The 125,524-nt window shown below is 43.8% G+C and overlaps 1 protein-coding gene across 2 annotated transcripts; it reads right to left on the bottom strand.

Annotated features, from left to right (window-relative positions):
* Positions 1-27,905: 27,905 nt before the first annotated feature.
* On the bottom strand, positions 27,906-47,430 carry POMGNT2 (protein O-linked mannose N-acetylglucosaminyltransferase 2 (beta 1,4-)). Of its 2 annotated transcripts, none has more exons than XM_030206172.1 (2): positions 47,294-47,430; positions 27,906-31,196 (listed from the first exon to the last, which is right to left on the bottom strand). In XM_030206172.1, the coding sequence occupies exon 2, from the start codon at positions 31,102-31,104 to the stop codon at positions 29,368-29,370; it is 1,737 nt and encodes a 578-aa protein (XP_030062032.1). In that variant the 5' UTR covers positions 31,105-31,196; positions 47,294-47,430; the 3' UTR covers positions 27,906-29,367. The 2 variants fall into 2 exon arrangements, with proteins under 2 accessions (XP_030062032.1, XP_030062024.1); XM_030206164.1 differs by lacking the exon at positions 47,294-47,430 and adding an exon at positions 38,879-38,922.
* Between the last annotated feature and the right edge of the window lie 78,094 nt (positions 47,431-125,524).

Raw genomic sequence — 125,524 nt, 5'->3', positions numbered from 1 at the left:
TGCCATGCGTTAATGCCAACACAGCCCATTCGCTTGAATGGGCTGTGTCGGCATTGCCGCACAGCTTAATAAACAGGGGGATTAGAAAGGCTCCATCTCCATATGTGCCAGATCATCAGAAGGTAAGCAGAGCAATTAACTTTCTCACTGATTTCTCAACAAAATTCCTCATAGATCTCGATATCAACTTTTCATTTTTCTGGATAAACTACTTTTGTAGCTGCCAATAAGATAAGTATCTGCACAGAGTGATCTATGAGTTTGGATATAATGCATTACTTTTGATACAAAGTGGGCTAGATTCAGTAAATGGATCTCAAAATTAAACACACAAAAGAAACCCCTGTGCCCAATGCTATTTTATAATCATGGAAACTCAAAGATGAGCATCCATTATAGAACAGCATTCAGTGCCAATTTTGGTATCCAAATTTGGCTGCTATGACTTTCGCTTGCTGAAACCAGGTGTAATTCCCGTCGCCCAAATTGGGCGCGCATGCCTGGTATTCTATAACACTGCATGCAAATTTTAGGAATGCCCCTAATCTGCCTAAGCACCTCCCATAGTCACGCCCCCTATGGGATTTGGACACACATTGTTATAGAACAGTGCACAGCAAGATGAGCGTGCAAATCCAAATTAGTGCCAATTAATGTCAAGCATCCAATTATTGGCACTAATTTAGCCAATTTAGTTGTTCACACATCTTGGATCAGTGCCCAATTTTGGGTGCCATATATAGAATCTGGTAGAGTATGGGTAAAGTTGACGTTTATAAGTAGTTCCTATTTGCATGGAGGCAGGTTGCCTGTTGTTTATATGTATATGTTGGACATTGTTTATATCAGGTTTTATTGCCTGTAACAGTTTACACACTGCTTGTGCCCTTAAGAAAGGCAGGAAGTGCTTTTAGACTAGAGAGTTGCACGGGGATAGAAATCCAACCTGTCCCCGCTGGAATCTAACCCATCCCTGTCCATCCCTGTGGGGAATCTACCATCCTCGCCGCAAGTTATGTCCTCCATCCCAGCTCCCAGCCTGCCAAGCCCTTGTCGTGCCGCAGTCAGCTTGACACCCCCCCCCCCCAAGAAAGCCAGATTCTATAAGCAGTAAAAACACTAGTAAAAGTAACATAAATCATTCTCTTCCATACTCTAAGACAGCAGATGTACAGATCAGCACAGGACCCAAAGCAGTCCAAATTCCAAAACAAGTCAGAAACAACAAAGTTTATACCTAATTGTTCAACCACCTTTGGGATTAAAATGCAAAACCATGTACATGTAAGGACTGGATAAATGAATTAAAACAAAGTTTAAAGCAAATGCCCTTAATATGTAATACTTGATGCAGTATTCACATAGGAAGCAGCCTGAGACAACAGATTTATTTTCTACTGAACATAATTAACTTTGTATGAACTTGGCAGCTAATAGTGTTCTGAACTGGACAATGTTGGCACATTTAGACTGATGCTGGACAAAACTTATGCATGAAGGAAGCCCTTCCCTAAGTATTCATTACCTCACTGTGAAAAAGTAGTAATAAAAAAGAAAAATGCATTTTTATAATATACCACTGTAATTCACAAAACAAATGGAGCAATGCTATCCCATATGCCATCTTTTTCTTTTGATGCAGTCACAGGGAAAAGAAGGATTTTAAATGCTCCCAGGTTTCAACTTAATTCATGTTACTACTCTATCTATGAAAAGTTATTCAGTCATTATACTTCCTTTGTGTACATCTGTAGGTTGAACAAGCTGGCATGTTTAAAAATATAAGGGAGATTAAATAAGAATGCCACCAACAAAAAACGACGTGGATGCAGCAGCTAATAGGTTCACTCGCTTTGAGTATACAGCAATGACGGCGGTGTGAGGAAAGAGAAACATACTTTTTTACCTTCCCAACTCCATTCACCCACCTCCCCTCCAACCCTGAGTGCGCTCCCGGCACATAGCTCGAGGCAGCCTGGTGATCTAATGGCTTCTTTGGGGCAGGAAAGATCCTCACTCTTTCCTGCCCAGTACTGCAGTTCTGATCCTCTCCTCTCTGCTTTTTCAACATGGCTACCGAGACTTCTAGCAGGCTTCTGTGACAGTTTCTCCCTTATATGGTGTGAAGCCCCATCCAGGGCATCCCAGGATGCACTGGGCAGGGCTGGGTGCCACATTTTTGAGGCAGCGCTGCTGGAGGAGGAGGAAGTCCACCTCCCTCCTCCAACAAAGGTATGGGGGGGAGGGCCACTAGACAACCAGGTGGGGGGGCTGATTCACAGTCCACTGGGCCACCAGGGCTCTACTTGGGGGGGATGCTAAGAGGGGTTAGGGGGGCTGGAGACCCACTGGATCTCCAGCCCCCCTGAACTTGTTTTGGGGGGTCAGGGGCACTGGAGGTCCACCGGACCTCCAGCCTCCATGTCACTCGGGGGGGGGGGGGGGTCAGAGTTCCTGATCCTGCGAGTTGTGCTGCATTAGGGTGAATGGGAGGCCTGCTAGCATGCAAATGCATGTTGGACAGGGCTCACTATCCTTTCCCAATGGTCTGCAAACCCTAACCCCAGCTCATAGCTGGTGTAGGGTTTGCCTCAGACAGCACGCCAATGTTTGGCATGCTGCTCACTGATCATTAGGGAGGAATACATTTAGCATGCATTTGCAAGCTACATGTGCTAAGAGCCCTGTTTTGCATGCAATTGCATGCTAGTTGCATTCAGAGCCCACGAGCACATTGTTTCACGCACTCAGGGGCTCTAATCATGGGGTGGAAGCAAATGCAGGTGCTAGTATGGCGCTAATAGCCTATAGCGCCTGCATTTGCTTCTGATCATCAGCCCACTAGTTCCTCTTGTATACAGGGTGAGCTGGTAGAGAACAGACTCCCAGCAGAGACTCTTGACCAGCATATCTAACTGTGAGTCATTTTCTTTAGTTTAAATTTGCATTAAAGAAGATTTTGGTTCAAGAGTTCTGAGTCTTCACAGTGATGTTTCATACTCTGGTTTAAGCTGCAGTCTATCACAGCCAGTGAAATGGCTGAACAGAAAGAAACAGAAACCTCTGAGCATAATAAAAAGGGATGGTGCCAGGAGGCAAGTGTAAGAATCATTGGGCCAACAGGTTACTTGCAATGCAAGTAGCATTGAGAAGGCTCTTTGTCTTTCTATGCAGCAAAGGTCAGGGAAAGAAGACACAGTTAATCTGGAAAGGCTGTAAAATCTTTAAACCAAACAGTTTGGAATGTGCATCAGTGATCCTCAAAAGAATTTTGCAGATTATGGATGTATGCTGCAAATTAGAAACATTCATTGTCTACATGATAAACGATATATTGTTGATACAATTGGTAGGAAGCAGTTTAGAGTTTTACAGAGACTGATGAAAGATGGCTATTACACTGCAGATATTGAAAATTTGGAGGACATTGAGATATCTCAGTCCCCCCCCCCCCCCCCCTTAAATGTTTTAATTATGTTTAGTCAACACTCACTCTCTAACCCACCTTTTACTGTCTTTAAACTCCCAAGTAACATTCATGGAGTCTGAGTGCTGGTCAAATATGAAGAAACAGAGGGAGTGAATGATTTTCTCAAGCTCAAAAGCTGTTCGGTTCATCATGTAACATTCAAATAGGTAGACTATTGCAGAAAAAGGGGTTTTACTGACAAAACAAAATAAAGTATTGTTATTTAGGATACTCTCTATCAGCGATGTGCCAAGGGCTGTGCAAAAGGTGCGGCCGCTCAGGTTGCAAATATGGAAGAGTGTAAAAAGTGCTCCCAGCCCTCCATCTCCTCTCATTGGCAGTGGTGAGGTGGGAAGGGGTTCCAGAGGGCAAGTTGTATAGGGGACAGCTATAGCTCAATACAGTCCTGCTCCCTATTCATCCAGAGGCATCTCAGCCTAAAAGGCAGTGACATGACTGCATTGGGCTTCCAAGAAGGTAGAAAGCAGCAGTTCCAACCCAAAGAGAAGGTATGAGGTAACCAACGTGGAGCAACAGTACAATCTTAACCACCATACTGGGCAGACTAAAAGGCCATTGAAATGTTCATCTGCCATCATTCACTAAGCTGCTTCAAAGTTGAGGGAAAATATTGTTTTGTCAAATCTATTTCCCTGCCCCAGTTACATGTACACTTGAGGTTATTGATTTGCTCAAAGTGACAAAGAGCATCATTGGGAAGAGTGGGATTTGTATCCGCCTTTCATGGTTCTCGACTCACTGCTCCAACTCTGGACCACTTCCATCCAGTGCATATTTGAGACATTTTGTACTTTTGAGTAATTTAGGCAACAGCAGAGAAGGCAGAGAGCAATGGAATAATATCAAATGTCTATCATTCTTGCTCGTGGGTGCAGCTTGCTCAGCTATATGTCTTGGTTAACATTCTCGGGGAAATAGAGAGGGACTTCAAAATCTGTTTGGTACAGGAAAAGATGGAAGGTCCCAGCACTACGCCAGCATTTCTTTCCAGCTTACTAGGCCAGTCCGGCCTCTTCACATCTTTTACAGCCTTCCCCAATTCTATTTGTGGCCTGCTTCTTTCTCCTGGTCTGGATGGGTATTTCGCCAGCTCTCCAACATGGATTGCCATGCAGACAGTTGTCCTAGCTACTCTGAGCCATCTCAACATCTGGAGTCTAACGAAGACCAGCCTATCTCTGACTGCCATCTTCAGATAGTCTCTCTTCCCTTTCCTTGTTTCTTCTAACTCTGTTCCTTCTCTCCTGTTTCATGTAATTGTATTTGTACAACATTGTAAGCCACTTTGAGTCTGCATCCCTGTGGAAAAAAGTGGGATATAAATGTGCAAAATAAATAAATAAATGAGTACAGCAGACAGGGTCAAAGTGTGATAGGAGATATGATATCAGTGAACACAATGATCCATTGTTGGCCAGTGCAAGACTGGAGAAAGGAAAATGGGGTAGGAATAAGAGAAGAAATGTGACTTTCACAAACCAATCATGCATCACACATTAGTGTAATCTATATCAGTGTTTTCTGTAGCGTTCTTTGTAGTGCTATAGGTTACTGAGCTGGCAGAATACACAAAGCAGGTACTAGATCTATGGGGCTTACACACTTTAATCAAATTTTACATGGTGGGTGACAGGGAAATATTGGAGGTTCTTGGTAAGAGAAGTTCAACCATCTGTTTTTGGGATCCACTGTGCCTTGTCTGTGAAGATTGGCTATTGTTGAAGAAGCCTGTTATAAATCTTGAAAAGGAAAGCAATTATAGTCCAATCTCCATGGTTAGGGAAAGGTTATTTGGTTTGTTTGTTTTTTAATAATTAAGATTTTGAAAAAACACATTCCAAACAATATATAAAATAAGTTTTTTTTATTAAAAAGGAAGAAAGAAAACAAATTATACAAGATAAATTATTCTTCACAAGCCCACTTCAAGGAAAGAAAGAAAGCTATCAATGAAAGCAAATTAATCAAAGGAAATAATCGGGAGAAAAAAAACAACTAAATTACTGACAGACATCCAACTATTTAACCCCTTATACCCCACAGGTACTTATCAAAGGAAACCACTTTTCAATCCTTCTTTTCTTAAAGAACCTTCTCAAGATGTGCTGGATCCAAAAAGACATAAGCAGCTCCCTGAACAGAAACCAAAAATTAACATGAAAATCTCAAACATTTTAAAAATTTAAAAACTAAAAAAAAGTTATGCCCAAGGCCAGAACATGAAGCTTCAAGCATAGGAACAACCTCCTTCATAACTGAGTGATGTATACCCTATCTGGAAAAACCAGCACCTCCTGTCCATAGAATAATTCTTGCTTCTTTTTAAAGTAAGATTTCAAAACTAAAAGCTTGTCTATCTCAGTGGAGAAACAGATGAAGAGGTAGCTTATGTAATAATTATATCCTGCAAATCCACTAGGAAACTAGTCAGATGAAATCCAGCTGAGGCCGCCAGTGTATCTGGCACACCCTCTACCCAAAAATCCACATATGACAGTTTTGATATACAGAAACATTTCGATATAACAATATCTTCAGAATAGAAAAAGACAATATCCATGTGAAATATTTGTACAAAAGAATTTCAGGAGGAAGCAAATGAGTGGAATATTCAAAAAGCATAGGTTCTTGAGCTTCAAAGTATTTTCAAGGTTTCTAATTTATGATGAAGAGTTAAATTATCCTTAATATAGGATTGATTGATTGATTGATTTATGACATCTTTATCCCACATTAGTCCAAATCATAATAACAGATTCAATGTGTCTTACACAAAAACATTAAAATAATTGTACAATATTGAAGTATAACAGGTTGTATAACAAGTTGAATAACAGGGTGTTCAATACATTACATGATGGATTCTAAACTTAGTTCGTAGTTTAAACAGGTATGATGTGAGTAGGAGAAAATTCATTTTAATGTGGTAGTAATGTATGGGGAATTGAAGGAATAACGAAGGAATAAAATAAACATTTAGATTAGACAAAGAGTGTTTGTGTAGTTAGATAGGCAAGGGTCTTTGATAGGTTGTTTTAAAAGGGACTTAGTTAGCCAAGGATAGTAATTATAGAGGATAAGAAAATGGAACGAAAAGGTCTGAAGTTATTTTGATTCAGATTCAGTTCTTTGCATTGTTAAAGATTAAATTGAAGAAACAGGTTTTCAGCTGCCTACGAAATGGTAAGTAATCATAAGTGTGTCTGATTAGTTTAGGTAATGAGTTCCAAGTTTTCACCTAATACCTAGGTTGTTGCCAACTAGATGCAAATTCTCCCGACAGGGTTAATCCAGTCCTGGGCTTACGCCATTGCACGCAAGGACCTGTGGTTCTGATTTCCCCCTTGGATTTCCTAAGAAAAGCCAGCCTACAAGCCCCTGCATGCATTTGGGTACGCCCAGGACTGGATCAACCCTGTCAGACGAAGCTGGATCTAGTTGGCAACCCTACCTTATTACTTACTACTACTACTTAACATTTCTAAAGCACTACTAGGGTTACGCAGCGCTGTACAGTTTAACAAAGAAGGACAGTCCCTGCTCAAAGGAGCTTACAATCTAAAGGACGAAATGACAAGTTGGGGCAGTCTAGATTCCTGAATAGAGGTATAATGGTTAGGTGCCGAATGTGACATTGAAGAGGTGTGCTTTGAGCAAGGATTTGAAGATGGGCAGGGAGGGGGCTTGGCGTATGGGCTCGGGGAGTTTATTCCAAGCATAGGGTGAGGTGAGGCAGAAAGGGCGGAGCCTGGAGTTGGCGGTGGTGGAGAAGGGTACTGAGAGGAGGGATTTGTTCTGTGAGCGGAGGTTACGGGTAGGGGCGTAAGGGGAGATGAGGGTACAGAGGTAACGAGGGGCTGCAGATCGAGTGCATTTGTAGGTTAGTAGGAGAAGCTTGAACTGTATGTGGTACCTGATCGGGAGCCAGTGAAGTGACTTGAGGAGAGGAGTGATATGAGCATATCGGTCCAGATGGAAGATAAGACGTGCAGCAGAGTTCTGAACGGATTGAAGGGGGGATAGATGGCTACATGGGAGGCCAGTGAGGAGTAGGTTGCAGTAGTCAAGGCGAGAGGTAATGAGAGAGTGGATGAGAGTTCGGGTGGTGTGCTCAGATAGGAAAGGGCGAATTTTGCTGGTGTTATAGAGAAAGGAGCGACAGGTCTTGGCTATCTGTTGGATATGCGCAGAGAAGGAGAGGGAGGAGTCAAAGATGACTCCGAGGTTGCGGGCAGATGAGACGGGGAGGATGAGGATGTTATCAACTGAGACAGAGAGTGGAGGGAGAGGAGAAGTGGGTTTGGTTGGAAAGACAATAAGCTCGGTCTTGGCCATGTTCAGTTTCAGGTGGCAGTTGGTCATCCAGGCAGCAATGTCGGATAAGCAGGTCAACACTTTGGCCTGGGTTTCCGCAGCGATGTCTGGTGTGGAGAGATAGAGCTGGGTGTTGTCAGCATATAGATGATATTGGAAACCATGAGATGAGATCAGCGAGCCCAGGGAGGAGGTGTAGATTGAAAAAAGAAGGGGTCCAAGGACAGATCCCTGAGGAACTCCAACAGATCTAGTTGGCAACCCTACCTTAATACCAGAAACACCAAGGGGGCAAGTCTACAACTGGGCATCTCCATTTATGCACCACAAGGATAACTACAGGTGTTCAGTAGTGATGTTTTTCGATTTACGTATGTGGTGAATGTGAGTAGGGAACCTGTTAGTGTGGGATTAAGACAGGGATATGGATAGAGAGCTTATTTCTGTTTAGTTAATACGAGCAGGCATTATTGTGTTTGCCTTCATTTTGATTTGATTCAGAGCATATGGTTGCTCAAGAGTGCTCACAAGTACACTTATTAACTTTCAGGAGAGATTCCATGATAGAGAAACCCATCCACCCATTAGGATAAGCCTACGTTTAGTGGGCTGTCCACCTGGGTGAGTTCAGCCACTGAGAATTTCTCCTTCACACAAAAATTATTATTTAGTTTCTTTTTTACGTTAAACAGGTATATTAAGCTCTCGATCCATACCCTTGTAATTAGTGGTTAGAGTGGAGTTCTAGCTGAACCCTGTTTTATTTTCAAACCACAAGGATACAGGACAGGTGTGTATTCTACAATGGAATCTGAGTGCCCAGGTTCTATTATAGAATACAGCCATTTTACTTGCACACTAAGGAGTCCTTTTACTAAAGTGTGCTGACGGATTTAGCACACGCTAATGATTAGCATGCTAAATGATAAGATGCCTGATGCCCATTATATTCTCGTGGACACTGTATCATCTAGCACGTACTAATCGTTACTGTATGCCAAATCTATTAGAGCACCTTAGTAAAACGACCCCTAAAGGTGGCCACAGCATGCGGGAAACCTACATGCTAGAGGTAGCATAGTAATCCTTTTAGTAAAAGGACCCCATAGTGCGCAAGAAAATGAACCCATAGTGCACAAGAAAACGCTTACTGCAAATCACGTTAAAGAGTTTTGCAGTATTTTCTATTTTTTTGTAGAGGGGTGTGCCATGGGTAGATTAGTGCATGCTAACTGGATAACACAGAATTAACTCGAGAGCACCCAGCACCTCCTAAATAGGAGGCGGTAAATACTCCCACATTAACTCTAGCAGGTAGCATGCTTACTAATGGCTACATTACTGCACACCCTGCTTAAAAATTATTTTGAAAAAGCAAAAAATGTGCTTCGATAAATCTGGGCTTAGCGTGTGGGAAATTCCTGCATGAAAACATGCTAAGCCCTGATTTCAGTGCACTTTGGTACAAGGGGCCCCTACGAATGTTAGACCCGGTATTACAGAATAGTGCTTAGGTGCCCTGCTGGAACTACACTTATGTAAGTGCTACTATTATTCACATTTATGTGCGCAAGAGGTGCATAAACGTGGGTGCCTAAATTAAAGATCTCCCCATTAAGGACTAGATTCTATACATCATGCATAAATAAATTGGCACCAAAAAATACGCCTAAGTGTATTCTATAAAATACATTATAGAATATGCCTAAATTTCTGTATGGTTTACAGAATACACGGAGTGCTCGTCCGTGCAACTAAATTTAGTTATTGGCAGTTATGCCAAGCAAAACTTGGTATAAATTTAGAAACCTAAATTAGGCACAGACCAAGTGTATTCTATAACCATGCACATAGATTTTAGAAATGCCCACAACCCGCCCATTCCGTGCCCATGGCCATACCCCCTTTTCAAATATACAACTTAGAATTTATGTGCATCACGTTGCACAATACGCTTAGAAAGTACTGCGCATAAATTCTAATTAATGCAAATTAGTGTCAATGATTGCTTATTAATTGGCAATTATCAGCACTGATTGGCTTGTTAACCAATTAATTTGTGTGCACAGATCCCCAATACAACCAGATTTGCACACGCAACATCAATATCTTGAAACCTGGCCACAACCTCCCTAGTAAAGTTACATAACTGCAACACAGTCCCCTACAATAGGCTCTCTATCCACGTAACCACACACCATGGACTAGATTCAGGACATGGTGCCCACATTTGGGCGCTGAAAAAATGTGCGCCGAGTGCTATTCTGTAAATGGTGCTCTGAGTTGGGTGCTGTTTATAGAATAGTGCGTAGTACCGGGGATCTGCGGTCAACATTGGGCACAAGGATTTACACCAACTGAAACCTGGTATAAATCCTCATGCATAAATTAGGCATGAATCCCCTGAATTCTGTAATACTGTGCGCACCTTTAGTGAATGCCCCTGACCCTCCCATCCATGGCCACACATCCTTTTCAGTTGCACGCTCGTCTTTATAGAATAGTGTATAACAAGTTTCATGTGCAAATCCAAATTGTTGCCAATTAACGCCAATAATTGATTGCTAGCTCCCAATTATTGGCACTAATTAGCTTGTTACTCAATTAAATTGTATGCCCAAATTTGGACATACAATTGTGGGCACCATATATAGAATCCAGGGGCATATGTCTAATTACAAAATATCCTGATTTGATTTAGAATAAAAAGAAACAGTTGTGGACTACGGGCATCTTCACGCTTGATGAAATGGGTGAAAGCAGGAGTACCAGCAGACAGGAGAAGTTGTAGCCAGCTTCAAAACCATAGGGGTAAAGGAGGAGTTCTATCATTGGAACAAACTTTCTCCAAAAGAAAGAGACTGTGTGCCTCCACCATCACAGTCACATGTCGATCCATAGGGTTTACTGGCATGAGGAAAACACCAGAGCCTTAAATTTAATTTTTACCCATCATGGCCGGCAAACATGGAAAAATTAGAAAAACCTGAAACTCAGCGAAACCTGCTCTGAAGAACCTCAAAAGGGGTGTATCTGTTTGGGCACATGCCTTTGAGCATGTGCTTGCAGCATGGTTTGATTTTATAGGCAACAGGTACTCAGTGATGACATCACAGGTGAGTGACAAGATGCCTTGGAGGAATCCCAACTCAGTCCTCTGATGTCTCCATCTGCCACACAGCAGCCTTCCTCCCTATGGATGCTAGTTTTGATCAGTTAAGTGATTATTCAGACTCATGGGGTATTACGTGACTTTTACTCTGTTTCTTTTCCTTGCAGATATAATACAGAAAATGTATTCTTTACTGAAGTGGATGCTTGGCTAAAATTGCATAAGTTGAATGTGGCAAAATTTAAGGTTCTCAGGGTAGAGCTAAAGCCACTGGATGAATAGTTTACTATTGAAAATAAAGGACAAGTTATCGCGATAGAAATCTAGGAGCCTGGTTAGACTCAGCATTAATCAACTGATGTTCACATTGCTAAATGTTTTCAAGCAGTGTTCTACCAAATAAGACTTATTAAACAGGTGAGAGGTTACGAATAACAATCAGGCTATGATGTTGGCCAAATTAGATGATGACAATGTGGTGTATACCAGAAGACACGCTTACTTTATTTTATCTTAATTAATTAATTAATCATATTTATACACCGCATTATCTAAAAGTCTAGTGCTGTAATACTAATATCTCAATTATTTCATATTATTATTATGCATTTGCATTAAGTATTCTGGTAATTAATTTAACTTACTGTATTTGTATTAAGTATTTTTGGAACCAGTTTATTATATACTGCTAAGACAAGATTAATAATTTGATATATATGTAGGTGTTGCAAAACAATGGTACTAGATTGATCACAGGCTTAAAGGCAAGAGATCAGGTGTCTTTGATGCTACAAAAGCTAAACTGCATGCCAGTGGAATAGGGATGGTATTTTACAGTTTTAGTACTGTTAAGGCTCAGCAAAGAAGGGTGTCGTGCCCCCTCCCCCCCCCCCCATTATTTGTCAGAATTGTTTGTGCCATACTTACCGGGCCGTGATCTGCGGTCTGCTCAGGAGCATTTATTGGTTTCCATGAGATAAGAATGCTGGTCTCCCAGTTCTCTAGATGCAGAGCATTTTCAGTAGTGTCTTCTATTCTGTGAAGCCAACTTCCTTGACATTATAAGAACATAAGAATAGCTATACTGGGTCAGACCAATGGTCCATTTAGCCCAGTATCCTGTTTCCAACAGTGGCCAACCCAAGTCACAAGTACTGGCAGAAACCCAAATAGTAGCAACATTCCATGCTACCAATCCAAGGGCAAGCACTGGCTTCCCCACGTCTTTCTCAATAGAAGACTATGGATTTTTCCTCCAGGAACTTCCAAACCCTTTTTTAAACCCAGATACACTAACTGCTGTTAACAAGTTCCAGAGCTTAACTAGTTATTTATTTATTGGGATTTATTAACTGTCTTTATGAAGAGATTCACCCAAGACAATGTACAGCAGGTGCAGTTTAACATAAAACTCACAATTTTGTAAACAGCATAACAATAGTAAAATGACCAAGAATAAACATGATGTAAACTTGAAAAAAGCAAATTGAAACCTGACATGAAACAGGATCAAAAATATACACATTTAACAGCACTAAAATTCAAATAATAGAGATATAATACGATGTCAACAAAATACTAATGAAATATCTAATAAGCACACAATTAGAACATTCAAATAACATTGCTATGTTAGTAATGCTTTTCTACAATATAGCTTACTATATAGCTGAGGGGCCAAGAGCAGATATATAGATGGGGACAAGATGGGTGGTGCAGAAAAATGGTTGATTGAAAAAATATCTCCTCTTATTTGTTTTAAAAGCATTTCCATTTAACTTCATTGAGTGTCCCCTACTCTTGGACGTTTGGAAAGGCAGTGAAGGCCTGTTATGGAACCAGGTGCATACTTAGAGGGGTCATAGGAGATGGTCAGGAGTGTCTGTATTGGTGATTGTAGGGGTTGATTTTGGGCCCTGTTTACTAAGCAGCGTTATAGGCGCGTTAACATTTTTAATGTGCGTTAACTATGTACGTGCCTACAATATCCCTATAGGAGCCTATATGGTTAGTGCACACACTAAGTGTAGGCGCGCTAAAAACACTAACACACCTTAGTAAACAGGGCCCTTTGTATTTTGTACTGTTAAATTTGTTTTATTGTTGTTTATCATCCTACATCTGCAGATAAGGGCAATCAAACAATGTGTAAATAAATAATTATATTTCTGTAAAGAATTGAAAAAATGACTGAAAAATCTGCCAGAAAAAGCTAAAAATGATCCAAAACTGAACTGAAAAGTTTTTTTCATGCACATCCATCCCTAGCTTGCTTTCTGTTCTTTTTTAGTACCATCCTTGTCAGCTGCTTCTGTTATTTTCCCTGTCTATCTGCCTGTTTGCTTTGGCAAAGTGCTAAAAGGGTGTGGAGGAGTATTTTTGGAATGAAGTGCTGACCAGCATTTCAGCAGTTCTAACAGCTTCTAACAGTTTTCCACAGAAAGGAATGAGAATATTTTTGGAAGGCTCAATTCTCTGAACACACTGATATGATGGCTCTGATTTTCAAATTTGTCTGGATAGATTCAAACTTTCTTTCTGCATGGCAGATTTGGTAAATTTCCATCCCTTTTTGGAGAGTTATTGAGCCTATGGATGAACAAACAAACATCATTCCCTTTTACATAATTTTCCTTCCAAATGTTTATCAATTCGACAGCTTTGGAGTCATGTCATGAGCTCTATAGAACCAACCTATAAAGCAAGGGTTTCTAAGACAAAACTTTTTATATTGCCTTAGAGATTGTGTAAAGTGAAAAAATAGCAACATGAGTTCACTCAGAATAGCCCAACATCAAAGACAACAGGCCAGTCCGATGTCTGTCTATTTCCTGATTCTGCTCCACCCCAATCTGGTGACATCAGGTGACCATCCCTGAGACCTACAAATCCTGGTGGTCTGCAGCACACACTTGAATTTACCATTACCTACAGTTGGTGTAATTTGTTCTGTGGCCCCAGTCTATCTCCCGCTTCCTGCTTCTGGCTCCACCCTTTACCCAATGACCATCCCTGAGACCCCAAAACTCTGCTGATCTACAATATGCAATTGTCACACACTTAAGGGGTATATTCTATATATTCTACCTCTTAATGTGTTTCCTAAGTGCTCCTATTTTTGGTTCTAGATTTGTAATTGTGCTTATTCTATTGTTGTTGCTTTTTTGTTTGATGCTGCCCCGTTCCTGTTCATTTTGGCCATAGACCCACTACCCTTCTTTTCTTGGGGTCTGTCTTGGCACTCCAGTTCTTTTACCTGCCCCACATTATGAATCCACAAAGCAACTTCTTTTTCTGTCCCACTCAATTGTCTTCGTTTTGTCAAAAAACAAAGGTCCTTTGGTTCTTGATATTTTTGCTGAAACCTGGCTGCTGGAGATTGATTCATTCTATCTTTCTCAGGCCTGTGTGGTGGAGGGAGGCAGAGGAGGAGAAGGTTGCTCTCCTTATTCAATTGTTTGCTTGCAATCCTCTAAAGTTCTGACATTCATTGTATCTATGCCAAGAGATTTAATTTCCATATCATGTCTGTGTATCACAGAAGACAATGTGGCAATTTGAGGGCTAATTTATTTATGTGTGACATTTATATCCCACATTATCCCAAATAAGTTTGAGATCGAGTGGATGTCAGTGATTTAAATAAAAAGGAGGAGTTACAACTATGGGTTCTGGGATTGGTGGATGTTGAAAGGAGTGAATCCCATGAAGTAGTGACGTAATTGTATTGTATAAATAGCTAAAACGCCGCAGCCATCTTTGATATATGGCGAATAAGCATGGAGTTGGCTTCCAGCATTACTTCAGGTATTTTATTACATAAATCCATCTGATAGGGAAGATGTAAATTAAACTAATACTTGATAGCGTATGTTTTATTTTCTAGGAGACATACCTTGAAACAGCAACTTTTTGCGAAACATGAGTTCATGTCGGACTGAATGTCTCCATAATAGAAATAAGGAAGAGAGAGTGATACAATTTTAAGCTAAGTAAAATTTAAATTAAAATAATATTTGGATTGATAATAATAAAAGTTGGGATCTAATGGGATCAAATGAGGAATATCTGCCCACCATAAAAGTGCCTGGCTCACATTAGCCTGAATGGTGGTGACAGAGATGTCTGATGGATCCTATATAATAATGCCTATATGAATAGTATAAAGAAGAGTTTGTTATATAGTATGTGAGCTGGGTATTACATGCCCTTATAATCGACAGCATTATTTGGTGAATATTGGAGTTAATGCTTTTCTTAAATCTGTGGATTCCCATCCTGCATCCTTGTTTAGATAATGTTTTCATTCCCTGGATATGGATTTATCCTCTCAGTGTTTACCCAACTCTTCCTGTTCTCTTTTTTTATTATTACATTTGTACCCCGCGCTTTCCCACTCATGACAGGCTCAATGCGGCTTACATGGGGCAATGGAGGGTTAAGTGACTTGCCCAGAGTCACAAGGAGCTGCCTGTGCCTGAAGTGGGAATTGAACTCAGTTCCTCAGGACCAAAGTCCACCACCCTAACCACTAGGCCACTCCTCCAAGGAGAAAGTGTCAATCTGGTTCTCATGTTCAACTACCACTTTAGATAGCCTTGCCACCCTGACATGTGTCAACTCACTATCTCAGTTGAACAGAGCTGAGTTCTCTCCTGAATTACAGAATCTGAGGAAATTGATACACAAAGCTGAGCGCCAATGGAGGAAAAATAAAACACATCTTAATTTGGCTTAATGTAAAAACCTTCACTCTAACTGTAGAACAATTCTTAAGCAGGTTATGTCATCCTATTTTTCAAGGCTTATTTGTTCCCATTAGAATTATAAACAATCAATACTTAACCCATTACTTAAAAACCCCTCACTTGAACCCCAGTTTACCTTCAAATTTTCAGCCACTCTCCAATCTTACTTTTATTTCAATTCTTGCAGGAAAAGCAGCAGCCCAAAAGGTACATTACCTTTTGAAATGCTACTAATACTTTCTAGCCAAGACTATCAGGCTTTCACACTCATTATAGCACTGAAATTGTCTTGAAAGCAATGCTAATTGAAATTATTTGTCATCTGGATGCTCAGAAAGATGGCCTTGTGATTCTCCTCACTTGCCTTCAGGAAACTGGTCTAAAGGAACTGTTCTAAACTTGGCTTAGATCTTATCTCTCTTCTTGTGCCTTTCAAGTGCTATTTAATAGTTCTATGTTCACATCCTCCTCTCTGGCCTATGGGGTCCCACAAGAACTAGTTTTGGCTTCAACTTTGTATTATGTTTTGTCACCTTTGCCTGTGCTCATTCAAGATCTGGGCAGTGGAGCTTATATTTATGCTGATGACAATCAGTTCCTGGTTGCCCATTATTCTTGGGATCAAGTGTTTCAAGATAACCTGAATCAAAACTTAGATAAAATTGTTGATTGGGAAGCTCTGCAGAAACTTGTTGTGAACCCACAGAAGTCCAAAGCATTAGGGTGATCCTAGAATAACAGGGCTCCTCCTTTTCTATCTTGCATTGAAGGCACCTTGATCCCAAGCACAGATTCCATTCTTTATAGCTCACTTTTGTTTGACAATCTTATTTGTCAAGTATTAATAAATCCTTTTCTGGCCTTTCTAAGATTAGGACACTAAAACCATGCCTAGATGATGGAGAACTAAAACCTTCACTACATATTCTTGTTGGATTATTGTAATTCTCTTTTAGTTGGTCTCCCTTGTTACCAGTTATGGAGGTTCCAACTTGTATACAATACAACTGTGAAGCTAATTTATAATGCTAGAACATCAGACCATGTTTCTTCATTGCTCTTTGAACATTGGCTCCCCATTAATAGTAGGATTCTGTTTAAGATTTTGGTCCTCACTCTTTGTGCATATTATACTGGACTTTCTCTTTATTTTTTTTTTATTTGTACCCCGTGCTTTCCCACTCATGGCAGGCTCAATGCGGCTTACATATTGTATACAGGTACTTATTTGTACCTGGGGCAATGGAGGGTTAAGTGACTTGCCCAGAGTCACAAGGAGCTGCCTGTGCCTGCAGTGGGAATAGAACCCAGTTCCCCAGGACCAAAGTCCACCACTCTAACCAATAGGCCACTCCATTTGAACTCATTGTGCATATTATATTGGACTTCATCTTTATTTGAATCTTTTTCTCATTCCTTATCATCTACACTGCACTCTTTTATCCTCCCAAGTCAATTTTATGATTTTCCCTCTCTGGCTAAACTCAAGCTGAACTATTCTAGAAACACAGCCTTTAGCTGTGAGGCTCCTTCCATCAGGAACTCCTTACCAATAGATTTGCAATGAGAGGCCTCTTTTCTGAAGTTTAAAGCACCTCTCTCAAGATGTAGCTTTGCACTTAGATTTTCCAAGATTTCCTTGTCCCTCATCCTTCACCTCTTGTTCTGCTCAGTTGCTTGTGTTTAAAGAAACTGCTCCAGTACTTGTGAGTAGCTTGCACATATAGGGAGCAGTGCTGATGAGTGTGCCAGATGGAAAGGCAAGTATAGAAGCGCTGGAGAAGTTGAGTCCTGTTGTGTTGGATTTTCAAGGGATAAGTCCCCTTACAAGTGTCAGTGATGGTATGGAATTGCAAGAATGAGCTGGAGAAGAACAAGGACCAGTTCTGATCATACCTTGAGTCTCTGCAGCTAGTGAATTGGAGGTGTAGCTGCATTCACAATTTTGGAGATCGCACATTCAAAAAGATATAAATGGGATAGAGTCAGTCCAAAGGGTGACTACTGAAATGGTTAGTGTTCTTTGTCATAAAGTGTATGGGGACAGACAGCTCTCAATATGCATACTTTGGAAAAAAGGCAGGAGAGGGGAGGTATGATAGAGACATTTTAATATCTACATGGCATAAATGCACAGCAGGCGAGTCTCTTTCAATTGAAAGGAAGCTCTGGAACAAAAGGGTGTAGGATGAAGGTGAAAGGGAATAGACTCAGAAGTAACCTAAGGAAATACTTCTTCACGGAAATGTTGGTGAATTCGTGAAACAGCCTCCTGGTGGAAGTGGTGGAGATGAAAACAGTATCTGAATTCAAGAGAGCTTGGGACAAGTACATAGGATCCTTAGTGAAGTGATAGGGAGATATATGGCATGGATGGGCAGACTGGATAGGTCATATGGTCTTTACCTGCCTATATTTCCTATGTTTCTATTAGGAGAAGTATAACATGGCAAGGAAGGTGGCTGCCAGCAATTTTTTAGCCACATATACAGTACAGGCTGCCTTATCTGACCTTTGCTTATTCAATGTTCTGGATTATCCGACATACCTATGTGATGTAACAGCATCGTCATTTAGATGTGCTCTGGTTTCTCTCTCTTTCCTGGCATCATGTTTAGCTAAAAGGCTGCAGTGCTAGGTATGATTCCTGGGCACAATAAGTTACTGCTTCCTCTTTTGAAACATGCATTTACTATGACTACCTTTTTTCCCTCATTCACTTTTTCTGCATTGTCTGACTACCTGTCAGTCCCCTTTGGGTCAGATAATTGAGAATGGACCCTGGCCAGAACATCCAACCTGTAGTGCTTAGCAAAGGAATGTAGCGAGGACCATGTTGCTGCCTTGCAAATCTCAGGTGAAACAGCTCAGGCCTCCACCCAGGATACCACCTGAGCTCTGGTTGTGGGCCTTCAGTCCTTGAGGCACTAGATGAGTCCACTTACATCAGTGTGGGTCAACAGCTGCCTTAATCTACCTCTCAATAGAAGCCTTACAGACCGCCTGGCCCTTCTGAGGGCCATAAAAGAGCTTGAAGATGTGATCAGAGAGAGGAAATTTGTCTCCTTCGGTACCAGAGAAGTGCCCTATGGACATGAGTGAGCCAACAAAATTCCTGATTCACATGAAACAGAGACACCACCTTCAGCAGAAAAGATGGGACTGCACTTAAGGACACTAAATTCTCGGCAAAGGATACAGGTCCCAGCACAATAGGACCTGAAGTTCCAAGACCCTCAGAGCAGAGGCGATCGTCACCAGAAACACTGTCTTGAGCACGAGGTCCTTGATGGAAGTGGAGTGCAAGGTCTCAAACGGAGCCCCTGACAACACCCAGAGAACCTAATTGAGGTCCGATGAAGTAGAAGGTGCAAGTGTGCCACCCCCTTCAAGAACTGAGTCATCTCCATGTGCAGAGTCAGAGAAGTGTCCCTCAACTTTCTCCAAAAGCTGGAAAGTGCAGCCACTTGGACTCTCAGGGAGCTCAATGCGAGTCCCTGTTCTATGCCATGCTGTAGGAACCCCAAGATATTAGGAACCTGACTGACCGTTCCCCCACAAAAGGATTCAAAAGCCCGCCAGACCCTGACATAAGCCAGGGACATGGAGGTCTTCCTGGGCCAGAGTAGAGTAGAAATCACTGTGGGGAAAAACCCATGCCTCTTTAAAAGCTGCTTTTCAATGGCCATACCATAAGCCAAAAGGGATCCGGATCCTGCATGTCTACAGGCCCCTTCCGAAGGACCTGACCTTGAGGAAAGGAAGAGGGTTGCCTTCCAGCAGGCACCAGCGATCCACATACTATATAGTCTGTGGGTCCAATCCAGCACCACCAGCAAGACCCGGCCCACTGGAGGCCATGGACAGAACACATAAAGCAGTTCCGTCACTTGCCAAGACTGAACCAGGGTATCTATCTCCTGAGAAGCTGAATCTATCGACTGAAGAAGCGCTCCACATTCGCATTGGCTCACGAAACTATCAGGTCAAACTGAGGAGGACCCCGGCGGTCCACTATGAGCTGAAAGGCCTGCTGCCTGTTCCCACTCTCCCAGATTCAGCAGAGCATGACTGAGAAAGTCCACTTGCACATTGTCCTTGCCATAATATGAACGATGAAAGAATCTGCAGATGTGTTTCCGCCCAGCGGCTGAGACTCAACGCCTCTGGGTCCTACCCTGCCTGTTGATGTACACCACTGCAGCATCACTCTGACCGCTTTCCCTTCCAGGAGTGGTTGAAACTCCAGCAGAGCCAACTGGACCACCCGAGTCTACAGGCAGTTGATGGACCAGGACACCTCCTGGTTGGATCAGGTGCCCTGTGCTACTTGCCCCAGGCAGAAGGCTCTCAATCTATGGTGACCAGCGTCCACTGAGAAGGATGCAGAGGGACCCTCCTCAAAAGGTTCCCATTGTCCCATCAGGTCAGACTAAGCCTGGTGTTGGGTGTGAGCAGCAGCAGAAGAGTGAAGTTCTAAAAGGCTGGAGCCCACCGGGACAAAAGAGTCCACTGCAGAGGACACATATGAGCCCTCGCCCACGGCACACCCTCTAGGATAGTTGTCACGGAGCCCAGGAGCAGCAGGTTGGCCCAGACCATGGGCCGTGGAAGCTTGCACAACCAGCATTTCTGTGCCCAGGTGTAAACTGGTGCACCGGGAGCTAAGGATGTGCTTTAGATCGCACTAGAGTCAAGGTGGAGTTTCAGACTGTGTATCGAAGAGGCTTGAACCAGGAGATGGATCTGTTTTCCTTTGATGACTTATGTGTATTGTGTTATTGAAGCCCCTGATGCAGCCCTGGTAGGGGCAAATCAAGATCTTGTCAGTCTCTCATTCGTTTTATGATTTATCATTTTTATATGTTTGGTGAATAAAATGGACCTTTTAGATTTTACCCTTGTGATCTGCTCATTTTTTACTCCAGCCTAAGGAATCCAGGAGGGTGATGACCTCATCGGTGGTCTGACTGGCCTCCTCTGCTGAGTCCACCCAAATCAGCAAATCATCCAGGTACGGGTGAACCTGAACCCCCTGGCGCCCAAGATACACTGCCACCATCACCATCACTTTGGAAAAAAGTGCATGGTGTGATAGCCAGGCCAAAGGGCAAGGCCCAAAACTGAAAATGCTTGCCCTGCATACAGAGCAGATATCTCCTGTGATGATTCACAATGGATAAGCCTCAGTAAGGTTCAGGGAAATCAGGAACTTCCCTGGCTGCACCGATGCTATGTCACGTCTGTGGCCGTGACCACCCTCATACTTACCCTGTTTCTGGGAGTCAGTGGCTGTGCTGGCTTCGGCTTGTCTCTGTGTCTGTCTCTGTCTTAGTTTCTCTCTGGCTCTGTGTGCTGATTGCCCTACTGAATCTCACCTGTGTGGGCTTTGCCTCTTCCAAGATGGCTGCCGCCTCTTCGTCTCTGCCAGTTTCCAAGATGGCTCCCGCTGTTACTTTCTATGGGATGCCTGCTCTGAGTGTCAAGCCTCTGTTTGGTTGCAAGGTGATTGCTGCACCTGTGGCTCTGGTGTTGAGGGGCTTTATTAGTGACTTGGAAACTACAGTCCTGGCCTTTGCATTGCCATTTCCTCCGCAGTGCCTTAGGTCCCGAGGTTAGTGTGCTGTTAGCACTGTTTGCTTTCCTTGTCTTGTGCTCTGTGGGTTTTCTGCCCTTCGGTGTTTATCGCTTGTGGGTTTCCAGCCCTTCTGTGTTTATCGCTTGTGGGTTTCCAGCCCTTCTGTGTTTATCGCTTGTGGGTTTCCAGCCCTTCTGTGTTTATAGCTCTGTAGGGTTTCAGCCCTTCTGTGTTTATAGCTCTGTAGGGTTTTAGCCCTTCTGTGTTTATCGCTTGTGGGTTTCCAGCCCTTCTGTGTGTATAGCTCTGTAGGGTTTCAGCCCTTCTGTGTTTTTTGCTCTATGGGTTTCCTACCCTTCGGTGTCTAGCTCTGCTAGCGCTCTGTGTTTGTTCCTAGTGTTAGATTAGCCAGCTTAGCTCCGTCTGGTTTGTAGCCTGTGCCTAGCTCTGCTAGTTCTCGGTGTTTGTTTCCAGTGTATGACTTGTTAGCTTGGGCACAGCTTTGTTGTTAGCTGGTGTATAGCTTTACTAAGTCTCCTGAGTTTGTTCTGTGTATGTTTCCAGTGCATGACTTGTTAGCTTGGGCACAGCTTTGTTGTTAGCTGGTGTATAGCTTTACTAAGTCTCCTGAGTTTGTTCTGTGTATGTTTCCAGTGCATGACTTGTTAGCTTGGGCACAGCTTGTTGTTAGCTGGTTTATAGCTGTTCTAGTCTCCTGAGTTTTGCTCTGTGTATGTACCTGTGTATGACTGGTTGCCTGGGTATAGCGTTCCTATTAGCCTGGGTACAGTCTACTAGTCATGGTGTTGATTCCTGCTGACTGCCAGAACCCGGACAGTTCCTGCTTGTCTGCCTTGCCTTCGCCTAGGTGCCAGGGGCACCCCTGGACCTTCCTTCCTGTTGTTCCTGTAAGTCCTACCGGCTGCCAGAACCTGAGGGCTCAACCCGAGGGGGAGGCAGTCAAGTGTAGGTGAAGCCGAGGTCCAGGGTGTTCCAGTTCCGTTCCAGTGTGTTCCAGTCCAGCGGGTTTCACTCCTGTATGTTCCTGTCCAGTGGGGCCACTCCAGTGTGTCCAGTCCAGCGGGCCCCACTCCAGTGCGCACCTGTCCGGTGCGTTCCAGTTCCGAGTGTTCCGGTGTAGAAATCCAGTCCGGAGTTCCGGTCCAGTTTTGTCTCCTCTCTACCTGGAGGGTGATTTTGCCTTAAAGGACTCACAAACCCCGCGCTCCCGGGGAAGAAGCCTGAAGGTATGCAAAGGACCTCGAGAGCGCGTCCCGCATGGGCGGGCGCGCGACATGCTATGACTGAATGCAACATCTCCATCCAAAAGTGTTGGGCCCTGAGACAAGCGTTGACCGCTTTGAGGTCCAAGATGAGATGGAAGGAGCCACCTTTCTTCAGGATCACAAAATATATGAAGTGCTGTCCCAGTCCATATTCCACTGGAGGCACATGCTCCACTTCCCCAAGAGCACACAGGTTCTGCAGGGTGGAAGCGACCACCTGCTGTTTCAGAACTGAGCAGCAGGGAGAGGCCATGAAAGCGTCAGACACTGGACGAGCTATCTCCAGAAAATATCCCCTGCCAACCACTTCCAGAACCCACTGATCTGAGGTGATAGGGGCCTACGTGTCCTGGAAGATAAACAGCCTGCCTCCCACTGAGAACGATGAGGGGCCCAGTGTACCCTCATTAGGCATAACGGAGGACCATGGTTCTGCCGGAGGAGCCAGTGGAGCTGACTCTTTTGGGGCTTCGAAAGGAACCATGCTTTAAAGGACATTCCCTGGCCACCTCCCTGAGATATAGAATGGCGGGTGGGCCAAAACAGCCTTGACCCTCTAACATGCCCCTTGTAAGCTTTTCTGCCACAGCTTAGGGAGGCATTAAGTGCATCTGCAGCAATTGCAAACTGGCAATGTGTGATAAAGAACATTTCAGTATGGTAACTGCAGAAGACATACTAGGCACACCCCCAACAATTAAACCACTTATTGTGCATTAATTTTTGCAGTTAAACTATGGTACGTGCATGACTCTGTCTGCTCTTCACTCCAAAACTCACCCTTGTCCATGCCTACACCTGGGTCATAAAAAATTACATGCATACATCCTGCATACTTTCATGTGGCAGGTAATTTATTAGTTTTCATGAGCCAAGCATACTTCTAGAGGTGAACACCGCAATCCTCATCAATCCAATTTTTAAATGTTTACTTGTTTTACTTATTATCAAAGTAGTTATATTCACTCTGTTGCTCATATTTTATATATTTTCTTGTAGTTTCACAAACATTCTTATACTTAATCTTCCTTCTATCGTGCACTTGAAAAACGCATTATATTCAGAGTACTTAGCTTTTTCAGCTGTGTATATAGATTGGTTTAAAATCAAGCAGAGAAGTTGAGCATATTAAGAACAAATTGATTAACTGCTCCCTTCATTATCTAAAGCTATATATATGCCTATTGCTGTCTAGGTAATTTATTAGTGGCATTTTATGTACTTTTACCATCATATGCATACAAAAATGCTTTTAAGAAATTACCTTCATAATTTATACATCTTGCTGGGTTGCACAAAAAGCAGGTATAAATAGGACAGCATGGTGAGACATAGGGACAATCATTTTAGAAGCCTTGTACAGAACACTGCATACAGTGATTTTAGAATACCACTATTACATGTGTAAATGGCCCGGCCTGCCCAGATTAAAAGAGGACATGTCTTGGGTAGGCCTAAAAATGGGGCTTGAAACAAGTGATTAAGGTGAGTTATCTGAGTCTTTGTTCATTTATTCATATCATTTATGCATACTCTTTACCTTAATATAACTGTTGGCGACTGGATGTAGATGCTGAAAATTGGCACCCAAGCATGTATTTGCCAACATTGACACACTGAACTTACCGAGTGATGTCATTCTTTTCCAGGACATGCAGCATTCTGAAACTGATGCTCCTGCTGTACATACTAGCAGAGCCTTTTGTAAAATACTGGAGGAACTGTGAAACCCACGACATGGATGCTCCAATTCCTACCTCTATGTCCAAAGCAGTATAGAGCTTCACATATATAAGGAAAGAGGATGGAAAAGGATTTTGTATTTAGCTCATGCTTTTTCAGCAGCAGCTCAAGGTGAGCAATATTCAGGTACAGTAGGCACTTCCATTTGCCTGGAGGCTTACAATCTAAGGAGGTCTTTTACTAAAGCTTAGTGCGTGCTAAATGCTATATGGCCTATTTTACATCAATGGGGTCATGTGGCACTTAGCGCACACTATGGTTCATTGAAACTTACTATACCGCCTAAACTAACTCACAGATCTAAGTGGTTTACAATCTAAAAACAAGGGGCCTCTTATCAAGTCACGCTAGCAATTCCCATGCGGCAATGCCGACGGAGCCCATCCAAACCTCTACTTCAGGAAGCAGATGAAAGCTTGGCTCTTCAACCAAGCCTTTAATGGAAGAAGTAACTAACTTGTTAGTCTCACTCACACACACAAGGATTGACTCGGGCTGCACATACTGCAGCGGGACATGTTTATCCACTCCTACCCTAGCTGAGATAATATTTAACCATCTCTCTGACCTCATGTGCAACTTTCTTCAAATCAATCACCTTACTTTCTAATTCTTCCTACTTTCTTACTCATCTATATGTTACAACTTTGCCTTACCCTTCACTACCAATTATAATGTTCTAGTACATATTGTGTTGTCATTGCAAGTAGTATACCATGCCATACTTTGTATTGTTGTTCGAATATTTTTACTGCTCTAATTGCCTACTGCTCATGTTTGATCTATTCTTACTGTATACCACCTTGGGTGAATTCCTTCAAAAAGGCGGTAAATAAATCCTAATAAATAAAATAAATAAAGTGAATGGGCTTTGTCAGCATTACCGCACCGGGCGCTGCTAGTGTGATTGCTAAGAGGCCCAAAATTCTGTAGGAGGAAAGGAACTATAATAACCGATAGGAAAGAACATCACTCTGACCAAGAGACAACCAAGCTCAGCCAAAGGAAAAAAAAGGGAAGAAAAATGAGAGCGTCAGAAAGACTAGTTGGAAAAATGAGGGAAGCATGGAAAAGAAATAGACCCAGCTAATATGTTTCTCTGAAATCTTACATAGGGTTGAACAATTGATGGAAAAAGCCATGTTTTCATGGCAGACTTAAAATTCTTAAAAGATGATACTTCTGCATGGATGTTCAGAGGGAAGGAATTCCAAAAGAAGACGGCTGTGAAGAAAAAAGCATAGCGTCTGGTAGATTCCAGCTGAGCAGGTTTGGTGCTAGGAAGTACCAGATGGTGATCATTGATAGAAGTCAGGGAGGAGAATATGGAATGGTAAGGGTTGCCAGATAGCCGGGGAAGACCATTCCATTAGTGTGTGCTAAGCTTTAGTAAACAAGCCCCTAAGTTTGTATCTGAAGCAATGAAGGGTTAAGCAACTTGTGCAAGACCACAATGAAGAGCAGCGGGATTTGAACCTGTGTCCCCTGGTTTTCAGTCCATTGCTGCACCGTTAGGCTACTCCTCGTATGCAGAATATTTGGTGCTTCCACATATAGCTCCTGATTCTAAATATTGCGCCAAAATTTGGGTGCGATCCTGAGATCCGTTCACAAATAACTTAGTTAGTGAGCTATTAACAATCAATAACTGGCTGTTATCAATTATTGATGTTAATTGGCTTTAATTTGGAATTGCACATGGATCTGGCTGTGCATGGTTCCATAAAATTAAGAACATAAGAATACCCATACTGAGCCAGACCAATGGTCCATCTAGCCCAGTATCCTGTTTCCAATAGTGGCCAATCCAGGTCACAAGTACCTGGCAGAAACCCAAATAGTAACTACATTCTATGCTACCAATCCCATGGCAAGCAGTGGCTTCCCCATGTCTGTCTCAATAGCAAACTATGGACTTTCCTCCAGGAACTTGTCCAAACCTTTTTAAAACCTAGGTATGCTAACCGCTGTTACTACATCCTCTGGCAAAGAGTTCCAGAGATTAACTATTCGTCGAAAGCAAAATATTTCCTCCAATTTGTTTTAAAAGTATTTCCATGTAACTTCCTTGAGTGTCCCCTAGTCTTTGTACTTTTGGAATGAGTAAAAAAAAATTGATTCACTCCTACTTGTTTTACACCACTCAGGATTTTATAGACCTCAATCATATCTCCCCTCATCCATCTCTTTTCCAAGCTAAAGAGCCATAACTTCTTTAGCCTTTCCTCATATGAGAGGAGTTTCATCCTCTTTATCATTTTGGTCACTCTTCTTTGAACCTTCTCTAATTCTGCTATACCTTTTTTGAGATACGGCAACCAGAACTAAATGCAATACTCAAGGTGAGGTCGCACTATAGAGTTATACAGAGGCATTATAGTATTTTTGGTCTTATTTACCATCCCTTTCCTAACAATTTCTAACATCCTGTTTGCTTTTTGGCTACCACTGCACAATGGACAGAAGTATTATCAATGATGACACCTTGATCTTTTTCATGGTGCTGACCTCCCAAGGTGGACCCTAGCATCAGGTAACTATGATTCAGATTATTCTTCCCAATGTGCATCACTTTGCATTTGTCCACATTAAATTTTATCTGTCATTTGGATGCCTAGTCTTCCAATTTCTAAAGGTTCTCCTGCAAGTTTTCACAGTCCACATGTGTTTTAATAACTTCGAATAGTTTTGTTATCTGCAAATTTAATCACCTCACTGGTCGTTCCGATTTCCAGATCATTTAGCACCAGTCCCAGTATAGATCCCTATAGCATTCCACTATTCACCCTCCTCCACTAAGAAAAATGGTCATTTAACCCTACCCTCTGTTTTCTGTCCAATAACCAATTCCTAATCCACACCAGAACACTGCCTCCTATTCCATGGCACTCTAATTTTCTCAGGAGTCTCTCACGAGGAACTTTGTCAAAAGCTTTCTGAAAATCTAGATAAACTACATCAAGTGGCTCACTTTTATCCACATGTTTATCCATGCCTTCAAAGAAATGAAGCAAATTGGTGAGGCAAGACTTCCCTTGGCTGAACCCATGTTATGGAAGGGGCATGGGTGGGTCAGGGATGCAGTATTACAGAATATGGGGGCTGCATGCTAGGATTTATACCAGGTTTCAGTTGGTGTTAAGTCCTTGTGTTCAAAGTTGAGCGCCAGAAAACGCATTCAGTGCTATTCTATAAAGAGTGCTCCATTAGAACGCCCTTCATAGAACAGGGCTGAGGGCAAAATTTTCCCGGCACTTGCTTTTCAGCACCATTTACTGAATCCAGCCCACAGTCTACACGTGCAGAAGGATATCTTCATATACTGGTATATTCAGCAGTGCCACTGATAATTCTCCATGTTTCAAATTATTCCATTGACATTCCACTGAAAACTGACCTGAAGGTTTTATTCTTAGCTTATCTCGCAGATCAAAACAAAATACTTTGATCTGACAATCGGATTTTTGCAGGAAAAAGCATTCGTTATAAAACAAGATTCACTGTATTATGATTTTCTTGACATTCAAAAATCTGCTCGACATCTACAAAGCCATGTCAACATTAACACAGCTGATAATCTGAAATAAAGCAGCCAAAAACCAACACTGTACATAAGGCTACGGCACAGGACGCAACCAATTTTTATTTCTTAAATTAATAAAAACTATGAACATCTGTTTGCATATTTCTGTCATTTAAATCATTGGCATTTTTCACTTCCTCATACCCAGTAGTACTTTTACATGGTCTAAAATAAATATAAACACTTTATTAATAAATTCCATAAATATATTGGAGACTTCATTGAAAATGACAGGCAGGCATGAGCTGCAAACAAACTAAAAAATAACTTATCAGATATATAAATTATACATTACTATTCTATCTACCACATTTGAGTTCCTCGTTTTTTCAACTTTGAAAAAAATACCTATGGAACAGCATTTCAAGTCCAGCAATAAACAAAAGTTTTTAAAAAATCCAGAAAAGCAGTGTTTTTACACTTTCAAATATATTCAACTGTGTTATACATGACTACTTTCACACTGGTATTGGACAGGGTGATTTGATCAATTATTCTACTGAAGAAAATTTCCAGAGGGATAGCCTTTATTCTGTAGCAGCAAATGTGGCAAAGGCTGGTGGCACCTTATATAGATTAGACTAACCAATTTAGGGGCCCTTTCACTAAAGTGCACTTGGAAATGGGCTTAGAGCATGGTAACCATGGCCTTCAAATAGTCACTTTCCTCATATATTTTTTCAGGCTGTGCACTAATCTGAGCATTAGCACTGAGTAACTGAAAAAACAATAATAATGCAGGAGCCCTTACAGCCTCCTAAGGGCTCCCACGTTAAGCCTGCTTAAACCATGAGTGCACAGTAATATCAGTTCATTACCTGGTTTGCGTTTCCACACCCATTCTCCACCCATGACATGCCCTCAGCTAAAAATAAATAGCAAATGATTACCGCATGCTAATGGCAAAACTAATACAAGATGCTTGAACTCATCCTGTGTTAGGCCACTTTCACCACGTTGAACGCACTTTAGTGCTTAACACAGCTTAGTAAAAGGGTCCCTTATTGAGGTATGAGCTTTTGAAACCAGGTGTTTACTTTCATCTGGTACATCTATCAAAGTGGATCTATCCTTGAAAGCTCATGCCTCAGTTGTTTATACTGTACTTGATAAAAAGGTCTAAAGTAATAAAATGACATTGACCATGAACCCGAATTGTAGATAGCCATCAAGAACTTGGTTTGCACTTTAGATGACAAGCCTGTAACAACTTTTGTAATCAATCACAGCTTAATAAATACCGGGCTCCCTCTACACTTGGCTTTACCACACAAGTATTAAAGGATTAATCATTAATATGCTATGCAGCTGAACTGAGATCTCTCAAGTATGTGCTGAAATCATTAATTCATTTTCAGACACGCGATCGACACCCTAGTTTTTGTGTTGCAACTATATTATATAACAGTAGTAAAAACACAGGCACAGGGATTGTATATTCCTTCTCAGCTCTCTAAGGGTCTTGGTTATGGGTTCCCATAAAAGGGAACACAAAACAGATTTCATCCAGGGGTTACGTACTACACATTAGTACATCTGCAAATGGTCCAAGGAAATTTTTATTGAAGATACAACGAATCCACACCAGGTAGGTAGCAAATGGTTTAATGTTTTCTGAAAAAGTGTGATTCTGATACGACAAGATATAAGGCATGTAAGTATTTTCACCTTGCTCCTGTATCCACACTTCATATTTCACATCTCTGACTTTCAGATATTTAAGATTCCAGGGGATCTGCCAAGACACCGATAGCTTTGCCTCATTAGCACCCTGAACAGAGGCCTGACATTTGGCATCCCTCACTTTGCCAGGGTATAGGCCATTCACCCACTTTTGTTTTTTGGAACCAGGTTTTGATTTCACCGTTTGCCTGATCATTTGAATTAGTGAAGAGATGTCCACCTTTGTGTCCTGATATACTCGGAAAAGCCACTCAGGATTTCGGCAACAGAGATGACGTGGCACTTCTTTGCTCTGCATTATGCGTTCCTGTTCCATTTTGTCCAAGTGGGTGATTCCTCCTTGGTCCCAGTGTCTGTCAGGATATGTAACTGTATTGTCCTCCTCGGCATTTTGCCAGGCAACGTACTGAAGATCCATTCCTGGCAAAGTGGCTAATGTTTTGTAAGGGGTATAATGTTCAGGGTTTATAGCATAAGGAAACAGCTCCACTACTGTCGCACCTCTCGGGAGGAATAAAGACATAACTAGCTGTGCACCGTGCATGCTGACTAGCATAGAAGCATTGCTAATGAGACGAATAATATCAACAAATGAATGATCTTCAAGTGAAACCGTGATTGTTTTCATCTGAAACTCCTGTGCAAGTGCTAGAATTAATTCAGCCTCATTTAGAATGAGCCTGTTGATCGTGCGACTGAATAATACTATATAATCCTCACCAAAGTTTTCTTCCAAAGTCACATTTAACTTTTCCATCATGAATTTTGTGAACTGTCTAATCTCATTTCCAGAAACCAATATGTTTGCTTTTGGTCCCTGGGGCTGAACAAAGCCATACTGGTACCATGTTGTGATTTTAGACAATCCCACGTAAGATTTGGTAAAACAGAGAAGCCTCCCAAGTGTCTTAAGCTGTTCTTTCAAGAGAGGTTGCTTGTTGGTTAGAGCCTTATAAAGGTCAAAATGCAAACCTTCATTCCAACCTTCCATGAAGAATAGTCGCGACTCTAAATCCAAGTCTGGGAATTGCTGCATGGTGTAGAAAATGGGTATGAGGTCATCGTGAAAAACATGCATCAGATTGTCAGGGTTAAATCGATTCATGATTAGTGCAACATCTGGCACAAACACTGGTTTGGGCATGAATTTTAATGCAGCAACAGGTAGTTCTACAAAATTAAAGTACTGGGTGTTGTGGTCCTCCACTGAAGAGAGATCCAGAAGGGCAGGCTGAAATCTCCTTGAACCCAAACTGGGCAGCATAATTGAGGAATTGCTGTGGAAAAAGACAAACTCCTCTGCTTCAGTAGAGTAACAGAGTGACTCAAATCGGCAAATGCGATCAGTGTGCATCCTGCCTGTGCACACCATCCTGGTGCCCTCCTCCACCAGAGCTTGGAGTGCTGCATGATAATCAATCTGGACTTGGGACAGTTCTTGGGACTGACGGGTAAGAACAAGTTCTTCTTCAATCACAAAGACATATTCCCGCAATTTAATGTATTTCCAAAGCACTGCTGCAAGGACAGACACAAGCAGGGCATTAAACACCACGGCTATGTTCATTCTGTAGCTATATTTTAGCAAGAAGACAAGTAGGGAACACAGGAAAATAGGTGAGCATCACAAATCTTGCTTGACATGGTGAAAGCACAAACCTAAAAGGAACAAAAGAGAAGGATCTAATTAAAATTTCTAATTCCCACAAATCATTTCTGTGCACTCAAGTCGTTAACAATTTTAACTTGCATTCTTTGTCCAAAAAAAACAAAAGCATGGAAGAGTTATGAAATCACTGACAAATATCAGTTTACAAGCATTTTTTAAATTACATTGTACCACCTTCCAGAAAGCTTTCATGTGATAAACATAAGGCATGAAAAGCTGTAATGCAGCTTTACAAGTAATCTGCTAAATCCTTTTATTAAAGCTAAACACAAATGCCTTGTGTATCACATTAATAAAAGTCCTTTTTTCAAACACTGTGGCTTTTAAATTTCACTTTCAGACAGTGCTTTTCAAGCTGTTCAATATTAGTCATTTGCATCAGCTTATCACCATGGTTTTCTGCACTGATTGCTTAAATAGATATCCCAAATCCAGGACCCCAAGAAAGGCTAGGTTTTATGCATTTCCTTAGTACACAGAAGCAAGACCGTAATTTGCATACTGTGTATAGAAGTGAACATTGAACAAGTAGGGAAAGTATATGCAGCATGGTTCATGAAATTCTTGCCAACCTCTCTTCTTGGGTAGCTGTTCTGTTTCTATGTGGGTCCAATTTAGAGGCGAAAAAGGAGGGAGCTGTGATAAGTCAAAATTTTAAGCTAACAAAAGATAAAACTATAGAGGCATCAAGGAAAGAAAGGGAACACACATCAAGAGAGAACAATCACAAAACTATAATATTACTTTGCCTAATGAATTACTCACTCTATTCACTGCTTGGCATAAAACTGTTCTGGTGTGTAGGTGTATGTTGGCATACAGTCTTGTTTTAGAATAATATTTTGGAACATGAAAGCAGCTTCTCGAATTGTTACCATATAAGGTGCCTCACACTACCAAGTATTTGTGCTAATGAAAGGTGCAAAACTGAGCAGTGAGAAATAAAGCTTGTCATTTGTCGCCAAGGGGAACATAAATGGTGGAAAGTTCTATACTTCACACCAATGTTCCAACAGCCTGTTCAGTGCTGCAGGAGTAACTCAGATCGAAGCTCATCCAGTTGTTGCAATTAGTTATATTATTTAAACTGCAGATTTTTATTTGCTTCCTTTAGTTTGGTTTTTATCTTAATCACCTTCCCTTTATACTGACTTTGCAAACCACTTATGGTATTTTGATATGATTTTGCGGTATATCAAAAATTAAATTGAAATTGAATTTGAAACTCTTCAGCCCCTATATACTGAGGTTTGAAAAGGTTTTGCGGTTACTACACATAAACAAAAATGAACACACATTAGTTTGAAATCTCTCTCTCAACTCCAAGAATGTTCCCAGCAGATTTGGAAGAGCTGCCTTACAGTTAATACAGAGAAAGTTTGCTACCATATATCAGCAGTAAAGGGAAGTTACTCACCTGTAGCTGGTATTCTCTGAGGACAGCAGGACACATATTCCCACATGTGGGTGACATCATTCGACAGAACCTGGAACGGACACATTCCCCAACTTCTAAACCTACATGCATTTGGAAGCCGGAATATGCATGAATGTACCTTCCCACCTGTACGTGCTGTGCAGGACCAATGCAGTCTAGTACAATAGCTAAGAGAAAACAACTCCTGGGGAGGAGGGAGGGTATGTGAAAATGTGTCCTGCTGGAGAACAACACCTGCTACAGGTAAGTACCTTGGCTTTTTCTGAGGACAAGCAGGACATCATACTTTCACATGTGAAAATCCCTAGCTAGCAGGCTGACCAAAACAAAAAGGGGGACAAATGAGGCCTGCAACAGGCTTAGGCCCAGGACATTTTTTTTTTATAAGAATGGAACAGAAACAAAGTGGACCAAGGTGGGTGGAGTTGGATTCTAGACCCCAAATGAATTCTGAAGGACTGATTGACCAAACTGGCTGTCGCATCAGGAGTTTTATTCAGTGCAGTAATGAGATGTTACTGTATGGACAAGGCCACGTTGCAGCTTTTCAGATCTCCTCAGTAGAGGCTGATCTCAGGTGGGCTACTGACGCAGCCATGGCTTTGGGCATAAGTAAAGGAGATGCTAGCCAAAGGACAAAGTGTGTTTACTGATGGCAGACCCCCATCTTGTTTGGGTCAAAAGAAACAAAAAGCTGGCTGGACTGTCTATGGACTTTAGTCTGCTCTAGATAGAAGGCCAAGTGCTTCTTCACCAGGATGAACCAAAACTCAAAAACAACAAATCCCTAATTTCACTGGTAGAAATCTAAATGGAATAAACAAAAAACCAGAAAAAGTACTGATTCCAAAATCACTATCAATTAGGTATGAGGAGCACCCTCATAAAAATAAGCACCCACGTGGTAGTCTTACTAGACCACTATTGGGTGAAACATAGCACTTTATTCATTGGATATCTCACTCTCCTTGTGATTTTGTACGCGCCAATGTGCTATTAGAGCTTAGTGCAATTGCGCCCTTAATCTCTCTCCAACCAAAGGCACTGCAATTAATCACCTAAGCCAGCTTCAATAACAAACCAGATGGGAATTAAAAAAGATAAATAAACTTTGACCTTATCTTATGAGCCCAGCGTCAATTACAACAGACACTAAGGGCTCCATGGGTGTAAACGCTTGACACACATGCTGAAAGACTGCTCTCCCCTGGATATAAAGATTCACCCGACGCCTCAGGTTTCAGACCAACTTTCCTCAGGGACTTGGGTTAGAGCTGTCTCTCCCCTGGATTTGCCGCCAGCTTGATGAAAACTCCACTGCATTTTCATCAGGATGGGCATGAGGTTTGGGAAAGACTGTTGCCAGAACAATTGACTGGTTAAGTTGAAAGTCTGACACTACTTTAGGAAGAATGAGTGTGTAGAACTACTCTTGTATGATGAAATCGTGTAAAAAGTGGATCAGCTATGAGAGCCTGGAGCTCGCTGATCCTGTGTGCTGAAGTGACTGCCACCAAAAACAAGACCTTCCAGGTCAAGTACTTCAGATGGCAAGAATCAAGTGGGTCAAAAGGAGATCTCATCAGCTGGGTGAGAACGAAGTTCATGTAGCAAACCTCTAACAAAGCAGACAACTAAAGGTTGCACAGAAATAGGCTTACCCTCTACACGTTGATAGTATAACATGAACCCGTACAGAGTTGATTTTGAGACCAGACTCAGAAAGGTGTAGAAGGTACTCACACAATTTTTGTGTAGGGCAAGAGAAAGGATCTATGGCCCTGCCCACATACCAGGTGGCAAATCTCTTCTACTTAAAATCTTAAGACCTCTTAATGGAATCTTTCCTGGAAGCAAGCAGGACACATGAGACATCCTCATGCAGTTGGAGAGAGGCAACCTCTTAACATCCAGGCTATGAAGGCTAGGGACTGGAGGCTGTGATAACATAACATAAAAGTTCTTATATACCCATTTCAACCAATGGCTCTAAATAGATTACAATGTGAAACAAAACATAATATACATTGAGTTATACAAAAATTACAGAAGATTAAGACTTTAAAATACAAATTGACAATCAAAACATTAAGGATCATAAAACCTCTAAAAAAGCCAGAATTTCAAGTTCAACAGGCATAGAATTGAACAGTAAAACTGTGGTAAAGGAAGGAAGGAGGAGGGACAGAAAGTTTGTTTCTGTGAATCAACCTGCATGACTCACAACCAATATTCTAACTTTTGTTGGCCCATGTGTGCATGAAAAACATTTTCTGGTTGATATTCAAAACCATATAGCCTGCCGGTTAAATGGTATTTATCCAGCTATCCGCTCATATTCAGCAGGAAATAGCCAGCCGTCTCCCGCTGAACATCCCTGGTTAGCACTTAGTGGATAGCCTGTTATAATCGTGTGATATAACCGGCTACCAACAATTTTCAGCACATCACTAGTTAAGTCTTCAAATCTGGCAATGCCAATAGCTGGACTATCTTTGTCCAGGTCAAACTTAACCAGCAAGCGCTGAATATTGGCTTGGCCAGTTAATATAAAGCAGATATTCAATGCCAGTCACTGGAAATATAGAATGTAGAGCAAAACAGCGAAGATGTCTCAAAAAATAATAATGGACAACGCTCCAGAAGAAAAAAATGTTTATTAGGGACTCACACAGCTGTGTTTCGGCAGACTAGGCCTGCATCAGGAGTCTCTTATGTTCACTAAGACCATCCACTAAGGATATTTGTCGTCGTCAGTATAATGATGCAACAGGTTGATGCGCTCTGTGTGCCAGTCAAATAAAAGCTATTGCAGACAGTAACTTCAGGAGTAAACCCGCAGTATGAAAGCAACCATCAGTACATAGATCCACAATGGTACATTAACTATTGGGCTTCTTCTCTGATGCAACCTGTGTTAATATGTATTAACGTGTGTGACTAAAAGTAAAATGCATAGTTAGTAAATAGGCCCCCACATAGAATGGGTCTTGCATTATTTAACATGAATTCAATTACATTAATGCCCTTCCAGCACCGAAAAAGAACTTCCCAATGCTCAACGCTAATGGCATGTAAATTTTATGTGTATGCTGTTAGCACTGAGCATTGGGATGTAAGCGGGGAGGGGGGGAAACGTGCCCAGCACATGCACACAAGGCTTCTCTTGTAACTTTTTTTTTACCCAGATCCCCCGTCTCTGTACAGTGGATTACCGATAAGGGGTGAAGTTGAAAGCGGGGAGTCCCTGTGCATGCTAAGCTTGCAGCCCATGCTGCAGGACATGACTATAGCAGGCAGAGAACTCAGAGCAAAGCATATTTTGTTTGAGGTGGGTTCCATGCCCCATCAGATATTCCTTTTGTGACACGGCTGCCTCTCTGACTTATGCTTGCACTTTCCAGGTGCCATTCCAGTTCATGCAGCTCCCTCTGGATCTTGGCACTTCCAGTGATCTGGCTGACTCAAGAACCGTATGGGACAACCCCTGTCCTCGCCGTTGTCTTCTGCTCTGCAAAGCTGGCATTGTTTACTGCGGTAAGGGTGCCCTTCTTCAGGGCACTGTTCTCTGAGCATCACAGTGAATATAAATGGCCTCATTTTAATCTAATTTAAATGCTATTTTAGCACTAATCTGGGGCTTGTTATTTGCCACGGTAGGAGCTAGTCTGGCACTAATGGCCTCTAGTGTCCACATTTGCTTCTGAGCATTGGCCCTAGTGCTTGAGGAAAATCTTAAGGTTTATCATTCCAGCTGTTTACACATTACCTAAGGACTCATGACACAGGTATCAACTGAAACATGGCAGTGTTGGATCTTTTTATTATTAGAAAATCTTTTATTGAATTATTTAAAAAAACATAAGTAACACAATTATACATAACTGAATGGAAGCGAACACATTCCTTCCCCTCCCCTTGAACAATACCTCACTAATGTATTATAAAATCAGAACATTGGTCTGGGGTCTTTGCTCTTGTGACCCCCAATCATCACAAACTAATGTCAATAAATTAGAACAATTAACCTCCCCTCCCCACTCACACCCAGGAGCTCAATAAGTATCAACGGAGACCTTATTTACCTCCTGTAACTGATTCAATTCTTGACTGTGGGGGGATATCTTTTGTAAATATGGACCCCATACAGAGAAAAATCTTTTTTGCCTTTTTTGTTGAGAATCTGGCCCCATAAGCCTCTTATAACATTAGAACATGAAGTCTGTTCCTCCAATACCAAAATGTCAAAGGGGACGGTTGTAACCAATGATTAGGTATGCATTTTTCCCCCATTATATATGATTTGCCCAAAAAGAGCTGCTCACTTACATCTCAGGTGCTCAGTAAAGCAGGTTTATTAAAAACTAGTAAAAAAGGCCCGTTTCTGACTCAAATGAAACGGGCGCTAGCAAGGTTTTCCTCGGAGTGTGTATGTTTGGGAGAGTGTATGTGAGAGTGACTTTTTGAGAGTCAGAGTGAAAGTGTGAGTGTGTGAGAGAGAGAGTGAGTCTGGGTGTGAGTGTGTTTGTGAGAGAGTGTGTGTGTGAGAAAGAGTGTGTGCAAGTGTGTATGTGAGACACAGTGTGAGAGAGAGTGTGTGTGTGTGGGCGAGAGAGAGAGTGTGTGTGAGACACAGATTCTCTGTGAGAGTGAGTGTATGAGACCAAGCGAGTGTGTGAGTGACTATGTGGCACATAGAGAGTGAATGTGATACAGTGTGAGACAGAGTGTGTGAGAGTGAGAGTCAGAAAGACACTGTATATGAGAGAGAGAGTGTGAGCCGTGCCCTCCCAATCCATGGCCATCTGTCCCCTGCCCCCTCCATTCATCCTTTTCCAGCAATTCCCCTCTCTCCCTGAGCCCTGCCCTCCCAATCCATGGCCATCCATGTTTCTCTGTCACCTGCCCCCTCCATTCATCCCTATCCAGCATTTCCCCTCTCTGCCTGAGGCCTGCCCTGCAATCCATATCCATCCATGCCCATCTGTCCCCTCCATTCATCCCTATCCAGCAATTCCCCTCTCCCTGAGTCCTGCCCTTCCAATCCATGCCCATCCATGCTCCTCTGTCACCTGGCCCCTCCATTTTTCCCTATCCAGCATTTCCCCTCTCTGCCTGAGGCCTGCCCTGCAATCCATATCCATCCATGCCCATCTGTCCCCTCCATTCATCCCTATCCAGCAATTCCCCTCTCCCTGAGTCCTGTCCTTCCAATCCATGCCCATCCATGCTCCTCTGTCACCTGGCCCCTCCATTTTTCCCTATCCAGCAATTGCCCTCTCTCCCTGAGGCCTGCCCTGCAATCCATATCCATCCATGCCCATCTGTCCCCTCCATTCATCCCTATCCAGCAATTCCCCTCTCCCTGAGTCCTGCCCTTCCAATCCATGCCCATCCATGCTCCTCTGTCACCTGGCCCCTCCATTTTTCCCTTTCCAGCATTTCCCCTCTCTGCCTGAGGCCTGCCCTGCAATCCATATCCATCCATGCCCATCTGTCCCCTCCATTCATCCCTATCCAGCAATTCCCCTCTCCCTGAGTCCTGCCCTTCCAATCCATGCCCATCCATGCTCCTCTGTCACCTGGCCCCTCCATTTTTCCCTATCCAGCAATTGCCCCTCTCTGCCCTGAGGCCTGCCCTGCAATCCATATCCATCCATGCCCATCTGTCCCCTCCATTCATCCCTATCCAGCAATTCCCCTCTCCCTGAGTCCTGCTCTTCCAATCCATGCCCATCCATGCTCCTCTGTCACCTGGCCCCTCCATTTTTCCCTATCCAGCATTTCCCCTCTCTGCCTGAGGCCTGCCCTGCAATCCATATCTATCCATGCCCATCTGTCCCCTCCATTCATCCCTATCCAGCAATTCCCCTCTCCCTGAGTCCTGTCCTTCCAATCCATGCCCATCCATGCTCCTCTGTCCCCTGCCCCCTCCATTCATCATTTTCCAGCAATTCCCCTCTCTCCCTGAGCCCTGCCATCTCAATCCATGCTTCTCTGTCCCCTGCCCCCTCCATTCATCCTTTTTACAGCAATTCCCCTCTCTCCCTTCCATGACCCCCCCTCGCATCCATGCTCGTCTGTCTCCCATGTCCCAGCATGTCCCGCCCCCTTCTTCCCTCCCCCCCCCCCCTTCGCATCCTTGCTGTCGTTTCTCCTCTGCCCTCCCGCTCCCATTGTTCAACTGTCCACCCTCTTCTCTTCCCCCTACATCCCTTTTTTTTTTTAATTTACCTCCGTGGCGGCGGTTCCGGCAGCGCAGCGTCAGGGAAGGAGGCGGCGCTCCCGACGTCTCTAGCCTTCCCTTCGCTGTGTTCCGCCTTCTTCTGACGTCAGAAGAAGGCGGAACACAGCGAAGGGAAGGCTAGAGACGTCGGGAGCGCCGCCTCCTTCCCTGACGCTGCGTTTTGTTTTTTTTGCGCCGTCGACGTCATGACGTTTGCCCTGGACGTCATGACGTTTGACGCGAGGGCGGGGCAGAGACGGCTGGCAGCCTGGCTGGCTTCACACCACGAATCCTAAGAAATGTTTGAGTGACTTCAGAACGTTGTCCTCATTAGAACGTTCACGGTGCGTTTTATTATATTAGATTAGATTATATTAGATTAGATGATCCTCTCAAGGGAAAAAATGAATGAGTGCCCCAATACTAATGGCAGATAATTGAACGACAGGGGAGAGGGTGTGTTTGAATTGATGCAACAGATTTGCCAACTCTTTTTAAAAAAGCAGCACAGGAACCAACTCAACCACATTTTGAGTTTGAGCGAGCACACCGCACGTTAGGGCTTCGACAGCCAGACCGACCTCGCGATATCATTGTCTGTCTGTTTCTTACATTTCCCCCAGAAGGAGCGAGTACTACAAGTTGCACACCAAGTGGGGCACATAATGTTTGCAGGGGCAAAGACTGAACTCTTTGCTGATATATCAGTTATCACTCTATGAAGACAATGGGAGTTCCAGGAGGCGACGCGTTGTCTTAGCCTACAAAAGATCAGACATCACTGGGATTACCCTTTTGGCTTATCCTTCACTGTGCAAAATAAGATGTATAAAGTCACATAAGTACAGGAAGCTCAAATGCTGTTGAAAGAAGCATCTTTATGGATGGAGGAACCTCCACACCCTCGTTGAGATCTGGCAGTGTCAAAGCTATTCACGTCAAAGATTGAAGCGCGGTGAACAGAAAAAGTGGTTCCAACGCCAATTAGACTCCAATATACCCTCTACTTCTGCGCTGGACTGAGAGTGCCAACAGCGACTATACTCTGCTATACAGCTCAACTCTCTGCTTCATTGATTCCTGATCTTGAATGACTACCAGGAGCTACTTGGTTGCATCCTGCTGGGGATTGTTTCTCTGTAAGATTTTATGATGGACAACTTTCCTTGTTTGATAACAGTATCGCTAGACTTTTGCAATCAGGCAATTTTCCCTAATGAGGGATGTTATAGTAGCCTACCTCACAGAATATAAGTTGGGGGGGGGGGGGGGGAAGGAGGGTGAGGGGTGGGTATGGATAACACAGAGCATGGTTGCTATTAACTTTTGTTTAAATTTGTATATTTTCGGGAAAGAGGGTTGGAATCCCTCAATTAAGGTTGGGTTGCGGAGATAGGACTATCAGTTCATTTGGAGTGGTCATGCTGGCTTCTCAAACTATATTTTTTGTTAGTAAATCATGAATTCCCTACAAACGTGGGTATCAATAAATGTCTGAGGGCTCAACTCACCACACAAAAGACAATTTTATTTTAAAGAAGTGGATCGGCTTTACATGACAGTAGGATTTGTCCAAGAGACACATATGCTCCCAAAACATGAACACCTGTTCTGTCATAAGAACTAACAAATTATCTTTTTTGCTGCCAGTAGGAAAAAGTCTAAAACTAAAGGGGTTGCTATTGTATTTGGCAATCACTTTTGTCCTATAGTGCATATTTGCTGAGATCCAGAGGGAGATACCTGCTACTTAAAATAGAATTTAGTAGCTCCCTCTACACACTGCTAAATGTTTATGCTCCCAATACTGACCAGGGTAATTTCTACTGGCGTCTTGGTCGGCTTCTAATAGAAAAGGCAGTTGTTAAACTCTTGGTGGGGGGTGACTTCAACATGACCCTTAATACTTTACAAGATAATACGGTACCTGTGGTGGTGAATGGTAGAACTGATAAACAATGTCTCCATCAACTCTTAAATAAATAGGATTTAATAGATATTTAGCGGTTTCAACACCCCACAGGGTATACATGCTAAGAAATATGTGGTTGTTAGGGAAGGACATGGTGTCTTTGGCACGGTCTTCTTCTATTGAGGCCCTGGTGCGGATGAACCATGCCCCAGTTTTTGTGGTTCTTCCATCCTTGAGCCTCTTGGGGGGGGGGGGGGGGGGGAAGCGATATTGGAAACAATGATAGAATCTTTCTTGACCCTCAATATGAGAATCTTTCTTGACCCTCAATATGTTATTCAAGTAGAGACTGCTTTGAAAGAGTATTTTGAATTCAATGATACCCCTGATGTGTCCCCAAGGTCTTTTTGGGAGGCTGTAATCAGGAGTAGAATTATAGATATGAGTGCCCACTGCAGGAAGCTTAAAACCCAACAGAGAAAGAAGCTGTACCAACAGATATATCAGTTGGAGCAGAATCATAAATCTGGGCATCTCTCTCCAGACCAATCGTTACTACTTAATAAATTGTGCACTGATTTGCAAGCTTTAGATCTGGAGGAGATAAATGCAAGGTTGGAAACATTGCGTCAGGATTATTTTGAGACTGCTAATAGATCAGGGAGATTATTAGCTCAAACTCAAAAAGCAACACGCACCTCAGTAATAAAGGTTAAGGATTGACAAGGGATGGATTGTAGTTCGTTCGAACAGCTACACAGGGCCTTTGTACAGTTTTATAGGTAATAAATAGAAATAAAACAAAACATTGAAAACAAAATAAGATGATACCTTTTTTATTGACTAAACACATTTTTGATTAGCTTTCAAAGGTAACCCTTCTTCTTCAGATCAGAAATAAGTATATATACATGAAACATCACAGCATTTCAATGAGTCTTCACAGGAGGAGGGTAGGGTAAGGTGCGAAACATGGGAGCTGGGTGGATGAGAGACAGGGACAGATGGACGTAAATAAGTAGGTGACAAAGAAGTAGAATTGTATGGTTTATAATGTGCTAGAAAACCCAGATCTTTGTTAAGTCCTGTCTGGTGGGTGTCAAAATATTTAATCATTCTGACTTCAAAGATCTTACATTCCTGGAGTGTCTTAAAGTTTCCTTTTAGTATTCTCACCATAAAATCATTGACACAGTGTTCTGGTTTTGTAAAGTGTTGTCCCACAGAGGTGACATCCTGGTTGGCACTGACATTTTTCATATGATGTCTATGTAAATGAAATCTCATCTTTAGCGTCCGGCTTGTTTCTCCAATATAGCACCCTTCTTCACACTGAATGATATATATCACATTGGAAGATGAGCATGTGAAGGATTACTTTATGTTTATATTGAATATTTTTTCTTTGTGAATGACTGTGGACTCCTGTGAAATGCGATGGCACAGTTTGCAGCTGGATATATTGCAAGGATGTGTGCCACTTTCTTCTTTTTGAGTTTTTATCAGGAGCTTTTTTTTCAGTAGTTCATGTTTTAAGTTGGGTGACTGTTAGAAGGCCAGCACTGGTGAGAATGGAAATCTCTCTTTCAGTAGTTCATCCTCCTGGAGTAGTGGCTATAGATCTTTTATGATTTTTCTCAAATTTTCTAGCTCTGGGTTGTATGTCACTACAAGGGGGATTCTGTATATGTCTTTCTTTTCCTTGTACTGTAATAGGTTTTCCCTGGGTATTTTAAGAGAGGAGGCAACATTCTTAGAGATTATTTTGGGGTTGTAGCCTTTTTGTTTGAAGGATTCAGTCAGGATTTTGAGGTGTTTATCTCTGTCCCCTGGGTCAGAGCAGATACAGTGGTATCTTGTGGCTTGGCTGTGTATAATGGATTTTTTTGTTTGTCACCCAACGAATCCTGTCGAACAAGATTCAGGGCATTCAATGTGGGGGGATTCACCAAAAGATTTTACTTTTTGCTGATGATGTGCTTTTTATCCTTTCAGAACTCTACTCCTCCTTGACAGACGTTCTGTCCGCACTGCAGCTGTTTGGGGAAGTCTCTGTTTTTTCTATCAATCCTACTAAATCTGAATTATTGAATATCTCCCTAACCCCTTCAGAGAAAACAGAAATTAAAAACACATTCCCATTTAAGTGGGCATCCAATCATATTCATATTTGCGGATAAACTAAACTGCAACGTTAGATAAGTTATATCAGACAAATTACCCAATTGTACTAAAATCTCTCTGGGCAGAGTAGGACAGATGGCAGCATCTTAATATTTCTTGGGTAGGATGCATACCGACAATCAAGATGGTGGTGCTCCCAAAACTCTTATATCTTTTTACAGCCCTTCCCATATCTTTACCAGAGGCCTTCTTCTAGCAATTGCATAAGAAGGGGTTCAGCTATATATGGTTGAGGAAGTCCCCCAGGGTACAAAGAAGGATGCTTTATCAACTACGACAACAGGGGGGGTATGGCTGTACTCAATTTTAAATTTTATTATCAGGCTGCACAATTAAAATATCTCACATTTTAGATACAAAATACAAAGAAAATCTGGGTTCAGTTAGAGCAGAATCTGGTGGGAGAGATGCCTTTGAGAGTGATCCTCTGGTCACCTTTAGATACCATTCGCAGCTTGAAGCGGGCAAGGAACCCTATCTTGGGCTTGACTGTGGCTTACAGTTCGCACAAAACTTTTGAAAAAATAGGGTTTCTCTTTCTGCCACCTCCACCTGCTATGTGGAAGGATTTGTTCCAGGCCATCAGGATAGCACTTATAATAGATGGAAGGGCAATGGACTACTTTCCTTAGGCCAACTACTTGAGAATGGAGGGCTACTACCCTGTGATGAGCTGAAAGAAGAATTTGGTCTGCCACACAGAGACTTTTTTTGCTATAGGCAGTGGCAGACTTTATTCGCTGCAGAGCCTGGTCAGACGTCATTTTGGAGGAAAACCCTCTAGAACGGGCAGTACAGGGGGCAATGATAGAGGGAGTATTACTAGATTTTTGAGTACTATTGCTCCAAATTCCTATACCTATTCTATATAAAACAGCATGGGAAACCACACTGGGATGTGAATTTGAGGCTTTGGAAAAATATGTTACTCCTTATTGTTTTATTTTTTTTGTTACATTTGTACCCCGCGCTTTCCCACTCATGGCAGGCTCAATGCGTCTCCATAGCTTCCAATATGGTGAAGAATGGCTATAAAATGCTATATTAATGGTATTTTACTCCCACTCACCTCAAATCCAAATAAGAGCATGGTAGCAATCTATGCTGGCGCAGTTGCGGGTCATGAGGAACCTTTTTACACATCTGGTGGTTATGCCCCATAGCTCAATCTTTTTGGGTCGGGGTCATACAATCTGCCTTGGACATTTTATTTATTTGTTACATTTGTATCCCACATTTTCCCACCTATTTTAGGTTTGACTCTCCCTAAAACAGCTGCAGGCTTCTTGCTCAATGTTCTTCCCTTTGTTGGTTCATATGATTGCTACAGCTGGACACCTGTTGTTGGCCTCCTCTAAGAAGTCACCTCACCTGCCAGGTTGCACAGAATTACTGTCCAAATTGAATTATGTGCATTTGATGTCTAAATTAACAGCAATCAAGAGAGGTAAATTCTTGTATCTTCATCAGATTTGGGATTGTTATGCCAATTGGTTGGACTCCACCTTATTGACTCCCACTACACCTTCTTCAGCTTGAAGATAGTAGCTTCAATAGTGTAACATTCCCTGTATAGTTTGATTTATATGCTGGGGAAAGGGAGGGGGAAGTTACAGGGGGATCTATTCTGTTTTGCTTTTATCTATATACTGAAGAATCTTGATATGTCATCAGCAGGGACTATGTTCTAGTTGAAGCTGTGTTATATATCATTGCAGTTGTTGTAATTGAAAACTTTAAAAAAAAAAAACTTAAAGAAAAAGTTGCGAGACCTATACGGCTACCCAGATCTCTATTCCAGACCTCTAAAACTGGTAGATACACCTTAGTGGGTTGACACCTATTTAATTCTTTATGAAAACAAGAAATTGAAATCTTCCCCAAAGCAACTCCAACAAACTCCCTCACTTGATCTCCAAATCTTAAAAAAGAGCACTGTGCAGACAGAGAGGTCAAATAATGTGACAATTGTATATAGGCATATCAATCTGCTGGGCAAAAGGCCTAGCTTTGTTGCAATTCTGGGAAACTAAAAAAAAAAAAAAGAATCATCCTTCCATATCAGATGTTCAACTAGCTTTCTACCAACTAAACACCAAATTTTATTTTATTTCACATGCTTGATATATCACATGGGGCCTAGCCAAGGCTTCAAATGTGGTTTACAAAAACTAATTAAAAACTAGGGCATAGAAGATGAGAAATGGAAAAGAGAAAGAGAAAAAGAAAAAGGGAGGAGGCATGGGGGGGGGGGGTGGAGACACTGTGGAGTAAGAAGGGAGAGGGGAGGAGACAGAGAAAAGAGAGGGAGGAAATCAGAAAAATTGGGAAAAGGGGAGGGTTATGAAGGAGGGTCAAATGAAGTTCTGAAAAGGTGAGTTTTTAGTTTTTCTATTCCCTGCATACACTCTACATTTCCCACCAAAGGTAGAAAAACACTACTATGAGGATCTTGATCCCCAAAATGGAGTAGCTTCCTCCACAGAAACCAAAGGGGGCATAACAGAAGACTCCTATGAAAGGGCTTGGGCAGTTTAGGTAGGTGGGCATGTATAAGACAGTTAAGTTGCCAGGGATAAAGTATTCCTGTTCAAATTGTTCATCTGTAAACATACTCGTATTCATAATCCAGTCTCTTAGGTTGCATAAAAGACAAGTCTGGTTATATAACTTCATGTCTGGCACTCCCAATCCACCCCAATTCCAATTACCCATCAGAAAACTGTTATCTCATTTTAGGGGACCCTTTTACTAAGGCGCGTAGGCGCCTAAGTGCGTTCCAACGCGTGTCAATGCGGAACTACTGCCCGGCTACCATAAGCCCCGGGCAGTAATTCCATTTTTTTTATATGCATCCAATAAGCGCAGACGAAAATTTTTATTTTCTACCGCATGCCGCTAACCAGGCGGTAATTGGCAGTGTACATGCACTGACGATTACTGCCCAGTTAACGCATGAGACCTTACCGCTAAGTCAATGGGTGGCAATAAGGTCTGAGGCCCAAAATGGAGGTGCACCTATTTTTATTTTGCCGCATGTCCATTTTCGGCCAAAAAAAAACAAACAAGGCCTTTTTTTTGCAGGCACGCTGAAAAATGGACCTGTGTGCATCTAATACATGCATGTACAACAGCACTTGACATTTTTCGGCACACTTTAGTAAAAGACCCCTAGGTTTCTTATCCCCCCCCCCCCCCCCCCCAAAAAAAAAAAAAAAAACTTGGTCAATAATCTTTGCAAGGCTCTAACATCTTGTCTAAGGCGGCGATTGGGGAGAGACTGAAGGACATACAAGAATGGTAAAACCACCATACGATACACATTTATTCTACCCATGAAAGAAAAAGGCAAGATAGACCAATGAGCAAACTGGCATTTTGTGTCATGAAGCAGTTTATCAACATTTAGTCTACAAACTGAAGTAGATTCCATGGAAATCTGTACCCCCAAATAATGGAATGAGTTATTCACCCACTGTAAAGGAAATGATGCCTCCCATTCTTTCCATAAAGAGTCAGATCCTGCAAAAGTTTCCAACTTTGCAAGATTTAACTGGAATCCTGAGAAATCTCTGTATTCACAGAAACTCTTCAGGAAAACAGGGAAGGACGAACGTGGTTCAGTTATATAGACCAACAGATCATGTACAAAGGCAGCTATTTTAAGTATACTTTTACCAACCGCTAATACCTGTATCTCTGGGTTACCCTCAAGGGGTCTGAAGTTAAAATAAAAAGTAATGGAGACAAAGGGCAACCCTGACAGGTTCCCCTCTGAATTGGAAATGTATCTGATAAGATATCATTAGCCCACACTGTCGCTTTTGGGTCAGAATATAAAGCTTCTATTACTCTAATAAAGAAGCATCTCACTCCATAGGTCCTCAAAACGCCAGAGGAACCCCCACACCACCTTATCAAAAGCCTTTTCAGCATCAAACTGATGAGAAGTGAAGGGGATCCCTCCAAAGTGTGCCGTTTCCAAAGCAGCCAGAATCTTGTCTCATATTTTTTGAGAGAGCATGGCCACAAACAAAGCCCACTTGTGGTTCCGCTATTAAGGAAGGCAATACTCTAGATAGCCTATTGCTAAAATTTTTTGCTAGCAATTTAGCCTCATAATTTAATTTAAAAAATGGAACAGTAAGACTCCAGGTGTTCCGGATCCTTCCCTGGCTTCAAGAGAACCATAATCTCTGCGGTATTAAGGAAAGAGGGTAATGTACCCTGGTCTATAATTGCATTAAATACAAAAGTCAATGTGGGAACTATATCTGTTTTCAACAATTGATAAAATTTGCTCCTTAACCCGGTCCTGAGGTCTTACTCAGAGGACTTTGTTGTATTGCCCATTCTACCTCCTCTGGTTGAATATGTGCATTAAGCATATCTGAATCTGAAACAGAGATCTGGGGCAGCTCCATTCTTGAAAGATAAATCTCACTGTCCATAATAGACTCTGTGGCAAACAAACAAACAAAAAGTTTTCAGCATTGAATTAATTTCATGATCTTTATGTGCCAACATCCTCCATGAGTCTCTCAATGTGGTTACCCTACTGGGGCCATTACCATGTCTTACCAGTTTAGCTAGTAAACTGCTATTCTTGTTAGTAAATTTATATAACCAGTATTCTTAATAGCTGATTGATTTTTGTGGGTTCTAGTGGATAAGCTCATTTAGAGCTTGTTGAGCTTCCAGCAAGTGTACTTTAATATACAAAGTATGATGTCTCTCATATTGCTATCGTTAAGTAAGTGACCTGCTGCTCCCAGCCACAGAATTTCCTGATGTCACACTTTCTTCTGGAAACTAATGTATATAATAATTTCATCCCGCAAAACTGCTTTAGTAGTTTCCCAAAAAAAGAATATGGTCATTCTGATGTTCCAAATTACTCTCCTTATACAATTTCCACTTAGAGATCAAAAAAGGAAGAAATTTGCTATTTCTGTAATCGAATAAGGCATTTCCATTGAAAACAAGTGGCAGAGAGAGACTTAAAAAAATAAGTGTATTTCCAACCACGCAAGTCATGTTAAGTCTTTTTAATGACATTTCTGCCACTTAGGCTCCTGTGGTCATTCCTTCACTCCTAGGTAGTCTCCGCTCTTTTTTGTTGGTTGTCCTAAAGCTGTTACCATTGTTATAAGCTCATAACCATTATATTGTGGCAAAACCAAAGCCCACAAAAAAGACACTATGCTTTGAAAACTACAGCCGCTGAGGCCTTAACTTAACTTTATTCTGTTAATATGATTCAGGCTGGCCACCAGCTACAAAATGTCATGTGGAAGGTGCAGTTTTCCTTCCCAGTTTAGATGTTCTGCTCCCCAGGGCAGCTGGAGATGCTGAAGAGACAGTACTCATGGAGAAGGACGTCCAGTCATTGTTAAGAATAAGGAAAAAATTCATGTGTAGGTACAAATGAAGACTCATGCCCCAACCTCAGCTCCAAAATGGGCTTGGAGCTCAAAAAGAACTGGATGAAATTCTGGACCCAAAAACGGAAGCCTTTTCTACATCACAAGTGAACCACTTACAGCAAGAGAAGGAAATATCAGTGGTAATAAAAATGCTTTTTAAATCCGTCATCTCTGATCACATTGTAAACCATACTACCATGTTAGACTTCCATTGTCATTCAGGGCAATATTGGTGGTTCACTCTCTTTGACATAACGCTGTAGAGACAGTGTGTGTTGTTTAGGAAGAAACAGAGGAACTGCATTCCTGTTTTCAGAAGCAGCACAGAAGAATTTTGTCCAAACCTCAGAATAATGTTCAACTTGGCAGACCAATTTTTCATTTTCAAGATTTCAACCTTTCCTGCTGCTACCTCAGAAGCTCTCCACTGCTCTTTTCTGTGCCCGATATTCAAATACACCATACTCAGAGAACACACATGAACCACAAGATATCATGGAAGTCCAAGGTTTTTGTAAAATGTTCCCATTTCATTTACCATTAAAAGTTAATGGTGTGGAACTTCCCTTACAAAGGCATGAAGGTATCAAGATTAATGACATTTTACTTTTTGAAAAATGGTTCCAACTTCAAGTAAAGATCTTCTCTGCTTAAAAGGAAGAAAGGATAAAAGGAAAAAGTCAATTGAATCGTACTTCATTTGACTTTATAAGAAACCATACACACACACAAAAAAAAAAAATCAGATGAAGAATGACTAAAAGATCAAATATGTACAAGATATAATGGAACCCTCAGACACATGCACGCCACAAAAAGGTCACACTGTTCTCATCTTCCACTACTTGGGAAAGGATCAAATATTGCAACTGCAAAAACATAAAATAAATCAGAGTCCATCAGTGCTGTATTTCAGAATTACGAACAAACAGTAATACCAAAGTTTGTAAATTTTACTTGGTACGCCGTTTTTAAATTTCTTTTTAAAACTGCTCAGCTGCAAGTTCTATTTGCCCTCAAATGAAGACATGTTAAGTCAACCATTACCTCACATTCACTGAATCTCATTGGCCTTTACTAGTCATGATTTCACAGTGGACAACATACACTGCTTGAACCAACCAGAAGCCATTCCATGGAAAGTAATTTGTGACACTATTCTGAATATGGCTCAGGGAAACAACTGAAAGATTTTCAATAACAACAATTTGCCCATTATATATGTAATGGACATGGAGGTTTACCATATGGCTCCAGAGAAAAGAGGACAGATTGAGTCAGTCTGGATTTTACTTCCATTGAAAGCACCAGTGGTTCCCAAACCTGGCCCTGTAGGCACCCCAGCCAGTCAGGTTTTCAGGATATCCACAATGAATATTCATGAGAGATTTTGCACGCACTGCCTTCACTGCATGCAAATCTCTCTCAAGAATATTCATTATGGATATCCTGAAAACCTGACTGGCTGGGATGCCTACAGGGCCAGGTTTGGGAACCACTGGGCTTGGGGATATTGCTACATACTGTGGCCAGTTTTCAAATATTGAGGTGTACACAGACCCCTGGATTATATGGCACCCACATATGCATGCTCAAATGTGTGTGTGCAAATTAATTAACGGGATATTAACCATCCATAACTGGGTGCCAACAAGTTAACTGGCATGCATTAAAATTTGTGCATGCACTTGGCTCCCTAAAAAAAGTTGTAAACATCTCAGATTACTAACTATATAACTGCTCTCACTGCTTAATCAAGATGTGTTAAACAAGCATAAAATGAAAAAGATAGATGTTTTTGCACACCGAATAGTAGCTGGTATTTTTTTTTATTTACTTTATGGCATCTTTCATTATTAAGATACAATATTAAAAAAATAATATACATTGTACCATTCTAGAGAAGTGAATTTGATTGTAAAAAGCATAAAGTGTGTATACACCAGCTGAATGCAGATTAACACATGCTCAAAAAAATTTTTTAAAGCCAAAACATTTACGAAATCATAAGGGCTACATGCAGAAAAAAATAAAAATTATCCAAGAGGCTCGCTAGAAGGAAGGTGGTAGTAAAGTGTCCAGCCTGAGCCGGGATTCAGAGCTGTACATACTCAGTGCGGCAAACAAAGCAAGATTACAATGAGCACTCACCAGAGAGGGACACATTCATTCACAGCATCTGCAATCTCCTTAATCCTTGAAGTCTCTGCTCTGCCAGTTTATGCCTTTAAACACACCTCATGCTGCTGAATGAAAGGCTTGATCTCGCTTTCATTGCAAATAAAAGAGAAAGAAATGTAGATTCTAATTGCTTTTTGCAAGCAAAACAAATCTCTCTTCTCCCTAGCGTCTTTTTCTCAAAATAATAGCTATTAGTCCAGTAACCAGCATACCATCTGCAGCCAGAGCTATCTTTTTTCTTCCTCTCGCTTTCTTTCTCCTAGGTCTGAGCATGCTCCGTCTGGCATCAGTGTCCTGTCGCTCCAGATGGCTCACCTCAATTTGTTAGACCCCAGAGGTCAGCCTTGCCTGCAGGATGATTTGCTGCAGTATTTCCAAAAAATCCCCAACGGAGAGTCAGGCTGAAACAAATATGCTGGCACTAAACGACTGGGAAAGACAAAGGAAGCACCTTTATTATCTAGGTTGGTTTTACCGTAAAAGAAAAGAAAAATAGACATTTCAGCTCTTCTCATATGTTGTCTAATTGGGGTTGTCGTTTTTCATTATTGATATAGGCTCTGGCATCTGTTTACTAAGCTGTGTTAAAATTAGCAGATCATGTGCGTCACCTATGGATTTTAACACCAGGGCCAGTGCAAGGTATTAAGATGCCCTAGGCAAACCTTCAGCTTTATATCCCCTAGCACCCCTCCATCTCTGAAAATTTGAGAATTAAACTCAACTATCATGATTACATGAACACCATCTCTCCCAGAATGACCGTATAAAAAACACATACCTGGACATGAAATTTTAACTAAACTTTGTCTCACATAATGGGGGTAATTTTCATGGGTCATGCTTGCTTTCCATTGACAAGCTGGATTGAGTCAGGAACACAAATGGGCTGACATCATCCAACAGTCCCATGCCAGAGCTGCTCATTTAGTGTGAAAACCGAACATGCATGGCCATTTCTGTGTGCAGCAGTCTCCTCATCTCTGCCAAATGGACCTGCAACAGAACTTGCCCATTAAAAGCTTTTTCTTTTATTAATTTTAACTTTTCAGTTTACTATCCACTAAAATTGTCAAGAATGTCAGGGGGGGTCCGTTTGGGAACTTTCTATCCTAAAGACCTGTACCCATTCTGTCTTGGCTGCAGGGATACCAGTCACAACCTCAAAGAAATAACAAGATACGACATCTTTGTCACCATTGGAATCACCGTCAAGTCCTTTTGCCTATGGAGGTAGTATACCATACTTAACGAGTCATCAGGGATTGGTTTGGCTCGGAGTGCCACCTCAGGCAAAAACCTCCCATTTGCACACAGGCCGAAGAGGTCTGGATGGAGAGGAGGATTTTATGGAGTTCTCTCCTTCTTGCTCTATTTCCTTTGAAGTTTCCTGACGCATAAGAGACCAAGGAATCTGTCAGGGGGGGGGGGGGGAAGAGTGCTGGCTAGGGGAAGGGATTGTATACGTGTTGTGAAGGATCCCTCCGCTCCTCTCAGGAAAACTCAGGCCTCCGCCCCAAGTTTTCTATATGATATTCCACTTAGGTACAACTTCCTGTAATCCTTCAGGTGTACCCTCCGACCTGAGGTACATCAGCTGTACTATTCCACCACAGCTCCCAAGATATCCGCCAGGGAAATTATCCCAGTGGTTTCAAGAATGCAATCCCAAAAACAAAACAGTTTAGAAAAAGTAGTTTTTAATAATGCACTTCCAAAAGCAAAGCAATTCAGGAATCTCCCACAGCTTCAAAAATGCAGTTCATAAACCAACAAGACATGAATCTCAGCAGTCCCAATGTTGCAATTCAAAATAAGTAATCCCAAAAGCAAAAAAACGTTCCACAGAGAAAAACATGCAGTTCAAAGAAAACAAGCACTTCCAAACAGGCAGTTCAAACAAGCAGTTTAGAAATCCCATCAGCAGTTCAGAGGCAGAGAGCTCCCAGGGGCCCCCTCCCTCCTCTGGCCAGCTCTATCTCCTGGCTTCCTCCCACTTGACCCCGTCGCTCCCTGGCTCCTCCACGATAGCCACTGCCTTTCCTTGTTTACCAAGACCCCGCACCAAGCGGTTACCTGCTGTCTGACCCTTTACTTTTTGATCTTGCCAGAGATGCAATCTCCATCGGCTCCTCTTGCCTCACTTCTTCCTCCTTTTCTTCCCCCTTCCATTCCATGGGCTCCTTGCCCCACCCATTCTCCAGCTGATCCTCCTCCCCCTGATTAGCTCTGCTTAGAGGCTCCCCCTCCATGTCTTGGGTTTCACCTTTACCCGCCTTTCCCTTGGGCTCCACTGGGGGCTGCTGGGATAGGAAGTCATTGATTCTGTTGTAAGACTTCCTCAAGGGCTGCTGGGAATTGTAGTTTTTACCCTGCCTCCAGCCCTCTGGGGAAAATAATCTATGCTTTCTCCTGACATTTGGAACTCCCTGAGCTACGAATCTGGGTTGTCCCCTCCTCTGGGCCTTATCTTCTCCTCCGCCGATACCCCCCCTTCTGTTCCCTTATCCCCTTCTTCACAGTGTGCAGGTGGGGGGGGGGGATAGAATAAGATATGGTGAGCACAAAAAAATACTGAACTAACCCTCACTGGAAATTGGTCTGTATGAATCTTTGCTTAGCTCTGTGGGCAGGGGAGGGGAAAGGTCATCATCCTCTTGTTCCGTCTGCACCTGCTGTGTCCTCAGATAGGGGCTCTCTTCATTACAATGCAAAGTTGTGCAGCATGCAGCAGGTCGTGAATATCTTGGCGACCTTTTCTGGGCATTAGAGGAGCTCCTCTCCAGAATGATCCTGAATCTGTTTTTGAGCTAGCCAAAGATGCAATCAGTGATTTTCAATATTGGGCCCAGAATTCTTTTTGTATGGTAAAGCTCTATAGGGAAATGTCCTAGCTCTGCTCTGCACCCATTGCTGGGGGTGGAGCTGTGTGTGTGCTCAAAAGGGGGGGGGAAGGGGATTCTATGGATGAAGAATTTGTGTTTGGATTTAATACCATATGGGGGAGCATATGCGTTTTGGGGAACTGAGTAGAGAATGACACGGGGACAAAAGTGAGTTCCCGTCTCCACCCCATTCCCACAGGTCCTGTCCCCATCCATGCAGGCTCTGTCTCCATCCCTGCCCCGTGCCTGCAAATTCTGTCCCCGTCAATCTTGGTATAAGTAATCTGTGGGTACCTGTTGCCCTAAGTATTATTTATCTCACCCTACAGTTCTGCCCCGGGCCCGGCTGTGTCTCTCAGCAGCCCTAGTGAGATCAAAGACTAAGGAACAACCTCATTTAAATCAACCTTCACCCTCTGATGTTTTCCAATCTTAGTATTCCCTGCCAAAGACCCTACAAAAGAATTCTCCAAAGCCCTGAAGGTCTCATCACCCTGATCTTGGCCTTCAACACATGACAGGAGAGGAAAAAGGAATAGCCCAAGCCAAGACAAGCTCACTTTTGTTCCCTAGCAGTCCTCACAAAACATATCCTAGTAGGGACTCTCTCAAAAACATTCTACATACCCATGCTCTCTGACTTCACACTCAGTCTAAAGGGGGCTTTTCTGTCATTAGCAAGGGACAGTTTGCGACACCCTTACTCAACACATTATTGGCCTTAACAAATCCATGACACTGAATGTGTACATTAAATGCATTTTAACAACATATATTTTCTATAACATGGCCTTGTAAATAGATCCCTTAATCTTTTTCTTCTCACAACTAAATTGAGCAATGCTTTCTAAACCATTCTGGTACATTCTCTGAAATGCAGACATGCTCAATAAAATATTGATTTCCAAACAAAAAGAACATGCCTTTTGCTTGCAAAATAAAAGCTTGGTGGTTTTCAACAATTCCTCCTTTGACAGAGCTTTCAGCTCTACAACAATTATCAAATAGTGTAAAATGGAGACCAATCTTTACACTTCTTAAAAAAGTGAACAAACATGGAAGCAGGAGGAGAATTTCTTCTCTCTTCCCCTCTTTCCTTCAACCCAGCCCAATATGAAAATCACACTTTGTTCACAAAAACAGCAGTTGTGGATAACAGTAATGGAAGTGTTGCATTGCCTATGCACATAAGGCATGCTAATACATAAATTAAACAGAACTGCTCTTCCAGCAAAATTCATACAGTGAGCTATTAGAAAAGGTACCCAGAATTCCCAACTAGACAAAAGCTGCTTCCCGTTAAGCTGTACAAAAGGATTGCTGGGACAGACCATCTCAGCCTTGAAATGAACCCAAAAACAGGAGGAAAGTGAGGCCAGTAAGACATAATTTTGTTGCAAGGTTTTCCGAAATACTGTACTCATTTTTAGCACTAGCAAGAAAATGTTTTTCTCATATGGCAATCAATATTTTATTTGTGTTTATTATTAGGATTTGTGTACCGCCTTTTTGAAGGAATTCACTCAAGGTAGTGTACAATAAATCAAACATGAGCAATAGAAAATTACAGTAGTAAAAATATTCAAATACAAAGTATGGCATAGTATATTACTTACAATGTCAACACAATACTTTACAGAACATTTTAATTGACAGTGTAGCGTATAAGCAAAGATGGAACATATAGATAGGTAAGAGAGCAAGAGGAGTTAGAAAATAAGGTGACATTTAAAGAAAGGTGCACATAAAGTCAGAGAGATGGTTAAATATTATCTCAGTAAAAGGTAGCAGTAGATAACCTATGTCTTCATATTTTGTCACTATTTTTTAATCTTCAGTGTGGATAAAATAATAGGATCAGAAAAAGGTGGGGGCAGGAGCAGGGCGGAGGTGGGGGAAGAAAGAAGAAAAGCTAAATTACTTCCTTGCTGTAGCCATTTTCTCTCAGGAACGGTCTTCCACATGGATTAGTTTTACACATACAACAGTAATGCGCTTCATGCCTAGGCTGGGCATGCTGGATATGATCTCAAGCTCTCAAATTGACTGCTAGTGCTTGCCTTCATACTTGCATCATGCCAATGAGAGCTTCTTTCTAGAGTGCTTTAAGATGTACACATGAACTGTATGGGCAACCTATCAATGTGAGCTTGGAAACAAGCTTCTAATTAAACTGTGGCACCCAGCAAAATGGGAAATATTGCTGTAGCCTTTCGCCTCATTTTCTTGGTCTCTGATTACATTTCTTGATGCTAGAAGATATTCTCTCTCTCTCATACAACTTACAGAATAACTACTTGCACTGATACTTCTATTATCAATGCTGTTCTTGTAGGCTTCTCTACCATTATATCTGGGATCCATGCACCGAGATTTTTATCAGCTGGAATGGGACTATCCAAGCGATCATAACATCTTTATTGTCCAGAGTTCTATCAAGGTCACGCTTCCAATAATTTTCTGGTACATCAACGTTACAGTGTTTCTGTAATTTACAATGGATGAATGTCACTTTATTACGCCTTCCTCTAACATTAGCACTCCTCCTTTAAGACTATCAGACAATCACAAACCCTAAAGGCACATGTGGTGGAGACAGCAAGTAATCATGAAGCCTAGGTGACAGAACAGGGGGAGGGGAGCCACAGGTGCTATGGCACCACCAAAATATGAGCATGCGATCTGGCACTGTCTGCCACCTGCTGCCCTCTGGATCCAGCAGCTCCCTTCCTGTCTGCCGCAGCTCCTCCTGCTCTTAACCTTTATCATTAGGTAACAGACCAAGACGACACAGCGTGTGATGATAGTAGCAGAAGGCTTTTGAGTTTATCTTATGCCTTTTTCAGAAATACCTCAAGGCAAGGAATACCTCAAGTCCCTAGAAGGCTTACATTCTAAGGGGCCGATGCTCAAATGCTTCCACCAGATCCCACAGCACAGAACCTTATAGCGTGACTACAGTGCAGGCGCCAATGTGAGCTTTCACTTTTAGTTCTGCATAGGCTCGCTATCGGTACTTATAACTTGCATGGGCTTCCTTTCCGTTATAAAGGAGGGCAAAACCTGCACTTTAATGTGCCAAATTGACAAGAAATCTCCTGAAAACCTTCAATGCCACCCTGGTGCTGGCGGTAAGTTTTCAGTGTTAAAGATAGCATTTGTTTCTGTGCTGCCACCTGAGCATTGAGAAGGAATACCAACTGACTTCATTGACATCCATTTGAATATAAATATATGTATGGCTATCTTCGGCACGCAAGTTAATACTCATGCTAGAGCCCACTGAACATTCTGTACGCATTAATGTGTGCGCTAATCTGGCGCTGCCTTTAACTTTGGTGTTAGCTTTCAAGCATCGGCCCCTAAGTTTGAACCCGAGGCATCAGAGGGTTAAGCAACTTGCTCAGTATCAAAAGGAGCAGCACTGGGATTTGAATCTGGATTCAGGTTCTCAGCCACTGCTCTAACCATTAAGCTACTCCTCCACTTCCAGTGCTTATTCGGAGAACGGAGTAAGACTTATATTTTGTCTGACCAGGGCAGAGTTCAGCAGTTTGGCATCACATGAGCCCCCTCAATGCACTATCCTAGTCAGTGCCATAGACTAAACAGAGGAATACACGCTAGCCTCTGTCAGGGACACTACTACCAGAATTGTACGTGATACTGCGCCTACCATCTTATCTGAGAAATGTGCTATTCATTCACTGCAGACTACCCGTGAATTGGACTCTGTCACTATCTATCAATAAATAGGCCTTTGTGCAACCACCACTAAACTGGTATGCTGACCGTTTTGGCTACAACTCATTTCCAGTCAAATAAAACAGAGGTACAGTGGTGGAAATAAGTATTTGATCCCTTGCTGATTTTGTAAGTTTGCCCACTGACAAAGACATGAGCAGCCCATAATTGAAGGGTAGGTTATTGGTAACAGTGAGAGATAGCACATCACAAATTAAATCCGGAAAATCACATTGTGGAAAGTATATGAATTTATTTGCATTCTGCAGAGGGAAATAAGTATTTAATCCCTCTGGCAAACAAGACCTAATACTTGGTGGCAAAACCCTTGTTGGCAAGCACAGCGGTCAGACGTCTTCTGTAGTTGATGATGAGGTTTGCACACATGTCAGGAGGAATTTTGGTCCACTCCTCTTTGCAGATCATCTCTAAATCATTAAGAGTTCTGGGCTGTCGCTTGGCAACTCGCATCTTCAGCTCCCTCCATAAGTTTTCAATGGGATTAAGGTCTGGTGACTGGCTAGGCCACTCCATGACCCTAATGTGCTTCTTCCTGAGCCACTCCTTTGTTGCCTTGGCTGTATGTTTTGGGTCATTGTCGTGCTGGAAGACCCAGCCACGACCTATTTTTAAGGCCCTGGCGGAGGGAAGGAGGTTGTCACTCAGAATTGTACGGTACATGGCCCCATCCATTCTCCCATTGATGCGGTGAAGTAGTCCTGTGCCCTTAGCAGAGAAACACCCCCAAAACATAACATTTCCACCTCCATGCTTGACAGTGGGGACGGTGTTCTTTGGGTCATAGGCAGCATTTCTCTTCCTCCAAACACGGCAAGTTGAGTTCATGCCAAAGAGCTCAATTTTTGTCTCATCTGACCACAGCACCTTCTCCCAATCACTCTCGGCACCATCCAGGTGTTCACTGGCAAACTTCAGATGGGCCGTCACATGTGCCTTCCGGAGCAGGGGGACCTTGCGGGCACTGCAGGATTGCAATCCGTTATGTCGTAATGTGTTACCAATGGTTTTCGTGGTGACAGTGGTCCCAGCTGCCTTGAGATCATTGACAAGTTCCCCCCTTGTAGTTGTAGGCTGATTTCTAACCTTCCTCATGATCAAGGATACCCCACGAGGTGAGATTTTGCGTGGAGCCCCAGATCTTTGTCAATTGACAGTCATTTTGTACTTCTTCCATTTTCTTACTATGGCACCAACAGTTGTCTCCTTCTCGCCCAGCGTCTTACTGATGGTTTTGTAGCCCATTCCAGCCTTGTGCAGGTGTATGATCTTGTCCCTGACATCCTTAGACAGCTCCTTGCTCTTGGCCATTTTGTAGAGGTTAGAGTCTGACTGATTCACTGAGTCTGTAGACAGGTGTCTTTCATACAGGTGACCATTGCCGACAGCTGTCTGTCATGCAGGTAACGAGTTGATTTGGAGCATCTACCTGGTCTGTAGGGGCCAGATCTCTTACTGGTTGGTGGGGGATCAAATACTTATTTCCCTCTGCAGAATGCAAATAAATTCATATACTTTCCACAATGTGATTTTCCGGATTTAATTTGTGATGTGCTATCTCTCACTGTTACCAATAACCTACCCTTCAATTATGGGCTGCTCATGTCTTTGTCAGTGGGCAAACTTACAAAATCAGCAAGGGATCAAATACTTATTTCCACCACTGTATATAAAGGATAAAAACCAGACACATAAAAAAAAATCATAACAATGACCATTAAAAAGATATACACACATAAATAAATAATGCATAAAACATCAAAACTATGTAAAGGAACAAGGAGTGCAGGAGTGGCCTAACGTTAGTGCAGTGGGCTGAAAACCTGGGGAGTTGGGTTCAGTTCTCACTGCAGCTTCTTGTGACCCTGGGCAAGTCACTTAACCCTCCATTGCCCCAGGTTCAAAGATTGTGAGCCCACTAGAGCCGAAGTACCTGCCATAATATACGTAAACTGCTTTGGTTGTGTCACAAAAAGGAAGTATATCAAATCCATGAAAAAGAAATAGCAATCATTAGCCAAAACCTGTCATGGTCATGCTTTAGCATTTAGGGGTGCATAAATGTGCCAAAAGTGTCTAATTTAAGGGGTGCAGTGCTGACAAAAACCACAGTGTTACTGTTCTTCAGATGGCCTTAATTCAACATCAGGAGAACCACAACTGAAAACACATAAGAATAGCCATACTGGGTCAGACCAGTGGTTCATCTAGCCCAGTATCCTGTTTCCAACAGAGGCTAATCCAGGTCACAAGTACCTGGCAGAAATCCAATTAGTAGCAACATTCCATGCTACCAATCCAGGGGCAAGTAGTGAATTCCCTCATGTCCATCTCAATAACAGACTATGAACATTTCCTCCAGGAACTTGTCCAAACCTTTTTTTTAAACCCAGATACGCTAGCCGCTGTTACTATATCCTCCAGCAACAAGTTCCAGAGCTTAACCATTCGTTGAGGGAAAAAATATTTCTTCCTTGTTTGATTAGAATTTCCAGTAATTTCATTCAGTGGCCCCTAGTCTTTATAATTTTTGAAAGAAAAAAAATAAAAAATCGATTCATTTCTACTCCTTCTACACCACTCAGGATTTTGTAAACCTCAATCATATCTCCCCTCAGCCATCTCTTTTCCAAGCTGAAGAGCCCTAACCTCTTTAGCCTTTCCTCATATGAGAGGAGTTCCATCCCCTTTATTTTGGTTGTTCATCTTTGAACCTTTTCTTTTTCTTTTTTTTTTTTCACAAGAGGAAGGAAGATTTATTACAAAACCAAAGCAAGGAAATACAGGGTTACTTCTGGAAATACACTCTCCACAATTTTGGATCTTTGAACCTTTTCTAATTCCGCTATGTCTTTTTTGAGATATGGCGACCAGAACTGAATGCAATACTCAAGGTAAGGTCGCACCACGGAGCGATACAGAGGTATTATTGTATTCTCTTTCTTATTTACCATCCCTTTCCTAAAACTTCCAAGCATCCTATTGCTTTCTTGGCTGCTGCCATACACTCGGCAGAAGATTTCAGTGTACTGTCTATGACACCTAGATCTTTTCCTTGGGTGCTGACCCCCAAAGTGGACCTTAGCATCAGGTAACTATGATTCATATTGCACTTCTTGTCAGCCCTTTAACCTAGAGGGGGACCAAATTTCGGTTTCAGTGCCAAAACCAGGCCAAAGTTTGAATTCAACCTCATTTCAGTTTCTACTGAAAATGGCAGTGTATTTTCGACTGAAACCTAAACTCCTCCTTTCCCGAACAAAAGCGGCCTCCCCCCAAAACAAACTGGGCCTCACCACAAATCCTGTGAACAAAATTGACCCCCTTCCCCAGGGCCTACCTTACAAACCCTGGTGGTCTAGTGACTTAGTCAGGCCAGGAGTGTCCCCAATTGCTCTTGCCCATGTCAGTTCCACAGTCAAAAGCTGCCGGCAGTCTCTGGGGATCACTCCTGCCTATGCTGGCTTCAATCTCAAAATGACTGCCGTAAGACTGCTGGCACCTATTTTGACTGAAAAGCCAGCATGGGCAGGAGGGACTGGGGATCACTCCTGCCCCTACTAGGCCACCAGGGTTTGTAAGGTAGGCCTGGGGATGGCCAATTGTGTTCAAGGGGGTCATGCTAGGGCCTGCTTTTGTTCAGGGGGACAGAAGAGTATCAGTTTCAACTCATACTACACCACTTTACTCAAGTTTCAACTGAAAATGCATTGGCATTTTCAGGCAAAACTGAAACAGGACCAAATTTCAGGCCAGTTTGGGTGCTGAAACAGAAAACGAAATTCAGTTGGCTTCTAGTGTCTCTACCCTCCCTGTTTCAACAGGTAGCCAATGATTGGTTTTATGCATATTGCTCATTCAGATGCAATAGGGGAGGAGTCACTTTTGTTATATATACCCTATTTCATAGAGTTTCCCCATGACTTTACATTTCAGTTTTACATTTCTTGAGTCTCTCTTTCACTTACAAGCTTTAAGCTTATGGACTCACCACTCCAGCAGATAAATACAGATCCATGAAGTACAATATTAATCCTGTGATTGGCCCTTGACTAACAAGCACCATCAAACATATAAATGGCGAGTGACTGAACTCACTCGCAAATGCACAGTAAAGACCCTCTCTGTCCCGCCCCCACGTCAATTCGTGATGACGGGGGCGGGACAGAGAGGGTCTCTACTGCGCAAGGGGAGGGACGAAACCACCATCGCTACCACTTCCCCCCCCTCCCCCAAGGTCGCTGCCACCACTCCCCCCACCCGGAGTCGCCACCGCCGCCACCACCCACCCTCCACCCGGGCCCTCGCTCCGCTATAGAAACAGCGTCAACGCAGCACACAGCTCAGCTAAGCTGCCGTCGGCCTTCCTTCCCTGCCTGTGTCCTGCCCTCGCCCACGAGGGCGGGACACAGGCAGAGAAGAAGAACAGCAGCTCATCTGAGCTGTGTGCTGCGTTCCCGCGCTGTTTCAATAGCGAAGCGAGGGCCCGGCCCGGGTGGAGGGGTGGCGGCGACTCCGGGGGGGGCGTAGCGGTGACCTCGGAGGGGCAGCGGCGAGCTCGGCGGCGGGGGGGGGGGCCTTGCAGCGGCGAGAAGGGGCCTTTCAAACCCTCCCCCCGTCCTATACTAGCCCGTTTTTACGGGCTCAACGACTAGTAAGATATAGAAACATACATATACGTCACACCATTTTTGCAAGAACTTCATTAGCTACCAGTACAATACAAAGCTAAATTTAAACTCTATCTCTGATCTTCAAGGCCCTTAAAGGAAATAGCCCCGACTACCTGAAGAATAGGATGATCCAAGGACACTAAGTTCATCCCAAGGACTATCACTAACCACACCCTCTCCAAAAGACATTACACAATGTGATACCCGCAAGCGAGCCTTCTCCGGAGTAGCCCCCACACTCTGGAATGCGCTTAACACAAGACTACCTCTACTTCAGGAAGCAGGTGAAAGCTTGGCTCTTCAACCAGGCCTTTAATGAAAGAAGTAACTAACCTGTTAATCTCACTCAAACAATGAGTGACAGGCTGCATATACTTCAGCAGGACATGTTTATCCACTCCTACCCTAGCTGAGATAATATTTAACCATTTCTCTGATGTCATGTGCACCTTTCTTTAAATTAGTCACCTTACTTTCTAACTCCTCTTACTTTCTTACCTAACTCCTCTTACCTATCTATATGTTCCATCTGTGCTTATACCCTACACTGTCAATTAAAATGTTCTATTATGTGTTGCCATTGCAAATAGTATACTATACCATACTTCATATTGTTTGAATATTTTTACTCCTGTATTTGCCTATTGCTCATGTTTGATTTATTCTTCTTGTACACCGCCTTGAGTGAATTCCTTCAAAAAGGTGGTAAATAAATCCTAATTAATAAATAACGATTTTTTAAAAACAACTTCCACAGATATGCACATACCAGTTCAATAGCCTCTACCTCACCCCCTCTCTTGGTCCACTTCAAGTAGCAGAAATCAGTGCTCCTTATCTGCCACTGTGTGGAGCCTATGAGACTCACAAAACTACAGGACCCTGTATGGTTCCAAGCAAGGTCATTAAACCTCCTTGGTACCAGGTGCAGCGAAGTCAAGCAAAAAACACTGCTGATTGGAATTTGGGGGTGATGCACAGGAATGGGGAGATTACACAGGTATCTGTAAGCAACGAGAGGCTCTGGTCTGCCCTACTCTCTCCTACCATCTGACTTTTACCATTGCAAAAATCTGTCTTGGGAACCACTGAATTAGCACATTTGGCATGATCCCCTACTATTTGGGCCCTAATTTGCCTATACCTTAATCCTGCACTACATTAACCTGAGTCCGGGGGTAGAGGACTGTTGGAAACAGTGGTCAATGCATTTACTACACTAAAACCCTTTCTTTTCAAACCCAACATAGGACTGCAGGATTCTGTGGACACGTCCAGTATCCCACTGGTTTAATACCTCTGCTACAGGCAGCTCGTTTCCCAAGACTCCTGGGGATTTCGCACAAAACTGCCAAGTCATTTTTTTGAACTTACATCACAAAGCGATGGATATTCTTGCTCTCTGATTCTACCCATTAAATTCCGTGCTGAAAGTCCGATAATGCATCAGGAGGATAGAGTTGTCAAAATTCCAGGACTTGGTTGAGCATTTCCCTGCTGGAAAAGGGTAACCTGACACCTCTGTCAGCATTTTGCGGCTACAGAGAACCCAGGATGCTTGAAGATTTCACAGGTTGCTACTGCAACACATCTCCTAGGGAAAAACTGCGCACCCCCCCCCCCCCCCAAACAGCCGGGGCCGATTTGCAAAGACAATTTCATTTCAGATCTCCTACTAAATAACGTCTCTTCAAAGGCACTGTCTCCTGTTAGGTCCCTCAACTTCACTTCCCATTTTGCAGCCCTGCGCCACTGATCAGAGGATTAAGCGTTCCCGGGATCACGTGGGTTTCAGTTCCAGCCACTCACCTTTTCCGAGCAGGGAGGGTTGTGCAGCAGAAACTCGTAGTCTCGTCTGGTCTGGGCTGCACTGCAGTCACAGTCAGTCAGTGGGGCCGTCGGTCTCCTTACCATACGGGTGACCGATGAGGCAGGTTTGGGGTGTTGGTGTTTGGTTCCGGTTTCTCTGACTGCTGCTGCTGTTTTCCTTCCGTTTCAGCTGTCACCATTTTGCTCCGTGTCTGGTTTCTTTATTTATTTATTTCTGCTTCTATCGCCACGTGGTTGCTGATAGTTTTCAGAGTAGTTATGTGCCCCTGTAGGGTCAGGGGTGTGTGAAGCTGGGTTTTCGAATTTTTATGTCAGGTTTTGAATAGTAGGTTGAGGTTCTTCAGTTCTGCTTATTGTTCTGCAGAAGTATTTGTCTTTTTCAAATGCCGGTTTACCCTCTTTTTGACAGTCAGGCTGCTGTTTTTTTTTTTTTAAGAAAAGTTCAATACAAGAAAACTCTTGAACAGAAAAGAACAATATCACATAATCAATAAAGAGTTTTATAAACATAAAGTTAAGAGGAAAAAAGAACTATACAATACTCAAATCCCCTTTATATAATCTATAGGAAACAATTATAATATTAGTTATATATTCAAAATCAGGGGCGTATCTGGACTCTGGCGGTAGGGGGGGCCAGAGCCAGAGAAAGGGGGCACATTTTAGCCCCCCCCCCCCCCCCGCCATTGCCAGAACCTCCCTACCAACGACTCTCCACTCTCCCCCCCCCCGCCGTCAACCCGCTGCCGTTGTTTACCTTTGCTGGCGGGGGACCCCAACCCCCGCCAGCCCACCCGACGTCTTTAAAGTTCTTCTTCGGCCTCCGTGGCTGTGCTGTAGTTGACTGTTCAATCCAGTTTGGAGTCTGACGTCCCAGCACGTTGTCCACCCAGAAGCAGAGTCCCAACACCTTCATGTCTTTCAATCCTCACCCTCTCCCACCCCCGCCGCAGCGCTTACACTTTACTATCGGCACTACCTGATAGCAACTCACAGATGCGGCGCCGACGTCCTGCTCCAGGGTCGTCCCTCTGCCACACTGATGCAACTTCCTGTTTACGTAGGGCGGGACGTGGCAGAGGGAAGACCCCAGAGCAGGACGTCGGTGCCACGTCTGTGAGTTGCTGTAAGGCAGCGCCGATAGCAAAGTGCAAGCGCTGCCATGGGGGTGGGAGACTGTGAGAAGCAGGACGCCGCATCTGTGAGTGGCAGTTCCGATAGTGTTAAATGCAAGTGCTGTGGCGGGGGTGGGAGATGGTGAGGAAGGCAGTGCGGTGCTGGCCCTGCAAAGGGAGGGGGCTGAAGGGAAAGGGGCGGTGCTGGACGGGGGGGGGGGGTGTAAGGAAGATGTGGAGGTGCTGGCCCCGGGAGGAGAGGGGCCTGAAGGGAAGAGAAAGGTGCTGGTCTTGCGAGGGGCATGGAGGGAAGGTACGGGAGAGAGGTACTGGATTTGCAGGGGGCGGTTGGAGGGAAGGGGAGAGGTGCTGGATTTGCAGGGGGGTGGTTGGAGGGAAGGGGAGAGGTGCTGCATATGCAGGTGAAGTTGGAGGGAAAGGGGGGATGTGCTGGATATGCAGAGGGTTGAAGTGAAGGGGAGAGGTGCTGAACATGTAGGGGGGGCTGGATGAAAGGAAGAGAGGAGCTGGACATGTAGGGGGGAGCTGGAGGAGAGGTGCTGGATATGCAGGGGATGGCTGAAGGGAAAGAAGATCAATCTGGCTTTGTTGCAAATAGGCAAGTAGCAGACAATATTAGACTCACCTTGAATTTAGTTTGGGGGGGCTCAGAGATGGGGGGGGACTCCTTGACGCTGCTTACCGTTGATGCGGAGAAAGCGTTTGATAGGGTGGAGTGGGAGTACTTATGGGAAGTCATGAAGTGTATGGGGTTTGGAGCAGCTTTTGTGGGGTGGGTGAAAGGGCTATATGCGGCACCGGTGGCTCGTATTAAGGTCAATGGGGGGTGGTCTGACCAATTCAGTATCCAAAGGGGAACCCGTCAAGGATGCCCGCTATCCCCCATTATTATTTGCTCTTTCTATAGAAAGAGATATTAGAGGGGTTCGGATGGGAGGGAGGGAACACAAGAACACTTTGTTTGCAGATGATATATTATTTTATTTATTTATTTATTTCACTTGTATCCCACATTTTCCCACCTATTTGCAGGCTCAATGTGGCTTACAAAGACCTGTTGTGGCATCGCCATACAGGATGAAGTATACATTTGGTGTTACAAAGAAGTTAAGGAAGACAAGAGAAATTAATCAAGTAGTTGAAGAGAGATGCATTCTGCCTAGAGTTGCAAGGGTGTTGTGTTATGGTTAGCTATGGGTTCTCGTGGTAGGCTTTGTCAAAGAGGTAAGTCTTCAGTGATTTGCGGAAGTTAGTTAATTCGCTGATCATTCTTATATGAATTGGAAGTGTGTTCCACAACTGTGTACCCAAACATAGTAACATAGTAGATGACGGCAGAAAAAGACCTGCATGGTCCATCCAGTCTGTCCAACAAGATAAACTCATATGTGCTACTTTTTGTGTATACCCTACCTTGATTTGTACCTGTCCTCTTCAGGGCACAGACCGTACAAGTCTGCCCAGCACTATCCCCGCCTCCCACCACCAGCTCTGGCACAGACCGTATAAGTCTGCCCAGCATTTTCCCCGCCTCTTAACCACCAGCCCCGGCACAGACAGTATAAGTCTGCCCAGCACTATCCCTGCCTCCCAACCACCAGCCCTGCCTCCCACCACCGGCTCTGCCACCCAATCTTGACTAAGCTCCTGAGGATCCATTCCTTCTGAACAGGATTCCTACCCATATAAGAAAAGCTAGTCGCGTGAGTTAGTTTGTATTTTAATCCTTTACAGCTGGGGAAGTGTAGGTTGAGAAAGGTGCGGGAAGATTTTTTAGCGTTTCTAGGTGGTAGGTCCACTAAGTCTAGCATGTAGGTTGGGGCATCTCCGTAAATGATTTTGTGAACAGTCATGCAGATCTTGAACGCTGTACGTTCTTTAAGTGGGAGCCAGTGTAATTTCTTTCTCAAGGGTTTTGCACTTTCATATTTTGTTTTCCCAAATATGAGTCTAGCTGCGGTGTTCTGGGCTGTTTGAAGTTTTTTGATGGTTTGTTCTTTACAGCCAATATAGAGTGCATTGCAATAGTCCAGGTGACTTTGTAACAAGAAATAATTTCCTTGGGGGTAGCTCTAGAGCACTCGCTAATGTTCATAATTTTTAAGAGCAGGCGCTGTATTTATAAGTTTTAGGATATTAATTTCTCCACCACTTACCTATAAGGTAAGAAGATTCACAATTACACTGAATGAAAGAAATGAAGTATATTTATTGGATTACATTAACCTGCATTACCAGGTTTAAGAAAGAACAGGAACACTATATATTTAGATTCAAAAGGGTTTATTAAGTTACAATTTTAGCAATTAATGTTGCAACGAGAGATAAGAGTCTTAAGAGAATCTGTGCTTAAAGTAGGTAGCAGGTTTTTAAATCAGAAGTTATAACTTACAGAACAGTCTTTGTTGTAGAGCATGCTGTGGTCCAGTGAAGAGCCATGAGGCAGAGGCAGGTCCTCACAGCAAGCAGGTGGGCTGCAGGTCCCCAGAGCAGCAGATTTCCAAGTGCAGATTCCCAAGAAGCTCGAGAGCTGGGCTTTTCCAGGCTTTTTATACAGTCTGTTTGCAGGGAAATATGAGTGCATGTCCTGTGTGCATTTGCTTCCTGGTTTGCACTGGATAATTTGCAAGGTATTATGGTTAATGTAGTCTATTCACATGATCACATTATAAATCTTTCCTTTCTGCAGATGTCCTGGCGTCTTCTTGTCTGATAGCTGATGGGAGGGGGCAGGTAAACATCTGATGACAGGCAAATGTTTTGTTTATGCTTTTCCTCTGAGTCCTTTGTCTTCAGTGGCTTCTCCAGACCCTCTGTCTGCAGTTCTGCAGAAGTCTTGATGAGCCTTCAAGTATCCACCTAGTCATGCTTTGTTTCAGGTGGGAGGAGAAGAAAGTTTTATCTCTGTGAAGCCAGTACCTTTTGTCTCTGTTAAGTGTTTGTAATTGACTAGCCCTGCTATCAGAAGTTCCCAGGAAAAAGGGAGGGGAAAGAGGGGCTTGAGGTTCAGATCAGTTTCCCTGTTGCAGTTTCAATAAGTCTTTTAAAATTGTATTTTTATATTGTTATATATTTGTATTTGGTTCAGCACAATCAATTGACATACTGCTCAATAATTCTGACACCATGTTACAACTAAATACCATTGATTGAACCAGGTTCCGAAAAATGGCTCTTGGGAAGAAAGGTTTTACTCTTTTGAGTTTCCACATGGAATGGAACATTTTCTTAGTTGTATTCTTCACGTGGTTTTCCAGTGTAAGATTTCGGTCAATGGTAACACCCAGAATTTTCAAATTGTCTGAAATGGGGAGGGATACATTTGGGGTGATTATGGTGGTGAATTTGTATTGTATTGTGAGGTGATTATAAGACATTGTGTTTTTTCTGCATTGAGTTTTAGTTGAAATGCATCCGCCCATGTATGCATGATTTGGAAGCTTTGGTTGATTTCGTTGGTGATTTCCTTTAAGTCATGTTTGAATGGGATGTAGATCGTGACATCATCTGCATATATGTATGGGTTGAGATTTTGATTGTCTAATAGCTTAGCTAGTGGTATCATCATTAGGTTAAAGAGGGTTGGTGAGAGGGGGGATTCTTGGGGAACCCCGCATTCGGGTATCCATGGGGCTGATATCTCAGCATTGGTTGTTACTTGGTAGGATCTTGTTGTTAGGAATCTTCTAAACCAGTTAAGAACATTGCCTCCCACTCCAAAGTATTCCAGGATATGTAATAATATGCCATGGTTGACCATATTGAAGGCACTGGACATGTCAAATTGTAAGAGAAGTATGTTGTTGCCGGTTGCAATTGTTTGTAACCATAAGATTGCTGTCCCAATCTTGACATTGCCCGTTATTGTTAGGGAACTTAACTCATTTGGACAAATGTCGGGATTTAAAGTAAATTTTGATAAATCTGAAATAATGGGGATTACCACCACAGAATTAGAACTTGAGATATTGGAACTAAATTTTTCATTCAAGATGGCCTCCAAGTGCTTTCGCTATCTGGGGATACTGCTCCCACTGGAATTAAATGACTTGTACTTTTTTGAATTATGCTCCTTTATTCAGATCTGTAAGAAGGGACTTGAGCAGATGGAAGAATGGATGGTTATCTTGGTGGGGGCGGATAGCTGCAGTTAAAATGAATATTTTGCCCAGGCTGTTTTTGTTCCAGATTCGGGTCCCTAAGGGGGAGCTCTTACGGTTACAATCTGATTTAGGGGGGCTTGTTGGGGGGGGGGGCAGACCTGCCAGATTGTCACAGAGGATTATGTGGGGGCAGTGGACCAGGGGGGGAGGGGCATGCCAAATGTGCTCTGGTACTATTGGGCAGCCCAATTAAAACAGATTGCAGTGTGGAGCAAGGTGGATCTGTCTCCAGCGACTAGGCTGGAGCAGATTTTTGTTCGTGATGGGAAGTTGGATGGTTTGCTATGGGCTTCTGTCCCAGAACATACCTATAAGCGGCTAACTTTGAACCCTTTTGTCTCGCATTTATTGGCAGTATGGGGGGAGTTAAAATATGAATTGAGAGGCACATGGAAGAGATCAACATATGCTTGCCTTACTCAGGAGCCAGGGTTCCCAGGGGGTGACAATTTGAAAGGAGAAATTTCCTAACTGCTGTGATTCTCTGCATGTAAGTTTCTAGGCTTCAGAAGCTGGGACTCCTTCTCCCATAGAAATGCACTGAGGGCTTATTTTCTGTGTGTCCTTTTATCAGTTTCTCCCACTTGCCAAGTTCCATCCCATTCTGTTCCATTTTCATAGAGTTATTTTGCCTACAGACGACCTTTTTATTTATAATTCTTTCCATCTTCCATTGGGTTGGAAAGAATAATAACCTGTAGACCATAAAATATTGTTATTGATTTGTAATATCTTGCTTTTCAAAATAAAAAAAAACTCTGATATAAAGTCAACATTAGCTGCAGTTAGTGAACACTGGTATGAACAGAAATACCAAAAAGAAACTCATCAGCCTTTAGGTTTGTCTTGTTGCCTAATTACTTTATAGTCACTGACTTTCTGCTTGCAAGATGGCAAACAAAATTATCCAAAACTGTGTTCCTCTTCCCTCATATACAGCTTAATCCATGCAGATGGTGATAGTGTTGATATGCATTTATTTGGAGTGGAGGAGTAACCTAATGGTTAGAAAAGCAAGCTGAGGACTAGGGGAGCCCAGTTCAAAACCTACTGAGGCTTCTTGTGACCTTGGGCAAGTTACTTAGGGCCCCTTTTACAAAGTGGCTGTAAGCCCAACACGGGCTTACTGCTCGCTAAAAAGGAAATATTACCGGGCTACCACAGCAGCCCGAGGATAGTTCCCACCCCCAGCACATGTCATATTTGTATTTTTGTAGCGCTGGTGTGTACCTGGTGGTTACCGCCGGGTTAGCACAGGAGCCCTTACCGCCACCTCAGGGGGTGGCAGTAAGGGGTCCCCCTGAAATAGCCACGCAGCAAGTGCTTCAATTGCTGCATGGCCATTTCCTGAAAAAAAACAGAAAGACCTACCTATAACGCGCTGCAGTAAAAGGGGGCTTCGGCGTGAATCAAGAACACGCGCCGACGCCAGCACATGCCCCCTTTTGCCACAGCTTGGTAAAAGGGGCCTTGAATCCTCCATTGCTTCAGGTGCACTAGGGACAGGAAAATGCCAAGTGTACCTGAATGTAAACCTCACCTTGAAAAATGGCAAGAGCTAAATGCTTAAATCATAAATGCTTACATAACATCTTACGAGTATGATAATGGAATGGTTTATAGCATCTTATTTGGCACAAGTTTCCACTCTTCCTCTTGGATATTCATGCCACCTGCATTTGCTGTTGTCTCTTTTCAAGAGCTAGCGCTACCCATTCTGTCAATAACAAAGACTCTGAAAGGTTATGCATCAATCACTGTCCTATCTGTTGTAAACATGCCCATTAATTTTCATTCTCCTTAAAAATAAGCCAAACAGTTCAGATGAATTAGTCATGTACTAGCATTCTGCTCTAAAATATATGTAAGCACTTACAGGATCTAGCAAACAGAGAATTGGGATTATAAACCCTAATCATATGATAGGAAATGGGCTTCCAGTTCATCTTTTCATCTTTTATTCCTAACATATGCTGAAAAGGTCACTTTTGAATTTTTTTCAGTCTCACCTTAGTTTGAATTCATAAAATTAAGATTTTTTTTTCTATGAATCTAAGATTGAAGTGGGAATAGAGTTGCTTCCATTGTTTTCTTCTATTTTTACTAACAGTTTGATCCAATCATAATATTATTCCACTTGTCTTCAAGAACATGGTATCTCTTACACTGTTTTGAACTGGTTACAGTCATTTCTATCTGCCCAGTCTTTCAGAGTATGGACAACTACAGACGTTCAAATATTTGAAAGGTATTAATCCGCAAACGAACCTTTTCCGGAGATGGGAGGGCAGTAGAACGAGAGGACATGATATGAGAGTGAAGGGGGGCAGACTCAAGAAAAATGTCAGGAAGTATTTTTTCATGGAGAGAGTGGTAGATACTTGGAATGCCCTCCCGCAGGAGGTGGTGGAGATGAAAACAGTAACGGAATTCAAGCGTGCGTGGGATAAACATAAAGGAATCCTGTGCAGAAGGAATGGATCCTCAGAAGCTTAGCCGAGATTGGGAGGTGGGGCTAGTTCTGGGCAAGACTTCTACGGTCTGTGTCCTGAAAATGGGGCTAGTTCTGGGCAAGACTTCTACGGTCTGTGTCCTGAAAATGGCAAATACAAATCAAGGTAAGGTATACACAAGAAGTAGCACATATGAGTTTATCTTGTTGGGCAGACTAGATGGACCGTGCAGGTCTTTTTCTGCCGTCATCTACTATGTTACTTTGTTACTATGTCACTACTGATCTCATTCCAGGGCTTTTGAGTGTGCCAGGCTTCAGGAATCATTTCAACATTTCTAGTTCCATTGTTTACCCTTATCAAATACTTAGGAGTGAGGGCCAGATGCACTAAACTTAACGAGCCCTAGAGACCTTTGGATCTGGCCAAGAACTAGAGGACATGAATTGAGGTTGCAGGGGAGCTGACTCAGGAATAATGTCAGGAAGTACTTTTTCACTGAGAGGGTGGTAGATACCTGGAATGCCTTCCCGTGGGAGCTGGTGGAGATGAAAACAGTAACAGAATTCAAAAATGTGTGGGATACACACAAAGGGATCCTGTTGAGAAGGAATGGATCTAAAGAAACTTAGCAGTGATTAGATGGCAACACCAGTAATTGTGAACAAAAGCCAGTGCTGATCGTGGCCGGATGAATTTGGATGGGCTGGAGTGGGACTTCAATAACAACTTCAGAAGTTTTAGAACAAGCACAGTGCCGGGCAGACTTCTAGGGTCATATCTTATGCTGTGAGTTTATCTTCTTGGGCAGACTGTATGGACCATACAGGTTTTTAACTGCCATTATCTACTATGTTATTATGTTAAATCATTTATTCACTTGTTCAGAACCCTTATTTTATCATCCTCAACCTAATATTCCCTTATCTCTTGTTTGTCCTGTTTGTCTGTCCTAATTAGATTGGAAGCTCTGTCGAGCAGGGACTGTCTCTTCATGTTCAAGTGTACAGAGCTGCGTACGTCTAGTAGCGCTATAGAAATGATAAGCAGTAGTAGTAGTAAATATGTTTAAAAGCAGCGGTGTCAGCATACACCCCGCAGGGCCGGTCTTAGTAATTGTGAGGCTCTGTGCAGACCAGTTCAGTGGAGCCCCCCTGGCCCCTTGCGTAGCCCCACCCCTTGCCTAGTTCCACCCCCTGCCTAGCCCCACCCCTGATGACAAGAAATTTGTTTTTTTTTAATTTATGAGTCCAACCAAAACAACAAAACTGATCTACAGATGTATAAAATTTATAAAACAGGTTTTTGGGATATAAAGCAAGCACAACTTCTGATTCAGGGCAAAAGGTTCCATTTTAGTTTTGTTGGATCATAACTTTTTACAGCATGGCTAAGCACTTTGTTGTTTTTATAAGACAGTTTTGTTTTTTGTTTTTTAACTTGGGACCTGGGACATGTAAAAACTTGTATTCCAAAAAAATATTATTAAGTCAGAGACATTTTGAGTGCAGTACAATAAGCTCTCTCAGACTTTCGAATCACTACTGTCAGGAATTGTAATTTCACCAATTATCCTTCTTTAACAGGAAAGCTACTCATTCAAATAAAAATGACTGTCTCACCATTATTTTAATTCCAAGAATTCTAGAAACAGGAAGGCAGCTCAACGTGTTTTGGTTTTTTTTAATTTTTTTGGGCAATGTGATATGCTGTCTGAGTTTGGGAGGGGAAAACTGACTTTAAATAAAGACTATGCTAGGACATCCAGAAACCAGAAAATGTGTGCAATCAGCATTGCGATGGCAGAGCACACAGCACCAGTTGTCTCTCTCTCCTGTGCATGCCTAGCACCTCCAATTGTAAACAGACCATCTGAATAAACTAGGCAGACTGGAAGGACTTCTTGGTCATATGCATTAAGTTGTTTCTAACAAAAAGCCTTGAAGTCGACCAATTGATTTTTGTAAACGGCTAAAAAAGAGCTTGTTCTATGTAATTGTTTTTAGTTCAAGGATCTTTGGACAGCAGTGCACTTAACCCCATCCATGAGCAATACTTTCAGAACACATTGCGAGGGTAGAAAATTGGGGCTCAAACTCAAAACAGGAAAATTTCAGCCTGATTCAAATTGGATTGAATTTTCAACCAAAACAACAAAAACTTTGTCCAGGACACCCGATACCCAGGGCTTTTTATGAGTGGGTACTTGGGGGTACTGAGTACCGGCACCGGCACCTGCTAAAACTGACCCATGGACCCCAAGTTTTAATGAAATAACTCAGGCTCGACACACCATAAGTACATAAGTATTGCCATACTGGGAAAGACCAAAGGTCCATCAAGCTCAGCATCCTGTTTCCAGCAGTGGCCAATCCAGGTCCCAAATAACTGACAAGATTCCAAAACATTCTATACTGCTTATCCCAGAAATAGTGGACCCTCCCCAAGTCCATTCAATAATGGTCCATGGACTTTTCCTTTAGGAAGCCGTCCAAACCTTTTTTTAAACTCTGCTAAGCTAACCGCCTTTACCACATTCTCTGGCAACGAATTCCAGAGTTTAATTACACATTGAGTGAAGAATCATTTTCTCTGATTCATTTTAAATTTACTACATTGTAGCTTCATCGCATGCCCCCTAGTCCTAGTATTTTTGGAAAGCGTAAACAGACGCTTCACATCTACCCATTCAACTCCACTCATTATTTTATAGACCTCTATCATATCTCCCCTCAGCCGCCTTTTCTCCAAGCTGAAGAGCCCTAGCCACTTTAGCCTTTCCTCATAGGGAAGTAGTCCCATCCCCTTTATCATTTTTGTCACCCTTCTCTGTACCTTTTCTAATTCCAATATATCTTTTTTGAGATGTGGCGACCAGAATTGAACACAATATTCGAGGTGTGGTTGAACCATGGTTAGAACGTCCTCATTTTTGTTTTCCATTCCTTTCCTAATAATACCTAACATTCTATTTGCTTTCTTAGCTGCCACAGCACACTGAGCAGAAGGTATCAATGTATCATCAACGACGACACATAGATCCCTTTCTTGGTCGGTGACTCCTAACGTGGAATCTTGCATGACGTAGCTATAATTCGGGTTCCTCTTTCCCACTTGCATCACTTTGCACTTGCTCACATTAAACGTCATCTGCCATTTAGACGCCCAGTCTCCCAATTCTACCTTGTCATAGATTCTGTGACTGGTTGCAGGGTCCTGGCTAATGTCAGCTAGCACATTTGCTTATTTCCGATCTGACGAAGAAGGGCAACCTTCGAAAGCTAATCAAGAAATGTATTAAGTTATGTCCAATAAAAAAGGTATCATCTTATTTTCTTTTCCATGTTTTATTTTGTTTGATTTCTATTCATTCTTTAATAAATCATAATAAGGTTTTGGACCTTATCCCTAAGACATTGTACTAAAGAGCACACTCCGCTCCACCTGGTGTTGTTTTTAGGAAGAGTGATTAATTCAGGAAATAAGTGAATATTGCAGGTAACAGAAGGAAGTGAAATATGGAAGTTTTATTTCTTTGAACTCTAATTTTGTTTATTATATGTTGTCAAGGCCTTTTAAAGCGTAATATCTGTGAAGCTTTAATATCCTAGAGGTATAACCTCAGCTCATCAGCACACACCTGAAGCCTCTTTATTTTCTGAAATGCACTTTATTGAATAAATATAGATAGTTTACTCACAGCAGTAGATCTTCAGAAATATTGCCTCAAGGCAAGAGACTCCATAATTCTGAGAGCTGTATCAGTGGTTGGATATAGAAATCTGAAGAGAAGGAACTTTATTGCAGAGGTAGGAGAATAGTTAAACAAATGCAAGCAGTTCAGAGTTGGGTGGCTGGGATTGTGCAGTATCTTGAGAGAAAGAATGAACAAGGTAAAAACGAGTTTGTTACAAGGTGAGGGGGGGTAGCAGGACAAGTGCTGTCTGAAGCAAGATGGAGAATGTTTCATGGAGAAGGGGAGGTCAAGAAAAGGCTCACACAATCCCAGAGAGGAGGAGGGAAAGGTATCAGTAGGAACAGAGCCTGCCATCAGGTAGCAGAGGTGGTCCCAGGGGGCAGTCCTCGATTGGAGGGAAAGGTCATACCCAGCTGACCACTCAGGACAGAGATAGTAAGAATGACCAGGAAATAACAGTAAGTAACAAAGGAGCCAAGTTTGGCTGAGAAGAGGAGGAGGTCTAGTAGGAGAATTAGACCACTAGTAATAGATTTATACAAACAAGCAGGTGTGACTGCATTACATGTGAGACTACATTACACACAATGCATTGCTCATATGTCTTTGCAGTGAGGACTGCAGCAGTAAAAATGCACTTTTATAATATACCACTGCATTCCACAAAACAAAAGGAGCATGTTCCCACATACCATCTTTCTCTGTTGAGGTACCCACACAAAAAATAAAAAGATGTTAAATGCTCCCAGATTTCAACCTGTTTAATGTAAAAACAAAACACCATATTGTACTTATAAATAGAAACTCTGAATGTTGAGCACCTGATTCTCATAACATTATATCGGTTTGGTGGCCCTCTCTGTGTACATCCATATGCTACACAAGCCGGCGTGTTTCTGTAACTGAGATTAGAAGCATGCGGCAGCAAATAGTTTCTTTTGTGTTCAACAATATGGCTGCTCCGCGGTGGAACGGCTTCAACTTTTTGACATCATGCCATCTCCTGTCATTAAAAGCTAATAAGATGCAAATATAGGTGTTGAGCATTAGGGAGTTCGGCGGGAGGATGGTGGCTGGAGCCCGTGCTTCAGTTGTGCATCAAGCACAGCTCTTGAGTGTATGCCCAGAATGCCAGAGGAGGAAGAAGGCAGCAGCTCCAGCCAGCAGAAAGAGGGAGGACCTGGCCAGTGTTTTTGTGGTATTTGTTCTTACACATTCTTCCCTTGGTTTTTCACTTGTGATCCGGGGTCCCAAACTGAGTGCACAATATTATAACACATGTAGAAATAATGTACCCTAATTAGAGAGGCGCTGCTTCTGCTCATCTGAAAGTGGTGACCAAATTCCCGTGCATGAGCTTGCTGCATGTCTCTTTAGTTACTCCCTCCCTCCGTTCAATTTCCTCACTTGTACCTTGGCTCCCTTGCAAGGAATCCTTTCTTCAATAACCCTAACACCTACTCCGAGCTGGCATTAGGTTCCCAGCAGTAAGGGCGCCATTGTTAAGGGTGCTCTTCTTTGAGCATCAGTTTGAATCCCAGATGACCTAATTTAAATGCAATTTGCATGCTATTTGTAGTAGCCTTTGGCGTGCTTGTTCTCTGCACTAGAGCCCTCCATAGACCATTATTAAATGGACTTGGGGAAAATCCACTATTTCTGGGATAAGTAGTATAGCATGTTTTGTACTTTTTTGGGATCTTGCCAGGTATTTGTGACCTGGATTAGCCACTGTTGGAAACAGATTGCTGGGCTTGATGGACCTTTGGTCTTTCCCAGTATGGCAATACTTATGTACTTATGAGCATTCAGCGCCAGCAAATGCGGGCACTAGTCTGGCGCTAATGGCCTCTATCACCCGCATTTGCTTCCGAGCATTGAGACCTGAGATAGAGAATCATCATTCCCTCACTGTGCTTTGGCCATGAGCAGACAGGTAAAGAGAAGGCCAGAAAAAGATGTTGCAAAGTTGGAGGACTTAGTGAGGGCTATGGTGGGAAGAAGAAGTGGTAAAAACACTCTAAAAGGGACATGGGGAAAGAGGTAGAAGAAGGTGAGCTACACACATGTACAGTAGTTATTCAGGGGTCCTTTTACTAAGCTACAGGAAAAGGTCCCTGTTGTAGCGGCGGGGGCCATTTTTCCTGTGCACCAGGGCCTTTTTTACTGCAGTGGGTAAAAAGCCCCTGAAAAAATAATGGCCAAGCAGTAAGAGTACTCTTACTGCATGGCCATGTAGTGGGGGGGGGGGGGGGGGGGGGGGGGGGGAGCACTTACCACCACCAATTAAAGTGGCAGTAAGGACTCCCGCGGTAACCCGGCGGAACAAGAAGAAAATGTATATGGGCCACTCATCCACACCAAATCTCAAAGTGACCTAGTCCATAACTGAAAGGTTCCCAGATTTGTTCTTGGGGCCTGAATAATACAAGATTTAGGTGTCAATTAGCTGCTAAAAAGAGGAAGCCACTGCCCCAGGATGGAAGGAGCAGAGTAATTTGAAGCTGCCAGATGATAGAGGAGTTTGGGCCCATCTGTGCTGAGACAGACCTTCAAAAGGAAGGACTAAGGGAGTTGTTAGCTGAGCTGAGAACCACTGCTGCTAAGGGACCTAGGACTAGTGAGTATTAAAGAACAGTTAAATGGTAGGGTGGGGGGGGGGTGGATCTTGGGCAGAAGGGAGATGCTGGGTAATATTTGAGGAGTGAGGGGTTTTGACATAAAAAGGGAGAAATGTTTGGCAGTGGCATTAGAGTCCTTGTCTCAAAGACTTTATAATTTAAGATACTGAGCAGATGAGGAGAGAGAGGGAGAGGGAGTGGCTTAATAATAACTGTCACTTTTACAGTGCTGCAGGAGGTAGGTAGAGCATTACAATGGTGATAAGTGTTCAGGTATGGTAAGCCCTGTCGGAATAACTTCACAGTGTAAGAAGCTAAGCAGAGAAGAGTAAGGGAGGCAGATGGCTATAGACTAGTGGCCGATACAGAAAGACATCTAATAGAGCTGGCTCAGCACTCTAGTTTTATTACATAATGACCCAAAAAAAATTCCATAGCCACACAATAAGCAAAGAGCATGCAAATTACTGCCACATTAAAAACACAGCACTATCCACAGCTCATTGCAAAATGTCACCCTTCCTGTCAGTGCCTGAGCAACAATTGGCTTAGGCACTGGAACTGGAAAAGTTAGAGTTAATATTTTGTCTGGAAAAATGTCAGAAATCTTCTTAAGTGAATTACTGACAAATGCTAGTTTAGCAGATTCCACTTTATATTGTGAAAAGAAGGCTAGTATATACAAATTGAAGTCGTTACTACAGCCTTCTTTATCTATATTGACAAAGAAAGCCTTTGATAAGAGAGGTTAAAAAGGTTTGAAACGCCAGTATTTATGACAGATGTCTTCTTTTGGAAAAGTAAATTATACTCTGTGTTTAACTTAAGAGAACAGGTTATAAATGTTAGTCTGTTATTAAATGTAATTGAGAAATACTATGTAATAGGCTTTTTTCCGCCCTTATAGATTTTTAGCATATTTGCTTAAAGTTCAGCATTCTACAAAGCAGGGGCGTAGTCAGACACCCAATTTTGGGTGGGCCTGGGCCCAGGATGGGTGGGCAGAATAACTTTGCCCTGTCCCACAAGTGATTTGGTCTCTCCCTCTCTCGCCTGCATGCCATTTGGTCTCTCAAACATCCTCCCTCCCTCCCTCGCATTAAGCAACTAATACACACTGCTCATGTTGGCCCCACAGCCTTCCCTCTGATGCAACTTCCTGTTTCCGCTTAGAAGGGAATACATCAGAGGGAAGGCTGTGGGGCTGGTGCGAATAGTATGTATCAGTCGCTGCTCACTGCAGGCGAAGATCTGCTATTTACAAGGTATGCAGGAGGGACAGTTGGTGAGAGTTTTTGGCTGGTGAGGCTTAGGGATCCCTGACAGCCACATCATAGGTGTGCTGCTACTGGGTGGGCCTGAGCCCAAAGTGGGTGGGCCTGGGCCCATCCAGGCCCACCCTTGGCTACGCCACTGCTACAAAGATATTTTGCTGATGCTATGGAATTCTGTGTAGATGGATCAATTACCTCATATGTGGTTGAAGGTATAAATGTGAGCATTTGGTCTGCTGAACTTCAGGGTGACTTGGAAGCAGAAAATTTTCTCTTCCAGTCTTCCCTCCTTGTTAACAAGATAGTTTATGCAGCTCTAATAAAAGGCCAGTTTTATTGATCTCTTGTATTTTATTTCTCAGAATTTACATACTTTCCACAATTTGGTGCCCCTACATGAGGAAAGCTATCTCTACTGTATGAAGAACAGTTGCACTGGCCAGTAACCTGTTTGTATGCATAAGCGAGGCTGTATTTTATTTTGATTCTGTTAAATAAGTAGAAGGGTTATTTCTCAGTGCAGCTGCTTCCTAAAGACTTGTAGACATGCTTCTCAGGGCTAATGTTAATTACCACAGGAAACGGTCAGTTGAATTGCTTTTTGGAGTTGCATAATGCTAAGGAATTCCAAAGTGTCTATTTCTGTTTGCTAACTTCTCTGTTTCTTTTCTGTCTTTGTGTTCCTGCCTACATTCAACTGTATGTCCCTGAAATAAAAATGTTGTCTTTAAGGGTGAACTGTCAGACATTAACATACTGTTAATATTTTTATGGTAGTTTAGCTGCATATAGTAATTTGGGGAACAATAATGAAATTGGTAACATGTCTGAGCTATTGTAATGTTGAATGTTATCACACTTACTGGAGAATGAAATACACCAAGTTGAGGTTCTCTGTTTTCCTTCAGCAATCTTATGTTTATGAGGTTTGTGAACTATTTTTATTGATCAGCACTGCCATCTTGTGGGTGAAGTGAATATTGCATGAGAGAATCTATATATTTCACATATAGGACTACTTTATTTCTTGACTTAGAAATTCATGGGGAACACAAATTATGTGAGGGAACAAATGTTTTTATTGCTTATTGATTGGTACTATATTTTCATTTGAAGAGTGGCTAATCAAGATTGCTTAGAGCACAGGTCATCCAAGTGTGGGACTCTCGAGGAGCCTAGTATGTCTAGGCTAATCTGGTTGGGAGCCAGATTATAGGTCCTGTGGGTCAGGATCTAACAGATGTGAGCAGAGGAGACTCGGCCTGACTGATTCTCAAAGGAGGGAGAATCGGAACTGCACTCCAGATGTGGGGTCAGGAAAAGTTTCCCCAGGGGAGGGAAACAGTTGCCCAGGAGTCTTGAGGTTCCACTCAGCAAATTAATTATGGGGTGTTAGAAAAGTAATATGGGGCCCCATTTTTAGAGTCTGCAGATTATATGAGAACTAATTATAGTGTTGTATTATATCAATAGTAGGACAAATGCAATTGTTTTATCAGAAATAACCCCACTATGTGTTTCCTGTTAGAAAGATTCTTTTGTCTTGAAAGTACTTATATAACTGAGAGAAGTTTAAAAAAAAAACAAAAGAATGGAAATCATTATTTTGAATATCTGGCAATGTGGTATTTCTTTACTAAGGGGCCTTTTACTAAAGGGTTGCCACATGGCAACCCAGAACTACTGCTGGCCCAATGCAGCTGCTGGTGGTAGTTCTACCTCGCGTGCATGCCATTTCCGTGCTATGGAAAATAATTCTATGATTTCTAGTGCAGCGCTAACCCAGCAGTAATCAAGCAGTGCCATGTGCTGCCCAGTTACCACCGGGTTACTGCAGTAGCCCTTACTGCCATCTTAACTGGTGGTGGTAAGTGCTCCCCCCTCCCCCCCCCCCCCCCCCCCCACACACATGGCCTTGTGGTAAGAATAATCTTACCACATGGCCATGTCCTTTTTAAGGACTTTTTACCCACTGTGGTAAAAAAGGCACTGGCACATGCCAAAAACAGCTGCCGCAGGGCTCTTTTTACTGCATAAGTTCCTTTCTAATAATTCATTGAAGGGACAAATTTATGTAGGAAAATTATGTAGAAAATTTATGTAGAAAAATTAAGGTATATGTGCTCAATATTGAGACTGATGAATGAGAATAATTTTTGTAAAAGATCTCACCAAATAGCTATTAATAACAGAAGATAGAAATTATAATGGTAATTGAATGGTATACTTGTGTTTAAGAACCTGTTAAGGAATCAAAGCAAAATTTATTGTCAGAAGAAACAACTAAATCGTATAGCAAGGAACAGGCTAATTTAAAAAAAGAGAGAGAGAGAGAAAGAAATTAAGACTAGTTGTTATGTTAGATTCCACTACTAGTGACTAGTGTGTGTAAACAGAGAACTGAAGAAAAGCCTATCCCATTCTTTTGCAGTCTTTTTCAAACATTAGGACAACTGAATCAGATTTTGTGACAGTGTTTATAGATGGACTGTAAGCTGAACTTTAACATTTACTAAAGAATGACAAACTGAATGTGTACCTGAGAAAATGGAGACATTAAACTCCTCCACATATATTCAGAACTGTCCGACAGTATCTGCTGTTATACCACTATCATGTTTTTCTTTATCATGTTGCCCAAGATCCTTGTGTAACACTAAATATCTATTTTCTAATGTATTTCCACTATTCATGATGTATTGTAAGCCACATTGAGCCTGCAAAGAGGTGGGAAAATGTGGGATACAAATGCAATAAATAAAATAAATAAAAATAAAGGTTTTTACAGTAGCTGATCACTGTGTCAGCAAAACTATAGCCCACCAGCTTCCACAATAAATGAAAACATTTAATTAACAGCATAACGAGGAACATACTTTAACTGATTTTGAGATTTTTTTCAAGGAAATCCAGAGCCAACATGGAGATCTTGTACTCACAGCCAAAGCTGTAACCCCAAAGGAGAAGAACAACCCAGTTAAAAGCATATCACACTTGCCAACAGACTCACTAAAGAAGTCAAACTATTCTTACCACGAATGCCGGCTCAAACCCTGAGGACCTGAATTGTCACTACCTAGTGCTTTGGAAATTAGATGTAATCGGCCTGACTAGGCCATGCCATAGAGACAGGAAGAACCCAGGGTTGAATGATTTTGTGAGTGAAACTGTTTTTATCCTTTAAACTCAGGCTGTGAACTAAAAAGAGGAAACTGTGTAGAATGAGCCTCACAAGCTGTCTTCTAAACATACCTTGAGAGCTCAATGAGTTTTTGTTCTTTGTAAACTGACAAAGAAACTTTAGCTGTGTAAGAAAAGAACAAACAAACAAACAACTGATAAGGTCTGAAGACTGTGAGTCAACAGAGATCTCAGCCTAGAGGAACTTCTGCCATAAAGAAGGCAAATGACAATTTATCTTATTTCTGTCCTTTACTAAGAAGCAATAGAGAGAATTTGTTGGAGTCTGATGTTTGCAGAGCAAGTATGCCTCTGCAGTCTATGCTGAGGGAGAGGGAAAGCCAACAGCAGAGATTGTTTTCCACAGCACTGTCTTGCAGCAGCTGTGCCTGACTATATGCCCTCCTTTATTTGTGCCTTATGCTGTAGAAATCCTGGGCTTTATTGTTGCACAGCCTTGCAGTCATATCCCTGTACGGAAGTGTTCTACCTGAAGCCCTGCCATTTTGTTCCTGACACTAAAATGGAGTAGAGCCTGGAGTAGCCTAGTGGTTAGTGCAGTAGCCTGAGAAGCTGGAGAACTAGGTTCAATTCCCACTGTAGTTCCTTATGATTCTGGGTAGGTTACTTAACCCTCTACTGCCCCATTTATAAAATATGTACCTGTATGTAATATGTAAACCACTTTGATTGTAACCACAGAAAGGCAGTATATCAAGTCCCAATCCCTTTCCTTTCCCATTACAGTTTGCTGGCTGTGTCTACCTAGACTCAAACCCTAGCCAGATGTTGAGTACTGTACCTATTATTTTAAATTTTTTTAAATGGCTCTGTGTCTCTGGCAGAGGGGGTCAGCTCATAGTGAAATATTTAGTGTATGCTATACAACATACTGTAACTAACAAGCAGATGATCAAAAGCACCGCACTGTTCCAAACAGCATGGGGCCTTATTGGACCTATGATCAGAGATAATGACACACAAATTTAAGCTCGCAATTATCTCTGATCATGGGGTAGAAGTGCGGGAAGATTGTGCTCAGGCACAATCCTCCCACTCGTGTTTGATAGGTCTGGGCTGTCAAAAGCTCAGACCTGTCAAACACAGGGGCTGGAGTTCCATGGGACCACCAGACCCCAACTACCCCTGCCCCGAGCAAGGCAAAATGGGGGCTGGAGGTCCGGCGGACCTCCGGTCCCCCCGACGCCCCCGACACAGGTTCAGGGAGGGCTGGAGATCCGCTGTCAATCCCACCGCCCCCACTACTCCCCCTACTTTGAGTTGGAGGAAGGAGGTGGCCTCCCTCTTCTTCCTTCGACACCGCCTGCAAAATGGTGGTGCCCAGCCCTGCCCAGTGTATTCTGGAATGCGCTGGGCGGGGCTTCACACCATATAAGGGAGTTTCTCTCTTATATGGTGTGAAGCCCCACCCAGTGCATCCCAGGATACACAGGGCTGGGTGCCGCCATTTTGCAGGTGGCATGAAGGAAGAGGAGGGAAGGTGGGGGGTAGGGGGATTGACAACAGCCCACTGGACCACCAGGGACCTCTTGCTAATGCTGGGGGGGCTGGAGATCCACCGGATCTCCAGCCTTCCCTGAACTATGTCGGGGGGGTCGGGGGACCGAAGGTCTCCTGGACCTCCAGCCCCCTGTTGCTGGGGAGGGTGGGGTCGTCGGTCGCCCACTGGGCCACCAGGGACTTGTTAGAAATGCTGGGGGGGGGGGGGGTTATGGGGGCTGGAGACCCACCGGATCTCCAGCCCTCCCTGAATTGGGGTCAGGGGGACCGGAGGTCCGCCGGACCTCCAGCCCCCTGTCGCTGCGGGGGTCATCAGTTCCTGGGGGGGGTTGCTTCATTGGGGGAATAGGGGCCTGCTAGCATGCAAATGCATGCTGGACAGGGCTCACCATTCCTCCCCAATGATCTGCAAACCGTAATGCGAGCTCGGAGCTGGCATAGGGTTTGCCACAGCCAGCGAGCCAATCTTTGGGGATGAATAGGTTTTGCATGCTATTTGCACATAGAGCCCTGTTTTGCATGCATTTGCATGCTAGTTGCGTTCACAGCCCACGAGCCCGGTTTCACGCGCTCGGGGACTCTGATCTTGGGGCGGTAGCAAACGCAGATGCTAGTATGGCGCTAACAGCCTCTAGCACCTGCATTTGCTTCTGATCATCCGTATGTAAGTCAATTAGATCAATCTGTACTGTGTTTCTGTAGATTTGTGGGTTTTGACTACTTAGCCTTCAGTGACACAGGAATGAATTTTAATCTGTGAGTAGTTTGGATTAATACATGTGTATTAATGTAAAGTCTAGTGTTTCGTTGAAAGGAATGTTTGGGTTTTAATGTGTCATGTAAAATAATATTGATAGACTTCCATATTGGAAATCTAAAGAGTAAAGCTTTTCTGCTTTTAACCCTGCTAGCAATTTGGCAAGTAAGAGAATATGGTGAATTTTATGGAGTATAAACAAACTGATTTCTGACAATAACACCATTGCAAAGGTTGAATATGTATGTGAGTTATTAGCAAGTATAATGTTTATTAACCTATCATTACATATGAAGAAATTCCTTATGCTGTTTAAGCAGCTAAGACTGCTGCATTAGTATTAAATATATTCTGCATTTCCCATTCTTTAGTGTTGCCGTGGACATAAATTACCTATTCCTCCTTACGATTCCTAAATCTGACTGTCACGCACAAACTTTTACTCTACCACAACTTCACTTTCCATATCATCAAGCTGATCAATCCATAGACTGGTGGGTTGTGTCCATCTACCAGCAGGTGGAGATAGAGAGCAAACTTTTGCCTCCCTATATGTGGTCATGTGCTGCCGGAAACTCCTCAGTATGTTCTCTATCTCAGCAGGTGGTGGTCACACACAGCAGCAGCTCTGGCTAGGCCTCCAAGCCTAATTTTTAGGTTTTGTTGAGTGCCTGGGGTTGAGGGCTCTTTTGAGCAAGTGCAAACCTGGTGGTGCCAGGTCCCTCCTTTTCTCCCCCCTCCCGCTGGCTCCGTTAAAAAAAAAAAAAAAAAATTTTGAACGTCCTTAAAGGCGTTTATTTCGACGTTTATTTAAGCGTCTATTGCAGCTACTCACTGGGACACCAGGTCGTTACAGCTCGGAGCGGACAGCAGGTAATTTTTACCTTTTTATAGCGGGCAGGGAGTTCCCCGATTCTTCTCCTCGTGGCATATGGCGTCGGAGGGCGAGGGCGCAAAGGGTCGCTCCCCGGATCGCAGGAGCGCTTCTAGAGGGATGCGGGGGTCTTCAAGCCTGATTCGCCCTTGTTGGGTGACAGTTTCGTGACCGATGTATGTCCCGGTCCTTCCTCCGGCGTGGCGGTTTTTTCCCGCCATAAACGCCCATCCCCCGCTCCTCGCCTCCGCCATCTTGGCCGGCCACGCGGCTCGGACGGCTTCTTCTTGGGCCGCCCTTGAGGTTGGAGACATTAATGCCATGAACGCCCTTAATTTGGGCGACGGCACAAAAGCGGCTAAAGTTAAGAGCCGTTCTTCCCGCGCGGCTCCTTCGCGGAGTGTCGCGCCGGACGCCATCTTGGATGCGCAGCATGTCTCTCCCCCGCTCTTGCGAGCGCCGGTTGAGGGTGCGTCTAGGGCTGTTGCCCAGGCTGCGGAAGTGCACAGTCTGGGGGGTTTCTCCCCCGAGTTTGTTTTGCTGCTGCATCAGGCCTTCCTCATGCACAACGCTGCCCCTGCTCCCTCGTCTGGTAAAGAGGTTGAGGTTCCCAGAGGCAAACGCCCTCGGGTTGATTCCCAGGCCTTGGAGGAATTTGTCTCCTCCGATGTAGATGAGGGCAGCGTGTCTGAGGTCTCCCAACGGTCCTTTGCGGATTCCTTGGAGGAGACGGATCCCCGCTCGGTTGGAGCGGATGACCCCTCTGCAGCGCGGCTTTTTAGCCCAGAGGATTTGCCCAACCTGTTGCTACAGGCCATGGACACTTTGAAGATTTCCTCTCCGGAGGACGTCTCCCCCTCAGCCCCTGTTGCTCTGCCATTATGCTGGGGACGAAGCGCCCGCCTAGAACCTTCCACGTGCATGATGCTATGCACACCTTAATTTCGGCTCAATGGGATGTCCCAGAAGCGAGCCTTAAAGTGGCTAGGGCTATGTCCCGCCTCTATCCTTTGGCTGTGAGTGAACGTGAGGCCTATCTGTGGCCTACCGTGGATTCTTTAATCACTGCGGTGACTAAGAAAACGGCGTTGCCGGTGGAAGGTGGCACGGCCCTAAAGGACGCCCAAGACAGAAGATTGGAGGCGGCCTTAAGGTCGTCCTACGAGGCTACTGCTTTAAATTTGCAGGCCTCAGTTTGCGGTTCCTATGTGGCCAGGGCGTGCCTGACTATGGTGCGGCGGGCTTCCCCCTCGGATTCTTCCTTGAGGGATGATTGGCCGGCCCTGGAATCGGGCTTGGCCTATTTGGCAGACTTGCTGTATGATGTCTTGAGAGTCTCAGCTAAAGGCATGGCTCAGACAATCTCTGCGCGGCGGTGGCTTTGGCTGAAGCATTGGTCTGCTGACCACGCCTCTAAATCCCGCCTGGCTAGATTGCCTTTTAAAGGCAAGCTGCTCTTTGGGGTCGAGCTGGACAAAATCGTGACCGATCTCGGCACGTCTAAGGGCAAGAAGTTACCAGAGGTCAGGGCTCGAGCTAGTGCTCGCCCGGTACCTCCAGAGGACGGTTTCAGGAAGCCCGTCGGTACCGCCCGGGCAGGTCGGGCTCTTCTGCCTCCTCTTCCTTTAAGAGGACCTTCTCTCCCAAGCAGCGTTCCTTTCGCAGAGACCGCCGTCCCGGAGGTGCTCCCTCCGGTCCTCCCCCAGGGTCTCGTACCCAATGACGGGGTCTTGGTCCACGCCCCAGTGCAGATTGGAGGACGGCTGTCCTCGTTTCTGGGCGAGTGGACCACAATAACTTCAGACGCTTGGGTGCTGGAAGTCATCAGAGACGGCTACAAGCTAGAGTTCTGCCGACCCTAAGAGACGGGTTTGTACTCTCTCCCTGCAAGTCTCCGGTCAAAGCTGTGGCAGTGCAGCAGACCTTGGACAATCTCATCCGCCTGGGGGCGGTCGTTCCGGTGCCAGAAAATCAGCTTGGCAAGGGACGTTACTCCATTTACTTTGTGGTACCAAAGAAAGGAGGTTCTGTCCGGCCTATCCTCGACCTCAAGGGGGTCAATCGGGCCTTGAAAGTTCGGCACTTTCGCATGGAGACTCTCCGCTCTGTTATAGCGGCAGTGAAGGCAGGGGAGTACCTGGCATCCTTGGACATCAAGGAAGCGTACTTGCATATTCCCATCTGGCCTCCTCATCAACGCTTCCTGCGTTTTGCAGTACTGGGCCGACACTTCCAGTTCAGAGCCCTCCCGTTCGGGTTGGCTACTGCTCCGCGGACCTTCTCCAAAGTAATGGGTGGTCATCGCGGCCTTCCTGAGGAAGGAAGGAGTACAAGTCCATCCTTATCTGGACGACTGGTTGATCCGAGCCCCCTCTTATGCAGAGTGCGGCAAAGCTGTGAACCGGGTGGTTGCTCTTTTGAGCTCCCTGGGATGGATCATCAACTGGGAGAAAAGCCAGCTGCGCCCCACTCAGTCCCTGGAGTATCTGGGAGTTCGATTCGACACCCAAGTGGGCAGAGTGTTCCTGCCAGACAATCGGATTGTCAAGCTTCAGGCTCAGGGTGAACCAGTTCCTAGTAGCCTCTCCTCTTCGGGCTTGGGACTATGTGCAGCTGTTGGGCTCTATGCCGGCCACGATGGAAGTAGTGCCCTGGGCCAGGGCTCATATGAGACCACTTCAACACTCTCTGCTGCAGCGCTGGACTCCGGTGTCGGAGGATTATGCTGTGCGCCTTCCCCTTGGGCCCAGCAGTGCGCAAGGCGCTGAGCTGGTGGACGCAGATGGACAAGTTGTCTGCAGGAATGCCTCTGGTGACCCCAGAGTGGATTGTCGTCACGACGGACGCTTCCTTGTCGGGCTGGGGAGCCCACTGCTTGGGAAGGACAGCGCAGGGACTCTGGTCTCCTGCAGAGGCAAAGTGGTCTATCAACCTCCTGGAACTCAGAGCCATTCGGTTGGCGCTTTTGGAGTTCATCCCGGTACTGGCGTTGAAACCGGTACGGGTTCTGTCGGACAATGCCACGGCTGTGGCCTATGTCAACCGCCAGGGAGGTACCAAGAGCGCCCCTCTAGCCAAGGAGGCTATGAATCTATGCCAGTGGGCGGAAGCGAACCTGGAGCAGCTTTCAGCGGCCCACATTGCCGGAGTCATGAATGTCAAGGCGGACTTTCTCAGTCGCCATACCTTGGAGCCCGGAGAGTGGCAGCTATCTGCTCAGGCGTTCTTGGACATCACGAAGCGCTGGGGCCAGCCGAGCCTAGATCTGATGGCGTCATCGGCCAATTGCCAAGTGCCGCGCTTCTTCAGCAGAGGACGGGACCCTCGATCCCTGGGAGTAGATGCTCTTCTCCAACAGTGGCCGACACAAGAGCTTCTCTATGTGTTCCCGCCCTGGCCCATGTTGGGCAGGGTGCTAGACCGGGTGGCAAAGCATCCCGGCAGGGTAATCCTGGTGGGTCCGGATTGGCCCAGACGTCCCTGGTATGCGGACTTGATCAGGCTCTCAGTCGACGATCCTCTGCGACTGCCAGTGGAGCAGGGCCTGTTGCATCAGGGTCCCGTGGTGATGGAGGATCCCTCCCCCTTTGGTCTTACGGCCTGGCTATTGAGCGGCAGCGTCTGAGGAAGAAGGGCTTCTCAGACAAGGTCATCGCCACTATGCTGAGAGCGAGGAAGCGCTCTACTTCTACTGCTTATGCCAGGGTTTGGCGTATCTTTGCAGCATGGTGTGAAGCAGGCTCACTTTCTCCCTTCACTGCTCCAATTTCTTCAGTGTTGGCGTTCCTGCAAGAAGGTCTAGAGAAAGGCCTGTCGCTCAGTTCCCTTAAAGTCCAGGTAGCGGCTCTGGCTTGCTTCAGGGGCCGCCTGAAGGGTGCTTCCCTGGCTTCGCAGCCAGATGTGGTGCGCTTTCTCAAGGGAGTTAATCACCTGCGCCCTCCTCTGCACTCAGTGGTGCCTGCGTGGAATCTCAACCTGGTGCTAAGAGCATTGCAGAAGCCGCCTTTTGAACCCTTGTCGAGGGCATCTCTGAAAGACCTGACGTTGAAAGCAGTCTTTTTGGTGGCTATCACTTCAGCCAGAAGAGGTTTCCGAGCTCCAGGCGCTCTCTTGTCGAGAGCCTTTTCTGCAGTTCACTGAGGCAGGAGTGACTATTCGCACAGTGCCTTCCTTCCTGCCCAAGATTGTTTCTCGCTTCCATGTGAATCAGCAGCTCTGTCTCCCTTCCTTTCGTAGGGAGGACTACCCAGAGGAGTACTCTGCTCTTAAATATCTGGATGTGAGACGAGTCATCATCAGATACTTGGAAGTGACCAATGATTTCCGGAAGTCAGATCATCTGTTTGTCCTGTGTGCAGGTCCTCGTAAGGGTCTGCAGGCTGCTAAGCCTACAGTGGCAAGATGGGTCAAGGAAGCCATTGCAGCGGCTTATGTGGCCGCGGGGAAGGTGCCGCCTATCCAGCTGAAGGCTCACTCCACAAGAGCTCAGGCGGCCTCGATGGCAGAGGCCGGATCCGTCTCCTTGGAAGAGATATGCAAGGCGGCAACTTGGGCTTCGGCTCATACATTCTCCAAGCATTACTGTTTGACTGTGGCTGCACGGGCGGAGGCCCGGTTTGGAGCTTCAGTGTTGAGGTCAGGGATTTCAATGTCCCGCCCTGGGTGAGTACTGCTTCGGTACATCCCACCAGTCTATGGATTGATCAGCTTGATGATATGGAAGGTAAAATTATGTATAATCATACCTGATAATTTTCTTTCCATTAATCATAGCTGATCAATCCATAGCCCCTCCCAGATATCTGTACTGTTTTTATTCTGGTTGCATTTCAGGTTCAAGTTTAGTCTTCAGTTACTTCAGAAAGACTTCGTGTTCAAGTTTTTTCACTTGGATTCTTCAAGAGTTAAGACGAGTTTGTGTTACAGTGAGCTGCTGCATTCCTCTCCCCTCCGTTTTACGGGGCTGGATTGAGACATAAATTCTGCGGCACTCCCTCCCGCTTCGTGCGGCTGTAGGGCAGCTTTGTACCCTTCCCGCTTCGGCGGTGTTAGGGTCAGTCAGCTCCTCCCGCGGTTGCGGTTTGCAGGATAAGCCAGATCCCCCCGCATCGGCGGGTGTGGTGTCCCTCCCCCGCTCCGCGGGGATGAGCTGGACGGATTCCCCTCCCCCACTTGTGTGGGGATGAGCTGGGTTAATTCCCCTCCCCCGTTTCGGCGGTGGTGAGCTGGGCAGAGTGTCCCTTCGTGGGTGTAATTCTCTAAGTGCTGAGTCCTGCGGATGGAGCTTTGATATCGACATACTGAGGAGTTTCCGGCAGCACATGACCACATATAGGGAGGCAAAAGTTTGCTCTCTATCTCCACCTGCTGGTAGATGGACACAACTCACCAGTCTATGGATTGATCAGCTATGATTAATGGAAAGAAAATTATCAGGTATGATTATACATAATTTTACCTTGTATTTGTTCATACCGATATTGGCGATCGCCTCAACGGTACTATGTAAGCCACATTGAGCCTGCAAATAGGTGGGAAAATGTGGGATACAAGTGTTACAAATAAATAAATATTGTCACCTCTCCAGGAAGTTTCCTACGCCCCAGAAGGAGGCGTTGTAATTGAAAATTAGAATTTTTGGAGGCAGGCTGGGTGCACTTTGCATCCTGACGGTGGAACCTCATCCTGGCCAGATGATGTTTCCAGATGCCTTGCTTTCCTTAGTGTTACCTCTGTACATCAGTGTGTGACATCACAGGTAAAGGGGGGGGACAGTGGTGTGCTGGAGCTGGCGCGCACCGGCTCACAAGAGCCGGTTGTTAAATTTTTCAGCTTTTTGCGAGCCGGCTGTTCTGGCAGAGCGAGCCGGCTCTCCTCCCCCCCCCCCCCCCCCCCGAGCTACAGGGTCCTAGGCTCCAGCACATATCTGAAGAGGCAGCCACCCTGGTGGTCCAGTGCATTCTTCGGGGCAGGAAAGATCCACAGTCTTTCCTGCCCACTGCCAACACTGACTCTCCCACTGCTGGATCTTTCTTTAAAAATGGCCGCCAAGACTTCCAGCAGCAGCCTCAAGAGACTTCTGCTGAAGTCTTGGAGGCCACCCTTGTAAGTCTCGGCAGCCATTTTAAAGAGTGATGCAGCAGTGGGAGAGTCAGCGTTGGCAGAGGGCAGGAAAAACTGGGGATCTTTCCTGCCCTGAAGAATCCACTAGACCACCAGGATGGCTGCCTTGAGGTATGTGCTGGGACCTTGCGGCTCAGGGGAGCAGGGAGTAAGTCTGGAATAGGTCGGGTGGGTGAGCTGGGGTGGGGACCGGACCATGGGGAGGATACTGTTAAAAAAAAAAAAAGTTGTATTTTCAAACATGCCGGCTTGTGCATAGGATGTACACAGAGGAAGTATAATGAAGGAATAACTTTTCACTGGGGGAGCAGGGAGGAGGTCTGGGTGAGGTGGGGACTGGACTGACCGACCGTGGGGAGGATACTATTAAAAAAAAAGTTGTATTTTCAAACATGCCGGCTTGTGCAGCATACGGATGTACACAGAGGAAGTATAATAAGGAAATAACTTTTCATAGGTAGAGTAGTAATTTGATATAAATCGTAATCGGTGTTTCATTTGGACGGGCTGGTAACAGGGACACCCTAACCTTGTTGTATTGCTGCAGAGATTTTTTTTTCTCCTCATAAAGGGCTTCTAAAACAGACATCATGTTATGATAATCAGATGCTCAACGTTCAGAGTTTCTATTTATTTACTTATTTATGGCATTTTATCCCACATTAAACATGAATTAGATTGGAACCTGGGAGCATTTAAATTTCCTTATTTTTTTTCCTGGACAGAGTAATGCATTGCCCCCCCCCCCCCCAGGGCTCTCTCCTCAGGTATAGCCAGCTCTGCAATTGGGGGGGGGGGGGTGCAGAGAGCCTGTTAAAAATTTACCCGCACACTACTGGGGGGAGATAATTTATACATTAAATTGATTTATAAATTGATCTCATATGATTGGTGCAATTCAAATTTGTCCAGATATTGCAGAGGAATGATGTGCTACTTGCCTGGTCTATAAGCAATATTATTGCTGAGCCTTTGAAAACCAGCCAAGGACACAAACCTCCATACCATTAAGACTTTACAAATGGATCCTTATCCAGCTGTCCAGATGTGGCTTTTTTGCATTGGAATATGCTTGCCAAAGAATTTAACATGTTATGGTAGCCTTTTTTCTACCACTCTTCCACCCAGATACCATGAATTTTCTCACAACCACACAGTTATGATAAATTTAATGCACTTAATTGCATAGGGGTTTAAAGCTTAGAAGCTCATTAGCCCTCTTATTTAAATAATTTGCATGTGGTTAATTTGTTCCCAAATCACATAGCAAGAGCAAATTGGTGCATTACCAACTTAAACAGCAACAAATAGCAGAGGTGGTCCAGGGAAGGAAAAGACAGTCATGGACCACCTCTGCTGTTTGTTGCTGCTCCATCAAGTTAAGCAGTCAGTATATATATATATATATATATATATACTCGTGGGCATGGACATCTTTTGTTTAGACTGTCTAAACATGAGCATGTTATTCCCTGTCTTATGATGCTGCATTGGTTGTCCATGGCTTACTGTATCAAGTTTAAATTGCTGTTGGTGTTCATCAAGGACTGTATCAGGACTCTTTGTATTATTTACATTTAAACTTGCAAAACTTTGTTACATCTCAATCACTTTGTTCTGTGAATGCTAATATGTTGGTGGTGCCTCCTTTTTGACATTCTCAGCTTCAACAGACAAGGAGAGAGCTCAATTGCTGGACCAAATGAATGGGATAAATTGCCCTTGGAACTCAGAACACAAGGAAATGTGACTTACTATAAAAGTGTTTATTGAAGCAGCACCTGTTCTGTTTAGCTTATAGTTTGATTTGATGTTTTTGTTTATTTTGAACTTTCAAAAAGGAGACAATTAGAAAAATTGTCAAAAAAACTTAGAGGAGTAGCTAAAAAGATAAAAAATTTACATCAGGCAAGGATGTTGCTAAAATATACCTTCCCGGAAGCCCAGACCAAATACATTCCATGTATTACAAAAGGCAGAATAAAGACCAAACAATATACAGCATGGTTAAAAAATGAGTTGAAGATTATTAGAGCTAAAAGAACATCCTTTAGAAAATGGAAGAAGGATCTGACAAGATAATAGGAAACAGTGTAAGAGAGGCAAAGATAGATTTTGAAAAGAAGATTGCCTTGGAGGCAAAAACACATAATGAAAACTTTTTAAGATATATTAGAAGTAAGAAGTTGGTAAAAGAATGAGTTGCAACGCTAAGTGACCAAATGATAAAAGGAGTACTTGGAGGATACCCGTGGCATAAATACTATTTAATGATGATGAGTCGGAGGAACTGAAACAAATCTCTGTAACCTGGAAGATGTAATGGGGCAATTTGACAAACTAGAGAGTAACAAATCACCTGGATTGGATGGTATATATATCCCAGAATATTGATAGAACTAAAATGTATCTGTACAATCAAGCATGGTACCATAAGATTGGAGGGTGGTCAATGTAGTGCCAATTTTTTTAAATGGTTCCAGAGATAACCATAGAAATCATAGACCCAAATAAATGACCCAGAAAATTATATACCTATGAGCCTGACGTCAGTGCAAGGCAAAATTGTAGAGACTATTATAAAGAACAAAATTACTGAGTATATACATAGGCATGGATTAATGGGACAAAGTCAACTTGGATTTAGCCAAGGGAAATTTTGCCTCACCAATCTGCTACATTTCTTTCAAGAAATGAATAAACATGTGAATAAATGTGAGTCATTTGATATTGTGAATCTGGATTTTCAGAAGGCATTTGGCAAAGTATGTGGTGCCTTATAACTCTGCCCTAGTTCCACCCAAACATGACTCCCAGAACACTAGTATGTGCTCACTGGCAGGTGTAAAGCCACTCCTGGAGAGAATGGAAAACATGAAAAGGGTTCTGCAAAAGTTAAAAGAATGATCTAATGTCTGACAATTAAGATTTAATGCAAAGAAGTGCTAAGTGATGTGTTTGGGCAGTAGCAATCCAAGGGAACCAAATGTCCTAGGAAATGAGTTGCTGATATACATAGACAGGAAGAGGGACCTTGAGCTGATGGTATCCGAGGATCTTAAAGCAACAAAACAGTGTGAAAAGGCAGTGGCCAGCGCCAGAAGGATGCTAGGCTGCATCAAGAGAAGTATAACCAGCAGAAGAAAGGAGGTGTTGATGGTTCTTTACAAGTCACTGGTGAGGCACCACCTGGAGTACCGTGTTCAGTTTTGAAGGCCATACCTTGCTAAGGATGTAAAAAGACTAGAAGCAGTCCAGAGGAAGGCAACAAAAATGATACGGGGCCTGCGCCATAAGATGTATAAGAAGAGACTAGAAGACCTGAATATGTATAGCCTATGGGGGGGAAAAAGGACAGGGAGATATGATACCTTTCAAGTATTTAAATGTCTGTATTAATATAGAAACAAATCTTTTCCAGAGAAGAGGAAACAGTAAAACTAGAGGACAGTGCTAGGCAGACTTTATGGTCTGGGTCCTGCATATGACAAAATGGATTTGGATATGTTGGAGTGGGCTTTGATGGCAACTTCAGTAGTTGGAACATAAGGACAGAGCCGGGTGGACTTCTACAGTCTATGTCCAAAAAACACCAAAGAAAGACCATGATCAAGTATATAAAATCACATTCATTGTTGATTTAATCATGAATTTATAATGTGTGACTGTTGGGCAGACTGATGGATGTGATATGTTGCCATTTTCAAAGCATATAGACTTATGATGTTACATAGGGTACTATCCAGCTTATAATCGAACGAGAATAACGCCCAAGTTCCGACCTAAATCAGGAGATGGGCGTTCTTCTCACAAAAACAAATAAAGCGGCATAATCGAAAGCCGAACTTTGGACGCTTTCAACTGCACTCCGTCGCGGATGCGGACAAAGTTGACGGGGGAGTGTCGGAGGCGTGGTGAAGGCGGAACTGGGGCGTGGTTTATTACCCGAACAGAGATGGGCGCCCTTCGCCGATAATGGATGCGTTTGTAGCTAGAATTTAGGGCACTTTTCCTGGACCCTGTTTTTTGACGAATAAGGCCCCAAAAAGTGCCATAAATGACCAGATGACCCCCAGAGGGAGTCGGGGATGACCTCCCCTGACTCCCCCAGTGGTCACTAACCCCCTCCCACCACAACAAATGATGTTTCACAACTTTTTACTTTCACCCTCAAATGTCATACCCTCCTCCCAAGCAGCAGTATGCAGGGTCCCTGGAACAGTTGTTAGGGGGTACAGTGGACGTCAGGCAGGTGGACCCAGGCCATCCCCCCCCCCTACCTGTTACAATGTGCTGCTTAATGCTACTAGTCGTCCAACCCCCCCCAAACCCCCTGTACCCACATGTAGGTGCCCCCCTTCACCGCTTAGGGCTATAGTACTGGTGTAGACTTGTGGGCAGTAGGTTTTGAGGGGGATTTGGGGGGCTCAACACCCAAGGGAAGGGTGCTATGCACCTGGGAGCTCTTTTACCTTTTTTTTTTGTTTTTGTAACAGTGCCCCCTAGGGTGCCCGGTTGGTGTCCTGGCATGTGAGGGGGACCAGTGCACTATGAATCCTGGCCCCTCCCACGAACAAATGCCTTGCATTTATTCGTTTTTGAGCTGGGCGATTTCATTTTCCATTATCGGTGAAAAGCAAAAACGCCCAGCTCACACCTTGGCGAATAAAGCATGGGCGTCTATTTTTTTTTAAAAATACGGTTCACTCCGCCCCTTCACGGACCCGTTCTCGGAGATTAACGCCCATGGAGATAGGCGTTTCTGGTCGATTATGCCCCTCTATATGTGCTTTAAAAATGAGCCCCTTTGCGAGCTCCAAAAGGAGGCTCTGTTCGGAATAATGGAAGCATTGAGGCATGCATTAGCAGTGAATTTGAGAGACTGAGATCATCTCCAACATACACTTATACAAAGGTGAAGTTCATTCCTGTCCTGGTACACACATTTGGAGACATCACCCCAAAAGAGTCCTTACCTCTAAGACTGCAGAGTTTTGTCAATGTTCTGCAATACCCAGGTGTGGCCCTTTGCCACTTACAGGGAGGCCTAGGGCAAGGTGAACTTATATATAATTTGCACCAGATGGGCTGCTATTTTTGTTTGGTTGTTAGAATGAGAACGGCTCACAGATTTTATGTTGGTACAATCCTGATGGAAATTAAAAATAGAAGTACAAATTCATGCACAAGAAAATTATTTTTAGGTTCCTCTATTATTCATCTACATTGTGTAATACTGATTAAAGCAGAAAACTTAAAAAAAAAAGTTAAGGAACAAAATCCTATGATTTGGTCATATATCAACTAAACTTAGGGGTCTTTTTACTAAGCTGCAGTGAGAATTGGCCTTGGCGTGTCCTTACATAGGTCTTTCCTGTGCGCTAAGACTGTTTCTACTGCGGATGCTAAAATGCTTTCTTAAAGCTTTTCATTAATGGCTGTGCACTACTATTACCATTAGTGCATGACCATTTAAAAACATTACTGTGGGAGTACTTAAAACCACTATTAGGATGCACGTGATAATCTAGATGTGCTAACTGGTTAGCATAGGAATGCCCATTCTCCACCCCTGACATGGCCCTTTGAAAAAATGATTACAAAAAATATCTCACTTGCCTAAAGTAATGCAGAACATTTAGCGCATCCCACATTTGGCTGTGTTAAGTGTAAACATAGCTTAGTAAAAGCGTTAACGTAGCTTATTAAAAGAACCCCTGTGTAATCAAAGTCAACAGTACCCCAACCATCTGATGCACATACATACATACACACACACACACACACACACATCCACTTACCCTCACTTTATTAGGATTTATTTACCACCTTTTTGAAGGAATTCACTCGAGGTGTACAGTAAGAATAAATCAAACATGAGCAATAGACAAAGCAGTAAAAATATTCAAATAACAATACAAAATATGGCATAGTTTACTGCTTACAATGTCAACACAATATGTAATAGAACATTTTAATAAACAGCGTAGGGTATAAGCAAAGATGGAACATATAGATAGATAAGAGAGTAAGAGGAGTTAGAAAATAAGGACTAATTTAAAGAAAGTTGCACATGAGGTCAGAGAGATGGTTAACATATAGGGGTCCTTTAACCAAGCTGCGAGAAATAGGGCCCTGCGCCAGTGGTGTAGCTATGTGGGGCCTGAGGGGGCCTGGGCCCCCGTAGATTTCAGTGGGGACCCCCCTCCCGGCGAACCCGCCCCCGCCGCCGCCTACCTTCCGTTTTGCTGGCGGGGGACCCCACTCCCCGCCAGCCGACGTCCTCTCCCGTAGAACGCAGCGGCACTGGCAGAGAAAAGTCTTCTTCCTTGCATGCTGATGTCCTGCACATTGTACATGCAGGACGTCAGACTCAGAGAACAGAACTGTTCTCTGAGTCTGACGTCCTGCAGTACGTGCAGGACGTCAGCATGCAAGGAAGAAGACTTTTCTCTGCCAGACAGTGCCGCTGTGTTCTACGGGAGAGGACGTCGGCTGGCGGGGAGTGGGGTCCCCCGCCAGCAAAACGGAAGGTAGGCGGGGGCAGGTTCGCGGCGGGAGGAGGGTCGGCAGAGACGGGGGGGCGACAATGGCGGCGGGAGGGGGGCGGCGGCAGGGGGAGCCTAAACTGTGCCCCCTCCCCTCGAGCTGTGGACCCCCCTCCCACGCAAGTCTGGCTACGCCCCTGCCCTGCGCTAGCAGCAGGGGCCGTTTTTTCTTTTTTTTTAATGTTTAAACGGTTTTATTGAGTTTTCACACAAATCAAAATGGTCAGCTTCGTTCGTTTCCATGCTCCCTCTGCCCCGGAACAGGAAGTAACCTGTTCCGGGGCAGAGGGAGCATGGAAACGAACGAAGCTGACCGGCATGTGGCACCCCCCCCAGCGGCGTGCACCCTGGGGGGGTTCTTTTGCTGGGGTGGGGGGGTTGCACTGCACCGGGGGGGGGGGGCACTGCACCCGGGGGGCGGGACGCATCGGCGATCCGCCCCGGGTGTCAGCCCCCCTAGGAATGCCACTGTGTGCACCAGGGCTCTTTTTTCCACAGCAGGTGAAAATGCCCCCAGACCCACATGGCCACGTGGTAAGAGAACTCTTACCACTCGGCCATGCGGTAGGGAAAGGCAAATGAGACTTGATATACCGCATTTCTGTGGTTTTTGCAACTACATTCAAAGCAGTTTACATAGGGCCCCTTTTACCAAGCTGTGACAGAAGGGGGCCGGCACTGGCATTGGTGCATATTTTACACGTGCGCCAAGGCCCCCTTTTATCTCAGCTGATAAAAGGGAAGTCTCGCTTTCCTACAGGAAATGGCTGGGTGGCAAATAAAGCACTTGCCGCACTGCCATTCCGGGGGGGTGCCCTTACCGCCACCCATTGAGGTGGCGGTAACGGCTCCGTGTTAACCCGGCGGTAACCGGGCAGCATGCAGCACTGCCCAATTACCGCCAGGTACACTCCAGCGCTAGAAAAAGAAATACATTTTGTAGTGCCGGAAACGATGGAGCGCTAGGGGTGGGAAGTGCTGCTGTGCCCGGCGGTATTTCCTGTATAGCAAGTGGTAAGCCTGCATTGGGTTTACTGCCGCTTAGTAAAAGGAGCCCATAGTACATACAGGTACTTATTTGTACCTGGGGCAATGGAGGGTTAAGAGACTTGCCCAGAGTCATAAGGAGCTTCAGGGGGAATTGAACCCAGTTTCCCAGGATCAAAGTCTGCTGCACTAACCACTAGGCTACTGAGGTGGCAATAAGGGCTCCTGCGCTAAACCGGCAGTAACTGGGCAGCGGCGATGCACGATTACCACTGGGTTAGCACTACAGAAGCCATTTCCAGGGGTTTTCTTTTCCCCCTAGAAATGGCGCATGCTCAGAACAGAACTACTGCCATCGGCCACTTTGGGCCAGCGGTAGTGCCAGAAAAGTGAGCAGTAAGCCTGCGTTGGGTTTACCGCTGCTCTGTAAAAGGGCCCCATAGATAGGTAAGAGGAGTTAGAAAAGAAGGGAGTCCTTTTACAAAGGCGTGCTGAAAAATGGCTTGCGGTAGCGTAGGAGGCAGGTTTTGGGTGCGCCTATCCATTTTTCAGCGCACCTGTAAAAAAGGCCTCTTTTTCCCCAAAAAATGGATGTGCGGCAAAATCAAAATTGGCACGCATCCATTTTGGGTCTGAGACCTTACCGCCAGTCATTGACCTAGTGGTAAAGAATCCGGGCGGTAATGACCTACACATGTCAAATGCCACTTGGCCCACGTCCGTTATGAGCGTCCAAAAATAAAAAAAATATTTTTCAAACGTGTGTATCGGATGCATGCCATAAATGAAATTACCGCAAGAGCCACGCGGTAGTCGGGTGGTAACTCCATTTTGGCCCGCGTTGGGCCCACATAGGCGCTTACACGGCTTAGTAAAAGGGGCCCAAGGTGACTAATTTAAAAGAGGTGCACATGTATGACATACATATCCCACTGTGTCACTCATTTATCACAGTCGCATGCGTTCACACAGTCTATCTCACCTCACTTGTCCTCCATCACTCAGCACACACCTCTCTGCCTCTCCATCCCCCAGCATATTTTTTATTACATCACTTTTCCTTGTGTTTTCTGGTACTCTGAAGTGAAGAATACAAAAAAAAAAAACAACACAGATTTCAATTGCAATAAATAAAAAAAAAGTGTATACCTATTCCTCTGATAAATAATAACACTTGCAAGGAAACATAAGAAAAAAATTACTGCACCCAATTGCAACACTTTATATTTCAGAGACAAAAACTATCTGCTATGCACTGGTGTTGCCCTAGATACATCAGGGAAAATGTTAATTTTTTGACCACAGAGAATTGCATCCTTGTGTTAAAAGAGACTTTTAATACAGCTATTTATCTTCTTCTGTAACAAAAGAAACCAGAAGGGTAGCTCTGGGGCAAATCACATCATGAGACATATCTAAAAAAAAAGCTGTTAAACCTACTGACGCTCCATCCACCAGCTTCCTTCCTTCCTTCCTCATTATCTTTGAAAAACAATTTTAGCAGAAGAAATGTAATACATGTTAGAAATCAGAATAGAATCAGCCTCAGGCAGCTCCATGACTTCATTTAAATATTTATTCAACAGCTCCTTAGAGGCTAGTAAATGAAATTTAGGAAAATTTAGGAGTCTTAGATTCCTTGCCTGGTATGAATTTTCTAAATGCTCATTCTGCCTTTGCAGGAACAAACTATTCTTAATAAATTAAACATTAGCAGATTAAATTGCTGAGATCTGGTTCTCCAAAGTCCCCAAAGAAGATTCTAAATTAGCCAGGCTAGAGTCCTGTTCTGCAAGCTTATTCACATTCTGCTGAGAGAATTGAGCAACTTGGGGAAGAAACTGCTGACTCACAGTTTTAGTCTCTGATACAAGAGTCCAAATATCCTTCAAGAAAACATCCACTTGAGAATCTTCACAAGGAATGTTCTGGCCCCTTCCTAATCCTTCGGTTGAGGTACAGAAAGAACAGATGGATGTGGGGAAGTACAAACCTGCCCTATCTTTGGAGCAGATAGATCAACCTCACCACTAGTGAACTGGGGTGGAAAAAGAGGGGGGGGGGGGGGGGTCCTGTCAACAGGGCTCAAAGAAGCCCCAGATACATAGGAAGATGAACAAATACTTGGCACATTCTTAATTACTTGAGAAGCAGGCACAAAATGCTTATCCATAGGTCCAGTACTTACAGGAGTTGAAGCTGAGGCATAAACTCAGGATATAGCTTTTCTCTTCCCACATATGCACCACAAAAGGGCCATGAAGAGACTGCTGGTTTTCAGTGCATGCCGGTATGCTGACATTGGGAGGGGGGGGGGGGTGCACTTTCTTCAGCGGCTTTCCCCCACCTGGCTCCCTACTGAATACTGGCACCTGTGCCTAAGAGAGTCTGCTCCTTCCTCTTTGATCTTAAATTTCTTTGTGGAATACATTGTTCCACATGGTTGGCAATATACCACAGGGCACAGTCATTTAGGAGGTAAATTATAAGGAACTGCATACATTTAAGTGGCAAGAATGCACATAAATGCCTGTATTCTAGACAAGATGGGATGGTGCATACTTTGCAGGCTGGCATTCAAATGGGCAGAGCAGGGTACATGCTTACATGCATAGATGATCAATAAAAGAAAAGAAAGCATAGAAAAGAAAATAAGATGATACCTTTTTTCATTGGACTAACAATACATTTTTTGATTAGCTTTCGAAGGTAGCCCTTCTTCGTCAGATCAGAAATAAGCAAATGTTGGTAAATAACAGTATATATAAGTGAAACATCAACGCATTTCAGTGACAGTCTCACAGGATGAAGGTGGGGTGGATTAGGTGAGAGACAGGTAGAGCCGGGTGGATAGTGGCGAGATGGGACACTGCCCTGAGCTAACTCAAACACAGGTAAGTACCTTCCATTCACTTTAATGCACGAGAAAGGCTGATTATATAAGGTTTTTATCCAGTCAATAAATCTAGGACTCACACTCACTTTCTCTAAAACATGAAATACTCAGTCAAAAGCCTTCTCAGCATCTACAGCGTATGTGCTCCTTTTGCACTTTCCAGATACTATTTGAATCCTTTTTATTGCAACCTCAGCTTGCCTCCCCACTATAAATCCCAGCTGATCTGAATGGATCTGAGTAGGCATCACCCTAGCCAGGCGGCCCGCTAGAACCCTTGCCATGATCTTAGTATCAACATCTAGAAGAGAAATAGGGTGATAACCACTATACAGGGTAATGTCATTCCCCGGTTTAGGGAGAATAGTGATCGCAGCCAACCACACATGGAGTCCCTCCCCATTCTCCAAGGAATTATATAACTTCACTAACAGTGGGACTACCAAAGAACTAAACTTTTTATTTAGCCAAGTTAACACAACAGGGAAGAAGTTTAATCCTTACCAAATTATGAATGTTACTGGTATCTAGTTCTGGTGCTCACTGGAATTAGGGAATAGGGAGGGTGTGGGGGGAGGAAGGGGAGAGGGGGGATATAAGGGCTCTAAAGATGAAAAAGATTTTGGTTGACACTTATGTATAAGTTGAAAATAATGTGAGTATGTCCTTTTGGTGATTGTAGTTTTGCAACTCTGTTTTCAATAAAACTGTTGAACATTAAAAAAATAAATAACCCGGTGAACCAACCTAATCCTGGAGATTTACCTACTCTAACAGCTTTAATAACTTGATATACCTCCTCCTCTGTAACTCACCTCTCTAGAATACTCGAAAGCTCAATATTCAGCTATCCTAGGTTACTGATCATGAGAGAGTTTAACCCACACATTGAAACTTCAGACACCACTACTGTTGCCTTCCTTGATACGATGGCAGCTCTAAGATTCATTCAGGTGATCAGATCTCCAGCCCATGAAAAGGGCCATATGCTGGACTTGGTGTTCTGAAAAAGGGTTGACATCTTTGAACACAAGGCTTGTGGCATTGAGATAGCACTCCTATCATGGACTGATCATTTTCTAATCAAATTTTCTATTAAGGACCACATAAAATAGATTGATCCAATCAAAATTTGGAAGGAAATCCGAAACACAAGAAATCTGGCTGCTGATAACTTCCTTGATGCCTTCTCCTCGCCCCATGTGGATGGAAATATGATGGCAGTATCAGAACAGGTTGATATCTGGAATGCTTGCTTAGCAATGGCATTAGAAAAAATGGCTCCTCTAGAGAAGGTCCTTTGCTCTACAAACAAGTGTGCAGGGCCGTGCCTAGGGTCTCTGGTGCCCCCCTGCAGACTATCAGTTGGCGCCCCCCCCCCCCCCCATGTGGCACAAGATGGCAAGGCTTACAAGCCTTTCTTGTGAAATACTTGATCGCACATAATTTTTTATGATTTGTAACCGTGAAAATGATCGCTCACCACTTGCCACACTGACAGGAATTGTCAGCAATATTCTTAGAAAACAAATTGCTATACATTGCAAAATAAGGTAGCAGATGTAAATTCTCAAAGTGGACATATTCCAAACACTAAAATGAAAATAAAATTATTTTTTCTACCTTTGTTGTCTGGTGACTTTGTTTTTCTATCCATATTGGTCTGAATCTCTGATTCTGCTGCTCTCTTAACTCTGTTTCCAGGGCTTCCTTTTTTTTTTTTGTTACATTTGTACCCTGCACTTTCCTACTCATGGCAGGCTCAATGTGGCTTACATGGGGCAATAGAGGGTTAAGTGACTTGCCCAGAGTCACAAGGAGCTGCCCATGCCTGAAGTGGGAATTGAACTCAGTTCCTCAGGACCAAAGTCCACCACCCTAACCACTAGGCCACTCCTCCACTCCATTTATTTCTTTACTTTCCTCCTTTCTTCTTCATTTCTTGCCCTACATCCATAAGTAAAAGCTGTGTCCTCCTCTGTGGAATTGACTGGAGGAGGTATAACGTGGATCCAGCTTTTGCCTATTTTCTCCATCCATGTGCAGTTTTTCTCCTCTCTTCCCTTTCCCTCATCTCCATCCATGTGCATCTTCTTTTTTCTTTCCTCACCTCCATCCATGTCCAGCACTTCTCCTCTCTCATCCCCTCCATCCATGTTCAGCATTTCTCCTCTCTCGTCCCTCCCCTGTATCCATATAAAGCAATAATTCTCTCTCCCCTCTCCTCCATCCAAGACCAGCATTTCTTCTCTCTCCCCGCCAACTCCTCCATCCATCCATATCCAGAGAATCTCTCTTCCCTGCCCTCCCCTCTCATCCATGTCCAGTGATTCTCCTCTCTCCCCTGCCCTCCCCTCTCATCCATGTCCAGCGATTCTCCTTTCTCCCCTGCCCTCCCCTCTCATCCATGTCCAGCGATTCTCCTCTCTCCCCTGCCCTCCCCTCTCATCCATGTCCAGCGATTCTCTTCTCTCCCCTGCCCTCACCTCCCATCCATGTCCAACGATTCTCCTCTCTCCCCTGCCCTTCATGTCCAGCGAATCTCAATTCGCTGACCTTCACTCCATGTCCAGTATGTCTCCTCTGCCCCCTGCCCTCCTCTCTCATCCATGTCCAGCAATTCTCTCTTCCCTGCCCTCCTCTCCCCTCCCCTCCATATCCAGCATGGAGAGGAGAGGGGAGGACAGGGGAGGGAGGCGACATGCTGGACATGGAGGGGAGGGCAGGGGAGGGGAGCGAGAATTGCTGAACAGGGAGGGGAGGGCAGGGGAGAGAGGAGAATCGCAACTTCAGGTAAAAGATTTTGCAAGTGAGCGGACCTGGGTGGCGCCCTCCAGAGGTCAGTGCCCCCCTGCAGTGCTTACCCCGCTTACTGTGTTGGCACGGCCCTGAGTATTCCCCATGGTTCTCCCCAGAACTACGAGTCCATAAGCATCAAGGATGTCAACTTGAAAGAAAATGGTGAAAATCTCACTTAGATGAAAGTAGGTCAACTGTCAGAACTACAAGGCAAATGTACCACCAGGCCTTAACAACAGCCAAAAAAAACCATATTGAACAAACTGCAAATTCAACCAAGCAACTATTATAATCAGTAAACAGCCTATTGCAAACCCCAAAACAGAACCAGTCTTGTCAGTCACAACTAAGCAGCAATGATTTTGCCACATACTTTGCCAACAAAAATTAAAGGTCTCCATTAAGACCTACAGATAGTCCCATCAAAGTTCCCACCAGCTAACAAAGAGAACACTCCCCTTTCCTCACCATGCACATCCATCTGGGACACATTCAACCAGGTCACAGAGGAAGTTCTTGAAAAAATCCTGAAAGGCCTATGGCCTGCAACCTGCCCTCTTGATCCCTGCCCGGCAAAGATAATACAACGAGCGAGCACAGGGCTCATTAAAGGGGCCACAAAAATTGTTAGCACCTCTCTTGTGGAAGGGCAGCTGCCAACAACACTAAAAACAGCTGTAGTGCATCCCCTACTGAAAAAGAGCTCACTCACAAGCTTGAAAATTACCGACCAGTCTCTAACATTCCTTTCCTAGCAAAACTTATAGAAAAGACAGCCTGCATTCAACTCAACGACTGGCTAGTTGAAAGTAACTGGTGTATATAATTTGCTTGTTCCCACCACCTATTCTGACCTTATCCTCCCCCAGACTGCTCTTACACAGTCCAGGAATTAACGAACTCCATAATCAGAAGGAGGCGCTGGGATATAAGAAGATAGTTTATTTCAATCTTACCAATAGCAATACAGGCAAATCAGGCAGTCATATGATGGAGCAGCATTACATGACACGTCTGTCACCTGCCTTCTCTTGTAGCCTTCCTTCTGTTCTAATACCCTTCTGACTCCCATTCTTATACTATTTTCACCCTATTCATTTCAATGGACCCTAGCTTTGTCACCAGGGTTCTTGGACCTTATCAGTTGATCAAAATGACTTCACATACTATCAAGCTCTAAGTATAAACAAGATATGCTCAGAGCGCATCTTATTAGATGACTTTGCATTTTCCCCAATCTCTCCCTTAGCCCCCTCCTTTGGATGTTCTCACCCGGGGTGCAGCTGACCCAGTACTATCTCTACATAACCATGGCAATCTTGCTCATGACGTCTTGCAGGTGCCAGTCTCAGAGCAAATGCCCCCCTCCCTTGCCAGCTCAGCACTTGCTACAGTGAAATGTAACTGTGTCAAAGGTGATCACTGATTCTTACAAGCTAGCTCTCTTTTGTATCAGAGATGATTTTGATTTTAAGAAGCCTAGCTCTTATTATGAGCCATTGGCCTGTATTTTACTGAGAGCAAGGGCTAGCATAACTCTTCACTGGCTAGACCCATGTCAATCTGGCTTCAGACTTGGGTATAGAACAGAGATGGTTCTTGTGTCCCTCTTTGATGATCTGCACAGAATTTGTGGCAGGGGATCTGCCTCAATACTATTGTTGCTGGATTTCTCAGTCACCTTTGACACTGTGGATCATAATATCATGCTTACAAGACTGGCAGAAACAGGTATCAGTGGCACAGTACTTACATGGTTCAAATCCTATTTGTCATACAGACAACAATCAGTTCAGTAACAGCAAATCATTGCCTTGGACACTAAACTGTGGAGTGCCACAGGGATCCATACTGTCTCCCATTTTATTTAATATGTACCTCAAGCCTCTGACTGAGCTGCTTCGGATGATGGAGAAAAAAAATTCTACATCTTTGCTGATGATGTGCAACTACTCATGCCCATTGAACTAGATCTACCCAAAGCTCTGAGTAAACTGACTGCCTGCCCGCCTAACCACAACTCAGGAATAGGCAAACAACAAACTCTGCCTCAGGGCTGCTGAGAGGGGGGGACAGGGGGACAAAATTCCCCGGGCCCGGGCCTCCAGGGGTGGGGGCGGCGCCGCTGCCGCAGTCCGGCCCGCCCGCCCTCCGTCACTCCCTTGCATTGAACTTAAGCGCCTCACCTTCGAAAGTGCAGCAAGCAGCGGCAGACCACTCCTTCCTTCCGTGTCCCGCCCTTGCCTGATGTAACCCGTGAGGGTGGGACACGGAAGGAAGGAATGGTCTGCTGCTGCTTGTGGCGCCTTCGAAGGTGAGGCGCTTAAGGTCTGTGCAGAGGGCCCGGGGGTGGAGAGAGGGCCCGGTGGCAGGTGGAAGGGGGGCCTGGCGACCTCGGGTGGGGGGCCCCGGGGGCAGCCTTGTCCTGGGCTTGGCCCAGTCTCTCTGTGGCCCTGCTCTGCCTGAACCCAAGCAAAACAGAGATTCTTTGGGTACCTAACGCAAATGGACAAATGCCGGACTTCAAAATTCCTTTTGGGAAGTATGAACTCCCCCTAAAATTACAGGTCAGGAATCTTGGGATACTGCTAGACTCATCACTCACTCTGATTCTGCAAATTCAAACTACCTTTAAAAATAGTCTCTATCACGTATGGCAGCTATGAAATCTCTCTTCATATCTAGAAAAGACGAGTCTGACCACAGTGGTCCATGCCGTAATAACTTCACAACTAGACTACTGTAATGCCCTGCATACTGGTCAAACCAAAAAGAGTTTGTATCAGATCCAACTAATTCAGAATGCAGCAGCACGATTGATAGAAGGCTGCAAATGGCGTGACCACATCACACCCTTCCTGCAAAAACTACACTGGCTACCAGTGCCTTATAGGGCTAAATTTAAAACTCTATGTTTGATTTTCAAGGCCCTCAGACAAAATGGGCCAGAGTACTTGTAAAGAACAGGTTAGCTCTTTACACACCTTTGAGACATCAAAGATCCTCTCACGGAGCATCACTATCTGTCCCCTCATCAAAGGAAATTGTACGATGTGATACCTGCCAGTGAGCCTTCTCAGGAGTAGCCCCCATGCTCTGGAATTTACTCCCAGACAGGCTGCATATAACTTGACTACCTCTAGTTCAGGAAGCAGGTGAAAGTCTGGCTCTTCTCCCAAGCCTTTAATACATAGGGTGACTGACTATACACCCATTCTGCACCTGGACTAGCTTGCTACTCCCACTATAACTTAGACCAGTTCTTTATATCTTCATTCACTGTACAAAGAACTTGCCTTCAGTTTAGCCACCCATCTGTTTATCCTAACTGACTCTGAACCATGCATCTTGTCCCCATCTATATATCTGCACTTGGCTCCTCAGCTGTTTTGTAGAAAAGCATTAGTATCATAGCAATGTTATTTGAATGTTCTAATTGTGTGCTTATTAGATATTACATCACTGTTATGCTAACATTACATTATAGCTCTGTTATTTGAATTCCAGTGCTGTTAAATGTGTATATTTTTTATCCTGTTTCATGGTAGTCCTATTATTAGGTCTCAATTTGCTGCTTTCAAGTTTTCCTCTTTCATTCTGTCTATGTCTTTACTTGTTCATTTTACTATTATTATGCTGTTAAGAAAATTGTAAGTTTTATGTTAAACTGTACCTGCTGTACACTGCCTTGGGTGAATCTCTTTATAAAGGCGGTTAATAAATCCCAATAGATAATAAAGTTGCTTGATGTTCGATAGCAAACAAACAAAAAGGGGCACAGAAGCATTCCCGTGTGCACAGAGTAGCAAAATACAAGGTTTTCCTACCTCACAGTTATCTCTCTAATCCTTCAAATGTACCCAGGGCTGGCTCAAGGGACTGTGGCACCCTGGGCTAACTTTTGGTTTGGAGCCATCCCATTGGTTTGCCCACTCCCTCAGGAAATCCACCTCCCAGGCCTACCTTTAAAGTCAATTTCCCCCTCCTGAATACTGACCGTGTTTCACCTAACGCTACCCACTTTAGTCACTGAGTCTTCCCTCTTCCGCACCCCTGTTGAAACAGGAACTTATGTCAAAGGAGGGGCAGGATGCGGCAGAAGGAAGATGCTGGGGCTGATGCAGTAGTGTTAGGTGAAACTCTGTCTGTGTTTGGGAGGGTAAAACTGCCTTTAAAAGGTAGACAGGGGAAGGTGGCCTAAGGACAGAAAGAGAAAGGGGGTTGCCGGCTCTTCTTTTTTCCCTATACACGCAATGCTTCCAAATAAGCTCTGGGCCAACTTAACCTATAGGGCCAGTGACATCACAGGTTCAGACATTTGGCACCCTTTACCTCTGGTGCCCTGGGCCAGAGCCTCACCTGGTCAATAGGTTAAGCCAGCCCTGACTGTACCTTATGTAAGCATGCTCTGGAAGTCTGCTTCTTCCTGCTCTGGGCTTCCCTGGCTTGTCTGTTCTCTGGAGTTTAATCTGTCCCAACCGAGCCTTGGCCTTCCTGCTGAGCCCTTGAGAACTAGGTTTCTTAAGGTGGCCCAATTAGGAAGTGTTAAGAGGAACTAGCAACTTCCTATACACTCCATCACAGGGACCTAGTTACTAATAACTAGGGCTGCATTTCAATTAACCTTTTAATTGGGATAATTACTTGATTACAGGTATGTTATGCCCCTCTCCCCCCCTACCCACTGTAGCTTCTTATGATTCTGGGCAAGTCACTTAACCCTCCATTGTCCAGAGTGACAAGATATATGGCTCAGAGTCACCCTAGATATATTAAATTGTCCATTTATCTCTTTTCTCCCTCCTCTCACATCTCTAACCTGAACATGTATATTTGTTTAATTTATGTACGCTAACCCAACCTGTATTTGTATGTCTGATTAATTTAATGTAATACACACAGAACTGAGTCTTCGATTCAGACATGTATGGGATATAAATCCAATAAAGTAAAGTAAGGACCTGCAATGGAGGGAAAAAAACTAAATAAATTTTAACCGAAATGCAGCTCTAGAACAATTAAAGAATAAAAAGTAATGAAAAGATAAGAAATACAAAATACAAATTGAAAAATTACAAATTAAAGAATCTAAAACAGCATGCCTTAGTTTTCACAGTCAACTCCAGAAAAGCAGGTCTACTACTAAAACATGTTAACTGTGTTAATGCACAGAAAACTGATAAACACACCTTAAAGGACTTAATCAGCTGAAAATTACTCTCATGGACCATGTGGTGGTATTCAAATTAAAAGTGTATGCAATTAAAATCCGCAATGCAATTAAAACTGCATAAAGTTAACCAGGAAGAAAAATTCCATGCCTCTTCCAAACGTTTTAAATTTGGACTGAAAGCCAGAAATCATGGCCAGTTGATATTTACCTCTGCCTGAAATATATTCTATTGGCACATAAAAAAGTCATGATTGAACTAGCCCACTTCCAAAACTAAAATGCTAATTTAAAGACAGAACATAATAAAAGTAAAGCCTAGCAACAACTAATGTCTGAACATATAAACACCAAGGGCGCAATACTATAATGGCATCTGAGCAGCCTGATTCCATTATAGAATACTAGAATAAATGACACTGGTGTGCCTAAATTTAGGTGTGACCTGGGTGCAGTTAACTGCATCATGCAACGTGCATAACTTATTCTAAGCCTAAATTTGAGACATGCCTATGCCCCTTCCAGTGCTACGCCCACATGTACAACCTTTGCAGTTACACGCTATGGCTCCTACACATTATGGAGTGGAGGAGTGGCCTAATGGCTAGAACAGTAGGTTGTGGATCTGGTGAACCGGGTTCAACGCTTGGTGAGTTGAGATTTTGGGGACCCAGGTTTAATTCCCTTTACAGTTCCATGTGACCCTGGACAAGTCAGTTAGCCCTCCATTGCCCCAGGCAGGGGCGTATCTGTGTGGGGCCTCAGGGGCCTGGGCCCCCGCAGATTTTGCCCTGGACCCCCCTACCGCCATCAACCCTCCCCCGCTGCCGTTCTTACTTTTGCTGGCGGGGGACCCCAACCCCCGCCAGCCGAGGTCTGCTTCCACCTGCCGCTGCCGTAAAAACTTCTTCTTCAGCCGGCGGGGGACCCCAAACCCCCGCCAGCCGCCCCGCGGTGTTTAAAATTCATCTTCGGCCTCCGTGGCCGTGCTGCTGTGATAGGCGCTGTTGAAATCCACTTCGGAGTCTGACGTCGCAGCACGTACAACGTACAACGACGTCAGACTCCGAAGTGGATTTCAACAGCGCCTATCACAGCAGCACGGCCACGGAGGCCGAAGATGAATTTTAAACACCGCGGGGCGGCTGGCGGGGGTTTGGGGTCCCCCGCCGGCTGAAGAAGAAGTTTTTGCGGCAGGTGGAAGCAGACCTCGGCTGGCGGGGGTTGGGGTCCCCCGCCAGCAAAAGTAAGAACGGCAGCGGGGGAGGGTTGGCGGCGGGAGGGGGGTGGAGAGAGTCATTGGTGGCGGTGGGGGCTCGGCGGTGGGGGCTCGGTGGCAGCGGCGGCGGGGGGGGGGGGCTAAAATGTGCCCCCTCCCTCTGGCTCTGGCCCCCCCTACCGCCGGAGTCCAGATACGCCCCTGGCCCCAGGTACAATATACTACTTAGATTGTGAGCCCATTAAAGAAATTGTAAACCACTTAGGTCAAGGCAGTATATAAATACTAAAAATACATATTATAGGGTATCATGTGTAATTACATGCACCCTTTTGCAGAACTACTTTTCAAGGCTATACCAAAGCTGCACACAAAGGAGCACACCGTGATGCAAGCACCTTAGGTGGACTCCTGAGAGCCAGCCTCCCTCTCAGGGCCACCCCCCACCCCCGGACCGCTGCGTAGCCAGACTATAAAAATTTGTGGAGGGCAAAGCCCAAAGTGGGGGGGGGGGCATATTTTGTCCCACCTCCCTGCCCCAATTCCACATACCTTTGCTGGCGGGGGTCCCCAAGCCCCGCCAGCAGAATCCTTCCTCCAGCGCTGTTCTCCGCTGCATTGCTTGCACTGTGTGATGTAAGAGGAAAAGTAGCTGCAAGGCAGGCAATGCAGCGGAGAAGAGCACTGTAGGAAATCTTCTGCTGGTCGGGCTTGGGGACCCCCTCCGGCCAAACCAGAGGCCCCAAAGCCCTGTGTCTGCTCCTCCCCAGCCTCTACAGGAGCCCGGTGCTGGAGTTTTCTCTCTCCTGCTCCTGTCGGGATGCGATCACCCGGGTCCCGCCAGGAGCAGGAGAGAGATAGACCCCAGCGCCTGGCCCCCCCTTGGAAGCCAGGCCCGGGGGAAATCTTGCCCCCCCTCTCGGCAACCCTGCTCCCTCTCCCCCAAGACAAATATAAATCTGTAAAAAGCACATCTATAAAAGCACATTGGCATAAGATCTAACCCAAACAGTGAAAATCAGCATGTCTTCATTTAAGCATCATTCTCATTTATTGAAAAGAGTCAAAGGTGGCTTAGAGGATATCCAAGTAAATTCAAGTCAGAGCTGGATCTGAATACCCCCTCCAAGATCCATTTACAATTCCAGTTTAAAATAAAGCTGTAGCATGCTACTGTAAGAAGGAGACATTAGTGATTATGGTGGCAGTCATAATTACAGCTTTTGAGACATTGCTTAATGTAATGTGAAAATCTGCAAACTCAACACAATCCATCACCCGCAGCATAATATTAGGATCCAGAGAGCTAGAATTAATGATAATCTGTGGAGAACATCCTTCAATGTCTGTGACTAATGTCAGGCATCTCTTAAATTAACTGGATGGCTTTGTATTCCTCAGTACTGTATGGTGAGCAGAGCAGTAAAGTGCTCATTGAATATTTACATACACCATTGCAAAAGAACATCCCAAACTTTGAATCTTCAGTCACGTCTCTGTACACCTCTGCCATTCACAGCACCACTTAAATCAAAGTTTCAGTTTGCAACCCGTAAGTAAAAGCAGCAGTACTACCTTCAAATATCAACTTGCTTGTTTAGTACTGTACTGCAGGACTTTCCAAATCTATTTTAGTGACCTCTCAAAAAGCTGGGTTTCAGGTATCCACAGTAAAGTTCCATGCACTGGAGGCAAAATATGCATTGCATATACATTCTGGATATCTGGAAAATATGATGAGTTTTGGAGTCACCAGGACAGGTTTACAAACCTTTCACTATTGTCCCTCAATTGGTTTTATTCTTTTTGTCCTCAGATATTTCATTTCTTATATTTTTACACTTTTTAAAATAATTGTGGGATTCATTTTCAAAACAAAAAAAATATCCAAAAACATCATAAGGTGGCAGAAGGACGTTTATCTCTCAAAAACATCCAAATTGAAATTTTCGACATCCCGATTTTTTATGTTTTGCTCCAGAGTTCATCCAAATTTTGGATGAGACATGGACGGCCCCAAAAGATAGACATTTTTCTGGTGCCAAAATTAAGAGGTTTTTGGATATACGTGTCTCACGACCATTGCCGTGCTAAGACCCACCTACCTCAGCAGGGAAGACCGCAGTCCAGCTGAACAGCCGCTCAAAGCTGGCACCCTTGATCGGGCTCCACGTGGTGGCATGAATGTCGAACACCCATCATGGAAACGTCTGTGGCGGTGTGTCTTACGCATGCGCAGGTGTCCCACATTCACTTTTACTCTAAGGTCTGTGCCAGGCGCTTCCTGATGATGTCAGCTCAGCAACTATTTAAACCAGCCAGTACCGCATCTCTTCATCTTCTCAACATTCTACTGCCTTGCCGTGTGTTGCCTGGCCTCCCCGATGCTGTTCCTGTTGTTTCTGCTGCAGTCCAGCCAAGTCCATATGGGTCCCCATTACTGTTCTTATTGTTACTGCTCCAGTCCAGCCAAGTCCGTCTGGGTCCCAATTGCTGTTCCTGTTGTTTCTGCTCCAGTCCAACCAAGTCCATCTTGGTTCCAGTTACTGTCCCTGTTGCTCCTGCTCTACTCCAGCAAATCCATCCAGGTCCCAGCTTTGGCATCCATTGCTACCTTTAGCTCTACTGCTTCTCCAGTGACCCGTCTGCCGCCAATCTGGACCTCCAGATCCTTGGCTCGGGGTCTTACCATTGGTCCAAGGGCTCACCTTATAGTTCCTGACAACATGTTTCAGTCGTGACTAAATGACTAAAAGGTGCCCTAAATGTCCAAAGGACCACTGGAGGGATTAAGGCATAACCCCCTCCTTACGCCCCCAGCAGTCACTGACCCCTTCCCAGTTCCCTAAGATGTGACAGTACATACCAGGCTCTATGAGAGCTTCTATAAAATAATGAGTGGAGTGGAATGGGTAGACGTGAATCACTTGTTTACTATTTCCAAAAATACTAGGACTAGGGGGGCACTCAATGAAGCTACAAAGTAGTAAATTTAAAACAAATTGGAGAAAATATTTCTATACTCAACGTGTAATTAAACTCTGGAATTCGTTGCCAGAGAATGTAGTAAAAGCAGTTAGCTTCTCGGGGTTTAAAAAAGGGTTGTATAGCTTCCTAAAAGAAAAGTCCATAAGCCATTATTAAAATGGACTTGTGGAAAATCCACTGCTTATTTCTAGTGTAAGCAGCATAAAATGTATTGTACTGTTTTGGGATCTTGCCAGGTACTTGTAACCTGGATTGGCCACTGTTGGAAACAGGATGCTGGGCTTGATGGACCTTCAGTCTGTCCTAGTATGGCAATACTTTTGTACTTATGTACTTGTGTATCTCCTGTCATGGTGAGGTTTGGGTGGAGAGCCCCAGGGGGATCCAGTGGAACTCAGGTGGGGATCCAGTGGAACTCAGGCTTACAGACTGAATACCTGGCTTTGAGATTAGTTTTGTAGTCCACTTGTACACTTAGGGTGACTGGACTGTGACCCTGCTGCAGGTGATTAAGAGGGAGTGTCCATTCTCTGGCATGAGCATTGGCTAAGAACGTAATTACTGCCATACTCGGACAGATCAAAGGTCCATCAAGCCCAGTATCCTATTTTCAACAGTGATCAATCCAGGTCAAAACTTCCTGGCACGATCCCAGAACAGTAAAACAGATTTTATGCTGCTTATCCTAGAAATAAACAGTGGATTTTCCATCTTAATAATGGCTTATGGACTTTTCTTTTATTAAATTAGTCAAACCTTTTTTAAACCCTGCTAAGCTAACTGCTTTTACCACATTTCCTGGCAACAAATTCCAGAGTTTATTTACATGTTGAATGAAGAAATATTTTCTATTGTTTGTTTTAAATTTGCTATTTAGTAGCTTCATTCTTCCCGAACAGAGGAAAGATAGGATCAAGCTATAAAAAAGGAATGGGGATGGCCAAGATGGATTTAGTAGCCATCCTGTATACTGGTAATAATCAATCACTGATGTCTGAGCCTCTCGCTAAGAAGATAGGTATTGGAAGAAAGGAGGGGACATTTAGTGGGGCAGCGGAAGTCCAGTGTACCACGAGGACATAAAACGGGAGCCCACTTTTGAAATTGGGATAACCTGAGAGGGAAAAACACAACCCTTAAAGGTGGCACTAGTAGAGAGGTTACCCTTTCCTTTAATATTAGCTTTGGATTTGGTGGGGATGAAGGAAGTGTTAGTACCTAAGGAGAGTTGGGTATCTACCCGGATAAAGGCCTATCCCATAGTTGAAGCAGAAGGGTTCCAGTAAGGCGACATATTTCTATTTGTAGATCAAGGGGTGATAGGGGACCTGGGAAAGAGTATGAAACCTAAAGCTCTTAAGAGATTGGATAAGTGGAAGGGGTTGGTTCCCTCGGGGAGGGTAGAAGCAGTAGGAGAAGAGGTGATGAGTAAATTTCACCGACTCTTGCTTCAAGCCTACTAAGAAAAGTCAGAATTCACAGACTGAGGAGGAAGGTTAAGAGGGAGGAAGGTTAATAACATCATATACAAAGTAGTTGAAAACATTTCTAAGGAGAAACAAAAACAGGTCATAGTCCCTGAAATTTTTAGAAAATTTTTGTTGATACTGGCACATTCCCATCCTTTAGTGGACATTTAGCAGAAGCTGGGATCATAGATAGACTTGTTGCTCAGGTCTTTTGGCTGGGTATATATCGGGATGCTAGGGAATACTGCTGCTCATGCCCTGCATCTAAAGGTGCCCCAGAGGATGCCTGATAGGTCCCCTCTTATTCCTCTGCCCGTTATGGAGCAACCACTAGATAGGGTAGCCATAGATATTGTTTGACCCTTAGACCGGAGTTCCAGTGGATACCAATACCTTCTGGTCAGGGTGGATTATGCCACCAAATAACCTTGGTTGGTTCCAATGAAAATGACTTTGGCCCAAGGTATAACCTGAGAATTGCTGGTGATTTTTTGCCAGGATGGATTCTCTCTCATAAATTTAACTGATAGAGGGGCCAGTTTCTTTTTTAGACCCTAGAGGGGGTGGTTAAACTGTTTGGAATAAAGCATGTGACAACTGCAGCCTATCAACCCCAGCCAGATGGGCTTGTAAAATGATTTATTGAAAGCCTGATTTGTATGGTAAAAAAATATATATTTGGAAGAAGCCATCAATGATTGGGATATGGCCATCCCTTATATCCTGTTTGCTTACCAAGAGATAGCCTAAGCGTCCTTGGGAAACTCCCCCTTTGAATTCATGTTTGGGCAGCAACCCAGAAATCTGCTAGAGGTGGTAAAAGAAGCCTGGGTGAGGGGAAGAAAGAGAGGTTACCTTGGTACTTGAGTATGTCCAGGAAAAGGAAATTAGTGAGGATATGGAAAGTAGCCAGGAAGAACCTAGAACAAGTTCAAGAATGTCAAAAGGTATATTATGCTTTAAAGGCTAGAAAGAGAGAGTTTCACACCTAGGTTAAAGTATTAGTACTGATCCCTGCAATAACTAATAAGTTATTAGCTAAATAGAAAAGTCCTTTTGTAGAGACCTGGCGGTTAGGCCCAGTGACCTATGAAGTCAACCAGGGTTGGGGAAAAACTCAGGTATTTCAGGTAAACATCTTAAAACCCTAGGTAGAAAGAGAAGAGCTGGTTGGAGAAATAGTGGCAAAAGAAGACAGGGAATTAGGGCCGGACATACTGGAAGTAGAGGATAAGAACCCTATTAAAACTGGAGAGTCCCTAGATTCCCAACAGAAATTACAACTACATTCATTGATACATCAGTTCCAGGAGGTGTTTTCTTCAATGCCAGATGAAACCCATGTGGGGACCCATCAGATAAAAACCATACCAGGGAAAGTGATTAGGCAGAAACCTTATCAACTCTCGGAAGCCAAAAGGAAGGAAGTGGTATGGGAGATGATAGAAATGTTGTGGTTGAGGATAACTGAAGAGTCAACCAGCAAATGGGCTAGTCCCATTGTTCTGGTTCCAAAACCTGATGGAGCCACCCATTGTTGTGTGGCCTTTCAGGGTGTTAATAGTATCTCCCAATTTGACAGCTACCCCATGCCATGGGTGGATGAGCTAGTAGAATAGTTAGGGGTGCTCAGTTTCTATCCACCATTGATCTTACAAAAGGGTACTTGCAGATTCCTATAGAAGAAAAGTCAAAGGAAATAACTGCTTTCATCACCCATCAGAGCTTGTATCATTTCATGGTACTGCCATTCAGGTTCTATGGCACCCCTGCTATATCAGATAATTATTAAGCAGATACTGAGACCCCATCAAACATATGCTCAGGCTTATTTGAATGACGTGGTCATCTTCTCTGAGAGCTAGAAAGGGATTTCACACTAGTAACAGACCATGCATCCTTGAAGTGGTTGAGTCAAGTGAAAAATAATAACCCCTGAAGTATGCATTGGTATTTGACTCTTCAAACGCATGATTTTAGTGTAACACCTAGAACTGGGAAAACCCCTATAAATACTGACTTCCTATCCAGGAAGAGGAGTGGTATTAAAGAAGTTGGACTATAAAACCCAAAACAAAGAGGAAGGTATGTGATAGAGCATATGTCCTATCAAAAAGAGGTTTGTGTGGAGCCTGCCAGGTGAAAGCCAATAGGACTCAGACTTACAGATTGAATACCTGTGTTTGAGGTTAGTTCCATAGTCCACTTGTACACTTAGGGCAACTGGACTAGGACCCTGCTGTGGTTGTAGTCGGTCAGGGAAGGCAATGTAGGAGGTTGCAGGTGGGACTAACCCTTTAGGGTTTTCATTAGTACAATTTTCTGAACTCTAGGAGCAAGCAAAGAATACCAAGCTAGTGAACTGTGAACTTGAGATATATTTGCATCTCATTTGCATATAGAATATGAACTACATTGTTTGCTGAGAAATTCCTGGAGGGGAGAAAGGGGCCCTGCTAGGCTCTGGAAGGGGGTAGGGGAGGCTGCCTGCTTGCGCCAGGACTCTAGAGGACAAAAGACTATTGATTGGTGGGCAGCAAGGATTCACAGTAATTGTACAGGGGGAACAAATAAAGGGGCCCTTTTACTAAGCCATGTAAGCGCTTACGTGCACCCAACATGTATCAATTCTGAGTTACCACTCAGCTACCACGTGGCCCGGGCAGTAATTTCATTTTTGGCATGCAGCCACTACATGGACAGGGCAGTAATTGGCATTTGAACGTGTGTTGACCATTACCACCCAGTTAACGCGTGAGACCTTACCACTAAGTCAATGGCTGGCGATAAGGTCTCAGACCCAAAATGGATGCTCTGATTTTCATTTTGACGCACGTGCATTTTCGCCCCCCCCCCCCCCCCCCCAAAGACATTTTTTATAGGTATGCTGAAAAATGATTCTGTGCATGGCCAAAACATGCATCTATACTACCAGAAGCCATTTTTCAGCCTACCTTTGTAAAAGGACCCCAAAGACCTCCCAGCAGGTGAGCCTAAGAAAGGTGGAAACTGATTGCTTCTTTTTGTAAGGAGAGATGTTTCTGTCTTGGAGACTAAGGTCAAACAGGCGAGGCAGCTGTTGAGAAGAATAAAAGAGCTGAATCAAGAAGGATCATAGATTAATGGCTGGAGAAGCAAGGCCTGGAGAACAAAAATCAACACTATCTTAAAATGTATTTCCTTTCAATCATTTGTATATGTTATATTATTGTTAGCTACTCTGAAAGATCCCTCAGATGGCAGTATTGAGTTGTCAATAAGAGTAGCCAGCAGCCCTTCCCCAGACCTCAGTTCTTACACCACCATGCCAAATTTATACTACAAACATAACATGGAAAAACACTCACTCACTCACTGGGGAGATACATATCACATTTTAGGATGGGCCACTCTAGGAATCTCTGTCTTCCCTCACCAGTCCATATACCCCATCAACCCCAATGCTTCCAGTCCCTCCCCCCCCCCCAAAAAAAAAAACAAGCAAACAGCAGAATAAAGGCTCAGAGCTGCTGTCTAGGCCACACTGCTGATGGTTGTGCCAGACCTGACTTTTCTGATATGGGCTTCCTGTTTCTGAGGGGTGGAACCGGCAGAGACATCAGTGGCATGGCTTAGACAGCAGCTTTATGCCTTTACGTTGCCTTTTTTTAGTGGGAAGCAGCTTAGCTGACAGATATCCAAGGAAGAGCAAATGACAGCCAGTATGGTTAAAGGGAGAAGTGAAAGAGGCTATTAGAGGCAAAAGAATATGTTTCAGACTATGAAAAAAGATCCAAATGAAGAAAACAAGAAGCAACATAAGCACTGCCAAGTTAGATGCAAAGCACTGATAAAGAAGGCCAAAAGAGAATATGAAGGGAAACTTGCCTTGGAGGCAAAAACTCTTAGAAATAACTTATTCAAGTATATCAGAAGCAGAAAGCCTATGAGGGAATCCATGGGACTGTTAGATCATCAAGGAGTAAAAGGGGAACTCAGGGAGTACAGGGCCATAGCAGAAAAGTTAAATTAATTCTTTGACTTGATCTTTACTGAAGAAGATGTAAGAGATCTACCTACCTGCATCAGAGATGGTTTTCAAGGGTGACAATGCAGAAGAACTGAAAGAAATCTCGATGCACCTGGAAGATGTACTGAACCAAAATGACAAATTAAAGAATAGTAAATCACCTGGGCCAGATGGTATACACCTCAGGGTGCTGAAAAAACTCAAATATGAAATTTTAGATCTGCTGTTAGTGATCTGTAACCTGTCATTAAAATTGTCCATAATACCTGAAGATTGGAGGGTGGCCAATGTAATGCCTACCTTTAAAAAGAAGAGATCAAGGGGTGATCAGGGAAATTATAAATTGGTAGGCCTGACATCAGTGCAGGGCAAAATAATGAAAACTATTTTAAAGAATAAAATCACTGAACACATAAACACATGGTTTAATGTGACATAGTCAACATAGATTCAGCCAAGGGAAGTCTTGCCTCACCAATTTGGTTTATTTCTTTGAAGGCATGCACAAACATGTGGATAAAGGTGAACGGTAGTGTATCTAGATTTTCAGAAAGCATTTGACAAAGTCCCTCATGAGAGACTCCTGAGAAAATTAGAGTCATGGTATAGGAGGCAATGTTCTTTTGTTGAATAGGAATTGGTTGAAAATAGAGGGTAGTGTTAAATGGCCAATTCTCTCAGTGGAGGAGGGTGAATAGTGGAGTGCCCCAAGGATCTGGACTGGGACTGGTGCTATTTAACATATTTGTTAGTGATCTGGAAATGGGAATGATGAGTGAGGTGATTAAATTTGCAGATAATAGAAAACTATTCAGAGTTGTTAGAATAGATGTGGATTGTGAAAAATTGCAAGAAAGCCTTAGGAAGTTGAAATACTAGGTATCCAAATGGCAGATGAAATTTAATCTGGTTAAATGCAAAGCAATGAACATTGGAAAGAATAATCCATGCCATAGTTACTTGATGCTAAGATCCACCTTAGGAGTCAGCACCCAAGAAAAAGATCTAGGTGTCATCTGAATCTTCTGCCCAGTGTGTGGTGGCAGCCAAAAAAAACAAACAGGATGCTAGGAATTATTAGGAAAGGAATCCTATATAATAAAACTCACCCTCAATGTTCTGAGGACAGTGATGTCACTGTCACTTCCTTCCAGAACGGTTCGTAAGACCATGGTGGTGAAGCCACCGAAATCGCCCAGGCTAGGGGCCCCGCCCTCGCGTCAAACGTCATGATGTTGAGGGCGGAGCAATGGTGTTCGGTGCATCCAAGAGGCAGGTGCGGAATGCGGAGCAATGCCGTCAGAACGACGAAGAGGTCCATAGGTAGGTAAGGAGGGAGGGAGAAGGGGGCGACGAACAGGTCGGTAGGGAGGGAGGGAGGGAGAAGGGGGGTTGGGGAGGAAAACCTTGCTAGCGCCCGTTTCATTTGCTCCTGAAATGGGCCTGTTTTCCTAGTAGAAAATAAGACAAAGAATATTATAATGCCTCTGTATCACTCCATAGTGTGACCATACCTTGAATACTGTTTGGAATTCTGGTCGCCGTATCTTTAAAAAATATATATATAGCAGAATTAGACCAAAATGATTAAGGGGATAGAATGCTTCTCATATGAGGAAAGACTTAAGAGGCTAGGAGGTGATATGGTAGAAGTCTACAAAATACTGAATGGTGTAGAGCAGGTAAACATAACTCAATTTTTTACTCTTTCAAAAAGTACAAAGACTAGGGGACCCTCAAGGAAGTTACATGGAAATACTTTTAAAACGAACAGGAGGAAATATTTTTTCACTCAATGAATAGTTAAGCTCTTGAACTCGTTGCCAGAGGATGTAGTATCAGCAATTAGTGTATCTGGGTTTAATAAAAATTTGGACAAGTTTCTGGAGTTAAAGTCCATAGTCTGCTAATGAGATAGATAGATATCGGGAAAGCCACTGCTTGTCCCTGGAATCAGTAGCATGAATCTTGCTATTATTTGGGATTCTGTCAGGTATTTGTGACCTGAACTGGCCACTGCTGGAAGCATAATACTGGGCTAGATGGACCATTGATCTGACCCAGTTTGGCTATTCCTATTTTCTTATGTAAACTGTGGTGCTGGATTGGGGGTGGGGCATCCAGAAAAGCTTGCCCAGGGCCCTATAGGTGGTAAAAGCGGCACTGAGTATTAATATGTATTCAAGGCAATACTGCTGCATTGCAAAGAGGATGAAGCAAGCACAATGGAGCAAAAGGAGAAGAAGTTTCAGAGTGTTGAGCTGTTTTGGGTGGTATGAAGACACTGCTTCAATGCTCCACCTCTGTAAGTCTCTTCTGTCACATATCCTCACTCCGGTAAGCAGTCCAAGTAAGTCCAATGTCCAGGTTGGGGGAAGGGGGGTCTTAAACAATAAATCAAAACTTTTCTAGACAGGTCTTTCTGCATGAGTCTACCAGTAATGAACAGGAAAAAGTCAGGATACAGTTCTGTGGTGCATCAACCAGAACAGGTGAAGATAAAGATCCACTTGTTCCACAGATCGGATGGACTCCTGAGCTAGGTTTTAGTACAGTTTTCCGCTTCTGGTTGGGTGCCAGCTCTTCTACTGCTAACTTCCCTCTTTGGCTCTCCTTGAACCTCTCATTTGCTCTTCTTTAGACTCCCTGTGTCTCTCTTGAGCGTTGCGGGTGGCACCCTTAAAACGATAGAATGCTGTGGTCATCCTTATGCAAACTTCAGGCTCAGAAGGGCCACATTCTCTGGAGTCCAGCTGTTCCTCCTGAGCCTCTGTTGCTCCCAGGGATGAGGAAAAGGGACAAAGACCCTCCCACACTAAGAGGGTTTTAAACTTCAAATGACATTACCACATTAGGCTATTTTCCCTCATATATTCCTAATGGGAGACATATTTTACATGTAAACACCTGCGTGCACATTGCTAACAGGGATATGGATACCCCAGAAGCTACATCAGTCAATTTCCAGGAGAGGCTGAGCTAATTGCTGAAGCTACCAAGCAGTAAGGGGCATTTTTCATTCTCATTTACATATACTAAACCAGGGACTAAGTCTATTTATTAATTTGTTGCATTTGAATCCCCCATTTTCCCCACTTATTTGTAGGATCAATGTGCCTTACAAAATTCCGGTGAACCGGATACAAGGTGATGTTGTAGTTAACTAGTTAAATAAAGCTAATGTGGATCTTCCAAGCTAAAGCAGCAGAATCTCTTGTACCTTATGTATTGCAAAATATTTATAGCTTTAAATGATTTGTCTTCTATTTTGCACTTACAGAAAAGCTCATTAGTAATTAGGACATAACCTATCTATAAAGTTCAATGGGTATTTGCTGGCTGAATATAATTTCCCTAATATCAAAAGCCTTACGTTTAACAGGCTTTAAAATGACATTTGTTATACATTTTTGTTGTACATTAAATGAGTGCAAACATTTAGCCTGCACTGCACAGCTGAGAATACAACCCATAAACTTGTATAGCCAGTTCTAGCAAGCAAGAAAAAAGAAGCATTACCTGAGCTAGCCTAGAGGAACTGTAGTAACCTCTTCAGGTGCAGTTCTGCCTTCCTGCCACTAGAGGTTACTAGTCTCTTCATCTAAGATGCAGCTGTTGAAAGTTCCATATAACTGCTTCCTCACCAAACATCAAAACCCATAGAATGGTATCTAGAATAGATTAAAATAAACTTATTATCAGAATTATTATATATTAGTAAAAAAAAAGGCCTGTTTCTGACACAAATGAAACGAGCGCTAGCAAGGTTTTCCTCGGCTCCCCTGCAGCCACCCATGTCCAGCGACCCTCCTCTCCCCCTGCAGCCACCCATGTCCAGCGACCCTCCTCTCCCCCTGCGCCCACTGCAGCCACCTATGTCCAGTGAACCTCCTCTCTCCCCTGCCCCCCCTGCAGCCACCCATGTCCAGCGACCCTCCTCTCTCCCCTGCCCCCTCTCCAGCCACCCATGTCCAGCGACCCCCTGCCCCTCCTGCAGCCACCCATGTCCAGCGACCCTCCTCTCTCCCCTGCCCCCTGCAGCCACCCATGTCCAGCGACCCTCCTCTCTCCCCTGCCCCCCCTCCAGCCACCCATGCCCAGCGACCCTCCTCTGGACATGGATCAGCTGTGAGGCATGTTTCCCCCCCCCCCCCCCCGGGTTCTGAAGTTGACATCATAATGGCTACGGTGATGTCAGCCTGATCTACGGAGCCTAGCAGACCAACTCGGAATGAGCCACGGTCCCAGGCAAGTCAGAACATTGGAGGTGAGAATTATTATATAGGATGATGGAGCAGAAAAATAAAAACATATGTTGCCATATCCCGAGCAAAAGGCAAAGGAAACCCAGGACACTTCCATGTGTTGTATGAACAGTTTGTTGTGTGACATGTAAAAATTACTTTTAAAGTTAGTAACAAATTATTTAAACTACTTCCTATTGTCATCCTCTATCTGTGACACAAGGCATTCCGGCAACTGAGTCATCAAATTCTAGGTAATTCACATTTCGCAATCTGATGTCAGAATTGCAAACTTTTAAAAAATGCAGACATGGTTTCACAATGTAAATCCATTTGACTAGCTGGTGTCATATTTGGGTTACTCATACTGAATCACATATTGAACTGAGCGTGTCTTCCTGTAAGAGGAGGATCCGCATACTGACAGCAGTGACAGCAAGGTGTGTTCAGTTAGGAGTGGTTTCCTGAGATCTGTAACTATGGGATGTAGTGAAACAAAGATCAGCAACTTGTGAGGCATAATTGTGAAAGGTTTGTCTGTGAATGTATCATGTTTTCAGCTTGAGTATTTTGAAATTCAATCTCTTTCAGATTCTGATATTAACATTATTTAAACACAGAGCCCCCTGATATTCAAAGTTATTTAACCGGCCAAAAACGGCTGCTGACTGGATAAATTGCATTTTGGCGCATAACTGAATATTCAGTGTGAGGTCACTGAATATTCACGGTCAGCGCCGAAAAGTTAACTGTCTATATCGCATGATAACCAGCAATATTCAGCAAATCAGACCACATAAGTAGCAGTCCTATCTGCCCGCTATTAACCGGCCAGTGCATTGAGTAGCAGGGGTCAGCGCCAAATGTGGCATTTATACAGGCTGCCTCCCGCTGACTGAATATTGATCCCAGAGAAAACAACTCACATTTACATATTCACCACAAGATTTCAACAACCCAGATACAAGCTGTCGTAGAGCTTGGGTTATAACATTATGAGGAGAAGTCTTCAACATGGGCTACTGTTAAATTATGTTATTTTAATGTTACCTCCAGTTATTAGTAACTAGATCTCAGTGTATAAAATGGGACCTGTGGTAAAACAGCACGTTCTATCTATAGCCCATGTTGGTAACTCCCTCCCACCCCTAAATGTTCAATATCTAGTTCAGGTATCTTCAGTTCTAGTCATAGGCAATTCACATCAGGAAGCACATGGGAGAAGAGGCCCAGTGGATAGGGCAACCCAGGGTTCAAATCCTGTTTCTGCCATCAGTGCTTCTTGTGATGAGTAAATCTCTATCTCCCATTACCTCATCCACTTAGAATATAAGCTCTTTTGGGAAGGGACATATTTTACCTGCATGCTTTTCATCACTGTACAATGATATACATAGGAAGAATAATCCAGGCTATAATTACATGATGCTATTTTTTATATTAGAAATCAGTCAGGAAAAGGATCTAAACGTCATCATCAACAATACAGTAAATTGGGATCCTCTGCTGAATGTGTGACAGCAGCCAAAAAACTAAACAGGAATTTGTAGTAAAGAAAAAGAGAATATCATAATGCCTCTGGCACGATACACCTTGAGTACAGAATGCAATTCCGGTTGCCGCATTTCAAAAAAGATATAGTGCAATTAGAGAAGGTGCAGAGAAGAGGTAAA

The sequence above is a fragment of the Microcaecilia unicolor genome, chromosome 1, assembly GCF_901765095.1.
Source record: "Microcaecilia unicolor chromosome 1, aMicUni1.1, whole genome shotgun sequence".
NCBI lineage: Eukaryota > Metazoa > Chordata > Amphibia > Gymnophiona > Siphonopidae > Microcaecilia > Microcaecilia unicolor.
Note: the sequence above shows the minus strand (reverse complement) of the source record. Positions and strands in the feature narration are given on the sequence as shown.

Coding starts and splice junctions, on each gene's coding strand:
- POMGNT2 (XM_030206172.1), bottom strand. CDS start 31,104: ATGAACATAGCCGTGGTGTTTAATGCCCTGCTTGTGTCTGTCCTTGCA.